Source organism: Sphaeramia orbicularis, chromosome 14 (assembly GCF_902148855.1).
Source record: "Sphaeramia orbicularis chromosome 14, fSphaOr1.1, whole genome shotgun sequence".
NCBI classification, from domain to species: domain Eukaryota; kingdom Metazoa; phylum Chordata; class Actinopteri; order Kurtiformes; family Apogonidae; genus Sphaeramia; species Sphaeramia orbicularis.
In genome coordinates, this window is record NC_043970.1 from 35,204,306 (window position 1) to 35,328,202 (window position 123,897).

Consider the following 123,897-nt stretch of genomic DNA (forward strand, 5'->3'; position numbering starts at 1 on the left):
TGAAATTTTTATGCATATTTAATAATTTCATTCACCCTGAACCAAAATTGCTAATTATTTCCAATAAAATAGACAGCAGGTTAGTGTTTAATTGGCATAATCACCTAGAACTAAACACAGTTCAAGTCAACTTTGTTAAGCCTTTCATTGAGTTCTTATCCTCTCTGCAGAATCTGTTCAGACAGCAGCAGAAAGTCCTCCAGCAGGCCAGAGTCGTACAAAACCAGAAACTGAAGACTGTCAGAGAGTTGTATGAGCAGTTTATGAAGGTAAAGAATTTAAGGAGGTTGTGCTCCCTGGTGGCTCCCCTGGTAGACCATGTTCCACAGTGACCCATATTTGAGTGCCTATGCTTCATGTCATCTTTAAGTGAAGTAAATCTTTGAATAAACAAAAACAGAATCATGCGCTACCTTGTTACATTTTCATGGTTTATCTACCTAAAATCTAGCATGTTTTTGTGTTAACAGGGTGATTATCTTTGTTGTGATGCTGCTGATGTACTACATGTACCACATATACATGGACGTCCAAAAAGCTTCTTTTAACCTTTGAGTTACACTGTTGAATGAAGACATTTTTTCTGTTTCCTCTAGAACATAGAAGACATGGAGAAGAGTCATAGCGTTTTCTTGCAGGGGGCGCAACAGGAGCTGAAGAAGGAGATGGCCACACTGCAGAAGAAGATCCTCATGGACACAGTGAGTAGAGTTCTCCAGGGAACTGACTCAGTGGTCATATTGGGATTTTTTTTTACTACTGTTTTTGGGATTTATGACTATTTACAAAGTGTGAGTGTTTTTAAGTTGCTCACCAGATGTTTGTATTACTATGGTCTCTTGTCAATGTCTTTTTCCACAGCAACAGCAGGAAATGGCCACAGTCCGCAAGTCGCTGCAGTCCATGCTGTTCTAGCCTGCTGTTACTTTAACAACACAAATTCTTTCACCTTTCATTGTTATAGGTGATAAGTTTATTTCAATGAATTGCATGTTGATCTATGTTTTAGATATGGAGACAGTTGAGTAGTGTTGTATTTACTTTCTATAAGTTGTCACAAAACGTGTACTGTTGCATATGGTCTGCAGATGTTTTTCTGTTGGAAATACTTGCTAAAGTAGTATTCATACATAGCAGTCATTTGGAGAAAAATTAAGGATGTTAAATGAACATTGATAAAAATGAATAAATAAAGGTTATTTTTGTCTGTACAGGTCAGTCTCATGCCAGATGCTTTTATTGTGCAGCCATTGCATGTTTCCTCATATTATTTTAATCATGATCTTCCTGCTTCTGGATGTAATCCATTCTCACAGTACTTTGGTTAGTAAAAGCAAGCAAATCATGCATGTTACAGAGAACATTTCCTATGACTCGGACCAGTGGTCATGCTATTGTCCTAAACTGCACTGAACCTAAAAGCACCGAAAATGTCCACATTTTACAGACTGCTGTGTCTGATTAAATTGTTGACATACTGAGATGATAATAGATGAGATTAGTTTTGAAGAGACTTTGTCAGATGACAAATTTTTCACCCTTAAAATTGGAGAGTCCATGTGTGACCTCTAGTCTGGTCCCAGACGTCTGGAACACTGTCTCCATCTTTTTTTCTGGTAATTTAAATACATGTGGAGACTGGACAAGCAGGCACAGAATAAGCCATGTGACCTGCCTGTTCGCTCACACAGGGTTTCATGCAATAATTCATTAAGTATCAAGAACAGATGCTAGGCCTGCTCTCAAATTCATGCATCTGAACCTAATGTGAAACACAAATAAAGCAGAAAAACTTTTCTCACTTTCACATCTTAAGGTATTTTTAATAATGTATTAAGATGAAGGCATTATAATTGCAATTTTAAGAGGATTGCCTTACAATATAGTACTGAGTGGTTTGATTCAAATATGTATCAGGTTAACACGCAAATTTCTATAAAGAAAATGAATTTAAGAAAACAGCCCAATTAATCTAGGTCTTTTTTGTTTTATTTTTAAGAAGAATCAACACTTGATCTTTCAGTTCATCACAGAGACTCAAAGTCAACATTATTCACAGTCCATTTGGAAATATGTGGTTTTCACGGGACAGAAAAGAGATAAGTAATCTTAAAAAAAAAATAAAAATTGGTAAATCTGTCAAATAAATGTAGTGGAGTGATACTTAGGAAATGTCGTGAAGTAGGAGTGTAAATACTCAAGTAAAGTATGAGTACCTTAAACTTGTACTTAAGTTCTTCTAAAAATATTCATTTTATTAAATAATACTAATGGTGTATAATAGTTGCATTTATTTACATTTGCCAATTAGGTTACTGGTTTAGAGGATATGCATTACTTGATCCATATATGACTTTTTTTCATCACATAACTTTTTTTTCACTGCATTCATAATAATATCCAAACACATGATCATGTTAAAAAAAGACATTAGCAATCAATAATCATATGTGAATCATGAATATAAAGATAGCTTTGTAGCACCTGGAGGGTTCAAATTCAAAGTTTTGGAACTATTAGGGTCCAAATACACAAATAAATGTACCAAAGACTAATAGAAGTGCAAAATATGGCCCATTTAAATAAATTTAAGAAATTTAACTTATCAATTTAGGTCACGGCTTGTGATTTAGGGGTGATAGTGGGTCCTGAACGCAGACCAGTTGAGATGGTGAAGCCATGACCCGCCCTACTCTGCCTCTAATTGGCTAGTACTTGGTACCGTCACTGATTAGATTGGTTAATTTGAGGCATGAGGACTAATGAGCCAATAGAGCAGGGGTGTCAAACTCATGTGAGTTCAGGGGCCACATTCAGCTTAATTTGATCTGCAGTGGGCCGAACCAGTAAAATAATTACATAATAATATATGAATAATGTCAACTCTGAACTTTTCTCTGTTTTAGAGCAAAAAAAGTAAATTTATATTATGAAAAAGTTTACATCTACAAACTATCCTTTCAAAAGATGTGTATAACATGAACAAACTGAAAAAATAAGTGTAATTTTAACACTATTCTGCCTCAGTTCATCATTTCCACATGTACATTAGCACTTACAGATCACAGTGGATCTACAAACACACAAAACATTTAATAACAGGCAGAATATTGTTAAAATTGTACTGACTTCTCTTAAGACATTTCAGGTTGTTCATATTTGTTCAGGTTATTCACATTTTTTGCAAAATTATACTTTGTTTTAGTGTAAATACATGAAAATATTTACATTTACAAAAAGAAAATTTGGAGTTGTCATCATTTATATGTTGTTTTGATAGTATTTTACTGGTCCTGCCCACTTGAGATTGAATTGGTCTGAATGTAGAACTTGAACTGAAAGGATTGTTAATATTTTAGTGTAATTTTTGCATTTCACAAATTCATCCCAAGGGCCAGACTGGACCGTTTGGTGGGCCAGATTTGGCCCCCGGGCCGCATGTTTGACACCTGTGTATTAGACCATCAAAAGTCATCAGAAACATTGGTTATACAATCAAGTACTAACTCCTGTGTGTATCATGTGACTAAAACAGACAGAAAAGAAAACATGGAATGCCTAAAAGCACTGTTTTTGTCAGTACAATGACATAGCTACTGATTTAAGAACTGAAGTGATTTTGGCTATTATCAAGAAAAGCTTTGAAAATGGCTAGATATCAGCTCTGAAATTAAACTCTTATGAGCTATTTTTGTTGTTATCATTATATTTGTCCAAACAAATGTACCTTTAGTTGTACCAGGCATTAAAATGAACAAGAAATTGAAGAAAACAAGGGTGGTCAAATCATTTTTCTGTGACTGTATGTAGGACTGATCATCCAAACTCTCAACAACAGGGGGAAGTCTCATACCAGAACACAGCACCTCCAAAACCACCAACAAACCAACAGTTTAACCACTTTTACACAGCGATCCTGTAAAAACAGTGAGATGGTGATCCCACCTTTTTTCCACCAGTGACCCATTTCCACAGCCAAGACAAAGGAGTAACAGAGGGGAGATAGGCTGGACTTTTACGCAGCGGACCTGCATTGCAGAATCAAAGGGGGAGGTGACGCAGTGTATAGTGTGATGTATAACTTGCGCGTCCAAAATACCCCGAGCATAGAGGTGTTGCTAACCTCTCCAGGACCAGCTCGTTTTTCACCGTTCCACAAATGTTAGTAATGATAGAGTCCTCCGCCTGAAGTGACAACAGCTCCTGGATCTCAGTGTCTCCCCAGTTCGACATCTTTCTGGTCACGTTGATATGTTTGTTTACTGTACACGGCTCATTTTTAAATCCCCTTGTGGGGGTTGCACATGCAATACATCATCAAAACATCACACCATGGTTGCGGAATGAGAGCTGTTCCTTTTACATAGCGTTCCGGAATCCTGATTCCACCTTTACCACGGCTCTGTTTCTACCTCCAGAGGCGTTACAGAGCCGTGACAGAGTTGGGGCCAAATGATCCCACTATTTTGTTTACACAGACGATGTTCCGGAATAAAGGTGAAATATTCCCGTAACAGAAGTGTTGCTTAAAAGGGGCTAATGTAAGTAATGATGTTCAAAGTGATAATGTGTATGTTGATATGTGTCTGTATCAGCACTTATGTTGTTCAAATGTTCTAAAAGGGATGTTCCTTTCACCTTACATGTTTTTCTTATATTTTTTACAAATACTTCTTGGATTTTTTTTTTTTTTTTTTTTGCCACTTACAGGTAAGGAACAAAATATGATATGGTAACTTCACAGACATTGATTTTTTAGATAACAAGAATTTTTTTGTTTTTGTTTTTTTTTTTAATTTCACAGGTAGTAAAGTCTTGTTATGTTCTCTAATAACACACTAAGAGAAATTTTAAATTTCATAGTATTTCTATGAGTGCCCTATAAAGAGTTAATCCTCAAAGGAGTCGGGGAGTGCTGGAGCCTATCCCAGCTACCATCAGGTGAAAACAGGATACATCACAGGGAGACATATACAGATGAACAATCATTCCCTCTTCCATTCACACGTATGGGCAATTTACATAATTAATTAAGTGTAACCTATAAAGTGAGAGGAAGCCAGTACCCAGAGAGAACCCACGCAGACACAGAGAGAACATGCAAACTCCACACAGAAGGGTCCCAGGAACCCAGGACCTTCTTGCAGTGAGGTGACAGTGTTAACCACTGCACCACCCACTTATACTATAGCTCTACCAATACCACCATTCTCTCACCTCATCTGTGCTAGCTTCTCCTATTGGCCCCCATGACCCTGACAGACCTGTAAAATGTAGGTCAACATTGCTGCTAAAATTTAAAGTTTCAGCCGGTTTGACCTTAAACATAAAGGTCATGGTTGACACCCAAAGAACTGGTCCAAGTGCTTCCCAAGTTCCACCTAAATACCAAACATGAAGGACATCGGGCTATTTGCTGAAGAGTAACTGACTGATTACAGAAAACAAAGACATCTCACTCCTGACTCATCACATATTGGGGCTTTTAGTAAGGAAGGAAATGCAGACATCGAATTGGTTGTGTGTTGTTTCCCTTTAAAATGCATGTTCTGTTACTAAAATTGTCCATTAAACTGATAGAGGTAGCCTGTTCCCTTTTCAGGAAAGCAACAATAAGAGAATGGAGAACAGGAAAATGCAAAAATGAACCAGTTTTTGCATTATGTGGAATGCTGCGACACAAATTGAATACCTTTATCAAAATACTGTGAATTCTAGAGGTTTATTGAATGAAGATAATGAAAAGTTAAAAACATAATGGATTTGGTTAAAGTTCATAAAGATAGAGTTAGAAAGCAGAGGTAGGGGTAAAGGTTTACATGTAAGGTATGAAGCAGAGATATGGAAAAAAAATGAAGTAGGGGTAAGCAGGGTTGGGTTGAAGTTAAAGAAGAGGTAAAAAAAAAAAAAAAAAAGAGGGGATATAGGGACAAATCCAGAGATGTTAAAGGTGGAGCAAAAGAAGAGGAGGCAGTGGGTGAGACACTGGGGTTAAAATATTGGTTTGGGTTAAAGAGGGGTTAAACTTTGTGTTAGAGCAGGAGTGAAGGTAGAAATATAAAAGACAGGCATAACAGAAGAGGCGGAGGAAGATTAGACTTAAAGCCGGGAGGATAAAAAAATCTGGGCTAAGGTAAGAGTCGAGGTGGAGGCAGAAGTGTGATGCAGAGGGAGATGCAGGAGTTCTAGATAGAGGTTGGACATGGATGTGTGTGAGGATGCAGACCACGCTGACTGACTGAAATCCAGGGCTTGTCCTCTGACAGCAGGAGGTTTAGGGGAGGCTTTGGCTGGTCTCTCCTCACAATCATAGCAGGATCTGGATCAGCCTCTAGTTTACATGCTTTGGTGACCTTTACCTCTCTCAAAGCTGTACCAGGCACAGCTCTAGTGGTGTTAGAGTGACCAGGGAGGATGGAGAGGGAGGCGGATGTAAAAGGCTGGAGGACTGCAGCCAGTGGTAGTGGTCCCTGGAGAAGTGGGTGTTCTCTCAATTTTTGGCTTTTTTTTTTCTTAAGTAGTCCAGAAAAATGCCCTGTTTTACAAAAAGTGACATGTAAGACTACTCTATTTAGTTTACCCAAAAATCTGTCAGTGGTAGTTTTCCTTGGCATGACCCTCCCTACTCTGCCTCTATTGCACAGGTGTCAAACATGCTGCCCAGGGGCCAAATCCGGCCCGCCAAAGGGTCCAGTCTGGCCCTTGGGATGAATTTGTGAAATGCAAAAATTACACTAAGATATTTAACAATCCTTTTAGTTCAGGTTCTACATTCAGACCAATTCAATCTCAAGTGGGCAGAACCAGTAAAATACTATCAAAACAACATATAAATGATGACAACTCCAAATTTTCTTTTTGTAAATGTAAATATTTTCATGTATTTACACTAAAACAAAGTATAATTTTGCAAAAAAAATGTGAATAACCTGAACAAATATGAACAACCTGAAATGTCTTAAGAGAAGTCAGTACAATTTTAACAATATTCTGCCTGTTATTAAATGTTTTGTGTGTTTGTAGATCCACTGTGATCTGTAAGTTCTAATGTACATGTGGAAATGATAAACTGAGGCAGAATAGTGTTAAAATTACACTTATTTTTTCAGTTCAAGCCAGGTAAATAGTTGCCATCGATCCAAACCGCCATTGTGGGCCTATCAACGAAACATCAGCGAAGCAGGGTGCCCACCTGAAGACCCCAGTGAAGCTTTTACCCCTACCCCACTCATCACCAAGTGCTGATCAATTAGGGACTGTAATACCAAGTCCTATTAGCTCAACTATCATAATGACATATAAATAATGACAACTTCAAATGTTTCTCCTTGTAAATGTAAATATTTTCATGTATTTACACTAAAACAAAGTATAATTTTGCAAAAAATGTGAATAAAAAATGAAGAAAAGAAATGTCTTAAGAGAAGTAAGTACAATTTTAACAATATTCTGCCTGTTACTAAATGTTTAGTTTGTATTTGTAGATCCACTGTGATCTGTAAGTTATAATGTACATGTGTAAATGATAAACTGAAGCATAATATTGTTAAAATTATACTATTTTTTCAGTTTGTTCATGTTATTCACATCTTTTGAAAGGATAGTTTGTAGATGTAAACCTTTTCATAATGTAAATTAACGTTTTTTGCTCTAAAACATGGAGAAAAGTTGGGAGTTGACATTATTTATGTATTATAATGTTATTATTTTACTGGTTCGGCCCACTGCAGATCAAATTTCGCTGAATCTGGCCCCTGAACTAAAATGAGTTTGACACCCTTGGTCTAATACTGTTTCTGTAGATCTGATACAGGTCCGGCTTTAGGACCCGGGGCAGGCCGGGCTCAGCATCTGGCCACCGTTGTAGAGTCTAAACAGAAGCCGCCACACTGACTCACCGCCCGGTGGCTGACAGAGCTCCGTGTGTCGCCCTGAACACGCCTCATATGTTCAGAAAAGTATCCTCTGAATGGAACAACCAGGGAACTGTTACTGGAAATAAACGAGTGTAAGCGAGGACTGAGAATACCAGACCACATGGAGTCCAAACGGCAAAGTGGTGAGTACAAGACACCTTTGTTTTCATGAATCTGTTTAGAATCATGAGTACAGTCAGAAGTGTAAGAACTTTTAGAAGAAGGACCGATCTGTGGAGAGGAGAGCCGTACTGGGAATCTCCATGGAGGATATGAAAATAATCCAAATACGCATGTGTACATTGTCCAAATTATAAAGTCAGTGCGCAAAACTTATCTTTTCAGGTATTAAAGCCACATAAATCTGAGATCGGACTGTTCTGCTTCACTTTCGTGTAAATAAATAACAACTCAGGATCTTGAAATGTGCGGGATGCGCGGTGCGTCATGCGTCACGCTCCCGGTTTAACGGCTGGAGTAACGGATGATGATGTCATGCGTCGGTGCGTTGGATGTGGATGTGGATGGAGGAGGCATCCTCAGGTAGAGTGATGCAATCTGATACCAACGGAGAAGTGCCCCGTTGGAAGCTGGGACGCAGCGGCGGCAGAGGCTGAATGGCGGCTCTGTCTGTGCGCCTGTAGGCTACAGCCTGGAAACAGGAAGCTACATTATGTTATACCAGCTGATGAAGCTGCGACCTAAAAGGAAAATCTGGCAAAGGAGCACCACAAGTATTAATGCGGAGGAAAACAATGAAAGGGTTTTGTTACAAGTCCACAGCCTATAGGCACACTGTAAAAAATGACTGTAGAATTAACACCAAAAAGTTGTAAAACTGCAATATGAAAAAAACTGTAAGTGACAATACAATGCAAAGTAGTTTATCTGAAAAGGTTTTTGTGTTAGCGATTGAATCAAATATAGCTGTAGTTTTTACAGAAAGAACAAAACCAGATTTGTAAGTAGAAATGATGTATTTCTATTGTTTTTAGAAAATAAAACTGTACATTGAAAAACAATGTGGTGCTGTTTAAATTGCAAGACCATAATGTTGAAATAACGGCCTATTTGCTTTATATATATATATATATATATATATATATATATATATATATATATATATATATATGTATATATATATATATATATATATATATATATATATATATATATAAAAGTTTTATATATATATATATATATAAACTTTATATATATATAAGTTTTATATATATATATACATATATATACATATATATATACATATATATATATATATATATATATATATATATATATATATATATATATATATATAAGTTATATAAAAAAAGGTAAACATTTAACAATGTAACATTTTAAATTTGTAAATTAATGGGTTGGTAGAGTTGGTAGAGCAGCTTGTCCAATAACCAAAGTGTTGGTGGTTCGAATCCTGGCTCCGACTGTCCATATGTCCAAGTGTCCATGGAAGACACTGAACCCTAAATTGCTCCCAGTTGGACCTGGTGGTTTTGGAAAGTGCTTTGGACACCATGAAGGTGTAGAAAATGTGCTAAATAAGTGCAGTCCATTTACCATTTAAATCCAATGTTAAATATACATGTTTAAAATGTTAAATCTACATGTTACTCCATAAATATGTTTACAGTTGGATGTGTTTTTTACAGTATTGTCCTGGCAACCACAGCTGCCAGTTTTTTTCCGTAAAAACAACAGGATTTTTTTTACAGTGCACATGGTCTGATAGTGAGATGGGAGTTCTGTGCGTTTCACCTCAACAAACATGTCAGATCAACTAAAAAATGGATAAACTGACTTGAATAAATAGCTGCAATTTTAAAACCTAGTTAATTATTTAAAACTACTTAGAAGTTTGATCACCCCCCCTTGGTATGTAGGTTAATATCATGCAATAATAATCAGTTGAAGTGCCTGTTACCAAATGACTGTGTTCACAGTACTGTCTTTATTTTACTTTGTAGTCTACTGTTTATGACATCTGACTACTTGGCAATGAAGCACAACACAAGCTGTTTCTTCACTGTAGCTTAAGTGTTGTTTGGCCAAAGAGTTGTGCAGCTGTGCATGCCAGAAGAAAACATTTGCACTGTGGAAAAAATACGAGAGTTGTGGTCCAAAAGCACAACTGCACTAAAGCTGTAGTTGTAAAATGTTTTGGGTAAATTGCAGAGCACAATTGCAAATCACTCAGTACATATTAATGAAGGAGGAAAAAGAGGGCATGGAACTGTATGAGGTTTTTAATACTGTATGTATTGTAACAGTTAATTGCACACACCCACATAGCAGTTCTGACTGTTAAACTGTCACCAGCCTTGACCTCGACCATGGTTCCCTTACATTTCCTTTTCCTTTTCCTCCTCCTCTCTCAGTGACCCCCCCCCCCCTTCTCTCTCCCCAATCTCTCTCTCTTTTCCCTTTTGCTGTTTGAAAGTTCATAACCTTCTCTGGATTCATTCTTAACCCATACTGTTTATACAGGAAAGACAGTGACCATCACTTTCTCAAGTTCATTTCCTACATTTTCAGTTTAAGAGTGTGAACTGCGTTGCAGATCTGCATTTGCTGAACTTTAGAGCAGCCGTTCTATATGTCCCTCCTGTTTGGGTCTGTTGAAGGTGGAGAGTTAATAGTGTCGCTACCATCGATGTCAACGCTGTCCTGAAACAAACCCAGTCAAGTCATAATTGTTCTTTGGCTCATGTTGAACTCGTGATGAATTTATACAAATCCATTCTTGCGTGAGCGTGAAGCATATATTTTTCTTGAGCTGATTAACCAAGGCGTGTATCTTTCTTCAGGTCACAACAGTGGCTTCATACCTGTGGTCGTTTACCTGACACAAACAGCAGTCTGGGTTACAAATTAAGCTCACGCAGTGCCACAAAGTTTGTTTGAGCCAGTGTCATGTGCCTGGTTTCTATCTGTGGGAAGTGATAAGATACAAAAAGAATGTGAAAAAGACTGAATTCCACCGGCTGTTTCTTTTTAAAGATCTTGTCAGCCTGGTTCGGATGGGACTTTTAAAGCGCCTAACCCCAGACGGGCAGTGACACCATTTACTGTTGTCACGAAAAAAACATGAATTACGGGAGGCTTGGTTTCTGAAGTGGACTTTTGTCTTAGAGGGAGCTGCTGGGCCTGCCAAGACTTGAACTCTGACCTCTGTCTGAAGGCGATGGGTGTCTGGAGAAGGAGGAGAGAGAGGGATGGAAGGCAGACGAGGGAAAGGAGTTAAAAGGAGAAAACCAGAGAGAGAGAGAGAGAGAGGGAAGAGGGAGGGAGAGAAAGAAAGGAGTGGAAAGGAGAATGTGGGATCTGGAGGGAGCTGAGCCACTGGGAGTGTGGGGGCAGGAAGAGGACGCCTGCTGTAGAGGCCTTAAATTCTCTTGACATGAAAAAGGCATGAAAAACACAAGAATTTCTTAACTTCTTAATATCCACCAACCCTAAGGCATCTTACAAGGCAACGGACGCAACCCTAGGCTGTAGTGTGAGGTCAAATGCATGTATTAGACTTAATTTGAAGGGAAGCATCTTCTAGTTTCTGTGTTTAACATGTAGCTGAAACACAACCCAAACTATATCAAACAAGGTTCAAATGTAACCCTAACCCTTAACTACAACCCTAACCTTCAAATGTCTTACCAGTGATATGGTGGATCTGCAGGACCCCCCCAAAAATGGCAGAATTTGAAGCATATGTCTTCTTTCTAAAGCAGCTCTCTCCTGTTGGTCCAAATAAAAAGGCTAAATATAATCACAGATGTCTTGTCTTGTTTCATACTACGACAGAAAAGATGAGATTCTTTTCCAAGCCTCCATCTTGGACCATAGATCACAGCTGTAGAATGACGTCTGAGGAAGTCTTAAATTGTCAGTCCCATATTTAACTCCATACCTGACTGACAACACATGAATTCACCCATTAATTCTAATTTTATTTCAGACCACATAAATTACAATATCCTGAAAGGTAATACTGTGTATTTTTTGCCCAATGATATCAAAAACTATCAAGCAGTGCAGCTTTAAATGTTCCGTGGCGGACATAGAAGTTATCAGTCGTTGAATTAACCACCCACAGTATTTAGGTAATCTTTTATGAAAACATTACATTTTCTAATCTAGTGCTTGACTATTTTTTTGTATTTGTTACTCCTTTATGACAGTAAAGTTTATTTTTGGATTATGGACCAAACAAGTAATTTGAAAACATCATTTTTGCTTTTGGAAACCAAAATCAATAATTTACAACTTTTTTGACATTCATAAACAAAGACACTAATCAGTTCATTGAGGAAAAAATCCCCCATTTAATAAAAAATGAAAGTAATCATTATTTGCAGGTCTAATATGTGGCTCACACAGATAATTAGTTGAATGAGGTTACTGCTTCACCAAGTGTTCATGAAGCAGGATGACTCAGATGTGTGAGGGAGGGTTAAATGTGTAATAGATGGGAGTGAAAACCTCAGGTCAGGAGGATAAAAGTCTCTTAAAAGGATCCTCTCTTTGTCCTCCTGCTGCACATCCACATTATGTGGTGAGATAAACGGCAGGGCGGTGATGAGTTATAGCTGTTTTGTTGTGAGCTGCAACCAAACATGCTAAATCAGTTGAAATGGGAGTCGCATGGCTCAGGTCTCATGACTGACCCTCTTCAGGAAGCCTGTCTGAGGAGAGCACTGAAAAAAATGCACGTAAAAACACACATAAACACAATTTTGAAGTACTCTTGTGACCGTATATGTGGCCGGTATAGGATGCACACTAACAGAGAGATCAATAAGGCCTGTGTGCTGTGAGTGTGCGTTTTTATTTTCATCAACGTCTGAGCCCATTCGAGGGGGAAGTCTGCACTGTGTGTATGTGTGTGTGTGTGTATATGTGTGTGTGGATCGAGGGGTTACAAAGATCCCTCTGTGGGTGAGGGCGACCACAAGCCTCCAGAACAGCTGATTCTCAGCCTCTGAACCCTCTGGTCCCCTGAGAGAATGAAAGAGAGAGAAAGATATGTACACAGACTTAGAGCACAGGGAGTGGGAGAGCAAATGCAGAGATGGCCTTGACTGTGTAAAGTTAGACTTTACACAGAAAATAGACCAAAGGTTGACTCTGAAACTCCATGAGACCACCACCACCTTTGTTTACACTGTGGCCGACTGCATCCTATCTATTGTCGGCCCTATTTTTAGTCCAACGGCCCAAAGGTCTGATGTTTGGTCCGACTATTGGTATTAGTTGGCGTCTGTCGTCCATCTGTCTGTAAACACGTTTTCAAGAAACTTCTTCTCCAAAACCGTTAACCACAGTCAGTTGAAATTCATAGCAGAGGTTCCTTGGGTAAAGGTCTACCAAGTTTTTTTCACAGAATTGAGAAATATTGATTTTTTTTATTTTTTAATGAATTTTTGAACTTCCCCATTGGTTTGTAATGGGACACATTTTAAAGTGCTATAACTTGAAAACAGTTGAAGATATTGGTATAATTACTATTGGCAATAGATAGAAAGGCACATATGGGCTTTCATTTTGTGCCATGACCTTTGACATTGAGTGACCTTGAAAGGTCAAACCCAAGTTCATCTATGTCCAAATTTCTAGAAACGTCTTCTCCAATGCCATCAGCCAGAAGCAATTAAAATTCATAGCAGAGGTTCCTTGGGGAAAAGTCTACCAAGTTTGTTCAAAGAATTGAGAAATATAGATTTTTTGAAATTTTTATGAATTTTTTCAATTTTTTAAATCCCCATTGTTTTATAGTGGAAAAATTTCAAAGTGCTATAACTTCAAAACAGTTGAAGATATTGATATAATTACTATTGGCGATAGATAGGAAGTCACATATGGGCTTTCATTTGGTGCCATGACCTTTGACCTTGAGTTACCTTGAAAGGTCAAATGAATGTCAGTTAATGTCTTTGAATATGCTGTTGGACTACAAGACCCTTGGTCCTATTTTTAGCATGAAGTATAAAAGATTGTAGAGAAGAGAAGCAGAGGAATAGATCTGTAATTTAAATGATGGATAGCTTAGACCAGTGGCTCCCAACCTTTTTTCTTGTGTGGTTTAACCCTAAACAAGTTAAACTACAACTTTATGTTTATGTTTATGCATTTGGCAGACGCTTTTTTCCAAAGCGACTTACAGGGGAAAACCAATTAAATCACTCAATCAATCAAATTTTATTTGTATAGTGCCAGATCGCAACAAAAAAGTAATCTCATGACACTTTATATATAGAGTTGGTCAAAACCAGACTCTAAGCCAGTTTACAGAAACCCAACAGAATCCTCCAGGAGCAAACACTTGTGACTTTACCAAACACTTGTGACCTTACCAACTTTACCAAACTGTTAGATTCTGCTTATGCAAACATATTTGCTTGTGTAAAATTTAGTGTGATCTAATTACAAAAACAGAATAAAATATGAATAATTATGCTTCTGTTGATGTGCAATCACAATAAAACAAGGAGCATTTTGATTCTGTTAATTTTTTAGAAACTGTGAAACAGAGATAGAGAAAACCAAAATAATAATAATTTAATTTAAAAAAAAAACACCCAACACATTGAGAAACCCAAGAGAAAGCACATAATTCAACACAGATTCCAAGGAGTTGACGTGCAGTATGACACTGCGGCCCTTCTAACTAGTTACAGACTAACCACAGTGTGGCAGATTGTCTCAAAGAGTCTTTTTCTCAATGATATAGTGAATGTTATTTTCTCTAAATTGTGTTGCATCATGCAATTCCTCCAGCCACATATCAGACATGAGCTGCTTCTCAGATGTTTTGCAGACAGTGAGACAGTGAACTCATCACTTAAAATTACCCACTGAACCTTTAACATAAATTATTTTATGAAAGTGTCTATTGTTCTTGTCACGCAAAACAATTATTACCATGAGCGAATTCCACTATGTATTCTTATTTAAATTTTTTTGAAAAATGAACATGGGGGGAAAAGACAAAACAACATGGTTTAATGATGCAACAAGATGAAAACAATGGAATAAGACAAAAAAAGTTAAATTTAAGGAAAACAAAAGTAAAGTGACATAAAATACATAACACACAAGCAATGCAAAACAAACATTATAATAGTCACATGATATAACTAGAAGCACTCGGAGAGCGCAGACCTCCGCCAAGGCTGATCAGTGGGTCCCCCCGTGGGCCCCCCCACCCCCGATCACCCCCAAAAGTTAATCATTTCTTCCTTATCCCATTTCCAACAAACCCTGAAAATTTCATCAAAATCTGTCCATAACTTTTTGAGTTATGTTGCACACTAACGGACAGACAAACAAACCCTGGCAAAAACATAATCTCCTTGGCGGAGGTAAAAATGAAGTCATATAGAGAAAAAATAAAAGCAGACATATGTTGTCTGATTTTGAAATTTACTACTTATTTTATTCATTTTCTTTATTTCTATATTTTTTATATATACACATGTATTATTTATCCTTGACAATAATTTTTTTCAGGGAGATCTGGTCAAGAAAGCACGTCAGTCCAAATGAAATACAGGAAAATTCGAATGAAAACTGTAGCACAGGTAAAGGACAACAGGTGAAAACAAAAATGAGAAGCAAGAAGGGAAAATGCATTTAAAAAATCCAGTTTAGGAAAAACAATTACTCTGTTCGGTTACAGACCTTTTAACCGTTAATGAACAAGTAAAAAACAATGTAAGAGTCAGAAGGGTTCCATTTGTGATTTTCTGTGACATTGGCATCTTATAGATATGTCCTTTTAACTTTTATATTTTGAATACATTTCAGAGCTTATGCGTTTTAATTTTTCCATGCCAGTATCTTTACTTCCATTGGAGTAAAAGTGGGAGGAAGAGAAAGTGAGAAAGGATGAGAGTCACAGTAGGATGAGGGGAGTGTCAAGATCACGAAGGAGTGGAGAGAAGCTTCTGTCGACAGCTACGACAGGAAACCACAGCTGCTGGACAATGTACACACACACACACACACACACACACACACACACACATACACACAGCTGCTGAAGATACAGTATATCCTCTAACCCTGAACGACCACAGATCGAAACGATGCAGCTGTGGTCCGCCACGCCCACCTTAGACTGTGTGTGGGTGTGTGTAAGTTCCTGTTTTGTTTTCTGTTTGAGTTTCTGACATTGCATTGTTTGCTCGGGTCTTGTGGAGCATTGTTTTCATCTAATTTTGGCCATAGTGAGGACAATAGGGTATTGTGGAATGGGTGAAAGAGGCTATGGGAGTGCGAGGGCTTTTCTCTCACTCTGTGTGAATGAGAGAGATTAAAAGAGTTTTTGATCTTAACTCAGCTCCTCGACCAGCACTTTCTTTGATTTCCAGGTTTTCCAGCTGAATTTCATAGTTCAGCAGCAAGCAAACTTGCTTTCAGTTGTAGATCATTAGATTTGTATTTGTATTTATCTAGTTACAGGACAGTGTGTATTGGCATTAGTTACAAAGAACAAGATGCATGCAGCAGATTTAGCAGAGAAGCTAATTTCCATCTGTTGTCCTGGACAAATGACTAGCATAACAAACATCACTTAGATTACAAAGTCATAATATACTGGAAGAAAACCGTTAAACATGACAGATATAAGAAAGTCTGCTCAGATTGAACAGCTTCAGCCAAATACATAAAATACATTCAATACATACAGTACATTCTAAAAATACACTAACTTTCCTAGAGCAAGAATAAGATATAAAAGATAGAACGAGGAGAGAAGAGAAAGAGAAGAAAAAAACAAAAAAAGAGCAAGAAGAATAAATAAATAAATATAAAAATAAGCTAATTGTGCAATTGCAAACCAGACATAGAAAAGTACAAGTAAAAACTATTGAGCTAAAAACTTCAATAGAACTAACCAAGACAGTTTATACAATACATGTGTGCACACATTAGTACAGTACTGGATTTGTTTGACCAGACTGGAGTCTTTGCCATAGACGTAAGATGCAGCAGCTGTACATTTTGGACAAAGGTAAAATACATCATAATCATTCTTTACCATACCTGTCCTGCAAACCATAGTCTCCAGACATAATAGAACATGAGTTTTTGGGATGGACCTCCCAACAAAAAATCACATCATTTTTAAACCTTATGCCACAACATATTTTAGTCAGAATAAAACACACTGCCCAGTGCTAAGCCAATTTTCTGGTGTGATTTATTCAAACTGAACAAAAGACAAAGGGTCAAAAGGGACTTTTTCTCTCATATTCTTCAGATCAGTGGTTTATGAAGAAGTAAATTAGTTTCCCACTGGAGTGCACAGTGGCTTAAAAGAAAAGTCTCTGTTTTATGATCTCTGCTGAGGCCAGCGTCCCTCACTGAAGTGTCTTTGAACTCGCACTTTGTGTGAAATGACATTTTAAAGCCAAAAATGACAAAAGATTTAATGTTTCCCCAAAATATTATTCTTGGTAGTGTTTAACCATTGGGGCCATCATGGAATAATAAAACTTTCCACAAAACCCAAATGGAAATGAGCTGATTTAAGCATTTGGCAGCTCAGAATGAGACACTCCACCTGTTTCAGGCAGTGAATGTTTGTCACATTAAAATGAATCAGTCAAAAGGGTGATGCATTAATGAGTTTTACATACTGTCAGTGAAGATTAGACAAAAACACAAAACAGCCCAGAAACATCCTCGATCATAAATCAATCATCTGTGTTTTCCCCTCTCAAACGTCTGATATAAATAAGTGTGTTGCAGCCAGTTTAGTAACAATATCCAACCTATCTCAAGTGGAATTACAGATACTCTTCTTTACTTTGGCTCTGGTTCCTTAAGGGAAGGAAGTGTTTTGCCCCCCCCCCCCCCCCCCCCCCCCCCCCCCCCCCCCCCGGTCTTCTTCTCTCTGACTCTACCCCCCTCCCCTCCAAACCTCTCTCTTTGTCAGCCCTGTGCAGGCAGGATGTGTAAGAGTGTGTCAGAGACTTTGGAACAGTGTCAAGGTCAACACAACACACACATAGACACACACGCAGGGACACACAGGATGTCAGCGTCGAACATGGAAAACATAACTTTTAAAAGAAAGTTAGAAATGTCCAGGCTAGAGTCGAGTTTTGTTCTGAGGACGTCCTGGAAGAAAGGAACAGTAAAAAAGAGCAACACAAAGAAGAAAAATTAGGGCAGATAAATAAATAGAGGGTTATGTTACTGTAGGATGGTAAATATTCCTTTCCTCTCAGCTGTTGCAACAGGCGGTGGGCTGAGTATCAAACTGACTGCCCTGCAGACCCCTCTGTGGCAGCTTTCCTTAGACTTACACGGTACCCTCACAGTACCCTACCCAGTCTGGCACTTTGTACATGTGAATTAAAGGTTGACCAACATGTATATTTTGGAGGTAAATTATTATTTATCACAAGACTGATATTTGCAGCATAAACATAACATAATAAGTTACTTCTTCTTCCTCTTCCTCTTCCTCTTCTTCTTCAGGACATTATATGGACAGAGACGACTGTAGCAGCTACATTATCTAATCATCAGTCAACCCTAATGTAGTATGAATGCAGCCATCGTAGCCATGTTTAGAGCCTGTATGGCCATTTACCCCATCATTTAATTGTCACTCTTCATTTTTATGGTTCACAGTGGTGATGGAGCGCCTAGTGAATGAGCTTAGTGTCCTGCTGAAGATGCTGGACCAGGAGACGGTCAGTCCGGCCACAGCTGATAAGATGGCCTCCATTCGTAACATCCTGGACACGGTGCAGCTATCAGGTACGTAGTAAGGGGGAAAATGGTATGGTGTTGTAACATGTATGTCTAGATAGTATCATGGTGTGGAAATAGGGCTGCTCCGACTAAAAACTATGTGTATGTTTAGGGGGTTAAGAAAAAGGATTACAGTCCAGGGCTGAGAGAGTATGTTATAAGTAACAGTGGTAACACTTTGCTGTATATATCCTGTGTATCAGAGAGATACATAGGAGCCACAATATTAAGCCTCTATTATATAAATACATTTTATCTATACACAAAGGGAAATGCTTGATAATGACACCAGCAAAAGAGGAAATGTCTCTTAATATTTATCACAGAGTCTGTGTGAACATTTTGTTAATTTATTTCAACACAGTATTTCAACAGAATGGATAAGCTTTGACTCCTAGAGCTTGTTTATCTAATGTTTCAATGAGCCACTATTGAAAGTGGATAATGTTTGGTTACTTCCAGGGGCAAGGACCTCAGGTCTAAAATGAAGCCAATATTAAACATCTTGATGTCATAATATCGCTGACAGCCGCTGTTTGGTCGGCGCCAAAAGCCTGGGCTCCCATAGCCCTTCATTGAACTTATCTCTAAAAACACTAGGACAGTCTTCTTTTTTTTTTTTTCAAGAGTCTGTCTAGACTCAGTCGTTTCATTTAGAACCTTTAAACTGATCTGGTGGTCGATTTTAAATTATTGCTCCCTTAATCAGATGTCAGATCAAATAGCAGTTGTGTTGTCAGGCTTTGATTGACAGGTATGTATTGTTGTGCAGGGTTTCCTCCAGGATTTTTTGAAACTGTAGGAGAGGGGTTTGCCCCCCCCCCAAGAAAAAACATAATCACCACTTAAAACTTTTAGAAATAAATAAATAATTTATTTAAAACAAACATAATGTAGCCTTATCTAATGGCACAGTTTGCAGCCAGGCTCAGAGCACTTGATTTTTATTGTTTTGTGAAAGAAGAGCTCTAAGGTTCTGCTGTACGGAATTCCCTGTGCTTAGTTTTTTTCTTTGCCCTCTCTTCTCCTGCTCTCTCCTCTTCCCTGCTACTCTCTCCTGCTCTACCCCTCTGCTTTTCTCTCCTCCACTACTTCTGACTGTTTAGTAAACAGGCAACAAGTGTTATATTCTTCACTAATATCGTGCAGTTAATGTTAGAAACATTTAAATATTACACTTGCCATGGTACTCATCGATATCACTTCTATTCCTTAGAACTTGAAGACATAAAGTCATGATGAATAAAGAACATTGAACCTCTCTGTTATTGCTATCACCTGACTCTCCCTTGGGTTCCTTCCTCTTCCTTTCATAATATTTTAATGTCGGCTTACTCATCTGAAAATGCAACCAAGAATGGGTCATTACAGAAAACTACCTGACATCGTTCTGTTCTTCGAAACATAACTGTAACGTCACCTGAAATTATTAACATTGACGTTAACATTAGGGTCGTTTTCACAGGCTTCAGCAAAATATTCATTAAACTTATTTTTGCTTAGGCACATTATCATTTCTGTCACCCTTTTCTCTCTCCATTTACTCCGCTCTGTCGCCTCTTTGGGGCCACTCTTGAGCGAGCCGCAGTAGAGCCGGACAGGAAATTGAGTCTCCAGAGTTCGTTTTTCAAAATGAAGTTATTTGCAGAGCATGGATATTTCATGAGTACAATTTCACACTTTTATAATGGTCAGTAAATGTGCACAAATATAGACTTTATGTTTATATGGATCCACTCATACAATATAATTTACATCTGTAATATCTGAAAAAAAAATCATAATTCTGACAGCGTTATGGCTTTTATTTTTATATTTACATGTAACGGAAACCCTGTTGTGGTTAATAGGTTCCACAAATGAGACTGTAAAATGACTTAACTTGCTCTTTGTTAATTAATGCTTTCTGACGTTTACTACTTTATACAGTCAGCAAGTTAGCATCTAGCATTAGCTCACCCATTCTACCTCGTTCTGTGCAAATATAGACTTTATCTTTATATGGAGCCACTCATACAATATAATTTACATCTGTAACATCTGAGAAAAAAATCATAATTCTGAAGGCATTGTGGCTTTTATTTTAATCATGTACATGTAGCGGAAACCCTGTTGTGGTTAATAGGTTCCACAAACGAGACTGTAAAATGACTTAACTTGCTCTTTTTTAATTATTGCTTTCTGATGTTTACTACTTTACACAGTCAGCAAGTAAGCATGTAGCATGACCTCTTGCGTTCTACCTCTTTTGTCCAAATATGGTCAATTGTTTGTCCAAAAGACTAACATGACAACAGCCAAATCACAAACTACTGGCCTCAAAACAGCAGTTCAGAGTCACAATCGTGGTGTTACCTACTGTACACATTTCAGATGTTTTTCCATGTTTGAGGCTGCAGAATGGGAGAATATTCTGCTTTATCACTCATCTTCAGGTGAATGCTTTTAAAGTTTGCATGTCACCTTCTTGGGGTCATCCTTTACCCTCTCAAAATGATCCAACACCACCAATGTATGAAAATAAATAATAACTGGCTGTGTAAATGATAATGTTTGATGATCGACCAAGTCTCTTTTCCCCAACTAGTGTTTGGTCAGCTAAGCTTCATGTGTTTTATTGCAGCTGGTACTTCACTGAGTCTGAATAGTGTGATGTTTCTGTGCTTTTGTTTCTACTTCCAGATCTGAACACTGAACACAAAGCAATAAATTACTTTTGCCAGAGCGGCTTGTTTTTATTTTAACATCACTGTGTGTGAATAGAGTTTTCAGACAGCGGCTTTGTTTATCATGTTAAGTCTGACACCACATCGTCGTACTATGCACCCTTTAACAGCACCACAACATAAGGAGGTCTTAATTACAGTTGCGCACAGACAATGTAAATTATAGGATTATGTGAGGTGAAATTATAAATAAAACTGCTATTCTCTTATACTTATACTATACTTCACTTATAAATATCCATGTGCATGTGAATTTCTGAAATGTTCAGCCAAAGAAATCCCATGAAAGTGGAGAAACTTTGTTGTCAAAAGTCGATGCACTGACTGTATGACCTCTGTGGCTTTGCGTCGATGCGCAAAGGACATAACAAAAACAGAAGAAACACACAAGAAACCACAGTGTGTATGACATGAAATCTTATTGGGGTCTTTACAGTAGAGTGTTGTTTATCTCAGACAATCCAACATGTCAGAGAGGATAAAAGGATTAATGTAAGCGGATAATGAAATGTGAAGTTTAAAGAGGATAATGAGAGGAGGTCAATGAAAGGAGAATAGGAAAACACCAAGTCACAACAGCAAGTGTGGCAACAAAACCCAATGTTTGCGCACGTTTCAGATCATTTACACTGTGACTTGGTATAATCCACTGCAGTTTTTATCATGTTTTTGGTATGAATACATCCTAAAAATCAACAAGGTTTGACTTCTAGCAAACGCCACTTCACATCTTAAATACTTTTTGCTCTTTTCACACTCTTACAAGTTGTCTAATGCAACTAAAAAACTTAAAAGGTCTAGGAAATACATAGTCACAGTTTAATATTGATGCTAATTTACAACCGTCGCTTGCCTATTTGCAGCATGTCTATAGACTCTGATAATCCTCACTCTAGAGGCTGGAGTCTAAGCCCCGGTCTTAACCCTAAATCTGATCCTATTTTTACTCCTAATTTGTCTTTTCCACAGTCAATGGTTCAGACGTCTACATGAACAGCTGTCTCTATGGCAACGGGACAAGCTTTGTTGAGTCTCTGTTTGAGGACTTTGGTGAGTACATCATCAAATATTTAACAGTTTACACGGGTTATTAGGAAATTATAGGCACATGTGAGATGTATTTATTTTAAGGACAGGAAAACACTAGAAAGAAAATAATACAGCACTTAAATTACAGAAACTTTAAATTCTGTTAGATAATCTTAGTGTGACTTCCAGGGCCACCATTGTTTTAGCACCTTTAAAACACATTAACCCTGTGCTTATTCCACCAGACTGTGATTTGCACATGCTCAGTGCATCCCCAGTGGAGCAGAAAGACTATAAAGAGGAAGAGGAGAAGACTCATCCTAATAAATCTGTAAGTTTTCTGAGGCATGGACACATTTGTACACATTTGTCCTCCACATTAATACAAATACTTTTCTAAATGGATACTTTTCATGAAGCTCATATCTAATTCCATTATAACACATTATGACCATACTTATAATGCATCTGTAATCAGCCTACTGTGCCGTATAATCATGGTCATAAGCACTCAGAATCATTCATAATGTTTTATGCTTTTTATGTTTTTGCTTTTAACAATATCGCATTGTTATGCCAATGTTTATAATGGGAAAGAAATTAATTTATCTAATATTGTCATTTCAAGCACATGCTTATTTCGCACAGCAATAATGTTCGTGTGTTCATTGTGGGCTGACATTTTAGTTTTTAAAATCTTCAGAAAAATTTTCTCCATTAAAGTGATGAAAAACCACTATGTGTGTGATGAGAAGCTAAAATGTAGAGTAAGATGTTTGTTGTGTAAAGTATCTACATTAGTCTTTATAGGGCCTTTATATTAACTACTTTGTGTACTGTTTGCCAGACTCCAACCGACACCCCGCCTCCGCTGCCAACTACACCACTGCCTGATGACTACTACGAAGAGGCCGTTCCTCTAGATCCTGGATCCAACCCTCAGTACTTCACCACCAATATGCACAGTCAGTTCTGTACACAAACACACAGATGCATAAATAATTGTAAATACTTGTCAAATTTGTTACTTAAATCATCTTTTCTCTGTTGTAGCTTCCAGGAACTCTGTTGAGGATGCCTACTATGAGGACGCAGACAATAACTACCCCATCACTAGGATTAATGGACCTCCCAAAAACTCCTGTGAGTCTGTGGTGTCCTCATCTGATTCATGCTTCATAACCACTGTCAAAGAATATCTGGAAAGAATGAGGGAATGGAATCAGGAAATGTCTTCTAAACTGATCATCAGTGTTTTTTGTTTTTTTTTGGTTCAGACAATGACTCAGATGCTTTGAGCAGTTCTTACGAGTCTTACGAAGAGGAGGACGATGAGGCCAAAGGGAGGGACCAGCCCCAGAGGTGGACAACCGAGGAGAGCTCAGAAGGACCGGTTAGAGACTGTCGTATCTGTGCCTTCCTCCTGCGCAAGAAACGCTTTGGCCAGTGGGCTAAACAGCTGGTTGTTGTCCGTGATAATAAACTGCAGGTGAATAGAAATGTTTGTGGGCTTTAAACTAATTAATTGTCAGTCTGGTGTTGTTTATTTGCAATAAACTAGTTTGATGGAGCGACACGGTGGTGCAGTGGATAGCACTCGTGCCTCACATCAAGAAGGGTCCTGGGTTCGATGGGTGTGGGACCTTTCTGTGTGGAGTTGGCATGTTCTCCCACGTGGGTTCTCTCCGGGTACTACGGCTTCATCCCACCATCCAAAGACATGCACTGATAGGTTAATCGGTTAATCTAAATTGCTCATAGGTGTCAATGTGAGAGTGATTGTTTGTCTCTATATGTTAGCTCTGTGATGAACTGGCGACATGTCCAGGGTGTACCCCGCCTTCGTCCATAAGTAGCTGGGATAGGCTCCAGGAACCCCTCTGACCCTAGTGAGGATAAAGCTGGTTCAGAAAATGAATGAATGAATAGTTTGAAGGATGCAACAAAGCTCTGAAAAAGAGCCTGATCTTGAGCCAGTAGGACATACTAAGAAACAATATAATAATAATAATAATAATAATAATAATAATAATAATAATAATAATAATAATAATAATAATAATAATGATGATAATAATAATAATAATAATAATAATAATAATAATGATAATAATACTAATAATAATAATAATAATAATAGCTTTATTTATATAGCACCTTTTAAAAACAAAATTTACAAAGTGCTTTTGACAGACAAGTAAAGGGCACAACAGCAGGATACAAGATGTAAGTAAAAACACTAAAACAGATGCAACACAATAGGAGAAATGTGTACAACAATGCAGAAACATGACACTTCGAATAAATTAAATGAATCGGAATAAAGAGGGCAGGGTAACGTAACATGATGCTGTCAAATCAATGCAAAAATAAAGGAGTGAGATAAAACAACATCATGCATGAGACTATAAACCAACAATCAAACAGGATAAGATTCAAATTAAAAAAAAAAGAAAATTAAAATTAAAAGGGACAAACATCACATGAAAGCAAGTCTATAAAAGTGTGTTTTAAGAAGTGATTTAAAAGATGCCACTGATTCCGCAAGCCTTATCTCCTCGGGCAGGCCTTTCCAAAGTCGAGGGGCCCTGATGGAAAAGGCCCGGTCACCCTTAGATTTAAGCCTCGACTTTGGAACAGCCAGGAGCCCTCTGCCCGAGGATCTAAGGCTGTGTACTGGCTCGTAGGTAACAATATCTACTGATCTAAAATGTTTAATAACTTTTGAACCAACAATCCTATTGATTTATTTAAATAATTCAGGTAATGTGCTCTTCATCATCGTCTGATATGACCCATTTGGACGATCAGAGACTCCATAGTGAACATGGAAACACTGTCATCTCCTGCATCATTGATTCGATACTAAAACCCATAGAGTTTGACAAATGACAGTGGATGTAGACACTTATAATTATGTTACGTTAATAATACATTGTGTTGTTTGATAAAATAACCTTTGAATTTACTCTTTTATGAGCATCTACTTGATCAGTAAATACAGATGAACAGATATAAATACACAAACAGATGAACTTAATTGATCTCCATGGGGCAATTCACTATCACATTCACAGTAAATTCCTATTTTTCAGTCAAAAATGTAAAATGCAGGTGATGATGTTATAATTAATAGCAAAAAAACACTTCACAGGAAGGACTAAATGCAGAGAAAAATTCATTTGGAATTTTCCACTAAAATAATACTAAGTCTTTAAGGATTGACACATTATTGATGAGAAGAATGAGCTAATAGGATACATTACATTTTTATTTAATTTTAGACAATAAAGAAGGGATTATTACTAGAAAGGCACTCCTAAAAGTTTATTCTTTATCGGATATATTTTGTTGGTTAATTGACAGTCAGGATGGCAGTTATTTCCTCCTAGAAATACTTATTTAATGTTTAATGCTTAATGTAACCTCACTGTCTGTGTTTCTCCCTACAGTGCTATAAGAGTATCAAAGAGAGCACACCTCAGACAGAACTCCCGCTGAATCTCTGCAACGTCATTTACGTCCCTAAGGAAGGTCGTAAAAAGAGACACGAGTTGCGCTTCTCTTTGCCTGGAGGGGAAGCTTTGGTCTTAGCTGTTCAGAGTAAAGAACAAGCCCAGAGATGGCTCAAGGTACATTAATTCACCGCTTCAAAGTACTGGGGATGAAACAGACAAGTGCGGTGGTGGGGGGGGGGGGGGGACATGGGAAATAAAGCTGAGGGTGGACCCACGTGGGTGTCTCTAAAAGCTTATGATTTTTGTGTCCAGGTGGTGCAGGATGTTGGCAGCCAGTGCAGCAACACTGAAGCCCTGAACGGATCCACTTCACCCATTATTCAGAGAAAACTGGAGCTCGACAAGGTCTGTGCAGAAGTATGTGCATAGTATAAAGTAAAAGCTACATGCTAGTAGTTACACTGTAAAAATGCAAATACTTTGATAATTTTTTTAAGAAATGGGCAATTCATTTGATCAGCAGATGACAGGCAGTGCAGCTTCTAACAAGAGACCCAAAAAAAACAACACTCAAAATGTCAAATTTGATTCTTGCCAAAAGAATGGGGCCTGTCTAGACACAGAGACAGCTTCTTTTAAGTCGTCCTACCCTTGATGTTGTTGCACTCAGATATTTTACTGACCCACATTGTCTGGAAACATGGCTGATTCAATCTGCGCAACAACAAGATGAAAAGCAACGGAATCAGTGTTACATTATACATGCAAGGTCTTGAAAAAATAATATATTCAGATGAAAAAAATTGGAAGTAGGTACCTAAAACGAACATAAAATGTTAAAGAAATCAGGTGCTCATCAAAGACTGGGGCAGAATATGTGAAAAATAATCATCAGTGTTCAAAAAGTAAGTAGGAAAAGCAGAAACAAGTCGAATTAACTCTAAAGTCCTTTATTACCCATAGAGATGCCATCATTAATGTGTTTTGATTGCACAGTCTTCGTCAGGATATCACAGAAAAGACTCAATTTTACAGGGTGTTCACGGATTGATAAAAAGTCGATAAAAAGTCTCTTACATTTGATTATGTTGAATTAAGGCCTTTATTATCCAGAAAATTGATTGTTAATCCTTAAATCTGTCATTCAAAGGTCTTAAAAATTCCACACACACAATAAATGATATTGCTATATTTGCTTTGGAAATCCTTGTGAAGAATTTGTGAAAGATATTTATGAGTGGGTTTGAGCATTTTATCATAACAGAAATGGGAATGGGCGGAGCCACCAGCAATCATTCATGGGTGGAGGGGTTACTTTAGTAGCTTGAACATCAGTGGCAGAAACATTAGTCACGGAGAAAATGGAAAGGTAACGTTAGCTGGACTGAAATATGGTCAAGACTGGTTCAAGGTAATTACTATGAGTTATAGCCTGTTGTACTGTTATTTATATGAATGTAAGGTCTTACATTTGATCAAAGATGCCTTGAAAAATGTATTAAAAAGTCATAAATTTGGCTTCCTCAACATTGCAGATATCCTGAGTTTAAAACCACAGTACATTTAGATTCAGATTCAGATTCAGAAAACTTTATTTATCCCGTACGGGCAATTCATTTGCAGTTTACCACAGACATCAGCCCACATCCAAAGTGCAATGTGACAAACATAAATAAATCAGTGCACAAATACAAGGTCATTGAAAGCAACTATAAATAAATGCATTTAAATAATCAGCAATAAATAATCAATAAATACCAATGCAGACTAAAAGATGCTATTGGTTCTGCTAACATTAAAAAAAAAATCTCAGGTAAAATGACTAAAATGACTAAAATGACTAAAATGGCGGCTGTCAGAGTTTAAAAGTGTGATAGCTGAAGGAATAAAAGATTTTGAGTATCTGTTAGTTCTCATGTTCAGTTCTCATAGTACATAATGGGATGCTAACCATGTTGATCATATGACAATAAATATCTTTAAGTTTGGCTGAACAACTGGCAAAGGAAAAAGAAAAATATTAATAGAAAACTGTTAAATTATTACAATTAAAAAAAAAAAAAAAGTATTATGTTTCTGTGTCTGTTCATGTTTCTGACTGTTATATCTTTCTACTTCTGACTTTTTTTTTATCATTTGATGATTCATTTGATCCTTTCTTGCCTTTTTGTTTTTCAATACATTCAGATATAATCCATTTTTAATTGTATTATTTGATTAGTATAAATGTAGTAACTCTCCAAGACTGAATATATGATTGTTTTGAGGTTTTTTTTCAGTTGCCTTTTCCTGCATCTGTATTTAACTTTAGCCATTTTTCTGCACATATCCACTCTGATACCTCTTTCTTCATGTGCCAGTGTGTGTTTCCTTCCATCTTCATTCCCTGACATCACCTCTTTCAGCCCACGCATGACACAACTGTTCCTTTGGCTCCCAGTTTACAAGCAGTGAGTGAGGTGCAGTTTTCTGAGCTGGCACCCTCAAAAACTCACAGCACAGCCTGAGCCAATGAACTGAATACACTGTGGCACAACACTAATGCAACATTCACACCACTGTGTCAGAAGAGTCTCAAGAAACACCACAGAAAAAAATATGTGTTAAAGCAAGTTAGACTGTAGGATTTAAGTGGTATATTTGCAGAATGGAATATAAAATGTATAATTATGTTTTAATTAGTGTATAATCACCTGGAAATAAGAATTGTTGTGTTTCTGTTACCTTATAATGAATAGTTTGCGCCTACAGAAGGAGTGGGTCCATTTTACAGAGTTTGTCATGTTTCTAAAGTACACTACAAACAAACAGTTAAAGATATTTTTAATTTTTGGGCTATTTTTTTCAGTTGGGATGCTTGCACAGCGCTTTTTACTTTTTTGTGTGTGAATTGAATTGAAACACATTTTTTTAAGAACCAGACATTTTTATTTACAAATGGCAAAAATCAAATCAAATAGCCTTAACTTTTTGTTTGTATTGTAGCTCAAAATGGGCAAAACCTAACACCAACTCTAGAAAGATCCTTTTAGTTTATCCCTGTTAGAATATATTCTCCTTCACACTCAGAAAAGGAGGGTGAAGCAGAGGCTTTTCAGTCGGTTACAATATGAAACATCACAACTCGATGCCACTTAATTTTATAATGTGCTTATATTTGACGAGGTGTGTGTTTAATCGCCTTTTTCTTACATTTCCATCTCCAGGTGCTTCAGTCTGACAAACAGGCATCTGACTCCGACAGCGGTCCAATAGGTGACAGTCAGCCCACTGTACCGGCGCTGGGACGGGACACCACCGACTCACTGCGTAGGTTTGACCTTATAGGTGTGAAGTTTGTGTTGGAGTCTGTGTTGTGGTGCGAGCTGGTTGGTTTTCGATGTAAGCTGACTCAATTTCAAAGCAAACATAACTAGTTATACACACTGTTGTAAGTCCAGGAGAGAGGCACAGAGAGATTTTTGTGGAAATGCTGACAAATCCTTTACAGATAAATCAGTTTATTGTTGCTGTTTTGAATATGGACAACAGGGACAGTGTTTTGCTTAATAATGGAGTTACAGAAGCAAAACTTCATGTGAGCACTTCAAGTCAAGTCAAGTTAAAAACAACACAGTTGGCCAAAGTGCTATACACAGACATAAAAACAAATAAAACACATAAAAGAATGAATAAAAACTAGAAAAGCAATCAGAGAGTGCAGACCTCCGCCAAGGCAGACCCCCCTCCCTCAATCACCACCAAAATTTTATCTTTTGTTCCTTGTGCCAGTATCAAAATTTCCTGAAAATTTCATCAAAATCCTTCCTTCACTTTTTCAGTTATCTTGCTAACAGACAGACAAACAAACAACCCCCCCATCACCACCAAAATTTAATCATTCGTTCCTTGTGCCTGTATCAACATTTCCTGAAAATGTCATCCAAATCCCTCCATAACTTTTTGAGTTATCTTGCTAACAGACAGACAAACCCCAATGAAAACATAACCTCTGCTGTTCCTTGGCAGAGGTAACAATAAAAGTGATTATACATAAAGTCAATAAAAGACAACCTTAAGCACAAATCATCCATATTGAGCCTTTAAAGTATAACAAATATTAATTTATATCCACACAATTAATACTATTGTTATCTTATTACTGAAAATAAAAATACTGGACTTTACTGAACACATCAGTCATTAGTGTTTATGAATAGATTTAGTATGAGGCTAGTTAGACTTGTGTGTTTTCAGTTCAAAGTAATTAACAAATAAAGACCAGGTGTTACTTTTGTGGCAGTTCAAAAAGGATTTTTTCTCTCTATTTCACCTTTTTTAAAGTAATTTTTCACCATTTATTATAATATTACCCTCTGTATTTTGCATTTTTCGGTATAAATCATATGTTTTCCCTATATTTAATTTACTGATCCTGTTAATGTTCATAAAAGTTCAGAGAAAATTCAAAGGTTATTATATCAAACAGAGAGGAGAGAGCGCAGACCTTCACCAAGGCAGATCAGTGCCCCCCCTGTCCCCCCGATCACCACCAAAATTTAATCATTTGTTCCTTGTGCCACTATCAACATTTCCTGAAATTTTCATCCAAATCCGTCCATAACTTTTTGAGTTATCTTGCTAACAGATGGACAGAGAAACCCTGATGAAAACATAACCTCTGCCATTACACATGGTGGAGGTAATTAAGAAAAAGTTACTTCTTCATCAAAATACATCATTAATTAAATATAAAAACAAGTGTCTCCATCCACTATCATTGATCCAACTCCATGGGTTTTACTGGTGAATCAATGTTGTAGAAGTTGACGGTGTTTCCATGTTCACTATGGAGCCTCTGAACGTCCAAATGGATCATATCTGATGACCATGAAAAGATGACAAACTGTATTTTACACCAATTATTTACATGTATTGATAGGATTAGTGGATCAACAGCTATTAAACAGTTTAGATCAGTGGATGTTTTTGGTCGATGGCAGTTACTTGGGTCTTTATGAGGTAAGACAAATGCAGACAGACACAGACTCACACACCAACAGACCCTCTAAAGAGCATGATCAAAAGCACATTCACTATTCTTGTTTGCATATCCACAAAATCAGGAAGGATAAACCAGCAGATCTGTGATCTCATAACAGAATTTAGGTCAAACACAGTCATGTTGTTTCAGTGTTGTTCCAACCTGTTTACTGGGATATAAGAGAGAGGGAGAGACAGGAAGTGAGGCGCAAGCAGATATGACATCCTTCCTGTCGTCTTCCTGTGATTGTCTCCCATTGACATCACAGGAAGTAGACTGGGCCGAGCGCTGTAGCACCTGGTACATTCAATAGGAACATGCGAAACTCACTCTAGAATTAATGTGTTTGAATAAAAGGAAGAGAGAAAACAGCAGCTATAATTAAATCGAAAAGTAATGACTTCATAGATGTTGAGGGATTTTCCTTCTCTTTCCTCTCTCTTCTAATTCTAATTCTGGTTGTTTATTTTTTAAAATTTTATCATACACTAATAATGAGCTAGTAGTGTCTTTTGTCTGAGATACACAGGAGGTGTAAATGAATGCCGTCTTGTCTCTGTGGTGCATTATGAACCCCAGCACCGTCTGACCAGGGTGCGTTTGTTTTCAGACAGGGGGAAGCGTGGTGCCTTCTCAGAGCTGACGGGGTCCATGAGCCGAGCAGCAGGGAAGAAAATTAATCGGATCATCACCTTCTCCAAACGGAAACCCCCCCTACCGGGAGAGCCCCCCTCATCCGCTGGTCACCATGACAACCCACGATGTGGTGAGAGCACAAATTGATCAAGTAGCTTTCGATTAATTTATTATTGAGTTCGTAGGTTGACTCTCGAGGGAGTGGATTGATTATTTGATTGACTGATTTGCGGTTTGTCTATTTGCCAAGGTTGGACTGAATTATTAGTAATATGAGACAAAAATGAGTTTGATATGATATTAATAGTTAAACTCATATCTGGTCGACTTCAATAAAAAAAATGTAACATTAGGTGTGATTCCATCATAACGTCAATCATATGTTATATGAATTTTGTATTTTTACATTGCCAAATGATAAAAGAAATGGAAAATTTCTGGAAAAAAACCCCCAAAATTTCTCCAATTCAGCCGAACATTAAGGATACTTTCTTTAGTTGGAGAAGTAAATGGAAACAGCAGTTCTCACTAAACTCTGAAGCAGTGAACATTTGTCTCATGTGACTGATCAGCTGACTGATCTTACCAGATAGCAGGAGGAGAATGCTCTCCTTCTTCTAATGTCTCTGAGTTAAGTATCCCATATCATGACCGTCTGAAAATGCAGCCTTGTTTCTTTGTTCCAAACATGTTTATGGAAATGATAAAAATTAGAATTCTTTTTTGCAGCTTTTATGCAAACATGGTTACAGAGACACAGCATGTTTTCTGGTTTCAAAAGGAGATTTTTTTTTGTAGTTATTTGTGAAAGCTTTCATTGTTCCCCGGTGGATCAGGTAGAGCACATCAAACATGGTTCTAGGTCTTACTGAAGCAAAATGGGTTTGATTCTCAGCCCAGATGCCTTGCTACATGTCATTGCTCTCTACCTCTCTAAACTACTGCAAATAAAAGCAAAACATCCCATTGCTTAAGTCATATTTTTGGCCAAATTGTGAAATCTGCTTAACTTTACTCTCCTAACACTGCTGCTTCGTTTTGCAATATTTGCTATGTCCTGAAAAAAAAAAGACTTTATAATAGTAATAATAATACATCACACTTATATAGCGCTTTTTTGGACACTCAAAGACGCTTCACAAACAAAACAAAAAGAACAGAGAAAAAAAAAAGAGGCTCAAGAAAATGCAAGTTTGAACAGGTGAGTTTTGAGTAATGATTTGAAGTTTTGTATTGAGTCTGAGTTTTTGATGTTTTGTGGGAGTGAGTTCCATATGGTAGGGGGGCGGCTGCAGCGACGTCTCAGTCCCCCAAGGTCCGGTGCTTTTTATGCAATGAGGCTAACAGTATGTGGTTCCAACTTGCACCAAAATATGTCACATCACAACTCCTGCTTGTAGGTCCACTAACTAAAAATATAAGGAGGCTGATGTAGACATTAAACTTCCTCCACATCCCACCTGTTTTCCCCGTAGGTTACCTCAGTGTGTGTCTGAGCGGCTCTTGGAAGGAGCGCTGGTGTGTGGTACGAGGTGGCAGCCTGTACCTGCAGAAGGACCCTGGAGACCAGCGGCCTCCGGTCATCGTGGTGCCACTCAAAGGAGCAGAGGTGGTGCCGGGAGGACTCGGTCCAAAGCACCCGTTCTCCTTCCGCATCCTGCAGGCTGGCAATGAACTGGCCTCCCTAGAGGTACGACACTGTGGCATCGAAAAAATCGCACTCAACAATTGGAGAAAATGTCCTGAAGAATGCCTTGTTTTTAGATGGTTCACATGTGCTGAGTTACACACCTACATTCTTCTGAAAAAGCCAGTAGTTATAACGTGTGTGGGTTTGTGTGTTTTTCTGTCAGGCCAGCTGCTCAGAGGATCTTGGCCGCTGGCTGGGTGTGTTGTTTGCAGAGACAGGGAGTGCGACGCTCCCTGAAGAGCTGCATTACGACTACATCGACGTGGACACACTCACTGACATACGGCACGCTGCCAGACACTCCTTCCTGTGAGTCACTCCCTATGTGTGTGTGTCTGTGCCCATATTTATACCCAGTTTTCCATTTATCATCATTTATTAGTTCTTGTTTTTTTTGTTTTTTTTTTTATCAAGTCATGTAATCCTCTTTTTCTGTCTTCGCCTTTCTGTTTTTTGATTTGTCTTAATTTTCTCCTATTCTCAGATGGGCCACTAACGCTGCTACTTCTTCCAGCAGTGCCTCCACAGACTCCAGAACATATGACGAAGTCTATGAAAGTGTTGAGGTGAGGAAACATCTGCCCGATGACAAATAGCTCTACTGTGAATTCATCACTCATGCTTTATTCCTCCTATATGTTTCAAATGTTAAATATACAGTCGCAGAAAAAATTATTAGACCATCAAAAGTCATCAAAAACAATGGTTATGCAATCAAGTACTAACTCCTGTGTGTATCATGTGACTAAAACAGACAGAAAAGAAAACATGGAATGCCTAAAAGCACTGTTTTTGTCAGTACAGTGCTATAGTTATTGATGTAAGAACTGAAGTGATTTTGGTTATTATGAAGAAAACCATGGAAAATGGCTAGATATCAGCTCTGAAATTAAACTCTTTTGAGCTGTTTTTGTTGTTATCATTATATTTATCTTAACAAATGTACCAGTCATTAAAATGAACAAGAAATTGAAGAAAACAAGGGTGGTCTGATAATTTTTCCAAAACTTTGGCTCACAAAGAGATAGAGAATAAAAATATTATGTAACCATTTTGTCTATGTAGCTTCAGTTTTACACATCTTTGAACATCAGTATATTCAGTAGTAGAAGTACTTTTAACCCAAAAAAGTCAAAACTTTACAAATAAGTACAAATGTGTAGTGTCATCAGTAAAATGGTCTGTGTGTGTCTGCCTGTATTTTGCTATTGTTGTTAATGTGTATGTTGCATTTTACTGCTGTACATGTTTAATGTAGCACTCATTTAAACTACTTTAAATAAAATAGAATAGAATAGAATAGAATAGAATAGAATAGAATAGAATAGAATAGAATAGAATAGAATAGAATGCCTTTATTGTCATTATACATATGTACAATGAAATTAAGAGTTGTATATACTGTATATACTGTTGGAATATAAAATAGTACTTTATCAGATTGTCATTTTATAAAATTATATGAGATTTATAAGACATTGAGTGCTCATGAAAAACAGATAAACAGGCCTGTTTGCAGCATTTTCCAGTTAATCCAAGATATTTTGTATTTAACATGTAACCCTTAACAGAAACACATGATCTTTTAGTTTTAACATTGAAACTAATTTTGAGAGACTACACTGGAAAGGATGAGAAACTGAAATCTATAAGTATCTAAACTAAAACTTTCAGACAGATATAGTGGAATAAAGAGTACAATGTGTGAAATGTAGTGCAGTAGAAGTATAAATATGCATAAAGTTGAATGTTGAAGTGCCTCAACTTTGCAGTCGGTGAAAAATACATAGATGCAAGCAGATAAAATGAGGATGTTTCTTGTTTTTGTTGCTTTATTTTCCTGTAGGATAGTAATGTTGACAGCAGAGCGGGTCAGGTGAGACGCCACGCCTCCTTCTCCAGCAGGGACTCCGAAAAAACTGAGCAACAGGCTGCTGTAAAGAGACATGCATCCAGTAAGTCTGCACCCATAAAGGTGAAACAAAACAAAACAAGTGGTGCCAGGAAAACACCCCAAGTTTGAAGTGAACTGAAACAAAATTGATGTTATTACAGAGGTCTGAAATTTTGCCCATTATAAGAAAATGGGAGAAGAAAAAAGATTTTGAAAATTCATAAAAAATTTGAACTTTGACCTACTTTTCCCAAAATGTAACCACATCTTTTCCAGGTCACTGGCAATCTATAAACCCAATTTGGTATGAATTCAACCAATAGTTTTTGTTTGCTACAGATATTTTGATATTTCGCTCATTATAAGTAAATGGGAAAAAAAAAAAAAAAGATTTTAAAAATTCATAAAAAATTTGAACTTTGACCTACTGTTCCCAAAATGTAATCAGATCTATTCTGGGTCACTGGCAATATATAAACCTAATTTGGTATGAACTGAAGAAATGGTTTTGCTGCTAAAGTGTTAACAAACAAAGAAACAAACCAAACCAAAAACAATACCCCTTGTCTTCTCTTTGGGGGACGGGGTAATTATCACTTGCTGTTAATTAGTATTTTGCTTTTTTGTTATTAGATGTAAATCATTATGCACGTTATGGGAAGACGCGCGCAGAGGAGGATGCCAGGCGGTACCTCAGACAGAAAGAGGAACTGGAAAAGCAAAAGGAGGAGCTCAGAAATACTCTCATCTCCCTCCGCAGAGAGAAGAGGGAGATCAAGGAAGGGATGAAGAGTATCACTGGTCAGAGTCTAATCATACATACGTTTTAGACTTCAGCTTTGTGCACCATACTGACTATGAGTATGTGTGTTTGCAGGTCACGGTGTGGAACAGCGGTTAGCCGAGCTGGAGACGCTGTGTAAACAGAAGGAGGAGGAAAGGGTGGAGCTGGAGCTCAGACTGACTGAAGTCAAAGAAAACCTTAAGAAATCATTGGCTAGAGGAGCTTTAGGCCCGCCCACTGACACAAAGATCAGTGCCAAGGTAGGCAGCTACAGACTTACTGTATGTCTGTTTTACATCACACATTGAAACTGTCTTATATAAATATTGTCATGACAGTAGCCAGCACCAGCCACTGACTTGCATGTACAGTAACTAATGGGATTTTATCACAAAAGAAGATCTAGGGGTTTCAGTTTTTTAGTTATTGTGTGTTTGTTTATACAGGCACAAGGCAGTAAGGTTGAAAAGGTTTACAATGAGACAGTACCGGTCAACTCAGCATCTGAGCTTCGAAAGCGACCACCGTCTCTTTACACCTCCTCAAAAGGCAATGTTATGCAGAAAGCAAAGGTACAGTGTCAAATAATGACCAAGTTTTCATACTTTTTGGTTTAAAAATAAAATCTTACCACTCACAGAATTGCAACAGTTTGACATCAAAAGAACAAAATGTTGTCTTCACTTTGCACCATCTCATGGTTTCAGGAGTGGGAGTCAAAAAAGGGGACCTAGACTGAACATCAGACAGATCAACAGATGGATTCACAGCGAAACAAGACTCGGCTTTGACAGGAGGATGTGTACAAGGAGAAACGGGAGGATAAAGAAAAACTGACACTGAGGAGATGAAGGAGGAGGAGGAAGAGGAGGAGGACAGACTGAGACATTTTGTTTCCTCCTCTTTCCCAAAAGAAAAAAAGAGGAATCTGCAAGTAGAGGCGACTTGGTGCTGCCCACTGTAAATACGTCAGACTGATGTACCAGTGCGGTATTAATGTGGATCGCTATAAAAATTAAATGTGTTTGCATGTGTTTACATTTGGAGAGGGCTGAAGAAAGTGAACGTGTGATTATTTCACAGCAAAGGGACAGTTTAGAGTTGCTTTGTCATCTGAACATGTGACCTAAACCCATTGACGGAGGAAAAAAAAACTCTTTATGAACTCAACTACTTGTCAATGTAAAGTTTAAGATTTAAGAACTAAAGAATTATTATATTAAATGGTTATTATTGGTCTCATGAGTGAAGTATCCCACATTTTGTGAATTTAAAACATTAGGAAAGCACATGAAGTATGACACTGTCTAAGGCAATGTATTAAATGTTTATTACTGCAATGTGAAGCTGTTAAGGAAAACATGTTGATTGAATCCACTGTTTGTAACTATATGTGTATTTTTTCATTGTTGACTTTTGCACTTTATCCTGTTGTATTTTGTAATTACATAAATTAAACTGCTTTTATCATGTGAGGACAGATGCTTGTGTGATACCTTTTCCTGCTCATCCCACAAACAAGTTGTCACAAAGGGTATTTAATGGTAATGGATTTCAGAGTGAGTCTGGAGGTAAGGTGGGTGTCTTGCCCAAGAATACAACAGCATATGACTAGGACAGAGCACGATTTGAACTATCAACCCTTCAGTTATTGGACAACCCACCCCACCTCCTGAGCCAAAGCCCTGTTTCATACTTTTTGCTTCAGATGAACTGATGAACTCACATTCCAAACATTGACTCTTTTTTGTTGAACTTCTGTGATAAATGATTGCCTCTTTGAGCCACAATCGCCATCTAGTGGTGCTGAATTATAACTCCAGCTGTGAGCAGAGTTAAAGGTCAGGACAGAGAGCCTTATGGGCATACACTGAACAAAAATGTAAACGCAACACTTTTGTTTTTGCTCCCATTTTTCATGGGCTGAACTCAAAGAGCTATGCCTTTTTTATGTATACAAAAGGCTCATTTCTGTCAAATATTGTTCACAAATCTGTCTAAAGCTGCTTTTTAAATCTTATTGTACATGTGTATAGTGAAAATAAAGGCATTCTATCTATCTATCTATCTATCTATCTATCTATCTATCTATCTATCTATCTATCTATCTATCTATCTATCTATCTATCTATCTATCTATCTATCTATCTATCTATCTATCTATCTATCTATCTATCTATCTATCTATCTATCTATCTATCTATCTATCTATCTATCTATCTAAATCTGGGTTAGTGAGCACTTCTTTAGATTAGACAGCATGATTATTGCACAGGTGTCCCTTAGGGTGGCCACAATAAAAGGCCACTCTAAAATGATCTTTGTAGTAGTAGTAGTAGTAGTAGTAGTAGTAGTAGTAATAGTAGTAGTAGTAGTAGTACTGTAGTTTTATTTTGAGCACATAGAATCATCAGAAAACCAAGAACCATACAACATCGTCAAACAATTTTTTTCTGTGCTCAAAAAGGAGTGGGAAAAAGTATAACTTATTGGCTCCCACCCCTTTTTACAAACTAATAATTAAATTAAATCCACTTCCTTTGCTTTAACACACCTTTTCTTCTATATATTTTTTACTAACACAAAACATCCATACAAACCATTCACATACACTTTTTTGTCACCTCACACACAATCAGATTTGCATAATCAACTGTTTTTAATATAAACTATATATTTATATGCACTTTAAATATTTACTACTAATATACTGATCAATAAATGCTATAATACCTTCTTATCATGATAATTAATTAATTACAATAATGTCTTATTTTGTGCATTCTTCTATTCTTCTTTGAATTCAACTTATTAAAAATGGGAGCAAAAACGAAAGTGTTGCATTTATATTTTTGCTCAGTGTAACTTCTAAACATGTTTATCTTTTGGCCACACAATCATCAGTCATGTCACAATAGGCATTTACCTACAAAATATAAAAGACAAATTAAACTTATCCTAGAAAGAGGCAGCAGAAGTTATTGCTCTCTGTGTCTTTCTTACAGTTTACAGTACAAGATCAGTGTAACTTTAGCAATAAAAGAAAGAACACAGTTCAACAGCTTGGAGTCTGTATTATTCAGATTTTACAGGCCAAAACATGAATCAGTAACGGGCTAGATTGAGCATCAATAAAAACAATACAAAAATAATATTTCCACAGTTTAATGTGAAAAGCATGTTAAGAAAGGAGTGACTGTACAGTTATGGCACAAACATTTTCTCAAATGATTAATGGAGAGTTATACCTATTAACCAAAACCTTCTGCTGTTACACCTTGTAGTTTTTGTTCATCATTTCAGTTTTGCCTTTTTGGAGCCAAAAAGACGTCATTGAGAGTTTTCATTTAATCCTCACATTTTCTAACAGGAGACTTGCACCCTTTTGGTGCTTAGTTTAACTGTTTATAAATGCTAGAAATAGTTGTATATTCTAATGGATCACCTATAGAGAATGTCTAGTAATAATATATTAAAAGATCATCTAATTTTTCTCACATTTTGATGCGTAGATATACAGTACTGTGGAAAAACTCTCAGGCTGCCTTTAGCATTGTGGTTTCTGCAGGGTAAAAATGAGCATGCATATTTATTTGTAAGTCTCTTCATTAGATACAAGAAAAAAATCCGCTACAAATACATGTTGTCTAATGCTAAAAGTCAGAATTTATTGTGACCTCTGCTCATACACACATTTTGCTCATTACATTTTGAGTTCTCTTGGATCAGCTGTCTTGAAGTTTTCCTCCATTACTTTCATCTTGTGCTCCATTCAACCAAGTATCACATGCAGATGTTTTCTTTGCACTTGGATTATCTTTTATTCTTTTCTTTGTCCAGATAATAATACATAGCTTAAATAATATTCATATAATTTTCCCAATTTTTTGTTTCTAATTCATTTCACACATTTCCTATATATTCTAGTAGTCTATATGTTGATACAGAGCTTGAGAAATGCACATGTGCGGTCTTTATAACCTCGCTAAACCTACAAACCTAATGGTAGCTTAAGATTTTTGCGTAGTATTGTAAATGCTTGATAAAATAAGGCAAGTCAGCCATTCAGCTTCTTTAGAAACAGTTTATTTAGTGCATTTCTAGTTTGTCCACAGCAGGAACCAAAATATTAAGTTAATCTGTGCTCCTATTGATTCACCAAAGTTCTGGTCCAACACCAGTGGTCCATTCATATTCTGGTGCAATACTATTGGTCCAGTAGTGTTCTAACACCCTCACATTGGTTCACTAGTGTTCTGGTATGACACTATTGGCTCACTAGTGTTCTCTTTTGGTCAGGAACACGCAAGACCAGAAAAAAGAGGACCTTCAGCATGCTGCTACTGAGCAGAGGTCCACAAGCTTCCATGCAACAACAAACAAACAAACAAACAAACAAACAGCAAGTGACAACAACAACAAATGGAAAGAGAAACAACGGCATTGCTTGAAGTAAACACGGAAGCATATACAGTAAACCTTATTTTAACCTGCTAAAGCCCTCAGGAGGTTGATATACAACTGATCTTAAAAAGGTAAAATCCCGACCCCCCCCAGACACATGCGTGCGCACACACTCGCGCTCACTTGCCCACACACAACGCATCAACTGCAAGCACAGCAACCAGTCACTCGCACACAACACACAGGCGCACCTGCATGCAAACAAATAGTCAGTCCTCATAAGTGTACAAGGAATACTTTCATCGTTTTTAAAAATATGACTTAACCCCATGAGCTCTGTGTAAACATAGCATACAGTAGATTAGATAAAGATCCTTCTGCCTTTGTCTCTATTACGGTTACGTTCTCACCACCTGCCTTTTAATTTAACACTTGGACTCTTTGGTTCTCAGTAACAGTCTTTAAATCTTTGTGACTGACTGGCTCATTCTATCCCTCTTTTCCTTCTCTCCCTCCCTTGTTCTCTCTGAGTATAATACACAGTAGGAAGAGTAGTCAAGGGAAGAGTGGTGGAGGTCTGGCTCTTGATCCTCCACAGACTAGAGCAGCAGAGCCAGATGGATTGATTGTCCTTGGTTTATTTACATCACAGTCAGTCACAGTGGGCTCCGTTAAGTGGAAGAACACATTCCCGTCCTCCTCCCTCCCTCCCCTCACCAGCCTGATGTGTGGGCATGTTGGCCTGAGATCTGTATGTGCAGGTGTGTGTGTGTGTATGTGTGTGTGTGTGTGTGTGTGTGTGCAGGTCTGAATGTGGGTGTGGGTGTGTGAGGGACGGGGGGGCTAGGATAAGTCATTGTTGCTTGGTGTCTTCCCTCCGCCGTTAAGAAGGGCTGAAGCGCTGCGACTCTTGGTCGGTGTCCCGCTGCCAGACCGTGATAGTTCTGTCAGGTCATGGAGGGAGGGCTCTCTGTACATGGCCACTGAACACACAAATAAACCAACAATCAATAATTCAATTGTCACTTAATGGATAACTTCATTTCCACTTATCTATCTGAATTAGTTAGATTAGGTGTGTCGACAGCTGCGTGGAGGTTTGCAGTATATATGAATCTGCATTTAGAAAAGTATAAGTGTGAAGTAAAAAGAAGTATTAATTTCACTTTGACATTAATCAGTAACATCTTTTAAATCACTTCTTAAAACACATTTTTATAGAATTGCTTTTATGTGATGTCTACTGCCTTTTTAACCTTAATTTTTAGTTTTAATTTTAAATTTGATCTTGTTTGATAATTAACTTGTTCATACATATCTCTAATTGTGTTGCTTCTGTTTTAGTGTTTTTATTTTATTTTCTTCGTGTATCCTGCTGTTGTGCCCTCTGTCAAAGCACTTTGTAAACTTTGTTTTTAAAGGTGCTATACAAATAAAGTTATTATTATTATAAAATTTCTACCAAGTTAAGTTCTAAATATGATAAACTGCAAATATGGTTAATGAAGTAAAGCATCAACATAAAATGAACAGCTGTAAATACACAAATTAGTTTCAGAGGAGCAACAATGTATGTTTACCTCCAGTTGATATCATACCTTTTTGCAGAAACTGTATATTTATTTTAGTGCTGTCAAGCAATTAAAATTTTTAATCAGATTAATCACAGGGTTGCTGTGGATTCATTTCGATTAGTCACGATTAAATTAATTCATTTTTAATCTATATTAATCGCGTTTCATTTTGCATGAGCAAAGAAAGAAGGGAATATTTAAAGTGTTTATTAAACACCTTCAACAGTTTCAACAAAACAACTTAAAACAACTGTTCCATCTTGTTTTTTTTGTCCTCATATTTCCATCCAGAAGGCCAGCATACTGTTTAGCATCTTCCATCTTTATGGGTTGGTTCTGCTGCCTGTCACTACCAGATTAACTGCCCATTTGTTCATGCATAATGCTAACTCTATTGGACAAACTGCCCAAAATGCATTGCCAGATATTCAGAGTCATTCTGCGCTACAGATGGGTTAATTGTTTTAAAATGTTTAATTAGATTTAAAATGAAGATGGATTAATCCACGTTAACATGTTAATTTTGACAGACCTAATTATTTATTTATTTACATCAGGGGTCTGTACAAAATCCAATACAGTGTACAATATACATAATACACATATTTAATGTTCATCCTTTTGTGTTAATAAACAGAATGCATTTCTGCGAATACACTGCTCTGGGTGTGAATATGTGTTACTTCCTGAAAGCTGTCTTATCAGTCAGATGGGGGCATGTAACCACGGTAACCGGCTGATCTCACCTCTAATGGCATCAGTGTGATATTACAGACTACACTTGTAACTGTGTAACACTACTGACAACCAGCTACTGGGCTCTGTTTGCCTTCTGTCAATGCCCATTGTTGCCATGACTGCATTGCATTGTGGGATATTCATATTGGCAAATCGTCCAGAGCTTGGGTACTACAATAATTAGCCAAAAACAGTGTGCAGTTTACGTATTACTGTTTTTAAGCCACAGTTTCAGAAAGACTAAAAAGCTTTACAATTAATGATAGCATGTATTTTAGTACATTAAACAAATCTTTAATATCTGCTTTAACCTTCATCCAACTGATATATTTAACATCTATGACTACAGGCTGGGGTCTCTGGGGACTCCAAGAATAAACAACTGTGTAAAAACTAACAAAATATTAACACATCTATTCTAAGCATATTATTAGTTATATAATTAATGTCGTCTGACAAAAAAAGAAGTATTGTAAGAAAGCTGCTAGCGAGTATGAAATGAGCATATAGTGCATAATAGACACAACACATGAAGAAATCTGAATTTGCTTCATCAATGTCCACCTCCTTCAGTATGAATGTGATAATGTAATAATGACAACCCGTGGCCAAAATTTGCTTAGTAAATAGCTCCATTTACTAAAGCTGCATAAGTAGAACTGGCTGATTCTAACTGAGGTCTCTCTGGACCCCAAACACTGGAATTTCAACAAAGCACTGATTAAAACAGAAAACAATGATATAAAGTGACAAAGTAATGAAAAAAAATTATATTTAACAGAATTTACACCTTTAGGGACTGCAGATATCACAGCCAGTTGCAACTTTTTTTTTTCCTGCTATTTATCTCTGACCTCCCTCACAACCATGAAGTCTTTTTTAGAATATATATAGATTTAGTATCTGTGGTAAGACACTAGTTTCTGCCAAACTTCTCAAACATTAGAAACTGCTGCTTGTGTTTTTAGTGGGCAGTGTTCTGCTGTGAGGTTGTGATGTAACGTTTATCGAAAACCAAGTATTAAACAACCAAATCGGATGACATGAGGTGATTAGATTCGATTGTTTGCTTGTTTCCGGGGAGTCGCCACTTCTAGTTAAAATCTATTAAGTCTTAGACACACAGAGCTAATGAGACAGATTAAAGAGTGTGGGCGTTTAACAGTTGCTGAATCATTATTAGGTTTTTTTTTTTGCACAACTAAAAATGTGATTGTCATTTATTTAGTCATTATTTTGAATGTTATAATATAAGCTTAAGAGCGCCTGTAGAAACATAATGAAAACACAAGGGACCTGCTCCCTTGTTAATTGCGAACAGCTCATTCAAAGGTAAAACACAGTGATTCTTATTCTGACGTGATTATACACTAATGAAAACATAATTACTAATAGATTTCTCTAAACCTTACACTCTGAAAGGTTATAAAAGTTAATAATCTCCATACACAGGATAAATTAACTTCAGTTCAGCAGCCAAAATCAGATGTTTTACTTGAAAGCAATTAAATATACTTTGTTACAAGCTTTACCTTTGAGTGGTTTCGGTATGAAGTGTGCGGCGGCCTTGTTCTTCTTCACATGGTTCCCCTTCATGATCGCTCCTTCCTTGTTGAGTCCCAGGTACCAGGCCCGGCCCGAGGCCTGCTGCCGGTACAGCATGGAGGAGTAGGTGACGTAGTAGTTCTCAAACACAGATTCTTTGAACTTACACTCCGGAGTGAAATGTTCCTGAAGCCCAAATGTGGCAGAGAGTGCAACAGATGATAGAAGAAAGAAGACAAGAAGCTGATTAAATAGGAATAGAGAGTAGGAGGGGGCAGCAGCTGGAGAGATGAAGTTTGTAATAGCAACTCCATTAAGGAGAGTTCAATCATTCCTCCATATCGCCATCAGTGTATTCATCCATCAGCTGGTACGCTCTTTGAGTCATTATCTCGACCAGGCTCGAGTCTCAAAGAACAAACTGCACCAACTTAGGACAGCTGACATTTGCATTTCCTTATTCCTGTGTCTCCATAGCAACCGGCTACTCCCTTGAATACCAACCAGCCCACTGAGAGAAAGATGGTCACCAGGTTGCCGGGGGAAACACGAGGAAACAGACAGAATGATCTCTCCCTCTGTCATCCAGTAATCTAATATGATTTTGAAGGCATGAGATGTGTGTGTGATCATCACATTTAAAGACAGAGTTACTGACTTACTGCACAGAAACAATAATATGTTGAGGGTGTTTAGCTCTAGAAAGATTTTGTGTGTTTGTATTGTGGATGTAATATGAGGTTGAAAGATGAGTATCAGTGTTATGACCATAGTGAACACTCCAAAGCGTCCAGGACTGGACGTGATGGGCCTGATATTGTTGCGGCATACGTGCTTGCAGAGGCGTAGCTGTGTGGCTGTTATTACACCTAGGTTTGTACCGCTTTTCTATTTCCTCTTTGTTAGGTTTCATCTTCTACTCTCACGTCCGTGTTTAGATTGTGGGAAGTGTGCCTTATTTTTGTTGATTCTTTTTTGTTATTGCATCTACACCACCCACCTTCACTGCTCCAGAGCTAAAGTGAGGCACTTAATGCAGTGCAGTGCAGCCAACACTGCTTTCTGACCTGTCTGAGAAAATTTATGCACAGTGGGTATGCAAGTGTATTTCTGATTGAGTAAAGCATGAAAACTAATTTCTTGAGGCTGGTGTAAATGGAATGAATGTAATCTTTCTATCAAAGCACGACTGAAGGGGAATAAACAAAATAAGGCTGCAGGATGAGCTGAAATCAATCCTGACTGAGAAACCACAATATCAGTAGACAGATAAGAAAGGTTCAGACACTAGATTATAACACCCAGTGTCAGCTGACTCACAAGGCGATGCTGTAGTTAAAGTATTGATGTGATGATGGAGTGATAATGAAAGACTGGGGACACTGAAAAGCTGCTGTTTCATCACTCAGTTGAAGTCAAAGCTCAGATCTTGGTCAGTAATGACGAGGGCTAAAGAAGCGACATCTGTGTGCAAGCGAATGTGAGTGTGTTAACCTACAGAGGTGTAAAGAAAGCCTTCGTTGTTCATGGCCAGGTAGAGTTTAGTCTGGACGCCCTGGATGGCCACCACTCGGAGCCCCACCGGGATCAAGTTGAACACAGCTGCGTGCACACACACCCCCACAGAAATCCACACGCAATAAACACACGCAGCAAACAGAGAGAAAACAGACAGAAGAATCGTCATCAATATCAAGGTCCGCTATTATGACACCTCCATTTTAACATGCACATGCTATTTTACAAGGTCAGTCAGGCGCTAAGGCTATTGAATTACACTGATGATTTACTGCCTGGCATTAAGTGTGGGATGAAAGGGTGTGAATTATCAGAAGGCATACAGAAAAGCAGGGTTTGGAAAATATTTGGTAGTTTCTACAAAAGAACCATTAACTGCGAGGTCACAGCTGTTTCTACTATTATCCAAATTGTTACAGAATACTATTATATTATCTTGTATGTGCGTTTATGAAGGTCTTAGGTCTCAGGTTTCATTACTAGAAATCCACATAGCTTGACTGGTATTGAAAGGAGGGCAAGCATTTATTGTCATTGCCCTAAAACTGGAGAATATCCAACCTATATTTATTCCCTTTTAACTGCACTCATCTATTCATGTGCGCATTTTGATTCACTTTCCTTGATGTGGCTGCCTTATGAATTCTATTATTTTCCTTTTCTTTGATAGCCCGCTATTACTGTGAAGCACTTTGTAACATAAAGTGATGCAATAAACAAATATTTACTCACTTATCTCACCAAATCAAATCAAACAAAACAACATGCCAGTTACTGTCTCAAATAAAAATGTCAAAATAGGAAGAAATAAGAACAACACAAGTTCACTGCTGCCTTTTTGTCTTTTTAAGGCACTTATATATTAAATTTATGCTACAGTAAGTCAGAGAAATCCATTTATTTCTCAGCTGACTTGTCATTTCAGAATCTGTGCAGTAGTATCAAGGACATTCTCAGTCTTGTTGACACACATGCATTCATTCAACCAGACTGTTCAGTTATGGGTGAAACATATAACTGTAATTAATTTCAGAGTGTTTTCAGGCATATTTTAATGGTGAATTGGAAGATTTGCGTTATACACTCCTTTCAATGTGCTAAAATATGGAACAAGAAACTGATTTCTCTTCATTTTGTTTTGTCTGTTCAATCAGCAACACAAGCAAAAAAGTTTTTCTACAGTACAAGCTCTGGAGCTGAGACATAATTATTGCAGGCAGCTTGATGACTCCTGCTTTCGTTTAATTACTGATTTAGTCAACCATGTTCTTTCTAATGACTGTGGTTATGTGGAGACACGGATTACATGGATTAGCCATTCAAATGCAACTCATGGATGACTGGCTTCATGTGGGCAGTCGTTTACATGATGTATACATCATATAATCGTCTAATTAAAGAACACACTTTGATCATCACCATCTCACTCTCTCACTTTCTGCACAACAGTTGGTGGCCTGAGAAGTAGCAGAGATTAATGTGCGATGCTGGCGACACCAACTGTGTGCGAGAAAGAGAGTGATTGCCGTCTGAAGCACAACAACATAACTGAATTAGCTATATCAATCACATGTCGTCGAGTGTGTGTGAAAGAGAGGGAGAAAGTGATAGAGCGAGGCAAAATTAACTAGCATCCACTACCACTGGTTTGTTTAATCATTTTCTGGGACTTGAAGTCTGTACTGTTTATTCTGCAGATATGGAGTCTTGTTTCCTGGAGTACACCGTGACATTTAGTGGAAAAACATGCACCAGATTACTGACTAAATGAACAGTTGACATGTTGTTTAGTGACCAAGCTGAGTTCCCTGTTGGACCGAGATTCACAAGCAAAACTTGTGTTGAAATTAGATTCAAGCTGATTTAAGTGGGTACAGAGGAATTAAATTCAATCAGCCCTGGCTCAATACTGAACAGCCAATATGTTACAATGATCCACTTTTTTTGAAAGTAATACACAGAAGGGCTGTAATATGGGAAAAGAAGTCATTGACACATTAAAAAGCTTTTATTTTCTAAACTACAGTAATGTACTGCATGTTAATAAACAGTGTAAGCACTAAACATTTTATACTACAATATTCAATCATACTTCTTCCAATCTCTACTCAAATATTGTTTTTCTTTACAATGAAAACTAATGGAGAAGCTATGTGGATACACGCTGTAAACAAATCTTTCCATTTGTCTCTAACTTATGTTCTCAAAAGTGTAAGAGTAATAGTGGATATGTGTATGCAAAATGTAGTTTGCCAACATTCCTCTGCACACAGGAAAATTTATTGAGCATTTTTTCCTGAGTCAAAAGTATTTTCCTCAAAAAGAGTCAATTTGGCTCTATATTGAGTTTGGAGAGCTCTACCCATTGAGTAAATTATACTCTTTTAAGAGAGAAATGTTATCTGAGTAGAGTAAAATTTTCTTCAATTTGAATACATTTTACTCTGATGATATGTACAGAGGCATGAAACACACATACCATAGGTGCTGTCTTCATCCTTGGTTCCATCGATGGTGCCATCGGGCTGCATTTGCAGCTGGAAGCCCTGGCGACTGGAAAGCCTGGTCACAATGCCCTTTAACTGGGGCTCTGAGAGGAAAGAGAGCACAGGAAGGGAGACACTTTAACTGCATTCATTCATTTAGTGATCACATGTATCATCAGATCCAGCAGTCTGCAGGAAGCCAGAAGAGTCAGAGGAAGAGGAGCTGTATGTATTTCCAGTCACTGAGCCTATATTCTCAATCAGTGGGTCTACAGGATGCAGTATTAACCAGTGACCCCCTGCACATGACTGACAAGATGAAGAAAGAAAAGCTCCAGTTCTGTTTACATTAGGATCCTGATTTCTGGGTCTCCATCTTTTATGACTGCTACATACTTCACTGTGGGACAATACAAAGTTATTTACATGTGATGATTGTAGTGTCATGCAACAGGATTAATTCCAAACACACACGGACACCATCCAGAAAGGGGGAAGTGATGAAGGGAAGGACCAGGCTTAGGGATGAGAGAAAATGGTGTTGACTGGTGGTGGTGATGAGGATGAGGAGGAGGATGATGATGATGATGGTGGTGGTAAATGGTAAAGATGGTTAAGTGGTGGTGCAGCCCATGGCCTCATCTCTCCCCCACCCTCAGACCTGGTGGTCGCCTTCTCTTCCGTTTCTTCCTCGACCCAAACAATTTGACACGCGAGAACACGTTCAGTTTGCTGGGCTTGTCGTTTGCGCCTTTGCTGTTGCTCGGGCTGCCGCTGCCACGGCACGCGTTCGCCTTCTCCCGCTCCCTCGCCTGCCGCTTCTGCCGGATGAGGGAGCTGGCGATAGCCGCTGCCCGGGACATGTTCCCACGGTGGAGTGAAACAAGGCTGTGCGTCCCGGTTGAAGGAGGGGTTCGCGGCGGGTAAGGCGGTGGGACTGTGGGGGGTGCAGGGAGGGGGTCTACACCACCCACGGCTCAGTTCGCATCACACACCGGCCGCTGCAATCTGACAGATCTCCATGATTTAGAAAAGCGTCCAGAATCCTCCATCGGTGCGTCCGGGCGCCTCATGGAAGTGTTTAAACAGATCCAATAATGTGTCAGTTTGTGGAGCCTCACATCCCCGAAGGGCTCTGAGTGATAAAAAGAGATCTGATCCCCCCCCCCCCACCCCCCCTCAGGTGATGCTTTAGTTGTCCCAAGAGAGCGTGGAATGAGGAGAATGGATGCGTGATAATCCAGTCCAGGTCCGAGTGGCGGATCAACAGCTTATAAACTGGTGCGAACGACACCGGGGGTTATTGTTGATGCTGACTGCAGCTGCTGATGCTGCTGCTGCTGCTGCTCTGCACCGCTCCCCCGGCGATGCTCCGCTCCTCGATGCTGTCCGTGAGAGAAATGCAGCAACCGGAATGTTTGTCAATGAAACGGCTCGGGGCTGATTCGGTAAGAACGGGATCATGATGCAGCCGCGCCGCCGTTCATAAAACTGCTGCAGCCCTGCCCGCCCCGAGGAGGAAGAAGAAGGGAAAGAAGAAGAAGAAGAGGAGGAGAGAGGGGGTGGAAGGGGAGGGGGAGGAGGAGGAAGAGGAGGAGGAAGGTGTGTTGTGTGTACGTGTTGTGTGTCAGTGGGGAGGGGGGTTCGGATGATGAGGTTTTGAGGTCTCTGATGGGGGGGCCCTGGCAGCTCCTTCTCATAGGGCACCTGTAGCCCCGGACCCCACGTGGCATGATATTTACATGTTATGCTGAATACTGATGGATGATACGAGGGTGGGGAGGTGTTGATGATGGGGGACGGATGAAATACAGAAGGAGGAGAGAAGAAAATAAACAGTGAATTGAAAGAGAGAGAGAGAGAAAGAGAGAGAAGATGGACAGGTGAATGAATTAGAGGGAGAATAATGGAAAAGGGGGCGGATAAGAGAAAATGAGATATTGAGTGTGTGTGTGTGTGGTGTGTGTGCATGTGTGTGAGTATTTATTACATTACAGGGACATAAATCAACTTCCACAGTCACTCGTGGGGGACTGGCTCTCTTGTGGGGACAAAATTCACATCCCCATTACATGGATCAATGAATCTGAGGGCTATGACTTTTAAGGTTAAGTTTAGGTTGATGTTAGGATGAGTCTTGATGAAATTAACATAAGTCAAAGTAATGTCACCTTAACACATGAAAACCTGACACAGACAGAGTGTGGGGAGTTTATGGAGAATCCACAACCTACAAATGAAGTGGAGGAGAAGATCATGATGAATGGAGGCAAGTCAGGAGAAATGAGGTGAGAGATGTATTAAAAAGGGAAGGAAATGGAGATATGAATGAATGAATGAATGAATGAATTTTTGTTTTTATTATTGTGTCTTGCATAAAGAACATGCCCAGCCCTTACATGGGCTTATAGGACACCAAAAATACAAACCAAAAATCAAACACCAGACAATAGGCACAATAGATATGAACAAAACAAAATACTGACCTATTTAAACAAACACATCTGCCGCTTTTTCCAGGCTTTACAAACAAATAATGCTAATTTATATACATTAGAACTAAACAACCATTTCATCTTGTCATCATCAGTGCTCCAGAACATATCAGGATTTCAGATACACATATCATCAAACAAAGGGGCTCTCAGTTCATCATATAGGGGACAATACAAAAGAAAATGTGATTCATTTTCTACTTCCCCCAAATCACACAATCCACAAAGTGTTTTCTTCTGGAGATAATGAGAGAAAGGTTATTTATCTATATATATTTATGTGTATGTATGTCTATATGTATATATGTCGAGGCATGAGTTGAACAAAAAGAGGGGGGGTGTGAAGGTAAATTTAGGTGATGGAGAGAAAGCAAAACCTCTGGAGTGTTAGAGAGAGGATAAAGAGAGGGAGGGTGAAAGGAGGGGCTCCCATCGTATTTTGGTGCAGAGGTTCACCACTGCTGAAAGCCTGCAGTGTGCAGAAAGAAGGTGAAAATGGAGACAGCTCTTCAGTCTGGATGGGCTGTGTCGTCTTCTAGATGTTACCTTTGCATTAGCGCCAGCAGAGGCACTCAAATGCACACATACACAGCAGTCAGGCATTTCATGCATGTCTTTTGGCCACAGGCATCCCCCACAGGAGAGCAGATGCACAGCTGTCAGTGAGAGATACAGCTGTAATGGCGCATGGCAACTGTATCTCCAACTGGTACTCTATAGAGGAAGAAGAGGCTTTGGACAAAGAGCCGTCTGACTCACCGCTGGGGTCGACCTGTGGCACCTGGCGCCAAGCAGCAGGCAGAGCCAATGCATGCCGTTCTCCACTGGAAGAGGGAGTGAAAATCGATGGCTGGAGAGCAAGAGGATGTGGTGAGCAGTAAAGTACATGACTGGAGAGCAGGGGAATGTTATGAAACTAAGTCACTGGATGGAGGTGAAAGTGAAGGACTGGTCTAAATGTGGACAGAGAAGGTCACGACCTGGTCAGTGATGTGGAGCCTTTGACCTGTCATGGACCGGAGATGGAGTTACGATGGTCTGATTAGGTAAGACTCTTACATGTACAGACAGTTATATATGTAGTGTTAATGTGCACTGAAAGCCAAATGCTGTACATTTCACAAGACAGCTGACACATCAGTCATGTCGGTAATCAATCTTTAAAAAAATCTAAGACTAGATTAATTTGAAAGCAATTCTGCACAACCGATGTAATGGACTGACTGAAAAGGACTGTAGGTTCAGTCCCTCATCTTTCATTCATGATATCTGTGCTTTTAAATCCATCCCATATGCCTTAAAAGCAAAGCCACATGCAGAGCCAACAGAATGCAATGCAACAATGCAAGGGGCCATAAATCAAATAAGATGACTCTGGACAGAGTAACATAAAATAAATCATGTGGAACCCCTGTACCTTTATGCCTTAAATCAACACAGAAACAGATTTAGATGTTACAGAAATCAATAACTGAGCCAATAGGAAAGACCATACAGCCAATCAAGCAGGAAAGCCACAAAAATGAAAAAGGGATTGGTTTCAGAAAAATGGTTTGTTATAATAAAAAAAATGGCATTGATGACACCGTGATGTGACAGGTTGTTGTGTTGATAAATCACAAGTGACTGATTTACAAGGACATATGTTCAAGCCATTATTCTGTTGAAGATAAAGTTAAGCAAGTAATCGTCAGTATGATTAGGTTGGGGCTCAGTGGTGTCGTCTACAGGCAGATTCGGGGAGTGGGGAGTTCAACGTGGCACAGGGAGAAAAAATGAATACAGTTACAGCAAATATCCAGACAGACAGAGCCCAGATGTGTGAACCACTCAGTCTACCAGTGAATAGCAGTAAAGAGCATCATCAGCTCTGCACAATACAAAGCCATCAGCAGAAAGTGTAAGAATCACAACTCAATTCAAGCCTCTGTAAGACTGACTGAAGCCTATACAGAAGGAAGTCAAAGTCAAATGAATACAGAAACAGTGTTTGTCCTTCTGTTAGTTTTGGATTTATAATCAGCTCACTTACTCTCACTGAAAGAATAGACAAAGTACATTTTCTCTTATTATCAAACCAGACACAAAAGAAACAAAGTACCCCCCCAAAAAAGCATCTGTATTAAGAACATTAATAAAAAACTCCAAATGAAAGCTGCACTTTGAATAAAATGTGGGTCATCTGAGGTCGAATTAAATTGTTTTGGAAGAGGATAAAGTTTTAGTTGGGGTCTTTCTTGGATGATGTAAGAAACCATCTTGCAGGCTGACATGGATTTAGACACTAAAGGGATTAGACCGAGAGCAAAGCGGCGGCGCTTTTGATTCAAGGTCCCCATGGGCGTTGGTGTTCACTCATGTTAAGCCAATAAAGCAATTCATCCATCGCTTCCAAAGAGAGGCCAAAAACATTCAGTTTTAATTGCTTGGGTTTTTTTAAGTAATGTTGGGTCATTGAGTCCACTGGGCACCGTGATCCATTTGGCAACCTGCCCTTTGTGCGTGAAGGACGGGGGTCTTCATTTCATACATTTCTAAAAGCCTCAATTTTACACAGCAGAATCACAGATGTTACGGATTACAAGATAAGACCTTGGAAACTTTTTGCGACAGGGTGAAATAAATAACAAAACACTTCTCAAATAGAAGTGTTTGTTGGAGTCCAGAAGTGCAGGGAGGGTGCGTCTGGTGTTTTTCAGCACCAGGGACAGCGCTTAAAGTTGTTAAAAGTCATGTTTTACTGAGTTTTTACCAAACAAGTTGAAATAACACAACTTTACTTCTACATCTGCAGTTTTCCAGAGTGTGCTTCTAACTTCTTGTAATAAAACAGCCCTCCTTTGCTCTCTCTGTATTATTATTGTTATTACAATAGACCGATTCTTCCATCTTCCTTTAAAATCTGCTAACTATGACCATCCAAATCTGTCCATTTCAGATCATTTCTCCTACCTGAAGTTGATCGGCGGAGAGGGAAAGTCATGTTGCACCCGAGGAGCTCTGGAGCCTTGTGCTCATGGCTTTTTGCTCTTCCTGTTGTGTTCACCTCCGTGAAAACAGGAGGAATTACCGAAGTTCAAACCAGAGAATTCTCCACGGCATTGGATCCATTAAGGCAGCGCACATGGCGTTGGCGAGAGATCATTACAGAACATTAGAGGCCATTAAGCCGTTGGAACTGGTCATTAATGATTCATCTCGAGGCCCCGCTGATCTGGCACAATAAGAGAGGGAGGCAGCCAGGAGGCCGTTCCCAAATCCAAGGATCTAGTAAGCAAGGTGTGTGTTTGTGTGTGTAGTCTAATGTGATCTTACTGTCATGGGTGTATCCATTATTTCTATATTGGGGGGCCTTTAGTAGGAATCTGGGGGTCCTTCTAAACATCACACACTTCATTTCTTGCATTCTGGTGAATTCCCATACATCAATTTGTGAGTATTCTGCATCACTTTAAAATGAAAAACTTTTGTTATGTAAAACACAGGTTCTAAACCCTTTTTCACTCCAGATCCAAAAGATCATTTTGGTCTGAGACACAAACTTACAAAAATTCATCGAGGCATCAAGAAGGAGCTTAATAAATATAAACGACTGGTAACAAAAAAAAAAAAGAAAAGAAAAAAGACAAAAACAAAAAACAAAATACTGTCTGACTGGTCAAAGTGAAACATTTTAATCAAATAAATAACCAGAAGTGAAGTGGTTTAAATTTCTACATATAAAGTATTCAGCAGTGATAAAAGAACAGTGGCATCTCAGAAGGAGCCAAAATGGACTGAACTCAGGTGGAAGACAATTATTTATGAACAAAGACACGGAGGTCACGTCTAACAGTGGGAGGTACTTTTGAAAGAAGAAGACCCTGCTATGACACTGCAAAAAAAACTGTGTTAATTTAACACCCACAGTGTTGAAATTAACACTCACAAGTGTCTATATGTATTCACACTGTACAGTGTCAAGGTAACACTTCTGAAAATGTTAAAAGATTAACACCCAATTTTAGTTGGTTCAATACTTTTCATTGTTATAAAGTAACTCCACACAACACTTTCCAGTGTTGTATCCACACTACACTAGTGTTGGTGTTGAAATACAGTGTCAAAAGTAACACTTTTCGCATGCTGTAAGTCTTCAAAGCTTTGCATGTTATTTTCTTTCCCTATTTAAAAATGTCACGCTAAGATAACCTTCAACTCTGTTCTTAGAGCCTTAGAAATTCTCAGTCCTTCCCTTCTGTCACGGTTCCTTACTTTAAGTGTTCCAGAGCATTCAGTCTCCACAGGTGTGTTTAATCTCTTCCACCAGTGAGGTTGAAGGTGTAACCAGCCGAACACCTGTTCTTGAAGCAGCCATTCTGAAACATCATGAGTCGATGTGGCCTTGCTCATTCTGGTGTGGGTGTGGAACCGTTACGTGAGGGCGTGGCTTGATCTACCCACATCAGAGTTAAATTTAACATCAATGTTAAAAACACTTGGATTTGAAAACTTTCATTTGTCAAAGGTAACACGGGCAATGTTATTTTATTGCAGTGTAGCGTTAATACAACACCAACACTCTATTTAACACTGTTCCTGAAATTTTAACACTCCCACATTTGCTGTGTAGATGCAAATGAACACTGCTTTAAAAGCCTCCATAGATCTGAACATGAATAATGTTATGCATCTTCTTCTTAAATCTTAGTCTCAGGCATTTTTCCACATTGTGTTATTGCTATGGATACGTTTGGATTAATGCACTAAGACTCTGCTGCAGGGAAAAAACTGGGCTGTTTGATCAGATTGTACTTCTTCAATCTGTACACCATAATCTCATCAACCGTGCAACTTTTGTCTTTTGTCACCTATGACTTGATTGTTTTATAATGTAGTATTAATCACCAATACTTATACTTTTTCAGCCAACACCATTCCAACTCAAAAATACAACTTTCAGTTTGAGCCACAATAACATCTGTTTACATTAAAACATGTCAGTGGTTTCAATACAGTATCCTGACTAAACTTTGACATCTACTAGTATGGAACAGCATGTTATCCTGATCACAACCACAGTCAAACTATAAACATGTTGCTTTTTATGTTCTTTTGAACCATTTTCTTGATGATATTTGAGAAAGAAAGCAAAATTAACACTGTACAAAAAGCTGGAGCTGATAATAAAAAAGATTCACCCAGAAAGCTTAAAAAAAAAAACTTGCTAAATAAGTCCATTGAGGAACATTTCTGACAACCATTTGGCTACACTTGGGAAATGTCATTTAGTTAGCTTTGATTTGATGTGAAAATGTTAGTTTTGCATTATTATGTCTTGGGTGAAACCCAAAATGGGAAACACTGCACTGTTATTGGGCAAAGCTGAGCACAGCATCTGTGTCTTTGTGAAAATAGTTTAGGAGATTAGTGATGACATGAAAATGAATGAATCCACACAATAGCAAATGGAGTGGTTTTGTCAGAACTTGCTGTTTTCACCGTGTAATTGCTGCTTAGTGGTTGTTCTGTCGTGTGACTTTGAAAACACTGACAGACTGAGGAGGGAGGGGAACGTCAACAGAAAATATAGAGTTAAACCTCTGCCCTTCAACGGTCAATAGAAAGAGACAGAACCTTTTTGATGGTGCTAAATGATGTCACATTACACATATGATTCATGTCAATTTAAAGCATAGTGTCTAAGTTATGAAAACATAGTGTGTGTAAGGTACCTTTAATGTGAAAAGGCTCCTTGGACTACATCTCACAGGGATGCATCAAAAGGTAGCACCACCTCAACACATTTCACCTTACACTGCAAAAATCCAATCTTACCAAGTATATTTTTCTCGTTTCTAGTCAAAATATCTCATTAGACTTAAAATAAGACATAATCACCTAAAGAGAAACTTGAGAGATATAAGAGCTTAGATCTTGAAAATCTCCTTTCAAGAAATTTTACCAAGATAATTTTCACTTGTTCCATTGGCAGATTTTTTGTTTTTTGCTTGAATTAAGCAAAGAAGTCTTGAATTAAGCAAAAAAAAAAAAATCTGCCAGTGGAACAATTGAAAATGATCTTGGTAAGGTTTCATCAAATAAGATTTTCAATATCTATTGTCTAAAAATAAGTTCTTATATCTCACTTACAAGTTACTCTTTATGTGATTATGTCTATTTTAAGCGTGATGAGATATTTTGACAAGAAATGAGAAAAATACACTTGGTAAGATATTGATTTTTGCAGTGTATTCTTGTGAAAAAGTATTAATAGAGGATGAAAACTATCACATCTAGTTACATTAGGAGCTACAGCGACATCGTGCCATAAGATGTTACCTCTGGGTGTGTGTCTGTATAACTATATATTTTCACTGCCTGGTAAATTATAGTTTAAACTCATAAACATCATATGTGTAACATGTGGCATTATTCAGCCTGTTGCCATTGTCTACTGTACATATTTCTCTATGGGGCGCAGACAGAAGAGTTTAGACTTTGGTAGCAGGATTCCACCTACAGACCTCATCCAGACTTGCTGGATCTCACAAGTATGCATGTGGTGTCATCAGCATAACTGATGCACCTGTGCCATCAGCTCACACACCTGGTACCCATTACTGCTGTTTATTCATTCTGCTCTCCTGATGATGGTTTTGAAGAAAAAAAAAACAGAGAACAAAAATCAGACACTGCCACCATGCCTTTGTCCCTTTTGGAGCAGCTTCACTCTATATTGGATCAGACAATCAAAACGAGGTATTCAGTTTCTGCACATTCAATATAAATTAAAACATTTCCTTCTGTTCTATTTTTTTTCTCTTTTCTTTCTCTTTCTTCTTTTTTCTTTCTTCTCTTTTTTCTTCTTTTCTCTTCTCTCCTCTTTTTTTTTCTAGCAAAACTTTTGGTTGAATTCATACCACATTTGGTTTATAGATTGGCAGTGACCCAGAATAGATCTGATTACATTTTGGGAACAGTAGGTCAAAGTTAAAATTTTTTATGAATTTTTAAATTTTTTTTCCCCATTTACTTATAATACGCAATATTTCAAATGTCTGTAGCAGCAGAACCATTGCTTGAATTCATACCAAATTTGGTTAATATATTACCAGTGATCCAGGTTAAATGTCATTACATTTTGGGAAAAATAGATCAAAGTTTAAATTTTTTTTATGAATTTTTAAATTCCTTGTTTTCCTCCATTTACTTATAATGGGTGAAATTTTAAATGTCTGTAGCAGCAAAACTATTGGTTGAATTCATACCAAATTGGATTCATAGATTGCCAGAGACCCAGAATAGATGTGATAATATTTTCAGAAAAGTAGGTCAAAGTTCAGTTTTATGAATTTTTTTTTTTTACATTTCCTTCCATTCTATTTACGTGATAATACTGTTTACATTTCAGCCATGTAACTGACCTAATGTTAGCTCTACTTTAGCAGATAACCAGAGACACAGTGGCTTAAGATAAGATAAGATAAGATAAGATAAGGTAAGATAAGATATACTTTAACTAATGCGATCCCTCACCATCAGTACTCATACACCTACCATGTCTTTTCACTGGGTTTTGTCCTCATCATGCATGTGTACAAGTTGTGACATAATCCAAACTCCCCTCACCGGATCACTGTTATTAATTAATGACTTTTGTGTCTCTATGATTTAATGACTCACATTTTCTTTAAAATGAGCCACATATTCACTGCAATTTATTTGGTTCTTACTAAGATAAAAACAAACAAACAAACTTAGATTTAGAAGTGGTAGATAATGTATCTTGTTTTAAGGGTTAATTTCTTATTCTAAGAGTTCATACATCAGTAGACATGCTGATTCCTAGATTTAACAATCTTAATTCAAGAAATCTTGTCAAGTGAAATTATCTTGCTGCATGGACAGGTATTTCACTTGTTTTGAGTACCTTTTTCCTCAGATTTTGTGTTTTTATCTCGTTTTAGACACCCCTTTTTAGCAGTTGTTGCGATACAGTTGCAGAAAAAATTATTAGACCATCAAAAACAGTGGTTATGCAATCTAGTGCTAACTCCTGTGTGTATCATGTGACTCAAACAGACAGAAAAGAAAACATGGAATGCCTAAAAGCACTGTTTTTGTCAGTACAATGCCATAGATATTGATATAAGAACTGAAGTGATTTTGGTTATTATCAAGAAAACACAGAAAATGGATAGATATCAGCTATGAAATTTAACTCTCATGAGCTATTTTTGTCTTTATATTTGTCCAAACAAATCTACCTTTAGTTGTACCAGGCATTAAAATGAACAAGAAATTGAAGAAAACAAGTGTGGTCTAGTATTTTTTTCTGTGACTGTATATGACACAATTTATAGCTATATTTAGGTCTTCTTTATTACTTGTTTGTTTGTTTGTTTGTTTGTTTGTTTGTTTCAAATATAACATTAAAACCAAACAACAAACAGATTTTTACAAAAGGAAAAGAAAACAAACAAAAGAAAACAAAGGGGGCAGGATGAAGTTTAATTTATATAGTCCCAAATAAATTCCCATGTCAGATCCCATAAGTAATTCAAAAATTCCTCTGTCTTAACAGAGACACTGGTGCTATAGTAACCGTTTTATTGATAAATGCCGTCAGTTTTATCATGGTATTAGTGCATGTTAATCAACTCCAACAATAACACAAGACGCAGAAACCATGAAGTAACAATAACTTTGTTGCGAACTCTACTAAACTATCAGTAAACACACATGTAAATCAGTTATGGTTACCTCCAATATGTACTTTATGTTTCAGAAAAAGATGATAATTCCAAGAAGACTATTGTTATAAAGCAACACAATTCAGCTGCCACTCCTACTTTGCTTAAACTTTTTTAACACGTCATCTTTTCACTCTTAATTCCACCCTGATTGGAGATGAAGGGTTTTTTTTTGTAAAACATGTCTGACACTGTTATACAAGTTCTGTTTATCTGTAGAAACCACACCAGCTGTATAATGGTACTCTAATATGTGTGGTTAACTCAATTTACAAAGGGTGGAAGATCTAATAGAATTTAATGGGATACTTACAACAGGGAAGAAGTTTTTTCCTGTCTGCTCTATCAAGCATATTATTTATTATTTATGTATTTGTTTGCACAATGAAAAAAGAAAAGTAATAAAAACTGTGGAGACTGAAATACCAAAAATTGTTCCATTTGTAAAATTATCTCACCCAAATACTGTATGCATAAACAACAAAACAATCACTAAAGAAGATATGAATGAGTAACTACTTTAAAAAACAAGAGATTGTAATGTACTGAGTGTATGTTAAGTGCCTTTTTTTTTTTTTTTTTTTAAATAATTATGTTTATTTTATAATTATTTGTATAATTCTTGTGCCTGAACTTCACTTATGTATTCCAAAAAGTCACTGTACTAAAAGAATGATGAGAAAAATTATAATGTTTTTTTTTTTTTTTTTAAATGTATGTCTGAAGCTAAAATACTTCCACATCTCAATACAGTAGATTTGGCCTAAAGGTGAGGAGTTTTACAGTATCTGTCTAATCGATGAGATCGGTTTCAGGTGACACTAATGGAGCGATTCACACACGTTCTCAGACAAACAAACAGTCACCTAATGGCTTTGCACTCTCTCACTGTCTCTTTTTCTATTTGAGTGAGTATGTGGTCTATCCTCAGTGCACACCATCAGAGCACATCACTGTAGTAACCTTAGTGAAAACCAAACTAAAGCTGCCTTACAAGATCACACACAGTCTCATCATGGCACCCATAAGTTCATATTATCAGTCCATTATATGGTTGTGCTGTTCCAGAGCTTCCTGTTAAAGAACAGCATCATTCATATTATTGGGACATAGTTAAAGTCCTGTGTGTGCTGCTGCTGTGTTACAAACTACTGAGCCTATAAAAGGTACTGATGAGGAGGAGGGAGGGAGGCAGGATGCTGGGGGAGAAATGCAAGCTCAGGAAGTTGCAAAGTAAATGTACAAAAGGAAGATGCATCAGAGTTAGATTTAAAAAAAAAAACCAAAAAAAAACACTGTACAGTTTTTTTTTTTTTTTTTTTTCATAGTGATTTGGAATGAAAACTCAAAACCAGTCTTTCAAGTCATAGTTTTTTTTTCTTCCAGCAAGTGTAATTAGATCATTATTTTATGGTTTCCTGTGATCAGGAAATGATTCTATTAGATGAAGGACCTCTTTCTTTCTTTCTTTCTGACTGTCTTTCTTTCTTTCTGTCTTTCTTTCTTTCTGTCTTTCTGACTCTTTCTTTCTTTCTTCTTTCTTTTTTCTTTCTTCTTTCTTTTTCTTTCTTTCTTTCTTTCTTTCTTTCTTTCTTTCTTTCTTTCTTTCTTTCTTTCTTTCTTTCTTTCTTTCTTTCTTTCTTTCTGTGTGTCTGTCTTTCTTTCTTTCTTTCTTTCTGTCTGTCTGTCTGTCTGTCTGTCTTTCTTTCTGTCTGTCTTTCTTTCTGTCTGTCTGTCTGTCTGTCTTTCTTTCTTTCTGTCTGTCTGTCTGTCTGTCTTCCTTTCTTTCTGTCTGTCTTTGACTGTCTGTCTTTCTTTCTTTTGTTCTTTCTTTCTGTCTATCTGGGTTTTGTTCTTTCTTTCTTTCTTTCTGTCTGTCTTTCTTTTGTTCGTTCTGTTTTTCTTACTTTCTTTATGTCTTTCATTCTGTCTTTCTTTTGTTCTTCCTGTCTTTCTTTCTTTTTTCTGTCTTTCTTTCTGTCTTTCTTTGTGACTGTCTATCTTTGTTTCTTTCTTTCTTTCTTTGTGACTTTCTTTCTTTCTTTCTTTCTTTCCATTTACAGACACACTCTGCATCCTAAAATAACCCTATAGCCTTGGCTTCAGAATAGTAAACTAATAAGGTGCCAGCAGAAGGTACGTTTTGGCACAGGCTAACAGACAGCAGCCTTGGCAGGAAGCCACCATCTGATCACTGTGGTCCAATCACAAAATCTCAGTGGCATTTATCTCATGGTTAGGAAGGACATCTGCTTTCATTCACTGTGAGTAACTCAAATTATTCTCCACTAGATGGCACCATTTTATCAGATAACAGAGAAGTGGAGCCAGAACAGCTACAGTTGGTGTAGTCTGTAGAACCTGTTCATTCACATCCTTTACAGAAGACACCACTGCAAATAAAAGCCCAACTTTCAAAAGTGTACTCAAGCAAAATGTACTTAAACTATGAAAACATGTTTTTGATTAATGTCACGGCTGCAATAATGTATACATTGAATTTTTCATTTTTTATTTAATCTTTAATCCCATTAAGATTAAGAACCTCTTTTTTGAGGGAGTCCTGGCCAAGAAAGGCAGCAGCAAATACAACACACACTTACAGGATTACACAGTTAAACACATAGAACAGACATATTCGACAATAAACAGTAAAAATAACATTTACAAACAGATTAAGAAAAACGAGTGCAAGTGATGGAGTCAGCCTTAAGAACTCTCAGTTTGGATTTAAAAGCACTCAAAGAAATGAACTTAGTTTCCAGTCTTTCTGTAGCTGATTCCATGCATAAGGTGCAGAGTAAACAAAAGCCCTTTGACCCATTTCTGTACGGGTGAATGGAACAGAAAGCTATATGTGATCATTTGTACAAAGAGAATTTCTCTTCTAAATTAATGTACAAATGTAGGAAGGTAGGAGGCCAAGTATTGCCATATATATAAACATATACTAATGGCTGATCCTTCTGGTGGCCGGAGCAGGCCATCCTACCTGAGAGTACAACTCAAAGTGGTAAGGCGATGCTTTACAGTTGGTGATAAACCTCAGAGATGCATGGTAGACAGACATGGACCAGAAGCATTCATGTATAAAACATCTCCATAATCCAATACTGATACAAAAAAAGTTGCAGCAACAACATGCTTTTTTGCATTAAAATAAAAACACAATTTATTTTGAAAATAAAAGCTTAGCTTTAGCCTCAGTTTCTTCACATGATTTTCTAGTTCAACCTTAACATGAACAGCAGTTAAGGTTGCACTCATCTAACCTACTTAATCTACTTTATACTTTAATAGTTTCATCTACATTGGCATGTGTTTGCTGTATGAACCATATATCTCTAAAAGGTCAACTTTACAGAAAAATACCCATGTGGTAATGCACATTTAAAGAATCCAAGATGGTTTTTAAGAGTTTCCTTTGTTTATAATTGTATCTACTTAAAAATAAAGACATAATTCATAACTTTATCACAAGCATTCAATCTCAACAAAGAGGAAGGGGTTGAAAAAATGTAGTCTGGAAAGTAAGCTAAGCTTAAATGTGAAGGAATGAAGATGTAAAGTTAATTAAATTTGTATATAGAATAGTGTACAAATTGAATTCCACCACTGGTAAATACTCAACATGTATTAACAGGAACTGGTGATGACCATTGTAATTACATTTTGATGTTTGTTAATCCACCCATATTCAGATTATTTATCAAGTAGTTGCAACATTGTTGTAATATGTCCTCAACCCAAACCAAAAAGATAATGAAAAAAAAGGAACGGATGAACCACACATATACTTTAAACACTTTTACATACTTATATCCAGCACTTCAGCAGAAACAGTGCTGTAAACATTAGTTCCACATCTCTATTACATAAAACATGAATGTCCTCTCGTACCCCCCCCCCCACACACACACACACACACACACACACACAAACAAAAATTAAAAAAATTATCAACTACTTATTGTTTGAACTAATTGACTAATCGATTATTTATACATGTCCCTTGCAGGAACCATCATTAAATTCCATATAATAAACTCCACTTACTGCTGTGTTAGATTTTTGTTTGTCATCACTGAAACCTATATTAACTAATGTGCAGCTGTTTAACCAACATCTAGAGTAATCATAGAACAACTCAAGGCAACTTTAAAACCATTAATTAACCACTGAAAAGCAAGACTTGTTGCTGTGAAAAGTCTTACTTGATGAAAAACCTCCTCTGCCTGCCGTCATAATTTCATTTTTTGTGTCACAATCATTTTAGTCTATGATGACTGTGCATGAGAAATTCTATTATTTTTCCTGTTTGCTGTTTTGGTGATAAATTAAACCAGTAAACACTGTTAAGTGGTGTAAGTGAGATGAAATACTCTAGAACTGCTTAACTTCTCATGAAAAAGCTCAATTTTAACAAATAAAATGTATAATGTATGGTGTCATATATCAATATTGCAGATCTATGATGTAAAAAGTGTTGCATAAATGTGAAACCAATCAGATGTGCAGCCCTGTACATGATATCTATACGTTAGATTAAAAAACAGTAAAGACTTAGGCTGGCCGTGTTGACCTGTGCTGCGTTAAAGATCAGAGCTAATTAACAACACCGTCTCCATCTATCCTGAATTGTTTCCTCCTGCCTATTTTAGACTCACATACGTTACATCTGCACACACGCAGAGCAATAATCCGTATTTAATAGCCTAAGCTTTGTAGGATCAAGATGTTAATGAGGTCCTGTTCTCCCAAAACTTAAAATCTGTCCCTCTACATATGGGGAAGTGCATCTGTTATTATGTCAGCTCAAGTGAGAGACTACTGAACCATTACAGAACAAAAAATGTTGAATATAGGCTTGTTTTTTACGCAAGTGTAAAGTTTAACACTGTTTAGTTGTTAGTGTTTAACCCATAAAGACCCAGTGCTACTTCTGTATCAGTTCTCAAATGATTTTTTCTATATATTTAACCTTTCTTAAGTGATTTATCACCATTTATTATATATTATCCTCTGTATTTTGCATTTTTTTCAGTATAAATCAGGTATTTTCCTACATTTAATTCACTGATAATGTAGATGTTCATAAAAGCTCCAATTAAAGTTGAGGATTATTATATCAGAAATAGAGAAAACTGGGACAAAAGGGACTTCTTCTGCAAAGATATCAATAACTGAACATAAAGCAAGCGACAGTATTCACTGTCATTGATCCAACTCCATGGGTTTTACTGGTGAATCAATGTTGTAGAAGATGATGATGTTTCTACGGCAACTACAGAGCCTCTGAACATCCAAATGGGTCATATCTGATGACCATGAAAAGATGACAAACTGCATTTTACACCAATTATTTACATGAATTGATAGGATTAGAGCATCAACAGATATTAAACAGCTTACATCAGTAGATGATTTTGTTCAGTGGTGGATATTTGGGTCTTTATAGGTTAACTGATTTAACAATTATTATTATCAAGTCATGACAACACCTCAGCACATTAGTAGTTCCTCAGATTTTCTCATTAAATTGCTTGATATGTTATGTGTTTTATGATGCTTTTTCTAACAATCACTTTCATAATAGGCTTAGATTAATTGATACGTTTCATTAGAATCACTATTTATTGCGACTGTCAGATTGTTTATTTATGTGTTTATTCATGTGGCCAGTTGCACTACCTAATACATCTGCTGAGGCGTATTAACCTGTCAGAAGCCTCATAAAAACAAGACGGCGAATCTCAAGAGGCCTATAAACAACAATAAACCCCCCAGGAAACCTTCAGATACCAGAACAATAGACATTGTTTTAGCTAAAACAATCTATTGATGTATTGGGTGCGAGAACATGTTCTTCCATTGTTTAATGCAGGTGAAGTAACCAAAGCGTAGCGTTAAAATAAGCTGAGTCAACACTTTGGATGCTGTGACAACGAAGACTAATGGTTAGGTTCACAACTGCATTAGGGCTGCTGCGCTGGGTTCTAGTTTATACAGGTTATTATTGTCCTGCAGGGTTTGTAAGAGAGAGCATCATTTTGCAGTTTACTCTTTACTGGCTTAGTTTTATTGCCTTCAATCTTTATTGATGTGCCTGGTTTCTATCCTTGAAATGTGTTTTATGAGTGTAGGTTAACATAGGGGTCTCAAACATGTGGCCCGGGGGCCAAATGCGGCCCACCAAAGGTTCCAATCCAGCCCGTAGGACGAATTTGATAGACGAAAGTTTAATTTTAAACAGCAAAGGGTTCGGACTAATGTGAAGCAAATGTGTATTTCTGTTGTGGGTGTCAGGATGTGGAATTCTTTGGCGATCGAAGAGAAGAGCTGTACAAATATATTTCAGTTTAAGAGGCTGTATAAGGAAAGAATAGAGAAGTTTTATACAAGCATGTAATGAAGTAATTGACTTTATGAATTTTGGATTTGTTTTATTTGACTATTATGTCAGCTGTGTACTGTAATAGCTGTAATGGCAACGTATCTGATATAAGCAGATGTTTCAAGAAAGGGGCAGGTATTATGAGTTTTCTTCATCCTGCTCCTTTCCAATCATTTTAGATTGGAATGAATAAATAAAATGAAATGAAATGAAAAATTTGCAAAGTGCAAAAATTCCACAGTCAAGGCTGTTGAACTCATTTTAGTTCAGGTTCCACATACACACTAATATGATCTCAAGTAAAATAGCAGCATAATAACCTACAAAAAATAATGACTCCATATTTTCTTCTTGGTCTGATGTGAAAAAAATATTACACTATGCCTAAAAATAATGACAACTTCAAATATTTGTCTTTGTTTTAATGCAAAAAATAACATTAAAATGTGAAAATATTAAAATTTACAAACTATCCTGTAACAATAAAATGGGAATAAACTGAATAAATATGAACAACATGAAATGTTTGAAGAAAATTGAGCACAATTTTACCTATTTTCTGCTTGTTACTAAGTGTTTAGTGTCTCTGTAGATCTATAATGCACATGTATAAATGATAAGTTGAGGCATAATATTGTTAAAATATCACTTATTTTTCTTAAGAAATTTCAGTTTTTTCAGGTTATTCACATCTTTTTTGTTTGGTTAGTTTATTAAAGTAAGTGTTTTCATAATTTAATGGGGGGGGTTGCACTAAAACACAGACAAAAATTTGGACTTGTCATTATTTATAGATTATTATGCTATTATTTTACTGGTCTGGCCCACTTGAGATCAAAGAAAGAAAATGAGTTTGAGACCCCTGGGTTAACAGAAATAATTTTTCCAACATTGAATTAACTCTGGAGTCATAAGGTCACGGCTTGAACATGAGATTGGACAAAATCCCATGAAAATGCAGAAAAAACATTAAGAATATCTGCCCATAAATGTCATTCTAATTGTAGCCTATATAGTATTATTTCAGCAGTGGAGACCATAAACCTTTAATGATCAGGCAGGAGTTTACTTTCCACTGCTGTTCCTTTATTTGAATTCAATAACATAAAATCACCTACAATCACAGCACTTAAAAATGTCCACTATATGGGGACCTCTGACACTATCATATTATAAGGTTTGACATACATACATAACATTTACAAAAGATCAATAGTGAGGGATTTGATTGAATTTGGTATGTACTTTCTTTTGTTGTTTCTTCTTCCCTTATTTCTTTGTTTGTGTTCTATGTTACTGAAATGTTAAAAATAAATAAAAAGATAACTGAAAAACAAGTGCACTGTGATTTTTTTTTTTTTTTTTTTTTTTTTTTTTTTATGAATGAGTGTGGGTCTCTAGCGTCAGTAACGCATGATTGTGCTTAAGCTTGCGGGCAACTCCCTTTTTTGTCTCCATGGCAATGTAGTTTCCCAGTTTCCATTGCGGTATATCGCGCGTCGATTTATTGCTGTCCAGAGGGGCAGAAAATGAATTTGTATGCGTGCAGCTGAAATGAGATCTGAGAGCCACAAAGGCTCACATGAGGAGGTCTGTCAGTGATTTTACAATAACGGCGGACACACAAATGCTTCATTCAGAATAAAGTGAAATAATGGGAGGTTTTGTTACCATCCTGTTTTCTGTAACTAAACTAGGTTAGAACATACTAAACCATCACCGCTTTTAGTCAATGAAATCATCTGTAAATGCACAGAATCTGAAGCCCACATCTTTGGGTGTTCTAAAGTAGTCCAGCCTGGGTTACCTGTTTTTTTCCACAGTGGGGACAATGGGAGTCAGTGTCCAAACCATGCTGATCTCAGCATCATTCCGCAGGCTTTCCTCTCATCCATGTGCGGATGAAAAGCAGGTTTAAACCCAGGATCCGGACAACACATCCACCCTGTTTGACTCACCTTTGGCGGCATGGTCTTTATCCTCTTTAGCCTTCGTTTTTCCGCTCATGGAGCACCACCGCTTCTGCTGGTTGTTGAATCGCAAACTTCTGGTGAGAAACCCAGGATTTCACTTTTTCATCCTTCTGTGGTTTTCTTTTTCTTCCCCACGCACACACACGCACACGCACACGCACTCACACGGTCCAACTCTGTGCCCGTGTCTCCCCCTCTGTCCTTCTTCCTCCACAGTCCGCCTCTGTTTGAGAAGCTGTTGTGTTCCTACATGTCACCAAAGCCCGGCAGGAGGAGCGCACCCACACATGCACCCGCACGGACCGCACATGCACGCGCACACAAGAAGCCCAAGACAAACGGGATAAAAAATGCAAGTTAAACCTATACAAGTTAAAACTACTACAGTACAGTACACCAGTCTTTGTCTACCTCTATGCTGTTATTGCAGAGTTGCATTTATTTCGCATTATATTCTTCAAATACAAGATTTTTTTTCAATTTACTTTTTATTTTGTTTTTGAGAAAAACATAACACAAATACTTACACTAACAAAACAATACAGAACAAACAGGGGGGAGAGTCCAGCCTTAGAGCAGCATCTAGTCCACATATACATACATCACATACCTGCATCAATACACTCGTATACCCATATTATTTTTTTCCCTTTACAGTAAAGTTTGAGGACCCCTCCCCATAGCCATATTAATTTAAATTGATTCATATAAACTCAAAAGAGATAGTAACTGATGCAAATACATTGTTGCAAATATTAAATTATTTAACTAGTTGTATTGTGACTGCCTCCGCCGCTACCGCTGCCACAATAATTCTAGCAAATTAGGCTACTGGTATTATTAAATATTTTTGTATTATTACAACAGTTATTATTTTCCCCCTCTCTCTTTCTCACTTTCATTCACACACCCCTCTTCCCCTTTTCCCTGTCACCCCTAACCAAGCTATATGGTTTAGTTGCTATTTACATTTATGATCTTTTTCTTTGTAATATGATGTTGTTGTTGTTGTTTGTCAATACTCTGTCATTGTTGTTCTTTTTGGTTTGTTTGTTTATTTGTTTGAGTTTCTCTTTGTTTGTGTGTTGTTGCTGTTGTTTTTCTGTTCACATTGTCTTGTTAACTATCACCAATAATAAAAAAAAAAAGTCTGAGGATCCTTTGAAATCATACAAAGTCCAGTCTCACAGTTACGATATAAGTGAGCCACTTTGACCAATATTCAGTAAAAATATCAGTTTTACATCTTAAATTTCATGTGATTCTCTCCATGACATATATATTGTACACTATATCAGTCCAGTCATTTATAATGGGTGTGTCTCTTTTTAGCCATTTTCTAGTCAGAGCCTTCTTACTTGCCACTAAGAGTAATCTCAATAACCATTTATCACTCTTAGTACACTTGAGTTCTTCTAAATCGTAGAGATACATGGTCTTAAAATCAAAACAAATTTTAAACTTGAGAGCTGCCTCCAAGAGGCCATGGACACATTTCCAAAATGGAACCACTGAGGGACAATCCCAGAAGATATGGAAGTGGTTTGCCACCGTACTTCCACAGGACCTCCAACATGCAGACTGGTCAGAGTACTTAGCTTTCTGTGCTAAATACAAGAGAATTCAAAAAATGCGCACAACCTTAAAAGACACAACAAGAAGCAGCAACAACAATTATAAACATCTGATATGAGTTGAATGAAATCTGGTAAAACATCAGAAAATCAATACAATACATTGTATATTGTTAAAATTATTAAAGATGCAAAGGGAGGTCACATTCAATATGTAGAAGCTATTTCTTCCCTTTGAAATTTTTGTTTTTCCTGCTGTACATACTTCCATATATTCAGTTTGGATCTTAATACAGAGAATGAGAAATGCATATGTATGGTCATTAGAACTTTACTAAACCAATAAAAACTAGAAGCACTCGGAGAGCGCAGACCTCCGCCAAGGCTGATCAGTGGCCCCCCCGTGGGCCCCCCCACCCCTGATCACCACCAAAATTTAATCATTTCTTCCTTATCCCATTTCCAACAAACCCTGAAAGTTTCATCCAAATCTGTCCATAACTTTTTGAGTTATGTTGCACACTAACGGACAGACAAACAAACAAACAAACAGACAAACAAACAAACCCTGGCAAAAACACAACCTCCTTGGCGGAGGTAACAATGTTGGACTGTCACCAAACCCCAGCAGGAGGAGCACACCCATACATGCACCCGCACGGACCACACGTGCACGCACACACAAAAAGCCCAAGACAGACGGGATAAAAAATGCAAGTTAAACCTATACAAGTTAAAACTACTACAGTACAGTGCACCAGTCTTTGTCTACCTCTATGCTGTTTTTGCAGAGTTGCATTTATTTCGCATTATATTCTTCAAATACAAGAAAATTTTAAAAATGTGCACAGCCTTAAAAGACACGACAAGAAGCAGCAACAACAATTATAAACATCTGATATGAGTTGAATGAAACCTAGTAAAACACCAGAAAATTAATGCAATAGATTGTATATTGTTAAAATCATTAACCCTTTCATGTAAACTGGTCACTGCAGTGGATAACTATTCTACAGCTAGTATATTCATGGGTTAGGTTGCTTTAGTTCCATATCAGCCAACACAATGGACACTTATGCATAATCTCATACACTGCAATTCATACCATTACTGTAACCTGATCTGCAATAATATGTTTCAGTGTAAATCAATTGTTAATTGTTATAAGACTGTAAACAGTTTTCTTATTCAAAAAGGTTTGTTTTTTGCATATTATGAAGTGAGTAATAACTAGGATTAGAGTATGTTAAAATGTGAGAAAACATCAGATTAGCTGCATGAATTTTTTTTAATTTTATAGTTTTCACACAGTATATCACTTTCTGATGATGGGTTTCAAATACATGTTTCTTTGCTTCAAAAACTAAACACATGATGTCCAGCTGAGTGGACATTTTTGTAACTCCATGAAAAATAGGGTCATAAAAAAAATTTCAATTGCATTGTTTTTTTCATGCCTAAAGAGGAATAAAAACACTCAGGAAAAAAATCTTGATTAAGGTTGTTATAATTCATGCATGAAAGGGTTAAAAATGCAAAGGGAGGTCACATTCAATATATAGAATCAGTTTTTTCCCCATTGAAATTCTTGTTTTTACTGTTGTACATACTTCCATATATTCAGTTTGAATGAAATCTGGTAAAACATCAGAAAATCAGTACAATACATTGTATATTGTTAAAATTATTAAAGATGCAAAGGGAGGTCACATTCAATATGTAGAAGCTATTTCTTCCCTTTGAAATTTTTGTTTTTCCTGCTGTACATACTTCCATATATTCAGTTTGGATCTTAATACAGAGAATGAGAAAAGCATATATGTGGTCATTAGAACTTTACTAAACCAACAAACAGAATGTTGGACTTTGGCACAGTGCTGTCTAAGAGAACCACATTTTAGATGATTTCAGATTAACTTGCATCTTTCCATGAAAGCAAACAATGACAAAATGAATAAGGAAAGAGTAAAACCCAGTTGCTCAAATTAAGAAGTTAATGGCACAAGCGCTTCGCAGTGGGATGATTTTTTTCCCCTTTTTTTCTCTTTATGAGGACAGTGCTAAAACCATCTTACCTCCTACTGATTTAAAGGTCACCATATTCACAAGGTTGTCTCAGCCCAATAAATGCACACACACATGCAAACTCAGCACTCTTACAGTATGCAAATGTAGTTTTATTGATCATTTAGTCAATTTCTGCTGGAAAACAGCTTTTTTTTTTCCCAAGCAGAAGGTAACATGTATATTCTATGACAGCACAGAAATGTTGCTCCTACAGCATGTGAGCGTTTTATAGATAAAATAAATGAAGATTAACCAAGTGAAGTTGTATATTTGCATAACTGCATTGGAGTGTAGTGTCAGTGGATAAAATTAAGAGTAATGAAAACATGTCCTTAATAAAAATAAAAAATAAAAAAAAAAGTTTAATATTATAAATATCTCTGTTTTTTTTCCGCAGCAACATTTGGTTCAAGATGGTTTGTCAACACTCCAAGTCTTAAGTTTAGCCCTGAGTGTGAGGAAGTTGGGTCATCTGAGATAAATTTAGTTTCAGCTCTTAACCTACATCAAGCAGATATATAGCACAACAGGACGGCCTGCTGGAAGTAGCCTCAATTTTGTTTGTTTCTGTCTCAGACATTCAAGAATTCATTACAAGAGACCTAGTTTGCGCAGTTGTCTGTCTGAAATGGAAGTTTGATATGCTGACATATGTGACTGAGCATTACATTAAATCCATGTTACTGTAATGTTGTGCAATGGAGTGTTTAGTTCCTTTAAATTCTGTATTGTTGTGTATCCATGCAAATAGATGGAACTGTCTTTGATACAAGGTATTTTATGTGCAAAGTACAAACATTCATCGCTTCTGTAGAGAGAATCAGTAATGTTACAAAGACGATATTTTACTGTTTAATAAAAATAACAAAAAATAAAAAGTCTCAACTGGCAGCATTTGACAGATTATCGTACAGACTGTTAAGTAAAGTATAATGACAAATGGGCCCGCTACTTTTCCTACACAGGTCAATGATGCATTCAGCTCAAGAAGTTGACTCAGTGATCAGTAATGACTGCTGTAACCTTATATATATATATGTATTGTTGGCATCGTCTTTTTTTTTTTTTTTTTTTTTAATGTTTTGTTTTGTTTGATATTGTCTTCTGTGTAGTTGCATTAACATGTGGCTTCAGGTGTGGAATTGTATATTTTGTATGTTCTATGTTTTTTTTAAGTTAATAAAGTTCAAGCCATAAAAAAATTAAATAAAAAATCTCTTCTGACTGTTTGCTTGTCTTCATAGCATTACTCTAACCTCCTGAGACCCAGGAAATGTCAGCAAAGTACAAGCTTTTTTTTGTTTTTTATTAAATTAGTGCCTATATTGGAAACATCATAATGCAACAGTTTTTTCAGATGCAGTTTTAAAAAATTTTATGGAATGTTGTTTTTGGTGGACAGTTTTCTTTTCTTTTTTTTTTTTTTTTGTATAAAGTTGTGAAACTCTTGTCCACAAATGTGGACAGAAAACCCATAGCTGGGTCTTAGGAGGCTGAGGGAATGAGAGTGAACTACAAAAAATGTAACATCGTATAATGAGTCTGAACCGGAAGTGCAGTGACCTTCTACCACAGTATGTATATAGAAAATCTTATTCTGAGCCTCTTTAACATCATTTCATACAAGCTTGTCGGCTCTTGTATAACATGTCTGTGACGTCAGCTCTCAGTGGCTTTTTGACTTCAGCCACTAAATGAGCCAACAGACCAAAGCACAGCTGGCCTTTTGCCAGAGCCTTCCCCTGGAGGATTACTGTTCTAAGACCAGCTGCTCTATTAGAACAAAAAGTGCCACAAATGACTCCTGTTCCTGTTCCCCATTAGCATAACCCAGAAGGAGGAATCCATGCCAACAGCCAGACTCTCTGTGTATGTCATCATGTGAAAGTAGCAGGTTCTTTAACCTTCTTGGGGTAACAAGCATCATCAGGCTCAGTGGAGGTGTTTAATTAGACCTTTGTTCCCAGTTAAATGTCCCCCATGTGGTTCCAGGTTACTGTCACAGAGGTAAAAAGGGAGCAAAACCCAACCAAAATTCAGGTGGACATGTCAGGTTCAGCTTTGTAAATTCTAAGTCGGAGGAATTCCTCTGCACCAGGAGGTGGTCTCAGGTCAAAGTTGGTATCAGTGACATGGCATTTATCTTGTGAATCATACTGTGGTAGCAAAAAAGCTGTGTGAATATGGCAGGAGGGAGGGATGGGAGCTCTGTCCTCAATGACAAACGAGGGGGTGACATGAAAAAAGAGGTATTGACTTGATCTGGAGCCTGTTTCCAGAGGCTGAAGTCTTCATCACTGCACCCTCTGTGTATTTACACCACCTGGATCAACGTAGAGGGATGACCACAGGTAGTACTGCATTTCATAGGAAATGAAACTGTGGCCACTCCTGTTGAACTCACACTTTGTACATATTTACTTGGACACAAGTAAAGGTTAAAGAACATGTTTTTAACTAAGTCGCCAAATAAGCCTATATTCAAAAGGCCCCGTATTGTAAAACAACAAGTACTTTGATATCAAAATATAAACTCACAGAAGTTCATACTGTACTGTAAAATGTTCACTCTTTAGGTACATACTGTATGTTCCCCTGTACCATACTCTTTTTAAGACAGCTAACAACAGTCTGCACACAGTCGCTTCAACCGGATTATATAAATATTGATGTAATGCAAAATAATGAACCATCTGGGCTGGATTCTGTACACTGGGAATCAGCATGCTTTTCCTAGCTTTAACCTGTTCTGCCCTGCTTCTCTCTCTGTGCATTTGAAATCTGAGATACTTAACATCTGCACGTCCTCCTCTACTGCTGACTTTGTGTTCACTGAACAATATAACTCCCAGGATACTAATCAGCAGGTAGTGATTTTATCATAACTGTTACCAGAGGGGATGGTGAGCGTGCTAATTGCTTGCCGCTCAATCTATAGTCTGCAAGGTTGCTTAAATAACTCGTGCTAAAAGGAGGATGCAACCCTCCCTGATCCCCGTTTTAAATCATCCTCAGCGAACACAAGGCCACTGTTGCTGAGGAGCTGCTGGCTCAAGGCCAGCTGACCTGGCTGTCAATCACAGTGATTTGTCCACAGTCACACCCTCCGTAAATCACACTCTAATCAAACAGCCTTCAAGTCAAGATCAGCCTCAGAGTCCAAGTCCTCTATACGTGTGAGACTCAGAACCAGCTGAGAAGTTTAAGTTAATGTTGTATGGATGTGTGCACACTTGTATGTTACATTTTGTAAAGAGTGATAAGAGTTTTGTGAATGAAAGTTATATAAGGCTCTTTTTTGGAGGATGTGTGGAAATATTTTTGTACATGACAGCCACAGCACAATTATGACTTAATGGAAAAGTAGTAAAAGCTTCATTGAAAAGTAGTGGATAAACAGAAGGTAACAAAAAGGTTGGTAAAAGAAAAGACTTGGTTCTTGTTACTGTTAAAACTGGGGTTAGTTGTTCAATCGTAACAAAGTATTTTGCACATTTCAGTTTCGCATGCCATAGCCTGACTGTTTCAAGAATGCATATATTGAACTTGACCACAGCACCAGGTCCAGAGATGATCCAGGGAAAACCTGTGATGATCCAGGGAAAACCTGTGATGATCCTGGGAAAACCTGTGATGATCCTGGGAAAACCTGTGAGACGATAAACCACAGAGACTCCAGGGAAAAAGTCAAGTCAGTAACATGTATTCACTGGGGTGTAAATAGAAGAGAAAATTAGGAGAGAAAATGTCAGGGAGAAAGAGGAGCAGAGAGGAGGTCATAGAGGAGGAGGAGCAGAGCAGAGCTCAGTGTATCCAGATGAGTCTCCCAGCAGTCTAAGCCTATAGCAGCAGAACTAAGAGCAGCCTGAGCTGCCCTAACTATAAGATTCATCAAAAAGGAAAGTTTTTAACCTACTCTTAAACATACAGAGGGTGTCTGCCTCCCGGACTGAGGCAGGGAGGTGGTTCCACAATCATGGAGCTTGATAGCTGAAGGCTCTGGCCCCCATCCTACTTTTGGAGATTCTAGGGACCACCAGTAAGCCTGCATGTTGAGAGCGTAGTGCTCCAGATGGATTGTATGGAACTAAAAGCTCTTCCAGATAAGTCGGTGCCTGACCATGAAGAGCTTTATAAGTGAGGAGGAGTATTTTGAAGTCTGTCCTAGCTTTTACAGGGAGCCAGTGCAGAGAAGCCAACACAGGAGAAATATGGTCTCTCATACTGGTTCTAGTCAGTACACGGGCAGCAGCATTTTGGGTTAGCTGAAGGGTCTTTAAGGACTTTTTGGGACAGCTTGAGAGAAGTGAGTTACAATAATCTAGTCTGGATGTAATAAAAGCACGGACTAATTTTTCTGCATTGTTCTGTGTTAAAGTATGTCTAATTTTTGTAATATTACACAGATGAAAGAAAGCAGTCCTAGAAATCTGTTTTATGTGAGAGTTAAACGATAGATCCTGATCGAAAATAACGCTTAGATTCCTCACAGTGGTTTTGGGATGCAGGGTAACTGTTAGGACAGATAGTACGAGTACTGGACCCAGATGCAAGACCCTCAGACAGGAATACAGTTAAAAGGGATTTATTAGAAATAGTCAGAGTAACAGGTTCACACAGGATAGTAATGAATATGTCTTCAGCTGGACTGAGTTGGGGAATCGTCTCGGCTTCGGATCTTAAGTGAACCACGTTACAGCCCAGGTCGGGAGCACACGAGGGGAACCCGACTAGGAGAGAGCAAAGGAGAGTCAGAGGGCAGACCAGGTCATACACGGGCAGACAATCAGACAGGCAAACGTACATAGGGTAAGGCAGGCTCACGTACCAATAGTCCAGGCAGGGGTCAAAACCAGGATAAGGCACCGAGGCGGAAGAACAGACAGGGGTCAGGCGTATACTCGGGTGTGATGGACAAACCAGGTCGAAGGCAGATGAGCAGGCAAACGAGGAACAGGCAGAGACGGTGGTCACAACAGGCAGGCAGGATCCAAAAAACGCTGGTAAGTTATCACACCAAAGGGAGAAAACGAACTGGCAACGAACAGGGGAGAACACAGGGTTTAAATACACAAGAGGGCGGGAAGACAATTGGACACAGGTGGAGACAGTGAGAATGATCTGTTAGATAGGATTTGAACCATATTAATGCCGATCCTTTGATACCAATTGATTGTTCCAAACGTTGCAGAAGGATGTGATGGTCAACAGTGTTGATAGCTGCACTAAGGTCTAATAAAACCAGTATAGAAGCCACACCCTTATCTGAAGCAGTGAGAAGGTCACTGGTAGCTTTGACCAGTGCTGTTTCTGTACTATGATGTTCCCTAAAACCTGACTGGAAGTTCTCAAATAAACTGTTGGCTTGAAGGAAATCATATAATTCATTGGCTACTATTTTCTCCAGAATCTTAGATATGAATGGAAGGTTCGATATGGGTCTATAGTTAGATAAAACTGCAGGGTTGAGGCTGGGTTTTTTAGCAAGAGGTTTGATTACAGCTACTTTAAAGGACTGTGGTACATTGATAATGACAGGTTAATCATATCAAGGAGGTGGCTGCTAAGTAAAGGTAAAGCATCTTTGGTGAGCTTTGTTGGGTCTAAGACAGGTAGACGATTTAGATGAAGAGACTATTGAAGTTAGCTGACTGACCTCTATGGGAGAAAAGCAATCCATAAAACCAGAAGGCTCAATAGTCAACTCTGTGGTTTCTGGGTCTGAAGGATTTAAAGGTGGACTATAATTTGTAGAGGATTTAGAGGCCATTAATTTGGCTCAAATGTAACCAGTAACGTAACTCATTTTGACTTTTTGGGGAAGATGTGCCTGTAGATGTCAGACAAATCTGAAATAATCTGAACATCTAATCTGAATCTGAATGAAATTAAGTTTAGAAGATAAAACCAGAATTTATCTCTAACAACAGTATCCAAATAATAAATTAATATATTATGTAAGACATTCACAGCGATGGGATCAAACTTTTATCTATACTTAAGAATCATAAAGAAAACCCCATTAATGAATAATACTCACAAAGACAGGTAGGAAATGTTAGCTATCTGCCTCTGTAAAGACATTTAGTGAATATTAGTTTGAACCTGCTTTGCATATACTCTATGTTTCAGGATGATAGTTACAGATGTTTGTCATATACTGAGGGATGTAGATGAGTCACCTTTATCATAGATTGAGAGGACAGGATATTTGTTAAAAATGCATTTTTGTTCATTTTGGCAGTAACAGAATGATGCATATAGTTCATATTTATTTATTTATTTATTTATTTAAAGGGACAGTGCATATTAATGGACATGCAAATGTAAATATGCCAGAATTAGCCAAAGGCTACTTTCCATCCACAGTTCTAGGCAGGTCAGAAGAAATAACATTATGATGGCAAAAATGACAAATAACAAATACAAAAAATTTAAGAAATTAACAACACAATAGAAGAACTGGACAATTGGCACACACTAATGACTAACAAAGAACACTGAGAAAACACAGAGAAGCATGAAATTAGTGCCGACAGCTCTGATTTCTTTATAGGCACTTTTTTATATTGTCTTTAAAAGTGTTAAATGTGGTACAATGTCGTTTATGTTTATGTCGTTGCTGTATATGTGGCCTCGTCTTAGGTTGACTGATCTTGACTAAAACATTAACCGTTTTTTTTTCTAAAGACTGACTGTCAGTGAGAGTTTACATTTGGTTGCAGATATTTGAAGCTAATGTATACCTATTTCTTTCATAACTTCAACTTCACTCCAACCTCCTTTGCAAAAAGAATATACTTTTCTTTTCTTTGTTTTTTGGAAAGGAAGTGTAGTTATAGCGAGGTACATTAAGGGGCTGGGTGAGTGGTCATAACTGTGAAACTTAGGGAAGGAAATGTATTTTGTGAAAGATGATCCTCACAAATATAGAAATATAATTATGTGTGCTTGAGTGTAGATGTTCCTTTATCCTACAGGAAAGGGGTCACGTAAGCCTCGCTGCTAAAGCTGCTTATCGGAAAAGACTCATCATGATAAACAACATGATTTAACAGCTGGTAATGTCAACAAACACACTCCCACACACACAATGACACAACTGCCACAATGTCCGGAACTGAAGTCCTTGTCACTATCAGTCAATATGTGCTCTCACAAGTACATAAAATGGTAGATAGTGACAATAAAAAGCTGGATTTATCAGATCACACATGCCTTGGTCTTCAACTGCCTCACTTTTTCCCTCTTTACTCTCACTCTCTGTCTGTCTCACATAAATACACACACAAATCAGAACAAATACACACATTCTGCGGCCTCCCAGGTGGGTAAACAGTGTGTTGCTGTACTTTGGAGTGGTGGATCAGCCTGCAGTTTGAGGCAGACAGACGACAGACAACGACAAGATGGCCAGAGTTTGTTTCCTGGCCCTCATCGCTGGATTACTGTTGGAGACGTGTGGAGTGGCAGCTGAGATCACAGAGGAAAACACAGGTAAACAACTACAGAGAAGGTAAAACTGAAGGGGCAGCTGCTGGTCAAGTACCTAACTTTTTGGTTTTATGAAAAGAGGTTGGTGGTCAGACAGTTCGGACCATCCAAGCAGTTTAAAGGTCCTAGCTCTGACCCTTAGTCAGATGATATTCTATTTTATAAAACACTATGATTTATGGATAAAATACACTTGTAAAATAGTTTGCTGTGTCCTCTTGGACAAAGAGCAGATGTGAAGGTACATTAAAATGATGCAATGGTGAAAATGTTTATGGTAAAAATGAAAGGAAAACAGAAGTAAATGAAATATTACTAAAAATGTTTCAGATCAGTCTGTCTAAATGTAAAAAACCCAAAACATCATATGCCTTATGTTCTGACTATTATAACATTTTTATATCTTTTAACCTTTTTACATCCTAAATGACCAACTTTCATATGGTGACAATTTTCATAGTAAAAATAAACGGAAAACAAAAGTAAGTAGACTAAAATCATTAAAAATGCTTGAAAAATTATCATATGCTTTCTTTATTCATTTATAAGGTCAAATCTACTTTTGAAGTGTGATCTGGCCAAGACAGCAGCATAGATATAATAATATAATAAATAAAATCAGGATAAACAAGCAACTTTAACACACTACACATCAATGAACACAATATCTGGTTATATATAACAAAAGACGATTGATCAAGATTAACGAAGGAACAATTTAAATAAATTTCAGTGCAAATTCAGAAGTAAACACTGTGACCAAGAGTGTTGTCTTCTGTATCCTTTAAAATATACTTAAATCGTAGTGATTTCAGACAGTTTCAGGTCCATTTTTAAATTATTCCATGAAGAAGCGGCTGTGTATCTCTGAGAGTTACCATTTGTAGGACGTTTTGAGATGACTATTACTTTTGTTTTCACACATATATGTACAAAAATAAAAAGGAAGCAGTCCAAGGAAAGATTTATAAACAATGCCAACTAATATGAGAGTCTGCGGATGTCCACAGAAGGAGACTTGGCAGCAGCAGACAGAAAAGTGTAAACAGTTTGTCACCACGGTTTGGTTTCAGCGTTATTTTTTCACATTTCTAAGACTTTATAACACATATTCACAAGTAACTATACTGTTCATTAGTGTACATATTAATAGTATATTGACTCTTCAGTCATTATAACAAGACAGCTTTCAGTTAGGGTAAAATGAGTTCATGTGACATACTTTTTAATTGCATTTTTGAGATGCAGTTTACAGTTACAAGGAGGTTATTTGAAGCCATTTAAGCCAGTAAAGAAAATATATGTGAAGATCATCTCCCTTGCCCAAAAATTAGCTCCACTAGCAAAAATTTAAGTATTAAATCTTCATGTGTTTGGCTTCTCATCTCTTTCAGGATCTGTGTTTTTATCTCAGCAGTCAGCTCACACCGTGCTGCGTCGCCAGCGGAGGTACAACAGTGGCAAACTGGAAGAAGTGCTTTACAAGGCCAACCTGGAGCGGGAGTGTAGAGAGGAAGTCTGCAACATGGAGGAGGCCAGGGAGTGGTTTGAGAATGATGAGAAAACGGTAGCTGCACTTATACATGCAAATTTGTTCATATACATGTTGTCCATTATCCTGTTAAAAAGAGCGATGTCTTTATTATGGGGTTAGTTACTGAACTCGCTGGGTTATTTTTCAGATGGAGTTCTGGGCCGGATACATTGGTAAGGCAAATAAACTTAACTTTTACTCAGTTTTTAATGCACGTCCACCCTAGACCACCTCTGAATGTGACCAAGGTTATAATAGTTTTGGATTTTTCATTATAGTTTAGTTTTATTTAGTTTTGACTTTTTTTTTCTCTAATTCAGTTAGTTTTAATTAGTTTTTAGAGCAGGTTTGCAAGTTTTTATTAGTTTTTGTTATTTTCTAAATGCTTAGTTTTAGTTTAGTTTTAGTTTTTTCATATTTTTTCTATTCTTCGCCGTCGAATTCAAATAAATCCCAGACAGGACTCTGCTGCTTTCTCCCAACTTTAGTCTCCATGTTTCCAGGTAGAGTGGGGACCAGAAGACAACTGTAAACCACAGCTGACGAGAAGTGATAAATATCATATGGCGCCAGCAGCTAAAATTGCTGGAGGGAAATAAATTGATTTCATATCAATCCGACATTTACAAAGACGAAAACGAAGGGAATTTTATCCGTAATTTTTATATGTTTTAGTTAGTTTTGTAAGCACACAATGCAGTTTCAGTTAGTTATCCTTTTTTCTTTTAATTATAGTTTTTATTTATTTCAGTTAACGAAAATTTTTATACAATTCTAGTTTTTGTCATTTCGTTAGTTTTCATTAATGATAATAACCTTGAATGTGACCTGAGAGACCAGATAGGAATATGTTCTGAGTGTGTTCAGACTTTTCATTCAGGTTTTTCAGGATGGATGGATGTTTTTTCAACATCCCAGGACCATGTTGACCTTTAATGCTGTGTGTGTGTGCTTATTCCAGATGGGAACCAGTGTGATCCACCTCCCTGCCAAAATGGAGGTGTGTGTACAGATGGTGTTAATTCATATGTTTGTTGGTGCAAACAAGCATATAGTGGGAAAAACTGTGAGATCGGTAAGTCATTTCAGAATAGAACAGAATGTCTTTATCGTCAATGTAACAAGTACAACGTAATATAATAGTGCCATCTAATCTGCATCATTTCAAAAACGCTTGTTACACATTTGTTCAAGTTTATGGCTGGAGTAATCGATGCAAGCGACTTGTATCTGCTCTCTGTTCCCAGAGGTCGCCAAACAGTGTTCATTCAACAACGGTGGATGTTCTCATTTCTGTGTGATGAGGGGAGACCAAGCCATGTGCCAGTGTGCATACGGATACAGACTTCTTCCAGACAGGAAAAGCTGCGAGCCCACAGGTTTAAAAAACATCACAAACAACTTGACAACTGCTGCTTTAACACAGTGTATCTATTTTGTACTTAAATCCTACCCACTTTGGATAACTGTTGGGATAAAACTTGACATGGCTAATTACCTATAGGCCAAACATTATTTCAAGATTTCACTTGGGATTCTTGAAGTTCACTTAAAACTCACAAAATGAATCTTTAACCCTCATCTTTCCAACATCTTTAACAAATCAAAGATTACACACTCTGTAAAATATTAAACTAACGTCGCTATGTAGTTAATGCCATCTAAATAAACGCACATTATTATTATTTTAGGTAGTTACAGGTAATATTGCATAGAGTTAAAACAAATATTGTTGACAGAGCAAGTGAGGAAATCTGTGTCCATAACACCCCTGATAGTATGCTTTACTTGGAATTAGGACCGACAGACATAAACTCAATAAATAATTTCTTATGTTAAACTTTGTCGATGGAATTTGGTGTATTTGTCCAGGACTACAATATATCTGTAGTTTAAGAGGCAATAATAAATCTGAGTCACATAACGCCATTAATAAAAATATTAATAACATGCATTCAGTTCTTTTTATCATTATTATTTCTGCTGTTTTTTTCTCTAGCTTTGTAGTCCTCCATCTTGTATATTTACTGTTTGTTTATTCTCGTACATAACTGCATAATTGGTTATAATAATGTGACTTTATTTATGTTTTTGCTATGCCGTTTAACATTTCATTAAAAACAAACTGACCTCTCTAAATGAGGAATTATGTACTGGGTAGTGTTTACTCAGAGCTTAATATTAATCTGATATGAAATTAAATTAAAAAATACCAGTAAATGTCAACACATGATAAAATATATTAATGAAAATATAAGAATTCAGCCAAAATTAAAAAATTATAAATTCTTGGATTTTTAATTGTCTCTTATCAGAATCACAATCATCTCTATTTGCCAAGTATGTGAACACTTACAAGGGATTCTTTCCCAGTAGATGTTGTCTCTCTAGGAAATTATAAATGCAGGATATAATAAAAAATGTAAGATAAAAAAGAAAAAATAAACTATATACATATAAACTGTATAAACATAAAGACAGGATTAACTTATATCAAGTAAGAACTGTTCATTAAAGTGACTGATGTGGGGAAGAAGCAAATTATTACAATATTAGAATTTTATCTGTTTCAGTAAAATAAATTAATGTGATTTTTCCTCAGGACAATTCAGCTGTGGTTCAACGAACGACTCCGCCTTCTCCACCTCCACCTCTGCCTCCACCTCCACCGGCAGGTCCATCATAATCCCTCGGTCATCAAGGCCAACAAATGCCTCTGAAAGAATACACAACTCTAGTGACGCCCTGCAGGATGAAATCTATGATAGCAATGCAACATACTTATACGACTACTACGAGCTGGCTCGGAATGATTCAGATCCATACAGTGACTTTGATGTTCCTGCAGTGGATGTGCGTTCAGCAAAATCTGATCCTATTACGTATGATGGGGCAGCAGTCAGTGTCACTGACATCCCCACAGAGAGAGAGGAAATACCTGCCTGGGCTTTTCCTACACTTCCCACCATCGTAGCAACGGGTAATGTTGACCAGAAGATTGTAGGGGGAACTGAGGCCATTCGTGGAGAGTTCCCATGGCAGGTAGGATACTGTACTGAGACACAGGAAGGAGAGACAGGTAGGAACTAATAGAATAGACCAGGGGACAGGTTAAATACACACTGTAAGACCGGATAAGTTGAGTTTACATAAAAAATTTGAGGAAACCATTTGCCTTAAAAAATGTAAGTAGTGAGTAATGAAAACTTGAGTGTATTAAACTTAAATGCTTGATTTGAATGGAATTGCTGTTTTAAGTACAACACACTAAATGCCAAGTTAATGCAACTTACAATTTGTTGCAATGTCAATTGCTTTGTATAATCATTAGACTTAATATTATCAGAGTTCATTGTACTCATTTCCAAGTTAATTTAAATCCAAATCTCTTGCAATACAAATTGCTTTATAAAACTATTGCACTTAATATAACAGTAATGTGGATGGATGTTAGCTCAGTGTATTTTGCCAGTACTGAAAGAGCTTTTAAATTGGTTCGGCTCATAGATGCACATTGACCAAAAAATTTTTACATGAATAGGAAAGCCAATGTTCAGCCTATGGCTCTCATTGTGCAGATCTACAAAAATACAAAAACAAACACAAAAAGGCCAATAAACTTTGCCATACACACATTATGTCAAAATTAACACTAACACCACAACCCCACTGAACCCCTGCACAGAAAAATATTATATTTTCAACAACATGCCCAATAACCACAATGCAATGTGGAGATAAAAAGGTGTGGTCATGACTAAAACTTAGTGATTTAAATCCATTCAACTTAAACTTTTTCATACCTTTGACTATGGCTACAAATTAGTAGAATATACTTAACATTTTATAGTAATGTAAAAAAAACTTAAATCATTGTAATTTAACATTTACAAAAATTTTAATTAAAGCATTTTAGTAAATACAAAGTCCGGGCTTCTGGTGCACACTCAGGGGATCCAAAAACCTCTTCTTCTCTACCTGGAACCTATGCCCTATAAGATGCAAAACAAGTTGAAATATTCCAAATGGGAAGGTGCAAAATGACATTTAAGTGCAAATGGATCTATGACGAGAAACAGCAGACAGAGGTGAGTTATTATAGTGAGATGGAACGTGCTATTAACATTACATCTGGTTTGGATATCGGAAAATAAACCTCAATGTGTAAAATGACCTTACTTCACAGCACTGTGGTCACTGCAGACCTATATGTTTGAATATAGAGCATATTTGGCCTTTGGTTATATTAGAAGGACATTCACTGATTTTACTTGTCAAAGTCAATTTCCTTGTCACAGGAAATGCTCTACAGTCTGCATCTGCTGTGACACTGTAGGAGGTTTTTTTATGAGACGTCACTCCATTTGGCCTTAAGAGGAAATGCACTGCTTTACAAGATAAGCATATAGAATTGTTGAATGACTGTGTTTACCCTATAGTGTCAAACAAAAGACATTAAGAAATGTCATAGTACCCCAGCATTATGGATGTGCAATATTAAGGTCCTCTATTTCACAACAAATAAATCACCAACCAAATGGTAAATTGAAAACCAGCACAGTCGAGAAAAAAATATTGAAAAACCCAGTGAGAAAACAAGTTAAGTTGAGCAAGAAAGCAAAGATGTATCAGTCCTGCTGCTCTTCTATTTTGCATCATTTCTTTTTATTTGTAATTGCAGGTAGCACTGATGTCTCGCTCACATCCTCAGCACAGAGCTCTGCCTTTCTGTGGAGGATCTCTACTCACTGAAGTGTGGGTCATTACAGCTGCCCACTGTCTGACAGAGCTCAACAACGCTAAGAAAGGTTTCTTCGTCAGACTGGGTAAGGAAATGACGGCTCTTTATTTCTCCAGTCCATAAGTTAGCCTTGTCTAAAAATAAACCTCTATACTTTCCGTCATTAAAGAGTTGTTTAACTAGATTTATCTACTTTATGCATCTAGGTGAGCATGATGTGCTCCGTGACGAGGGTCCTGAACGAGACTATATGGTGGAAGAGCAGCACGTCCACCCTCTGTACAACCATGAGAAGTCCTTGTACAACCATGACATTGCACTTCTGAAGTTGGCCAGTCCAGTGGAACTGTCCAGAGAGCGGCGTCCCATCTGTCTGGGCCCCAAAGACTTCACGGAGAACCTGCTGAGGGACGCGTCCACCTCCATGGTGAGTGGCTGGGGACGGTTGAAGTTCCAGGGCCCTGAAGCCACCAAGCTCCAGAAACTGGCAGTTCCCTACGTTGATCGAACCACGTGTAAACAAAGTAGCCGGGAACAAGTGACTCGTTATATGTTCTGTGCAGGCTATCGAACCCAGCAGATGGATTCATGCCAGGGGGACAGTGGGGGGCCACATGCCACAGAATACAAAGGCACCTGGTTCCTGACAGGCATTGTCAGCTGGGGGGAGGAGTGCGCAATGGATGGAAAATATGGCATCTACACGCGTGTGTCTCGGTACTACCCGTGGATCAGTCATAAAACAGGGATTCGGGTTGATAACTGACATATGGAGTCAGTTGAAAGAATAAAAAAAAACAAACAAAAAAACTCGAACAAGTATATCCACAATAGTATCCATTCAAAGTGAAAGACTTTTCAGTCAAATGAATCAAAATATAACAGTGATGTTCACTTGAGTTCAATGCTTTTAATCTGCAAACCCATGCTATGGAAGACGGGACATTTTTCACAATTTGGAAAAACTTGTTGGAGTATTTACTACACTTTAACAGATATAGATGAAGTGTATTATTCTGTATAAATTATGAGAAAAATCTATACACTTTTTTTTTCAGTTTCTTTTATTATTCTACACTGTGCTGAAACTCAGATCTATTTCTACCATTTTAATGAAGTGTTACCAGATTTTCTATCTGTTCTGTAACTTTACTGCACACAAACACAGGTGCTCTCAGTTTCAGTTATCAAGCTGCATGTGGTGGATTTAGATCAAAACTGGCAAGCAAAATGTACTAACACACTCTGGTGAAATGCAATTGTGAGGAAGAAAAATAATATGATACCTACTGCGGTGTATTGACCATATAATAATTGTATGATGTTATGGGTACTGAAGTTTTTGTACTTCTGTGAACACCGTAGAGACCAGGTTACCTGGTTTGCGCATGGGCACCATTGTGTTATGAAGTGAAGCATGGCAGTAAAAAGCTATGGAATGAAAGTTCGCGTGTGTCCGCCTCGTAAATACACTAACACCTACCTGGAACGTAAGCTGTGAGGGTTACAAGGCAACAATAGTAACTCACAGTTGATGGTTGTCACCCTGATTTGAAGCTAATGGTGTTGAGATTGATGCTGACTATGGTTGTGTTCCTGGAGTGATTGCCCATGGGGAAATGTACTACACAGCCTGACCTGAAAAAAAAAAAGTCCAACTCTAATATTTCCTTAGACTGCCTTAGCTTTGATTGGCATTTTGATAAGCTTATGCAATACCACAGCGATTATTTCCATCATTTTTTTTTGGAAAAACACAAAGCTGCTCATTCTAGACCTGACCAACTGAAGCAACCCCAGATTATAACACTGCCCCCACAGATTTGTACTATAGGTGCTAGGCATGATGGGTAATCCCTTCATCCACCTCTCTTCATCACTCTTAAACAGGGTCAGTCTGGACTCATCAGACCACATGACCTTTCTCCATAGAAACCCAGTCCAGTCTTTATGTTGTGTATCAAACTGACTGAAATGAGATGCTGCTCATAAGAATTTGCTGGTCTTCTTACTTTAGCTGGATAGCCATAGCGCCTGAGTCAAATAAAAGCCATCAGTAGCAAGAAAAATACTTCACTTACAATTTTCACACACTAAAAAAAACAAAAAAACCCAAACAAACAGGCAATATGTTCACCCCCCACAGACACCAGGAAAAATGAAAAACAACTCATAGGGCGCCAGACCCCTTTAAATAGGTCTGGCACACACCACTAACCTCCCAACCACAGGTGAACTCAGCGTAGATTAACTTTAAGTTTTAAAAATATGCACCTCACTCACATCTATCTACAAAAATAAACTTAAATTTCAGCCTTTGTATTCCATATAATAAACTATCCCTGAACAATGCACCCCTTGTGACACATTTAATTATTTCCTTCCCCTGCTAACCCCCCCCCCCCCCCCCCCCCCCCCCCTTTGGGCTGCATGGTCTGGTCTGATCAGGCCAATCATCTGCACCTGGCCTGCACTCACATAGACACGCCTCCATGTGAGTGCCCCACCCACTGACATCTGATTAGTGAGGGGGGGTCACTACAGCTCCCTCACACTGCCGCATCGGTTAACATACTTACTGCAGCTGAAATATATTAATCACTGCACTAATTAAATAATGGACTGATGGACTTTTTTTGTCCAGGCCGTTCATATCACAAATGTTCTCCTTCATTGAGGGTGATGATGACATTTGTTGCATCTAGGTGGCTGACAGCTGGAGAGTTGGGTTATGACCAAAGGGTCGCTGGTTCAATTCCCTGAACTGGCGGAGACTTATTGGCTGATGTGGCCTTGAGCAAGGCATTGAACACCCCCCCCCATTTGCTCCCCAGGCACCGGATATGGCCACTGCTCCTTGCATGCAGTGTGTGTGATGGATGATCAAGTGATGGGTTAAAGGCAGAGGACAAATTTCAGTGTGTGGTGCATGTTTAGGTGAGTGAACCTACTGACCAATGAAGACTCTTCTTCTTCATATGAGGTGATAGTTATCACACTGGTACATCCGCTGGATATATAAGAATTCAAGTTTATTGCAAACATAAAATACCTCTTGAGCATATGTATATATAAATATTAAAATATATGTCATAATGAGACATTTCTCAAGAGTGTAATATACTTTATGGAGTGTGTACATATAGTTTTAACTTAATATTTACATCCATTGAAACTCATTATTGGTGTACGAATGTGTGTGTGAATGGATGTATGTGAGGCTTTGTAAAGCACTTTGGGCACTATGAAGGTGTGGAAAATATACTATATAAGTGCAGTTCATTTACCATTTTACCATTTAACTGCCAAAGACAAATGAAGATAGCCCTTATTTCAGGTTTTCTCTATGCTTAAACACTAAAAATTATTGTTGAAGCACTATCTCTGACACCATTAGCATCATCATTATAGCCAAAGCATTTACTGTTACCTAATGTTCTGAAGTGAATGCACATTACATACAGTGCATACATGTTTTTATTTGTTTTTTGTTTTTTTTTTATTGCCTAACATTACACCAAACATTACACACCTCTTGCAAAAGCTAATGCCTCTCATGAAACTCCTTCAAGACCTTGAGAAATGACTGTTTTGGCATCAATACATAACATGTCCGTAGATAAAAATGTACTTCATAAGTGAAAAGTGTAGGTGTTTATATCATTAGTGCAGTTGCTGCTTCATGCACTTGTTCAAATATTGCTTTTCATCTACTGTATTAATGTAATATCACCAACTTATCATGGTACTGACAAGGCTGAGTAAAATCACTTGATTTTTACAAGAGATGTCAAATGTTTTGTTGATCTTTAAGTGCAGAGTTTTGAGTGTTCTTTCAAAGCAGATATCTAAGTAATCAGAAAAAATCTATCTAATGAAATTCATCTAACAAAGGATTCTGATGTGAAAGTAATCTATCAAATTCACGCAGTAAATGAGAACTGATGAGGAAAAAACAGGTGTGAAGAGTACTGTGGTTCTGTCATGGTCAGTAAATCAACCAGGAGCAAAGGAAATAAATCAGACCAGTCAATTTGAATCAAACTAATCCTGTGCTTATATTTGGGAAAATAATCATATACATTATGCATTATTATACATTTAAGCCTTAACAATGACTGAAAATATCAAAAAAGTGCAAATGAGCAAAAGCAGCAAACACCAGCGTCAGTGGAAAACATATCATATAGCATACAGTAAATTCTGACATTACAGTAAAGCCAGCGTTGATGCAGCAGTGGATACATTTTTTTTATGCTGTCCAATTGCATTATTCGATTTATAAATCACTATAAAATTAATTTCTATTCATGTTTGGTTAGTATTTATTCAGTAAGTAGATTTGTACGGCCTGAAATACAGCAAATTCTGCAGCTAAACATCAACGTAAGATGATCCAAAGGAGCGTTAACACTGAGACTAAAACAGACGTTAAGCTGTAATATTCACATGTTTACATATTCACAGCTGTCGACTGTGTCTGATTTTGCTCTTAAAGTGAATGTACAGAACTGATGGAGGCAAAGTGGCAGTGATCTCAAACCACTTTTCGCTCTTTTGATCACATTTCATAGCTGTTTTACAGGCTCGTTTTTACATCATAGAGGAATCAGACTGGGCAGTTTTAAAACCAGGCAGTTTGGAATATCTCCCCCTCGAAGACTCTGCCTCAGGTTTAATTTTACTTCTTGGCTTTTATTTTAACACTGAATAAGGCAATCCCCACTGTCACTGTATTTGTTTAAGTGGCAATTGGTTCTAATCTACTGTACTCTATTTACATTTACTTTCAATTGTTCCCATTTTGGTGCAAAATTGCTGTGCAGCAAAAAAAAAAAAAAAAAAAAAAAAAAAAGACAAAACAAACAAAAAGCTGTTCCAAAGTGATTAGTTCATGCAGAGCTGCTGCAGATTTGCAAAAATACACAGCATGTTGCACCCTGGTGGTACCTCTAATTACAGCTTCAACAGGGAGGCAGAAAATGTGACAGCACACAAATATAACACATTTTTACATTATTACTGGAGTAGCAGCAGTAACAAATGGGGAAACTAATCCATTTTTGAGCCACTTGGATTTGATTTGAAGCATGTATTTGAGGCCACACAGTGTGATGAACACTGAGTTACTGTTCACAGTTAGTAGACACTTCAACAGACAGACTTTTTCACAGAAGATGTTTTCAGTTTTAGCAGGAAAAGCACAGTTGGATTAAAACCTTTAACAATCACTCAGTTATATTGACCTAAATATGAGCAAGATTTATAAATATAACTGCAAAGTGTTTTTTTTCCTGGTAAGACACATTATCTTCCATGAAAAGGTCATGTATACTAAGAATCCCCTACAACCCCACCCACAGCTGCAGCACTGTAGTGGCCATCGTCACATTAAATATTCAAGTTACTGCACCAGGACATAGTGAATTACAGTGATTCTATGGAGGACCAAGTGAGTCACACAAGTACTTTTACAGGATTAATTAAATGATGTAACAAATAACAGATTCAGTCATATATCAATACACTAAATCTAAAAGCTATTTTATTAAGTGACATATTCATAAATCAAGAGAAAAATATAAAATAAAAAGTGGAATTATATTTTGAAAAAATTAAAAAATGTCAATCCATCAGTAAATAACAAAAACAGGAAATAATTGTGATTGCTGATTTCGAAATACATTTAGTAATTTCTGAATCAATTTGAAAATTCATTTTTAAGAGAAAAATAAATAGCTAAATTAATAATTTAGGTTTTATGACCTTTCACACTAATGCTGATATTTTCCAAAACAGACATTTTTCTCTACATTTGGGCCTCGTGTCCACATGTAAACAGTTTTTTAGGTTGTAAGAATGGAGGTTTTAATAAAATGCTTGCTGGAGTGAAGATTTTTAACAACTGTGGTTTGTTTGTATCCATGTGAACAAAGAAAATGAAGAGATTAGAAAATGATATTGTTGAGAGTATAGATCATATAAGTCAATGTATTACATAATGCAGACCAGGCCAGACATGTCCTGGTGTTGCAGTGAAGTCTACATAATATAAAAAATACACTTTGACAACCCAAATCAACAATTACAGTAACTTTAGCTTAAAACTTGTCATTGCATTCAAGCCTCCGCTATTATTAAATCTAGTATTATCCATGATATTCAGTTTAAACAAGGGTTTGTATCAATTTGTGAATATTTTTGCAAAGAGAAAAATACCTGTCTAGAAAAATATCCATATTAGTGTAGATGGGGCATTAATCCAGCACTGATTTGAGCAGAAAAAAAACAAAAATGTTCACAATTATAAAAACATAAACAGGCAAAAATACAAAAAGCAGCAAGTAAACCAAAATGGGTCAAAAAAAACAAGTTAAACAGTGTAAATCTGCTGGTCCTCCATAGGCTTCTCTGCATTCCATTATCCCCCCCCCCCCCCGCGAAGGGGATGCAAGGGGTATTGTTTTTGGTTCAGTTTGTTTGTTTGTTAACACTCTAGTGGCAAAACTATTTTGATTTATAGATTGGCAGTGAGCCAGAATAGATGTCATTACATTTTGGGAAAAGTAGGTTAAAATATATTTTTTTAAATAAATTTTTCTAATCTTTTTTTTTTTTCACAATTACTTATAATGGCCGAAATTTCAAATGCCTGTAGCAGCAAAACTATTGGTTGAATTTATACCAAATTCAATTTATAGATTGCCAGTGACCCAGAATAGATGTGGTTACATTTTGGAAAAAGTAGGTCAAAGTTCAAATTTTTATAGAATTTTTAAAATCTTTTTTTTCTCCCATTCACTTATAATGGCCGACATTTCAAATGTCTATAAAAACATCAGTTTAACTTCAATTTCCTTCAAATTTGGCACATGTATAGAGGCAGCTGATATGCTGACATCAGCACACATATAGACATGATGACATCAGCTGGATCGATGCCAAAATAAGCCACAATTCATGTGAGGGGCGGGGTTTGTTGGGCCTGGCACCACTTGTTTGCTAATGCTGTAATGTTGTGTTTGCATTTTTGCTTGTTGTTTGTATGCTTTTGTTTATTACCGGGGCAGTAATGTGGCAGTTGATGCGTACCCTTCACATCACAGTACCTGGCTTTAGTGAGACACAGAAGAGCCAAAAATATAACAGCAGCAGACTGAAAGGAAGTGTTATGAAGAGAAAAGCCACAAAGATTAGCTCAGCTGTTTGGCACATGGACAGTTATGATATGTTGAAAATGATTTTTACATGATTCTATACATGATTTCTGACTGTCAACATGATATCTCATAAGAAAATAGAAATGATGAAACAAAAGTCCATTTAGAATGTATGAATGAAAAAGCCCTGATCTGTGACTTCAGTTACAGCTCCTTGTCAAAGAACTTGCCTGGTTAACGCTGGAAAACACTGAAATATTAAAGGAAAAGGCTTCGGTAAATGAGGTCCCACACATGTGCTTGGCTTTTTTTACAGTCTTCTGAGGTCTACTCTGTAGTTTACAGCTTTCTGAGGTGAACACATTAGAAGAGGACTAAAGTAAGCCGCTGATATTGTGCTTCATTCTGACCACTGAGCATCTCCAGAGTCACATGCTCTTGCTGAAGCTGTTGCAATATGTGAACCTGTGGAGGAACGTCGACTTTAAGTGAAAGACGAAACTGGGAACAAATGGTCACACATCACAAATACTGAGTTAGTAAATCCTTTGTTCTGATTGGCTCTCAGCAGGTCTCTCCCAGAATCCTGTGCAGGTCTTCAGGCAAAACACGCCCTTCTTCTGCACGACTTATATTCCTCACCATCCTATACAAAAAAGAACAAACCACAATAATATTATCATTATCATTTTCACATCGGTCTGCTATGGAGGACCAGATGGGTCACAAAACATAAATATACAGGTTTTATTTTAAAACATTTGAAGCATAAATGAATATCTAACTTGTTTTCTAAACTGGATAAAGAGAAACTAAATGAATGAGCAAAAGAAAAGGAAAAAGTGTTAGCAATTAAAAATGGACATGCTAGAAGAAGAAATGACACCTACAGTATATTATTAATTCAGATATTTATTATTTTAAAATTAATTTTTTTTATGAATAAACTTACTAAACTTTACTTTTTCATCTTATTTTTAATTTTACTTTTTTATTGGCATTAATATGTGTGTTGATTAATACGTTGAAATTTCAGTAGTCTATTTATTTATAGATTACAAACATGTATTCTAAAATCATGTATGAATGTGTGTTTTTCATTTCTAATTTGTTAGAATTTTGTTAAATTCTGTGATCTTATTTGTGACCCTCCTTGTCCTCCATCGTCTGCTTCTAAGTGTAAATCAACCATGACCAACATTTCTGAAACAACGAGCCAGCGTTACCACATTCCTGACGACTCCTCGTGCAGCAGCTGAATAACGTCACCGCAGTTGAAGATGATGTCATCTGTGCTGGCCATGCTGCTCTCTACCATGACCCGGTACCGACCCGCCACCTGAACCAGGACACAGACCAGGACAACAATGGGCCGGTGCTTTGTAAATCAGAGTGACGTGGTGAATGAATGTAGGCGGAGCTCACCAGAGGTGCAGGCTGGTCCTCCTCCTCTGAGTCGGAGATGTTGGACAGGTCTGTGGCGCCCCAGTCCTCCAGACCCTCACAGATCGCCACCGAGTGGGCGGGTACAGGCCAACCTGCAGGACACGGACAGATGAGAAACCTGACGACTATCTGTTCTACTGCAAGCACTAATATTATTCTATGACCACAGGGCTCCTGCTTTGAAACACATGGTTAATTTAATTTAATTTAATTTATTTTATTTTAACATATGCTGCACGTATAAGTGTAAGTATACGTGAGACAAACCTTGTTTAATGGTGCATCATATAATAAATTCATTCTGCTGAATCAAATAACCTTAATGTTAGTAAAGGGGACATAGATGGCAGTGACAGGTGACCAAATGAAACAAAATGATTCATTTCTCTGAATCTGAACATTGTTGGAAACATTTGATACAGTCAAGAAAATATATAGCATATTCCTAAACTAACTCACTGCTGTTTTGTCTAATTGTTAGTCTATATTTTATAAGTACTGATATATAAATTGTTTGGTAAATCATTCTTTAAAATTTAAACGCCAATGAATATATTAATACCAATATCTAGGGACTTGTTTTGCACCTTACAGTTCTATTTCTATCTATCTATCTATCTATCTATCTATCTATCTATCTATCTATCTATCTATCTATCTATCTATCTATCTATCTATCTATCTATCTATCTATCTATCTATCTATCTATCTATCTGAAATATATTTTACTTCAGACATTGAAGTTTAGGATGAATTGTTTTAGTATTAAGTAGTTACTGTTTTAACATAGGATTCTTGTGGTTAATCTGTTTTACTTCAATAATGTTAATAAGTAAGTAAGTAAGTAAGTAAGTAAATTTTATTTACTTACTTAGTGAGTTCTTAGTGAGTACTTACATAGTGAGTTCTTTGTGACCAGGATTTATGTAGTACTCTGTTGTAGTTCAGTATGTTATCACTAGGTTAAGCTTGTTAAGATAGGAACCATCTGTCTGCACAAGAGTTAAGTAGGTTCTGTTCTTCTTCTAGATACATGTCTGAACACACACAATCACACACATAGTGTTGTCAAATATAGGTGATAAGGGTAAACTTATTGTTGGCATAAGTTCTATCTATCTATCTATCTATCTATCTATCTATCTATCTATCTATCTATCTATCTATCTATCTATCTATCTATCTATCTATCTATCTATCTATCTATCTATCTATCTATCTAAACTCACACATTTTGAAGCATTTCATGAGCATAGATTAATAAACAAAATTAATGCTAAATCTAAAACAAAAGTTCTTGTCTCAGTCTAAAATGTGTCCGTTTGTCCGTATCATATTGTTCCTCTTAGTAATGAAACACCTGAATTCAATGTGTTCCAATATTTTTATCCACACTGATGCTGTCACCTGTTATGTCACTACATGAAGCCAAGAAAACTGCACTAGTGAAGCTTTTCCAGATAACATGGTTAGTTTATTGCCACTCGAACTAGACTTTTCTTTTCTTTTTATTTCTACAGTATGAATTAAGATATAAAATTAATGATCTACACAAAGATGGATAACTGTGTTTATGTGCCTGCAGGTTATATTTAGGTTGAATCTGAAGTTAGAATAAATGACCCGCTGTCTGTGCCTGTTTCAGGAACTTACTGCGTCGAGGTGAGTGCACCACAGGGTCGGAGAGGGCGGGGCTAGTGTGTATTGACTCCTCCCCTCTGAGCCTGTGGGAGTGGCTTGTTGCAGAGGAGCTGTGAGGAACAGGGAGACACGCTGAGCAGCCTCCCACCGATGCTCCGCCCCACGACACACACATCTCTGATGCACTAAACCGCATCACCATGGGAACATGACACCACCACGACAACAATGACAACAAAAAGAAAAACGAACAAAAACAACAACATCCACGGTGTCACAAAACAAACGTCCACATTCTGTAAATTAATAAACCATTCTCTTCATTTCACAGTCACATATATTTCAGCATCTGATCCCAAAGAATCAAGAGTATCAGAAACTGCTGCAATATATGGAAATATTATTACATTCATTCCATAGTATCCTGTACACATACCAGGCTTTAAACAGCATTTGCAGATAGTTCATAGTGTTGTTCAACATGCTTTATGGAGTAGATAGGTGGAGTTTGAACCATATTCTTACTGGTCCCACGTTACTTTAAGACTATACTTATACAAATGGGTCATAACTACATTAGATATTAGACAACAAAGTGTTACATTTCCTATTGAACTTCAGATCTCATTCATTACTGAGCTTCCTTTGTCTATATCAGCAGCATTTATACCTGTCAGTTTCATCTGAAATTTATTAAAAAGTTACTACAATTTAACAGCAAACCATTAAAATATCTGTTCAAATTTACTTCAACTTATTAAATAAAAATATTCATATTCCACAGCTTTGGCAGGATTGTGTTTTATACTTTGCAATAAATCTTTCTTTTGCTAGATACAAACTGTAGTAACTAAATAATGAATGATGAAACATGTTGACTGATAAAGGGACAACATCAAGTTCGTTAGATAACTAAGATCTGAAATCCAATAAAATATACTCAAAAAATTGCAGCAATAACTTGAGTGAATCAGTGTTAGAAATGATGTTAGAACTACTTGTTTATCAATGACTTATAAGTGTATTACAACATAATTAGTATTCCAATTACAAGTATTCAGAAACCCATTAGTGGTCCTGTCTCATTTATAATGAATAATAGTAACACTGGTGGACCTAAATAGAACATGCTAAACTCCACCTATCATCTAAATTAATTAGAAACACATTTTACAAATGCGATGGGACCTAAACCTGTATTATATACACCAACCATTCAAAAAATGTGGGTTCAGGTTATAAGTATCAACCAATTCAACCAATACTCAGGCAATTTGTCAACTTTAAGTAGCATCAGTCTTTGTATCTACTTAAAGTTGTTGTGAGTAACTGAAGAAGTTAAAATCAAACAACATAACATAAATAACATGAGCCGGTGTTGATCAGTTTTAGTTATGTGTGAACTACCATTATAGTTGTCGAGCTCAGAAGTCTGACATGCTACCATGCAATCATCAAATATAACCATTATATAACCTTTCACTGTCACACTACATACATATATACACAAACACACACCCACGACAGACCATTTCCACATCCATCCATATGTTATGCTATACAGTACTGTGCAAAATCTTAGGCCACCTTTAGCTTTGTTGCTTTTACGGGGTTGAAATGAGCATAAATATTTATTTCTCATTCTTTTTTTTCAGATACAACAAGAAAATTCACGAAATATGTGCACAGCCTTAAAAGACACACAAAAACTGAACTAAATCGGTTCTAAAGGATGAAGTCGCTATTTATTGTGACCTCTGACCCCATGAGAAGAAACAGCAGAAACAATTATAAACATCTGACATGTGTTAAATGAAACCTGGTATAAAACATCAGAAAATGAATGCAATAAATCTAATAGTCTGAGCAAAAGGGTTAAAAACATGAAGGTTTTTACTTGAAACTTTTGTTTTTAATGCTGCACATACTTCCCATATATCCAGATTGTATCTTAACCCATAAAGACCCAAACATCCACCAGTGACCAAAATCAACTCCTGATCTAAACTGCTCAATACCTGTCGATTCATTAATCCTATTAATACATGTAAATAATTGGTGTAAAATGCAGTTTGTCTTCTTTTCATGGTCATCAGATATGACCCATTTGGACGTTCAGAGGCTCCGTAGTGAATGTGAAAACACCGTCATCTTCTACAACACTGACTCACCAGTAAAACCCATACAGTTGGATCAATGACAGTGGCTAGAGGTGCTTGGTTTATGTTCAGTTCATGGTGTATTTTGTTGTAAAAGTCAATTTTTCTTCAGTTTTCTCTGTTTTTGATATAATAATCATCAACTTTAATTTGAGCTTTTATGAACATCAACATGATCACAGTACATTAAATATAGGAAAATACCTTATTTTCACTTAAAAATGCAAAAAACTGAGCATAATATTATACCAAACAACGATAAATAACCTAAGAAAGGTTAAATATAAGGAAAAATGAATTTGCAAACTGCCACAAAAGTAGCACTATGTCTTTCTGGGTTAATACAGTGACCTAGAAATGCATTTGTGTGGTCATGATAATTTTACTAAACCTACAAACCTAATGTTGGCCTGAGGCTTTTGTACAGTACTGTACATTCAATGTCAGATTTATGCGTGTGCTAAACTGAATTTGTCAACTGCTTATGCTAAACCAAACTACAATTATGTGTCAAAGGTATCAACACTCATCTCACTAACAGGGTCAGTAACATCAAACACATTCATGACCGACCGTAACATGACCACACATGACCATGGAAGGAAAGAAATGCAGTCATCATTCACTGACAGTCATACAGAAGGTGAAGGTTGATAACTAGCAGTTAGAATAAGTAACCAGCGACACTCTGAAAAACAGTTACATATTTTGAGTAAATACAGTCACAAAAAAAATTATTAGACCATCAAAAGTCATCAAAAACAATGGCTATGCAATCAAGTACTAACTCCTGTGTGTATCATGTGACTAAAACGGACAGAAAAGAAAACATGGAATGCCTAAAAGCACTGTTTTTGGCAGTGCAATGCCATAGCTATTGATGTAAGAACTGAAGTGATTTTGTTTTTTATCAAGAAAACATGGAAAATGGATAGATATCAGCTCTGAAATTAAACTCTTATGAGCTGTTTTTGTTGTTATCATTATATTAGTCCAAACGAATGTACCTGTATTGTATCAGGCATTAAAATTAACAAGAAATTGAAGAAAACAAGGGTGGTCTAACAATTTTTTCCGCGACTGTATACTGTAAAGAGCTCTCCATGGTTCTGAAAATCAAAGCTGCTGGATTTCAGCACCATGGAGAGCGGTATTCATAAGTGTGAAATCTCCAGAGTAATGACACAAGATTAGAAAATAATACCACACACACACACATACACACAGAAATGTAATCAGTAACTTTAACATGTAACTTACATTTGTTATCGTAAATGTGTACAATTAAGAAGTCACTGCACCTTTCAACAAATCAAGAATTGCATTTTTCTCATTAACATTATGAAAAGGGTGAAATATTCTTACTTTTAACTCATCAGGTTTTAAATCACTAACTTAACGAAAATCAGGAGTATGTTAAATGTATCCATTCACACACCTACAGCTCACAAACCAACAAGGGGGTCACACTGAGGTCATGCAGAATGAAATACCTGTCAGAGAGAGGTGCATCTGAGTGAGGAAGAGAAGGAGTCTCCTCTGAAAAGCACAAGAGGTTCCATTTGAGTGAAACAGCTGCTGGGATTTTGTATTTAAAATACAACTGATCTAAATCTGTATCTCAGTAAAACATATAAAAGCAGAAATTTCTATGAATATGGGGTAAGGAAGCTGTCAAAATATTTGCATGCATAAGACAGATATGTGTGCAGCATATTAGCCTATAGTTGTGCAAAAATAAATATAGTTGTGTAAAAAATAAATATTTGTAAACTCTTGAATCAGTTCAATCATCCATAAAATGTACTGTGTGTATTTTACCTTTTAGAATAGAAATGAAAAAGTTTGGACATCAAGAATAACAAAAATGAAATGCAACTTTAAAATTGTACTTTCTCCATCACAAATACAAATTCACCAGCGTGACTCTATCGTCAAAATTACGTCACCAATTCACACGTATTACATATCGAGCAGAAGATACATCGATTCCACAGACTGCACATAAGTTCAGGTTCCCCTTCAGCAGCAAGATAGGGCAGAATCACTGTGCAAGATGGCTGACAAAGTCGGAGAATGAAATCAGGTCAAATCAAGTACATTGCTCTGACCACGGAGAAGGAACCTGAACTCATGCGCTATCTGTGGAATCTATGTATCCTCTGCTAGATAAATAATGCCTGTGAAGTGGTGGCGTATTTCAGTTGGTAGAGTCACATTGGTGAATTTGTATTCATGATGGAGAAAACGCAATCATAAAGTTGCATTTCATGTTTGTAATTCTTGTTGTCAAAACTTTTTCATTCCTATTCTGATAAAATAAACACAATACATTTTATGTACGACTGAACTCATTCAAGGGTTTACAAATATTTATTTTTTGCACAACTATATTCTATCTTTTGCACACAAATCTTTTGACAGCTTCCTTACCCCATAAAAGAAACACAACAACATAACAAACATAACGGCATCAGATGAAGTATAACAATGATAATGACCTTGATTTACTTTCTGCTGGTTTGTGAGAATTTTGCGAATCTCCGTCAGCCAGGCGACTTTCACCTCCACTGTCGGGGCCTTTAATGATGGACAGACCCTCACATTAGCACAACCACTGACAAAAAAATATGATGATTGAAAAAAGATAGAAAGTCAGAACTAAGAAAGAAAATACCTGGACGATGTAAACCACTTCTCTGCCGCTGTACCAGATTTCAAATTTCTTCACATCTCCTTTCACAGTTTCTGTGATTCCCACTGCACTCATCTACAGAAAAAAAAAGAAACATAATTATATGTGATACCACGTGCTGTTTCACTGGTTAAGTCCCCTATATGCATCAAATTTGACCTAAAACTGGTGAGTGTTGTAATTTATCCACAAACTTTTCGAAACAACTTTTGGTCAAATTTCACCCTATTTTTACTGATATGATGAGTTAGTTTGATGAAATCCTCAAAAGCAAAGTAAATGTGGACTAATCTAGATTTTGTGTTTATGAAAGATCAACACATTACTTATAAGTCGAAAGTCTTAACATTTTTATTTTGCAGAAGTACCTGATTTCTGAGTGTTTTATTTATAGCCCAATCTACAGCATTACTATCAACTTCCAAAGCTTCATAACAATTAATTACTGGACCGTTGAATCCCATTGACCTAACAGAGTGAGTATATTATAGAATTGTTGTAGTTTGTTATAGTGTGGTTACTCTGAGGCAGGACTTGAAGCTGTAGAAGGGCGTCCTGTCGTGAGTGTCCTCGTCTCGGCGCTTGCAGAACAGCAGGGCGTGTTCGTACAGGAAGAGGTGTCTCTGCATGGGTTTGAACCGGGCCATCTCCTTCATCCTCACTGCTGCCCGCTTATGGCTGATCCAAACGCTGAAGCCTCCCTGCATCACCATGCGGCCCAGCTGGCTCAGGTCGCCCTGGTGACAGCAAGAAAGTAGCAACAGGGAACTGCAGCCTTGTGCAAAAGTACACACATTACAATTGGATAATACAAAACATTTTATCTAGGGAGATAATAATATTTAATGGTGTCAGAATTAGTCAGATACTGTAAGTAAAATCAACTAAAAATGCTACTAAAGTATTGAATATTGAAGTAACAGTCTAGATTTGGTCCATCTGACTGATATATTACCATATACCAACATTAGATTATTAACTCACATGTTGAAACATGTTATTGTTGTAACTGCTGAAGATAAAGCTACTTTATATATAATTTTATATAGAAGGACCACAGCTAAATCTGAGGCCTCCAGTCCTCACATGACTTTTATTACATACATAACATTAGCCTCATAGTATAATTGCCTAAGTCATATTTTTTGGCCAAACTGTAATATCTGCATAACTCTACTCTTAACACGGCTAATTAATTTTTCATCACTGGTTATGACCTGGAAAAAATATGATAGGCAATTATGCAATGAGGCTAACGATAAGTGTTCTGTGTTCTTTAATCTCTGAATTTATAGGTCTACAGTTTTCTTTTTTTTTTTAAACTGTCTGCTCCAGAGATAAAAGGTGCTAAACCTTGCAAAGTTGGACATATGAATTGGAAAACAAATGACAAAAGCATTCTTCGGGTTAATGTTTTCAAGAATATATACATATCTCACACTCAACATAATCTGAACAGTTTTTCTAATAAGCAGACAGTGTTTTATAGCAGAACTCCTTTTGGGTAAAACCCAATCTCTCAATTCATAATTAATTCATAGAATTCCACATTTTGACCCAATACTGCCACTTGAAAACCCAACCCAAGCCACCTGGCACTCTTCACTTTATTTTTCTTAATTAATAACCCAAAATAGTTTCACTACTTTTATTATGGAAATATTTTGTAGAGCAGTGTCACTGTAGAATTTGTAGTGACTGATTTATATGTTTACTGAAACTATGTGACATGTTTACAGGTAAAAATCACTATTTGATTAATACTCGCTGAATTGTAAACCTGATTATGAGCTGCTTTTGTAAGATGCCAGAGAACAAACGATGGAAAACCAACAGTTAAATAAATTACAACATGTTGCATCTCTAAAAACCTGTTATACTAATAACTGTGTAAAATCTCAATCTTAGAACTAAGTACAACTCAAACATATTAATGTAGTAAAAGATGCAGTGAAGTGGAAGTTTAAAGTAGCAGAGAAGGGAAATGCTCAACTACCTCCAGTTACTACAGTAAATGTACTTTAAAGTTTCCACTTATCAAATATATTATCAGGGGTATAGTACGGTAATCCATGACTCATGAAACGTGTGGATTGGATCATTTTATATAAAATGATGATGATGATAGAGTGTGTCATAAATCTGGTCATACTTAATGTGAATGTCCTCCTCACATTGATTTCCTGTACCTGATATCCAGTGATGGCTGTCTGATGCATGGAGTCGTTGACAGACTTCAGCAGCTCCAGCATTGAGTCCAGCGCCTCCTGGAGTTCACAGCGGTATAGCTCTTCTGTACAGTGTTTCAGCAGCTCCTGATCATGAACAGAGACACAGGTTGACAGGTCAGTGGTTTTCACTTTATCTAATCTAGTTTGCCTTCAGGTCTCCTCTGCCTGTCTGCAAACTCGCAAATCCATTTTGTTGAGATAACAGGCCTGACCTGTAGTTGTCAATTTGTCTCATAGCCAGTTTAAAATGTCTCTGGGTCCATGTGAGTGTTTTTTGTCTATGCTTTTATCTTGCAGTTGACATATTGAGGTGGTTTTGATTGTCTTGTCATAATACATGGGTGAATTTGACAGATACATTTTTTTCCTGATCAAACCCAAATAACAGATTCCACGCTGACTTGATCCAATGATATTTTGTTAAATATTTTACAACTATAACAACACTAACTCTCAGAGCATATGCCAAAGTGGACCATGTTTTCACCAAGGCTTTCATAATAAATAATGTTTGGCTTTGACAAAGTAGGTATAGCATTTGTAGCTCCACTTTGCACCACAACAAAATGGAAAATTCTTATCAAAAACTCCTCAGTATCAACCCAAGAAGTAAAAATGTAAAATTTACTGCTGCATTTTGTTACTCATCATTACTGAAAACTAAGGTTTTCAAAAAATATAAAATATTAGGATAAAGTAAACCAATTATTAGAATAAATATAAGATTTTGATTATATTATATTATTTGTTTTATTTATATCACCGTTTAAAACTGTGCCATCTTGTTTTGTTTCTGCAACTTTCCTTCTTGAAAATAGGGTAGGCAAAATAAGCTGTTGTTTCAGCCTACGCCTTTTTGCCCATGTTTAATATAGAACTCCAAACTGTATGTATGTATGTATTTATGTATGTATGTATGTATGTATATTTTATGTTGTGTTAAATGGACGAATAAATTACTACTACTACTATTGGTAGAAGAAACATTCAGATCCTTACATAAGTAAAAGTACTAATAATACTTATAGTCAGCAAAATGTAAAGATAAATTAGTTATTGTGCACTAAAATGGTCCCTGTTGGTGTTTTACAATGTAACTGGATTCATATTACAACTGCAATAGTGTGCAGGTTGTATTTTACTGCTGCATGTGTTGATTGTTGAGCCCATTTGAACTCTTCTAAAATACTGTTGAGCAGTTAAAACTACTGCAATGCATCATATTCCATAAGATCTTCATATGTTTGTGTCTTTGCTTTCCTGTGAAAACTATATATGCCTAAGATGGTAAGCCTTTATAAGCTTGGAAAAAGGTTCAGCTTTATGGCATTTTCCATTCTTATAAAGTTACGTTAAGTCTTTAAAGGCCCTCTTGGGTTTTTAAAACTTATGCTAGAGGAGACATTTCTCAATTCCTTCAAAAACACATAATCTTTCTGGGGGTTTTTTTGTTTGTTTTTTTAACAAACACTGGTTTTCACTGGACAGGATGAGAATAAAATATCGCCATATGTAAAGCAACTAAGCTAGCAATCACACAAATGCAGTAAAAAGTATAATATTTACCTCTGAGATGTGATGGGGTATAAATATAAAGTAGTATAAAATGGAAATACTCAAATTACAATGACTTAAAATGTATTCTGAAGTTCTGCCACCACTGATTATTGAGACATATTCTGAAATGTTGGAGAGGGCTAAAAATGAAAAATCCTTCATTTTATTGTAATTTTTTTTTCTTTCTCTTCTGCCCAGTTTACTCAGTTCTTGTTTTAGTTATTGTTACCATTATAATTATCACCATGGTTGTTATTGTTTGTATTGTTGATATTTTCTTATGAAGATCTTTGCCACCTTCTTCTTCCCAGTCCCCCCCCCCCCCCCAGTCACGTCTGGCATCGAAATGTGGTTCAACAAAACTCATAATAAAGACAGTAGAATATCAACGGGAGCCACATATACTTCATGAAGTTTCCCTGGGCAAAGCAAATTTGTTCAGCACCAAAAGACAAGTTAAAAGAAAAAAAAATTATGTTTTCATAGTCTTTTTGTTTTTCTAAATGTGCTTGACTAAGTGTGTGTTTTACTGTGTTTCTTCCTAGAGGACAATCCATCACTGACTGGCTCAGATCTACAGAACCTTGAGCAGCAGCTGGTACTTGGTGAGGCGCTGGACCGGCTTCAGGAGGTATGAGTCCAGACCCAGCTTGTGGTCTAGCTTCCTCTGGCACTCCTACAGAGAGAGATACATTTTAGTAATATTTTCTTGCTTGTAAAACACCAGACATAATTAGAAAACCACATGATACTGTCCTGGAAATGAGAAAATAAACTGTGTAAGTAGGGTAAATTTCATCAGAGATCGCCTTCAGTGATATCTGATCATGAACCGATTACTTCAGTGGAGCCATGACTGAGTGAATGAATCATGGAGATATTTGTAACTACCTGAAAGAAGGGTGAATCAGAGCACTGTCTCCATAGCAACTCCGAACGAGGCTTGTTTTGGCAGTAGCGCTCATACACCTGGAACTTCTCCTTCTGCTCGCAGACACAAACATATATAATTATTTGTAAAATTATACATTTCAAAGATTTATTAAACCCTTAATCACACTCAGTTTTTCCTCACCCTTTGCAGGAAGCAGGCCCCCACCCTCTCTGGTGTCTCCAGGCAACCCTGCAGATCCTGAAGGAAGATCCTAAATGGTGAACCCAAGAAGAAAATGAGAGGAAATTGGACTGGAGTGTAAATGGGGGGTGCAAGGATATTTCAGTGACAGCTTGTGAGCTCAGTGTGTGCCTCGCCTGCTGTGAAACTGGTAAATCTCTGGCATGTTTCCAAACAGAACGTCCTTCTGGCTGCGCAGAGCAGAGGGAAGAAGATTAGACATGGATGGATCCTCCATTTCTGCTCTGTAGCCCTGATCAGAGGAGAGGAGAGGAGAGGAAACGAGAGGGGAGGAAACGAGAGGGGAGGAGAGGAAACGAGAGGGGAGGAGAGGAAACGAGAGAGGAGGAGAGGAAACGAGAGAGGAGAGGAGAGGAGAGGAGAGGAGAGGAGAGGAGAGGAGAGGAGAGGAGAGGAGAGGAGAGGAGAGGAGAGGAGAGGAGAGGAGAGGAGAGGAAGTGTCATAAGATCCAAATAGTTTAGTGACAGTTCTACGGTATGCAGTTAGTATATGGGTCTCCATGTTTATTTTTTTGAGTCTTTCAGTTTGGTATTAGATTTTACTTTCCTTTCAACCTCTCTTTTACTGGGAATTGACTAGTTTTGGTTGAGTTTTTATTTAGTATTTGTGTTAGTTTTAGCTTTTTAGATATTATGAGGAAAGCTTATTTATAGATTCATTGTCTACTAAAAATGCAACTAATTCTTTATTAACTGAAGTGGTAAAACAACCACAGTATATATCAAAAGGAGAAAACCAAAACCTGTTTTTTCCTACAATTCTGTTGTTGTGTAGTAGTCTTAATATGTTATTTTTGTTATTTTCCTTTTTTTCAGTTTATGGAATAATTTTAATATCCACTGTGGGTTTTAGTCTTAGTTTTAATTATCTACATGAACAGACTTGGTAAGTTTGCAACATACCGGGTAGAAAAATGTAAACAACCCTGTACAAAACCACATCACTGTGAGTTTTAATTCATCCCAGAAGCTTTGCTCTGTTTAATCCTCTTTCCTGCCTGTTATTGTTCACTGCATTTAAAACATCCTCACAACATAAAGTGACATAATATTATGTTACATAAACTCACCAGTAGGACGGAGAGCAGCTCATCCACATAGATCCTCTCTGTAGCTATCAGCTCCTTCATGATATGACTGAAAAGACAGAAAAAAGACCATGATTAGAAACTACAGCAACACATGACATCCCCTTCGTGGTGAGAGGTACTGTTGTTTTAGGTTCAAACAGAATGAGACAAAACCTTTTATATCAGCATTGCATTCAATGATCTGTTTCTTTAGTAAACTCCTCCCAGGGCCTCTCTCACTTCTAAATGTCTAAATGTGTCCATGCATTCACATAATAAACTTACTCTTACACCTCTCATTATGTAAAAAATCTCTAACATTACAAATTGTATCATTGTTTTGGTGTAAAACAAGGATTATTGTGTGGTTTATATGAAACCAGAAGAGTTACTATAAGTATAATGAATCATTTAACATTGTTTATTTTTTTCAGCTGCAAAGAAAACATCGACTCCTGCAGGAAAGTACATTAACTGAACCCTGTTATAACGACAGACTCAGAGAATCGTACTAAATTTACATAAATAATAATATATTGGCTATTTCACTTGTTTTATATTTATATATACTGCAGTCAAACAGGGAAAGAAACAACTTCAAAATCATCTGCAAATGCTTTTGATCACAGTCTGTTTTAATAAAAGCACTTGTGATGACTACAACTGAACATTTATCCACTTTGAAATATTCAAATCCAGATTTCTGGTTTATGGTCAGTGTATCCCAGACATACTACCACTACAGACTGTTCCCAATGTATGGATTAATGTGTCTATTAATCATGCAAACAGGGCACAAGAGTCAAATGGTCAAAGGTCAAGGGTCAAGCCTCGGATGTGAAAGGTCGTGTACCGTGTGACCTGCTCTGGGTTGTCCTCGGCCTCAGAGTCGGTCTCAGGCGTGGGGCCGTACAGACAGCTGCGGTTGCCTTGGTAATCGTGCATCACCTCGATCTGACAAAAACAAATTCATTTCTGAACTCAGTCATATGGATAAAACATCTGACATACTTGGTTTTATTGGGATGTTGTGTTATGGGGGCAGCTGTGGCCTAGATGGCTGGAGAATTGGCTTGTGACTGCAGGGTTGCCGGTTCGATTTCCTGGACTGGCAGAGAGTTGTTGGCTGATGTATCCTTGAGCAAAGCACCCCCCCCCCCCATCCCCCCCAGGCACCTGATATAGCAAGCCCACTGCTCCTAGCATGCAGTGTGTGTGATGTATGATCTAGTGATGGGTTAAAGACAGAAGACAAATTTCAGTGTGTGGTGCATGTTTACGTGTGACAAACTACCGCTGACAAAAATGAAGATTCTATTCTTTATTGTTATGTTTTTGTTTAATTGTGTTGTTTATTCTATCTTCACTTTACTCTTAATTATGTACTTCCTTCTTTGCTTTATTCCAGTGTTTTTCAACCTTGGGGTCAGGACCCTACATGGGGTTGCCTGAGATTTCTAGTAACTGATAAAGTTTTTTAAATTACCAATAAAAAATATATGGTGAGTTGAGAGAGAGACAATCCCAATACATAAAAGACACGATAAACTGTGAAGCTGAAGCACTGTGGTACTATTTATCTTTCAAATGTTCATTGTGGTCGGTTTCAGATGCTGCAGCTCTTTCATAATTCATAGTTTGAATTCTTGTTTGTTCAGTATTAATTGTCAGCCTTGTAAATCCAAGCTGGACTGACTGTACATATCCTGACCAAGTAAAAAAAGAAATTCTCACTTTGTGCAGTAATCTACACCTGGCTTTTCTGCCTCCGTCCATAATAATATACATTATATAGACTAAATGTTGAGTTGAAAATTAACTTTTATTTGCAACATAGTATAGCAAACTATTACATGATCAAAAACAAATACATTATAGCAAAAAAATGTCTCTGTTTTGAATGTCTGGGGTCACCAGAAATTTGTGATGTTAAAATGGGGTCACGAGCCAAAAAAGGTTGGGAACCACTGCTTTATTCTTTGCCGTGTTTGTTATCTCACTTTGGAAGAGTTGTCTACGACTAGTGTAATGTAAGCCTCTGGATGGGCAGAAGGAGCACAAATACCACTGTCTTTATCACTCTCACACATAAATACACACACACACCTTGCGTTGGGTGTTGTTCTTCCTCAGAGCTCTTTTTCCAGGAAGCAGGTCAAAGGAAAACTTGGAATTCAGGACATTAAAGTCTACACCTGAGAAGAGAATCACAGGTAAGCAGAATAGCACATACAACGAGATGTAATGGAGTATAGTTAAACTCCTGTGAAGTGGATCGCACCATGTTTGGGTGAGAAAAGGGGTGACTTGCAGCGCTGTGACATTTGTTCAGGCTCAGGCCGGGGAGCCACCAGCTGGATGGGTCGAACCTGGACGTCGGCCAATTTCCTCAGACACTGCACCCTGTTCCTGATCATAGACTGCACCGAGTTCAGCTTGTCTGTCACCATGGCAATTTGGGACTAGAAAAAAGAAAAGAACAAAGACGATCAGTGCTGAGAAGTGGAGGTGGGTGCTTCGCTGTGTGTCAGTAGGAGTGTTTTACCTGCAGCTGTGGTGTCAGTATGGCTTCAAACTCCAGGCTCAGAGTGCTATGGCTGTTTTTAAGTGCAGATGGCGCCCTCTCTTGGTGACAGGTTAGGTACTGCAGCGCTTCCTGAGCTCCCTCTCTGGTCTGGAACTTGTCCACCATCTGGCTTGCCAGCAGATAGGCCCCCTCATTACACCAATGCATGGCCTGTACACACACAAACAGAAGACATGCTCACATCTGATCTCATTAATCCTCTGGAAATTTTTAATAGTGTTTAATAATAGTAATAGCGGAGCATATAGTAATAATAGTAATGATGACAGTGATAATAGTATAATAAAATAGTAATAGTGTTAATAGCAAAAGCACACATCTGATATTAAAGTTCAGTTTCTTATTTAGGATTCATAAATGTAGGAGTGAAAATAAATATTTATAACTATTTCAAAACCTAATTCAATACCAGTTCATATCATTTCTCAGACTGTACACGTCGATGACATTTTGACTCACATCTCATTAACTTATGCAAAATTAGCTACAAGGCTACACATGTTAGCAAAATCCCAAAGTTAGATATCCTTAAAAATATGTTACTGGAACACACGATAATACATGTAATGAAGACCTTATTTCTATTCACTGTTAGAAACAAATTACCATCTCAAACCACTTCTCCCAGAAGCTAGTTAGCTAGTAGCTAATGTAGTTAGCTCATTTGCAGTGGAATATTTTATACTTGCTTCACATAATTCCTTCATATTTATTATTATACAATTTACAATAACTCAATTAATTTTATTTTAGTTGAAACTAAAGGAGGCTGTTTTTGTTTTCAGGTTTTCAGATGCCTTACAAATGTGTTGCAGATACATGTTGTTTTTGTAATATTTAACCCTTTCATGCATGAATTATGAGAACCTCAGTCAAGATTTTTTTTTTCTGGAGTGTTTTTATACCTCCTTAGGCATAAAAAAAAATTGTGATTGAGTTTTTTTTTTTTTTTCCATGGAGTTACAAAAATGTCCATGCATTTCATTTTTTAAGTAAAGAAATATGTATTTAAAACCCAATATCAGAAGTAAAATGAAAACAATGGAATGAAAACATTTCTAAGGCTGCTAATTTGATGTTTTCTCACATTTTACCATACTCCAATGCTAGTTATTACCTCACATAATATGCAAAAAACAACTCTTTTTGTCTAACAAATAACATCTGATTTACACTTAAACATATTACTGCAGATCAGGTTTATCAAGAACAGCAAACTTACAGTAATGGTATGAATTGCAGTGTGTTATGGAATGTTGCATAAGTGTCCACTGTGTTGGCTCATATGGAACTAAAACAACAAAACCTATGACAATACAAGAGAACAGCTGGAGAAGAACTGTCCACTGTAGTGACCACAATGCATGAAAGGGTTAATAAGAACTGACTGTTTGTTTTGCTTTGTATAATGATTAGTTTCATTTAATTTGACTATCTTTAATTAATGCGTTAGTATAATATTTTTCATTTATGTTAGTAATAGTTAATGCTTTTGTTTTGAAGGCATTAGACACAGGTGATATTATATGTACAGATAGTATATCAATAGGGCAGACAGGCATTGGAAAGGACACACTTTTTTTGCAGAAAAAGAGAAGCAGCAGATGTCGAGGTCCTTTGTCTGTCTGTTTAATCACATTTCACTAAAATAAACCACACAAAACATATTTTTTCCCTTTAATGCACTTGTTTCTCTAAGCATATTGTGCCTCAATGGCTGTTTTATTTTGATTTTATTGTTTATTTGTAATTTAGTTCATGCACCAAGAGCCAATACAAGGTTTATTGGGATGGCAAACAAAACAGGAGCACGGACAGAAGTTTGCATGTGGACCGTATCTGTGCTGGTCTAAACCTGCGTCATGTCAGCGTTGGTACCTCTTCAAGGCGGAGCAGCAGGTCTCGTGCTCGAGTTAGTGAAGCCTGCTTGGTTCTTATTGCAGTGGTGATGACGTCACAGTGATGCCGGAGCTCATTGCAGCGTTGAATGATGAGTGCAAGGGCGTAGTGGTGGTTGGCAGCCAACTGATGACCATGAAGGATCACTACCTGGGCCCGTGCCATCTCCTCCTAATAAATACATACACGTAGAGAAAGAATCTAATTCCAATGTCACCACTGATCAAGTGATTAGATTTTATTAAATCCTATGCACCAAATTTATAGACTATGTCGCATGCATAAAATGTCTCAAACACTACACACATTCTGACATAAATGTTCTGTTTTCTACTGTACCTGCATGTGTGTTTATTCAGGGTTCCCATGGGGTCTTAAATAGTCTTAAAAGTCTTGAACAAATTACAAATCTGCATTTAATACCTTAAAAAAGTCTTTAAAGGGTATTAAATTTGATATGGTATTGTCCATGTTAGAGAACAAGCTACTTGTAGCCAGTGTTTCCTGCATGACAAAATAAACTCTCCACCTTAAAGCAAACTTGTATTCCAAATTTCAGAGAAAACGGTTTTACCTCTTACCATGTTTGACCATTTTAATAGATTTAGCCTCTTACTGTCTATTACTATTTAGTTTTGTTTCTGACTATTAAAATGGAAATGTACACATTGCTAATCATGTTTCCTCAAAATGCACACACACTAACACATTGTTGTTGGTGTTCTGTTGATTAAAAATCTGAAATACTGGGAAAAAAAAAACATTGATATGGTAGGTCATAAATTATGTTGCCATAAACTTGTTTGGGGTATTGTGTTTAAATGTGTCTGTTAAATGTCCAAACTGCAGAGAAAGTAATGTTAGTCTACTCAGTTCCATCTGTTCCAACCTGACAATTTTTACTGAAACTAGAAACCAGTTATTGCTAACTTTGCAGCTCCTGGTGAGAAATGACTCAGAATGGTGGGAATCATGGCGTTGGAGTAAATAAATACATTTTCCTAAATTTTTGCCAGTATGGCCGTGAAATAGGCATTAAATTCTGTTCTAAGAAGTCTTAAAAAGGTCATTAAAAAGGTCTTAATTTGGCATATGAAAGAATGTCGTATAGGATGCAGGATAAGACAGAAACATATCATTTGAAATGAAGCAAATACCGGGAATCTTTAGATCTCAAACACTAAAGGCTAAGAGGATTCACACTGAACAGACAATGATCACGTACCTTATGTATGCATGTGTGTATACTATGATTAGACACCTCTGTGTAGATATTTATGGTGTGTGTATATATTATATACATGGATGCTTAAAGTTGATGTGTGTGGGATAAAAGCCACAATATCGATATGAAGACCCCTTCTGGTTACGAGTGGGTGCTCTAATGTTAGTACTTGATGTATGATGTGATATGCTTGGAAAAAGGTAATAAAAAAAAGCAAGTCATAAAAAGGTCTTAATTTAATTTGTAGAAACCTGTAGGACCCCATTTATTGAATCATGTGTGTACAGTGTGTGACCTCGGCCTGTGTGTCCAGTATCTCCAGGTCTCTCAGTAGTTGCTCTGTTTGAACCACTGTGGTCCCCACAGAGGCGATTCCCTTCTCCTGAGCTGAAAGACGCTCCAGCACTTCATCCATCTACACAAACAAAAACACGCATATTATTGTCAGAACAGAAACAGACGGTTAGGAATAATGTGATTTCAGAAGAGGTCATCACACCTGCTGGAAACTCATTTCATAGTGCAGCAGCTGCAGGTACTGCTGCAGTTTCAGGTGGTGTTTCTCAAAGAAGCCGTCAAACGCCTCCTCCATGTCTCTGAGCTGAGCCAGCAGCCTGAAGCACATTTGAACACAAGTGGGCAGACTTCTAATTAAACAGCCTCGTAAAAACATAAAGGTTTGGCAGGATGAAGGGATTAAAATCAAACTGGGAATATTTCTCACTCACCTTTTTACGCCATTCATTTAAAAGAAAAAACATCCCTCTGACTTCTGTGCAACTAACAACTCTGAAAAATCTATTTTTACCGTCACAGTTTACTGATACAGCACCTCTGTACGGTGTCCATGTCTGCTTGTATGTCCCTGTCTTCGTCTACGTCTCTCTTAGAGGCCTTGACTGTTTCCAGGTTGGACAGCAGCAGACGTCCTTCCTTCAGCACACCCCTGATGTCATCCTGCAAAAACAAGGCAGACAGCGTATTAACCCATAAAGACCCAAACACCTCCTGGTGACCAAAAGCATCTACTGATCTAAACTGTTTAATAACTTCTGATCCACTAATCCTACCGATCCATGTAAATAACTGGTGTAAAATACAGTTTTTCATCTTTTCATGGTCATCAGATATGACCCATTTGGACGTTTGGTGGCTCTGTGGTGAACATGCAAACACTGTCATCTTCTACAACATTGATTCACAAGTAAAACCCATAGAGTTTGGTCAATGACAGTGGAAGGGGACACTGTGTTTATGTTCAGTTATTGCTTGATTTGCTTAAAAAGTCAGATTTTATTACACCACATCAAAAGTCCCACTATAGAGATAACTCCCCAATTTGCTGGAGAAAATGTGGTAATACAAATGCAAATCATTATCATCTCTTCTGGAATTGTTCAGTTATCGAAATTACTGGAAGGAAATACATAAGGAAACACAAGAAATTATCAGGAGCCACTTATCCTTTGAATGTAAATCTTTATTTTTTGGACTTATACCAGAAGGATGGCCAAAGAGAGACAAATATTTATGTAATATCCTGCTAATAGTGGCCAAAAAAGCCATCACAAGAAAATGGCTTTCATCAGAAAGCCCAACGCTGAGCATGTGGATGGACATTACAGTGGACATATGTAAGATGGAGAGACTTACTGCAGAGGTGAACTATAAGAAGGACTTGTTTGTTACGTGCTGAAAGAAATGGATGGAATACATCATGCCACGCAGACCGGACTTTGATGCTTTTATTTTTGTATAGAAGATCAGATATAGTAAATGCAATAACTGCAATTCACTCCCTACTTGTTAATGTTCTTTTTGTTTGTTTCATTGTTAAAAAAATGGGACATTCAGACTAATATACTGTTGATGACATTTAAAATGAATATCTTTGTCAAAATTGATGCAGAATGTCAATAAAAAAGTAAATTAAAAAAAAAAAGTCAGATTTTCTTCAGTTTTCTCGGTTTCAGATATAATAACCCTCAACTTTAATCTGAGCTTTTATGAACATCTACACAATCAGTAAAGTAAATATAAGAAAATACTTGATTTTCACTGAAGAAATGCAAAATACAGAGGATAATATTACAATAAATGGTGATAAATCATATAATAAAAGGTTAAATAGAAAGAAAAATTCATTTGGGAACTGACACAAAAGTCACACTGGGTCTTTATGGGTTAACTGTGACTGAAACTCTGTCGTTACATTTCATTACAATCACTGCTCCCTCTGCAGCTCAGTAGGAACATTCTGACTTCCCTCCACAAGCATAATGAACACAATCTACTAAAAAAAAACTGAACTAAAAAGCACCCCTTCCCCAAAGCAAAACTCAAATGTTTTGTAATCATGCAGGCATAAGAAGTCAACATAAACAGAAGATTTTAAAAAGTACATCCCTGAGGTCCTTGTAGACGGGATAGGAAAACCAAAAATGAACCTCTTTCAGCTCACATAACACACAACCCTCTGGAGTGACATTAAACCTGTCAAATGCCCCCATGGCTAATGCTAATGCTCCTGAACATAAGTGTGCACATGGGGGTCTTTGTCCTTTAAGCTCTACTTCACATAGTTTTATACAATGCAGTTATTCTTATTTATACATGAGAAATACCTGGTGGTCACATCATAACAGATCATTTGTCAGATGACGAAGATGTGTATCGTCAGTGCCGGATGTTGTACGCACAAGCAAATGTACTGTCACAAAAATTCTCGTCTTGCTCTGTACAGGTGAAACTGTGTTTAGAGCATACCGCACCCCTCTGTACACAACACATCTGTGGGTGAACTATAGAAAGGCCAGCTTCCACAGACTGATATTGGCATACAATGATGCTCCAAGACTCTTATTAATAAAAGCCAGATGGACTAGTGCCAGTGAATTGTTTATGTCTAATCATGTAAATTCATTGCGTGCTGTGTTGAGAAATCTGACGTTTAAATTTATGTGTCGCCTGAATCATTCAGAAAATACTGTCATTTTATTGCTGACTAATCTTGCATACGGTGCTGTACGTTACACATCTGTGTTCTAGAAACACTGGTATGACTGCCTCTTGAAAGTACAGAGGTTTTTTTATTGTGTTTTTTTCATTGTGTTTTTGTTTATCTGTTTGCTTTTTAACGTGGACCATGAGTCTGTAATAAATTTTATCTATCTATCTATCTATCTATCTATCTATCTATCTATCTATCTATCTATCTATCTATCTATCTATCTATCTATCTATCTATCTATCTATCTATCGTTCTATCGTTCTATCGTTCTATCGTTCTATCGTTCTATCGTTCTATCTATCGTTCTATCTATCTATCTATCTATCTATCTATCTATCTATCTATCGTTCTATCGTTCTATCGTTCTATCGTTCTATCTATCGTTCTATCTATCTATCTATCTATCTATCTATCTATCTATCTATCTATCGTTCTATCTATCGTTCTATCTATCGTTCTATCTATCTATCTATCTATTGTTCTATCGTTCTATCTATCTATCTATCTATCTATCTATCGTTCTATCGTTCTATCTATCGTTCTATCTATCTATCTATCTATCGTTCTATCTATCTATCTATCTATCTATCTATCTATCTATCTATCTATCTATCTATCGTTCTATCTATCGTTCTATCTATCTATCGTTCTATCTATCTATCGTTCTATCTATCTATCTATCGTTCTATCTATCTATCGTTCTATCTATCTATCTATTGTTCTATCGTTCTATCGTTCTATCTATCTATCTATCTATCTATCTATCTATCTATCGTTCTATCTATCGTTCTATCTACCGTTCTATCTATCTATCGTTCTATCGTTCTATCTATCTATCTATCTATCGTTCTATCTATCTATCGTTCTATCTATCTATCTATCTATCGTTCTATCTATCTATCGTTCTATCTATCGTTCTATCTATCGTTCTATCTATCTATCTATCTATCTATCTATCTATCTATCTATCTATCTATCTATCTATCTATCGTTCTATCTATCGTTCTATCTATCTATCTATCTATCTATCTATCTATCTATCTATCTATCTATCTATCTATCTATCTATCTATCTATCTATCTATCTATCTATCTATCGTTCTATCTATCGTTCTATCTATCGTTCTATCTATCTATCTATCTATCTATCGTTCTATCTATCTATCGTTCTATCGTTCTATCTAAATACTTGGCTCCTAATAACCAGAATATCAGAGGGGGAAAAAAAAGACAGAAATCATTCAGTATAAATACGGATTTCAGCTCATTCAGCTCAGACAAAATACTTCAGCTAAATATGCTTTTAGTGAGTCTCTGATAAGACATCTTCGCAGATCTATTTATGTTTGATGTTTGGAGTTTCCCATTCCATATCTGCACTAAAGCCAAGGCTGTGGTAGATACAGTCGCAGAAAAAAATTATGAGACCACCCCTTGTTTTCTTCAATTTCTTGTTCATTTTAACAACTAAAGGTACATTTTTTTGGAGAAATACAATGATAACAACAACAACAACAACAATATTTGATAAGAGTTTAGTTTCAGAGCTGATATCTAGCCATTTTCCATGGTTTTCTTGATTATAACCAAAATCACTTCAGGTCTTACATCAATATCTACGGCATTGTACTGACAAAAACAGTGCTTTTAGGCATTCCATGTTTTCTTTTCTGTCTGTTTTAGTCACATGATACACACAGGAGTTAGTACTTGATTGCATAGCCATTGTTTTTGATGACTTTTGATGGTCTAATAATTTTTTCCGTAACTGCATACAGTATGTGCTCCAAAAAAGATCAAAATAGAGGCAGTGCTGCATCTTGTAAGACAAGTCCACATAAAGAAATTACGGAATAACAAAATCAAAGACACAGCCTGCAAATGCAAAGTTAGAAGAGAAAAAAAAAAACACAGGCACATAACTACCTTCATCTGTCGGTATCGGTGTGTGTGTGAATGCAGCAGGAACTCGATGGCGTTGGCTTCATCTGGAAGTTCTGTATCAGACAGCTCTGATCCGAAACCCTGCAGCAGCTGAGCAATCTCCTTCACCGTCACTGCGAAGGACTCGATGGCCTGCAACAAAGAACATCATTTACACACACAAACACACACACACACACCAAAACAACACGTAAACTATTAATGTATGAATAAAGTTTTATACCATAACATAATGAATGTAATGAATATAATATAATGCATTGATGTACATCTATATTGTAAATATGTACAGTATATATTATGTAAACCTACATTTCTATAAACATGTATTAAAATAGCTTTTATTTCCTCTTAATCCTATCCTATCCCATCCCATCTTATCTTATTTTATCTTATCTTACCCTATCCCATCCACATTTCTATAAATATTTCTTAAAATCGCAGTTTTTTTCTCTTAATATTTCATGTTTCACACTGTCTATTTTCAGCCTGTCTTCCCTGCGCTTTATCCTATCTTATCTTACCTTATCTTATCCTATCCTATCTTATGCTATCCCATCTTATCTTATCTTATCTTATCTTATCTTATCTTATCTTATCTTATCCCATCTTATCTTATCTTATCTTATCTTATCTTATCTTATCTTATCTTATCTTATCTTATCTTATCTTATCTTACCATGTGACTTCATTAAGGCCAGTGATTAACAAGTAAATAAATTAGTGCAAAAATAAAAGAAGTACATCTATCTGTGATGCTCAGGTGGGCTGACTAGTGTATATACCGTGCGTAGGACGATCCAGTCACTATGGCAATATTCTACTTTTCCTGTGAAGTCTGATGTCAGGTGGTTTTCATCTATATAGCGGAGTAGGTCACCAACTGAACGAAGCATCACCACCTACAAGAAGAAAAAAAAAAAAACACAAGTGTCTACTTTATCTTGGGCTATACTCACAAAAATGTATGACCAAACACATATGTACAGGGTAATACTGCCAATTAAGTCACATATTATGTCACAGTGTTTCCAGTCAATTATAGGTTTTATGTTATTTGTAAAATGTCTTCACTTCAAATCTACATATAATATATTACATTTCTACATTTGGCAAAGGCTGTTATAATAAGATACAATATTGTTCTTAAAAAAGAAGAAACACCATCCTGTGCTTAAAAATCAATAGACAAGATTGCATTGCATCAGACAAGGTAAACTATATTTTTACAGGTCGACTGCTGCGTTACATAGATACGGAAGAAGAGATACTTTTACTCGTCTTCTTTTTTTAAACATTTCCTACCGGCATCTTCAACAAGAAGTCATCCTGGCTGAAGCGAAAGCCCAGCTCGGTGCTGGAGGATGGGCTGGGGGCGGAGCTTAGCAAGGTACTGGGGCGGAGCACCAAGACCAAGTGCAGATTACCAGGAAATGAAGTCTAGAAAAGAAGGAAGTAGGGGGACTGTTATTGTGTGTCTCAATGATACCACAATATAATTCAATATTTCTGACATTTCTGACCATGACAGCAGAAACAGAGGTTTTTACAATCCATAAATAAGCCTCAGACGAGCAGATTCTCCCTCGACAGCAACAATCATCTCACAATCTAAAGTAGGCACATATTAAAGCTACAATTTATGACCATCATTTACCTGGAGTTTGCTGGCAGTTCATTTCTCTGTCAGTTCAATTAACTACCAGCAGGTGGGTTTTAATAGCTTCCAGTTGGGGCCACAAGTAAAAATCAATCTGTGATTAATTGGAACAAAATGCTGACGTTTGAAGCATGGCATGAATTTACTGCTGGAAATATATGAGGGCAAAGAAATGAGAATAAAGTGGGTTTTAAAGAGGACACAGAACAGAACAGAGGGTCAGAGGAGTCAGATGGACTGTCAGTCAGGAAGGATGTCAGCTCCGGGTGTTAGTCCTGGAGTTTAACAAAGCTCAACACAGCATCAGCATCCCTCACTGTCAGGCGCTTTAGCAGGCATTAGCTGTCAGCAGCACTTCAGTGAAGCCCACAGACCACTCCTCTAGCTGACACTGCTGTTTTTGTTTGTTTGTTTTTAGTCTTCTTCATCATTAACTGTCTTCCCTCACTTTTCCTTCTCTGTACAAACCCTTACACTGTCATGAGTTTCTGCTCACACTTTTCTGTTGTTTTCAAGTCGTTACAAGGTTCAGTGAAAATAATGCATTTCTGAATGATTAATTTTCTGTCACTTCTGCTTTTAAAGCTTTTTCTCAACTTTTATAACTCCTCCCTAAGTCCTGTTCACTTGCCTGTTCATCACTCCAATTTATCTCCAGAAACATTTCTCTGATTTGCACTTCACAAGCAGAGATGCAACAGATAAATGCTGAGACACACTGCTGCGTTTGCTTAAAATTAAAATAGGCATATGCCTGCAGAAGAATGACACAAGACATGAAATCTACTGGCATTTTCTCATTTCTGCATTAGGTTTTCTGAGCATGATAACTAATCAAACAAATTACTCATGGATCTTTCCTCATCTGCTTCGCTTAACCTGTCTCCTCTCATCCTCTCCTAAATGCCCCTTCCAAATACAGTTTTGTGATTGACATAAAATGGCTTTAAGACATCTCCTAAACATATTTGAGTGGATTTTAGATATGGAGCGAACATGATAATTAAAGTATAATATACTTGTGTGAGGACACTGCAGCTTCTGGTCCACTGATGTCACACTATTCACTCATGTAATCTGACCAGTATCATCTGATGAAACTCTGTAAACCCCATGAGACGGTTACTGTCACAAGCAAGGTTACAAGTATTTAGCACAGACGGGCGTTTATTCTGAGCCTTTACCACACCACAGAAAGTTTGTTTTGCTCAAATGTGCTGTAATGTTTACATATAGACATTTATGAACACAAACAGATGTGTTTTTATCAGCTGTGCATCTCAGTAAATGTAAACAGTCCAGTTGTGATTTGCTGATCTAAGTCATGCACTATGGATGGTTTGGAGGTTTGGTGGTGATGGTGCAGACATCCCGGCAGCTGCTGTCCCTGATGGCATTTTAACTTGTGAACATCAACTGCTGTTATCTTCCCAAATATGTTACATAAAGCTGCATCACTCACTTCAACATAATCCACAGTAAAGATAGACTGCAGTGCCAAAGCTGACACTGACTCTTACTGTTCTGCAGCAGAAGCTGCTGCCCAAACAAACACACACACACACACACACACACACACACACACACACACATACACATACACACACACATGAAATCACATTTGTCATTGGCCTGTCCTGGTCCTCTGCACAGACTCCCATCACTAAACTGGATCTGGATGCTTTCACCGGATCTGCTCTGCACTATCCCCACATCCCACCCTCAGTGTCGCAGCTGTGCCAGAGTTCACAGCAGCTCGTCTGTTTCTGCTTCTCCTTCTGCTGCAGTCTCCTCCCGTTTGCAGCCTCCCACCTCCTCACCTCCCGGCGGAGCTTACCGCGGCCCGGCGCAGACGGGGGAACCCCCGCAGCGGGTTGGACTCGGCCATGGCCGTCAGCGGGTCCTTGCCCCGTTACCTCCGCGGGCTCGGAAAGTCTGCAGCGGGACGTGTTGTCGGGGACGAGCAGCCGCAGCGATGGCACCGGAGCCTCCACTGCAGTGTCCGGGCCGAGCGGAGCGGGAGCGGCACCGCGTGCGCACCTCACAGACTGAGCCCTGCTCTGGACCAGGATGGGTGTGTTTCTTTCACCTGACGTCAAACACTAAACTAGTTGACCGTTTCGCAGCTGCACTGCTCTAAATGCACTGACCTTTAGCAAAAATCCCCAACTTTTAATCATTTAAGGTATGTTAGAAATGTCCCATTCTTTGAATCAGTAGGTTTCACAGTGAGTAGCCGTGACTATGGTGTATTTTCAAAATGTATTATTTACCCTTTTAATTTTTTGCAATTTAAAGAAAAATCATTTTCAAAAGGTAAAAATTTACATATATTAGATTTAAGTTGAAGAGATAAGGAGAAAATGAGTGAGATCATTTTTTTCCCCTTGAATTCTTCCAAATCCACTAGATGGCGCTAAAAGTGCAGGTGATTATCAACATCCTCTGGTTCACCTTCAGACACAAACTGGACAACTGTCTCTGAGATCAACTCCTGTGTCATTTGTTGTAAAAGTGTTGTAAAATGCAAAGTTACCTGTGAGATTCATAAATGAAATAAACGTTTTTATTACATTTGTCTGAGAACTTTTTAACTCTCTCTCTCTCATTCAGTTTTGTGGAAAACGTTTAGGTCAGATAGTTTTGTTGTTTTAGTAAAAGTACCATGATTTTTTATACTGTATAAATGCATTTCTCTGTCTCTGTAACAGTGACTGATGTTTTTTTTCTTGTATGTTGGAACAGAAATCACAATAAATGCTGATTGTTTCCTCTAGAGGTCATGTGGTTTGTATTTTTTGTGAGATGTTGTGGACAATATTTCCATCTAATTCATTGTTTTATTTTAATAAAGAGACTGGGAAATAGATTGTATGGTCATTACAGCTGTGTAAACAACAACACAGTTAAATGTTGCCGATGACTTCAGCACAGTATTATATGATGAACGGTTCTCTGTGCAGGAGACAATTTTGTCATTTCTCAAAAGAAAGAGATTCTGAGCAATTCACCAGACGTTCAGGACTGTAGTTGTGTTGTAATGACTCAAATAATATTCAGATTTTTACTTTGGCAACACACATCCGTTGAAAATGTTAGGGAAAGACTTATTATGAGCATAAACTTTATCAGAATTTTGGAAGGAAGTAGAGCCTTTATAGTCTTATCATATTCTAATGACTAAAAACGACTTGAGAGGATTTAGCAATTATCGGAATGAAAACAAATCTCCAGTGCCAACTCTTTGTTGTCTATGTGAAGAGAGGAGGAAACCCGGAACAAAGCAGCGACAGCAAAGCATCTGTCCACACTATGACACAAGGACTTGTCATTCTGATGGTACTGACATGTTCACTGACAGAGATTTTTACCTTTGACAGATGAACTAAGGATTTTGAGCAAGAGACGGGCTTTTGCACATAATCCATGGGGTTTTGTCATTTGTATGAATTGTTTGCACTTACTGTTTTGCAAATATTGAAGATAATGCCAAAGCGACTGAAATGAGCAACGTAAGGAAAATTTAAAAAAAAAGACAAAATAATTTATCGGTAGTCTATCAGTTATTATTTTTATAATTATCACAAAACAATAGTATTTGCTTAGTACAGGTGTTATCACAGCAGAGACTCATATAAAGGAATGTTTGGAAAAGGTAACTTGAGTCAGTAGAGCGTATTATCTGCCGGGACTTGGGGCTCAGATGCAGAAGCAAAACTGCTCAACACCTTTGTTAATCTTGAGCAAATCCTGGGAAATGTTATCCCCATGAAGCATTTGAGTCTCAGGAGTTGTTCACAGACTGGTGACAGGACGGCTTTGAAAAGCATTAACACAATCCTCAGAGACGCAGGTAGCTCTGATGTCACCCTGGATACTCCACGGGATGATCATCAGAACAGACAGATAGACGGACAGACAGATAGATAGATAGATAGATAGATAGATAGATAGATAGATAGATAGATAGATAGATAGATAGATAGATAGATAGATAGATAGATAGATAGATAGATAGATAGATAGATAGATAGATAGATAGATAGATAGATAGATAGATAGATAGATAGATAGATAGATAGATAGATAGATAGATAGATAGATAGATAGATAGATAGAATAACCTTTGACTTTACTCTGAGCTTTTATGAACATCTTCATAATCAGTCAATTAAACATAGGAATACAGGTGATTTACAGTGGGGAAAAATGCCAAATACATAGGATAATATTCTAATAAATGGTGATAAATCACTTAAGAAAGGTTAAATAGAGAAAAAAATTCATTTGGGAACTGCCACAAAAGTCCCACTGCGTCCTCATGGGTTAAGGGTGTCTGCATGTGTGAATTAGAGTCATGTTAAAGGTGCATTGTGGAATATTTACACAGGTTTAAGTGTCTAGATTAAATTTATGTTGAAATCTGGTTTATGATCGGAGCTGGTTGTTCGTTGACATCATTGTGACTCATTTCTAGCTGATTTCTTTTAAGAGGTTGGATCCTCGTACCTTCTCACAAGTTCTTCACTGCCTCTTTTCTGTTAAAGTTTCCAAAATGTAACTTCCTCATCCAAGGTAAAGAATTCTCCAACTGTATTTTGCACTTTCTTTAACCTGTAAATACAAAAGCTGATTCACTAAATCTCAAAGATCATGGTTTTCTCGGTGCGTGGTTTCAGCCTGTGGGTTTTTGTCTCCATTTCCATTTTTTGTGTCTGTCATATATGCTCCATAATATAATTTTCACCCAACTAATAACTGCAAACACAGTCAATGGAGTGAGTTTTGGGTAAGATAAGATAAAGATAAGATAAAATATTCCAGGTTACAGTGAAGCAGAAAAAGCACACTAGAAAAACACACAAGAGCAGAAGAAGTGCAAAATCAAAAAATAAGACAGATCAAAAAAGCTGTATATACTATTAACAGTTGTGCATATGTTGATCATGCTACAGGTTGAACAGAGATATGGTTAATTGCACGATCTATTGCACAGAGTTATTTGGATCAGTTTTTGTTGTGGAGCCTGACCACTGCAGGAAGGACAGACCTGTGATAGCTCTCCTTCACACATTTTGGATGTCTCATCCTGTCACTGATGGAGCTCCTTAGTGCAGTGAGTGTGTGTTGGTGGGGGTTAGAGTCTTTGTCCATCATAGAGGACAGCTTGGCAGTCAACCTCCTCCACCTGTCCCAGAGGACACCCCAGGACTAGGGGTGTAATGATATGAAAATTTCATATCACGGTTATTGAGACCAAAATT

The 123,897-nt window shown here is 37.2% G+C and overlaps 5 protein-coding genes across 7 annotated transcripts in view; 3 read left to right on the forward strand and 2 right to left on the reverse strand.

The window, feature by feature from the left end:
• The window catches only part of sycp3 (synaptonemal complex protein 3), a 2,396-nt gene extending 1,394 nt beyond the window's left edge, over positions 1 to 1,002 (forward strand). Inside the window, exons 6-8 of the mRNA XM_030154586.1 lie at positions 171 to 269; positions 597 to 701; positions 862 to 1,002. Of these exons, the coding sequence (XP_030010446.1) occupies positions 171 to 269; positions 597 to 701; positions 862 to 915 (258 nt within the window). The 3' untranslated portion in view covers positions 916 to 1,002. The remainder of the gene's footprint in view (positions 1 to 170; positions 270 to 596; positions 702 to 861) is intronic.
• A 6,874-nt stretch (positions 1,003 to 7,876) lies between these two features.
• LOC115433215 (actin filament-associated protein 1-like 1) lies at positions 7,877 to 37,416 on the forward strand. 2 transcript variants are annotated; one of them, XM_030154502.1, is made up of 19 exons: positions 7,877 to 8,059; positions 18,579 to 18,707; positions 22,397 to 22,477; positions 22,702 to 22,787; positions 23,304 to 23,421; positions 23,510 to 23,599; positions 23,734 to 23,945; positions 25,909 to 26,088; positions 26,227 to 26,331; positions 29,121 to 29,223; positions 31,548 to 31,703; positions 33,049 to 33,263; positions 33,427 to 33,572; positions 33,748 to 33,829; positions 35,110 to 35,218; positions 35,791 to 35,958; positions 36,035 to 36,201; positions 36,388 to 36,513; positions 36,649 to 37,416. In XM_030154502.1, exons 1-19 carry the CDS (start codon positions 8,038 to 8,040, stop codon positions 36,673 to 36,675), a joined length of 2,322 nt encoding a protein of 773 aa, XP_030010362.1. In that variant the 5' UTR covers positions 7,877 to 8,037; the 3' UTR covers positions 36,676 to 37,416. The 2 variants fall into 2 exon arrangements, with proteins under 2 accessions (XP_030010362.1, XP_030010363.1); XM_030154503.1 differs by having other exon boundaries at positions 26,227 to 26,319.
• A 1,674-nt stretch (positions 37,417 to 39,090) lies between these two features.
• Positions 39,091 to 68,042, reverse strand: LOC115433343 (fibroblast growth factor 13-like). 2 transcript variants are annotated; one of them, XM_030154693.1, is made up of 5 exons: positions 67,789 to 68,042; positions 48,200 to 48,310; positions 45,701 to 45,804; positions 44,190 to 44,388; positions 39,091 to 41,328 (listed from the first exon to the last, which is right to left on the reverse strand). In XM_030154693.1, exons 1-5 carry the CDS (start codon positions 67,835 to 67,837, stop codon positions 41,189 to 41,191), a joined length of 603 nt encoding a protein of 200 aa, XP_030010553.1. In that variant the 5' UTR covers positions 67,838 to 68,042; the 3' UTR covers positions 39,091 to 41,188. The 2 variants fall into 2 exon arrangements, with proteins under 2 accessions (XP_030010553.1, XP_030010552.1); XM_030154692.1 differs by lacking the exon at positions 67,789 to 68,042 and adding an exon at positions 48,868 to 49,700.
• Positions 68,043 to 78,686: 10,644 nt separating this feature from the next.
• LOC115433356 (coagulation factor IX-like) lies at positions 78,687 to 86,015 on the forward strand. The gene is made up of 8 exons (XM_030154711.1): positions 78,687 to 78,941; positions 80,333 to 80,505; positions 80,621 to 80,645; positions 81,434 to 81,547; positions 81,720 to 81,851; positions 83,075 to 83,514; positions 85,154 to 85,298; positions 85,420 to 86,015. Exons 1-8 carry the CDS (start codon positions 78,854 to 78,856, stop codon positions 85,977 to 85,979), a joined length of 1,677 nt encoding a protein of 558 aa, XP_030010571.1. The 5' UTR covers positions 78,687 to 78,853; the 3' UTR covers positions 85,980 to 86,015.
• Positions 86,016 to 92,150: 6,135 nt separating this feature from the next.
• On the reverse strand, positions 92,151 to 120,677 carry mcf2b (MCF.2 cell line derived transforming sequence b). Its single transcript, XM_030154710.1, has 26 exons — positions 120,471 to 120,677; positions 118,279 to 118,413; positions 117,759 to 117,875; positions 116,956 to 117,105; positions 112,852 to 112,976; positions 112,519 to 112,633; positions 112,315 to 112,434; positions 110,774 to 110,965; positions 108,854 to 109,045; positions 108,590 to 108,770; positions 108,415 to 108,503; positions 107,162 to 107,262; positions 106,309 to 106,375; positions 105,355 to 105,470; positions 105,179 to 105,248; positions 104,995 to 105,087; positions 104,687 to 104,779; positions 102,505 to 102,630; positions 100,837 to 101,052; positions 100,298 to 100,390; positions 100,122 to 100,200; positions 99,114 to 99,159; positions 95,474 to 95,646; positions 93,799 to 93,911; positions 93,600 to 93,712; positions 92,151 to 93,019 (listed from the first exon to the last, which is right to left on the reverse strand). Exons 1-26 carry the CDS (start codon positions 120,519 to 120,521, stop codon positions 92,938 to 92,940), a joined length of 3,048 nt encoding a protein of 1,015 aa, XP_030010570.1. The 5' UTR covers positions 120,522 to 120,677; the 3' UTR covers positions 92,151 to 92,937.
• Between the last annotated feature and the right edge of the window lie 3,220 nt (positions 120,678 to 123,897).

Excerpts from the sequence above, each read along its gene's own strand:
- LOC115433215 (XM_030154502.1), top strand. The coding sequence starts at position 8,038 with ATGGAGTCCAAACGGCAAAGTG. Across the intron at positions 8,060-18,578 it reads GGAGTCCAAACGGCAAAGTG|TGGTGATGGAGCGCCTAGTG; the intron begins GTGAGTACAAGA and ends TATGGTTCACAG. Across the intron at positions 31,704-33,048 it reads CCATGACAACCCACGATGTG|GTTACCTCAGTGTGTGTCTG; the intron begins GTGAGAGCACAA and ends TTTTCCCCGTAG.
- LOC115433343 (XM_030154692.1), bottom strand. The coding sequence starts at position 49,069 with ATGTCCCGGGCAGCGGCTATCGCCAGCTCCCTCATCCGGCAGAAGCGG. Across the intron at positions 45,805-48,199 it reads GGATGAAGACAGCACCTATG|CTGTGTTCAACTTGATCCCG; the intron begins GTATGTGTGTTT and ends GTGTGCACGCAG. Across the intron at positions 41,329-44,189 it reads CATACCGAAACCACTCAAAG|TGGCCATGTACAGAGAGCCC; the intron begins GTAAAGCTTGTA and ends TTGTGTGTTCAG.
- LOC115433356 (XM_030154711.1), top strand. The coding sequence starts at position 78,854 with ATGGCCAGAGTTTGTTTCCTGGCCCTCATCGCTGGATTACTGTTGGAG. Across the intron at positions 81,852-83,074 it reads GAAAAGCTGCGAGCCCACAG|GACAATTCAGCTGTGGTTCA; the intron begins GTTTAAAAAACA and ends ATTTTTCCTCAG. Across the intron at positions 85,299-85,419 it reads AGGTTTCTTCGTCAGACTGG|GTGAGCATGATGTGCTCCGT; the intron begins GTAAGGAAATGA and ends TTATGCATCTAG.
- mcf2b (XM_030154710.1), bottom strand. The coding sequence starts at position 120,521 with ATGGCCGAGTCCAACCCGCTGCGGGGGTTCCCCCGTCTGCGCCGGGCC. Across the intron at positions 106,376-107,161 it reads AACCCAGAGCAGGTCACACG|TCATATCATGAAGGAGCTGA; the intron begins GTACACGACCTT and ends CTGTCTTTTCAG. Across the intron at positions 105,249-105,354 it reads ATTTACCAGTTTCACAGCAG|GATCTTCCTTCAGGATCTGC; the intron begins GCGAGGCACACA and ends TTCACCATTTAG.